This window comes from Puma concolor, chromosome B2 (genome assembly GCF_028749965.1).
Source record: "Puma concolor isolate L17-30 chromosome B2, mPumCon1.1.hap2, whole genome shotgun sequence".
NCBI classification, from domain to species: domain Eukaryota; kingdom Metazoa; phylum Chordata; class Mammalia; order Carnivora; family Felidae; genus Puma; species Puma concolor.
The window spans coordinates 138,166,423-138,288,318 of NC_141671.1; the positions used below are offsets into that span (position 1 = coordinate 138,166,423).

The 121,896-nt window shown below is 44.4% G+C and overlaps 1 protein-coding gene across 3 annotated transcripts; it reads left to right on the forward strand.

Annotated features, from left to right (window-relative positions):
* The first annotated feature begins 15,551 nt into the window (after positions 1-15,551).
* On the forward strand, positions 15,552-119,132 carry AKAP12 (A-kinase anchoring protein 12). 3 transcript variants are annotated; one of them, XM_086708123.1, is made up of 4 exons: positions 15,552-15,879; positions 72,142-72,256; positions 112,423-117,430; positions 118,113-119,132. In XM_086708123.1, the coding sequence occupies exons 1-3, from the start codon at positions 15,718-15,720 to the stop codon at positions 117,420-117,422; spliced, it is 5,277 nt and encodes a 1,758-aa protein (XP_086564249.1). In that variant the 5' UTR covers positions 15,552-15,717; the 3' UTR covers positions 117,423-117,430; positions 118,113-119,132. The 3 variants fall into 3 exon arrangements, with proteins under 3 accessions (XP_086564249.1, XP_086564250.1, XP_086564251.1); XM_086708124.1 differs by lacking the exons at positions 15,552-15,879; positions 72,142-72,256 and adding an exon at positions 92,728-92,955; XM_086708125.1 differs by lacking the exons at positions 15,552-15,879; positions 72,142-72,256 and adding an exon at positions 106,033-106,257.
* Positions 119,133-121,896: the final 2,764 nt, after the last annotated feature.

A 121,896-nucleotide genomic window follows, 5' to 3' on the forward strand; every position in this document is an offset into this window, starting at 1 on the left:
CTCTTTTAAAAAAAAAAAAAAAAAATTTATTTACTGTTGAGAGACAGAGAGAGACAGAGTGAGCGTGAGTAGGGGAGGGGCAGAGAGAGAGGGAGACACAGGATCTGAAGCAGGCCCCAGGCTCTGAGCTGTCAGCACAGAGCCCGACGTGGGGCTCGAACTCACAAACCGCGAGATCATGACCTGAGCCGAAGTCGGATGGTTAACCGACTGAGCGACCCAGGTACCCCATAAGAGACTCTTAAATACAGAGAACAAACTGAGGGTTGCTGGAGGGGTGTTGGGTGGGGGATGGGCTAAATGGGTGATGGGTTTTAAGGAGGACACTTCTTGAGAGGAGCACTGGGTGTTATATGTAAGTGATGAATCACTAAATTCTGCTCCTGAAGTCATCAGTACACTATATGTTACTTAATTCAGATTTAAATTTGAAAAAAAAAAAAAAAAACATAAGAGATCTCCTATTTCATTTTGTTCTGACAATAAAAAGAGAGCGCCACCTTTTATTAAAGTTCATAGTGCCCAAAATGGTCTTATTCTTGAGTCTTCGTTTGGTTAAATTAGAGCTGAAATATGATTGAAATCTCACATTTAAAAGCCAGATACATCGTAAAGCACTTCTTCCAGTGAAAAGATGGGACCCCTGAGGTTCTAAAACTTTGGCTCCTCAAATTATTAGAAGTTTGGAAATTTCCATATGGATATGACAGACCTGCTCATCTCATCTTCAAGCCAACCTATCGTGTCTTTTGCAAATATTGATTTTTGTTACTGCATCTCTCGTGCTGGGCAGTTCCATTTGCACGGAATAGACTTCTGCTGGGGGGCCCCTGGTGACAGCACCCCTTCCACATTTTACTTTCCTTGGTTGCTGTTCCAAATGCCTCAGGCACCTCCGGGGAAACTCCTCCAGATCCTAAGACACTTCCGCATTAAAATTCAGTATTTCAATTTACATATATTTGCATCGCCACTCTTAGGTCTGAAAATAGGTGTTGTTTTAGTTTCGTCTTCTAAGTCTTCTAAATTCCGGAGCCTCTCACACAGCTCCTGAGTGTCAGGAAAAGGCCATTGTACCTACAGCCCCATTTAAGTTGGTTTGAATTGAGCACCTCCTGAGTTTTTATTTGCACGTGGAATTATCACAGTTGATCCCGCCTCTTGCCGTCAGGTCCTCTCTGCAGCCACATTTTTGTTGTGAAACCGCCCTGCTGCTCTGCCTGCCACGCAGTGAGCTCATTTCCTCGTCATACATCTGCCTCTGAGAGCTCCATCCAGATCTTGTCAGAAACAAAACAGTGCAGCAGCCTTGCAGAGCACAGCGGTCACTAAACTGACATGACAAATACCAAGGCCTCGGCTCAGGCCTAAAGACCCCTGGCTGTAAGAATCTACCACCTTCTTTTATAAATACCTGAACATTCTTGGGCTTGCAAATTCCAAGGTAGTTTCTTTGTCCTTGAAACACAAACACGGGGCCTTTTTAAATACCTTAAAACAACAGACATTTATTATTTCACACAATTTCTGAAGATCAGGAATCCGGAAATGGCTCCGCTGAGGGGTTCCGGCTCAGGGTCTCTGGTAAGGTTGCTTTCAAAGCTGTCAGCAGGGTTGGCGTTATCCGTAGACTCATCTGGAGCTCAAGAATCCACTTCTCCGCCTACTCTCATGGTGGGTGGGAGGCTCCAGTTCCTAGCTGGCTCTTGGCAGAAGGCTTCAGTCCCTCAATACACACACCTCTGCACCGGTCGGCTTACAAGATGGCGGCCTGCTTTTCTCCGTGTACATCCAAGATGGAAGCCAAGGTCTTTTATGGCCTAATCTCCAGAGTCTATGAGGTGCCAGAAGAGCAAGGAAGCCCTAGGGGAGTGTCCCCTGCAGAACCTGTCCTCTATGCTGGGATTCCCTGGGCTGGGCATGCAGAAGGCTGGTAATATAAGACAGGGGGAGCCAGAAGTGGGTGGGTGGGGTAGGATGGGAAGGATGGGTGGGGATAAGGGACTTCAAATCGGAGCAGCAGTTTCCACAGCAAATGTTTGAACCAGAGCACTATATATATAAAGAGGCAGTGACAGGAGACAGACTGGAGGTGGGAAGCTTTAGGAAAGAAAAACTCAAACGAAGGCCAAGGCCAACATGTTTTACCGGCTCCAAACACTTTCCTGAATCCCACCTGTGGCTTGGGTGGGAGAGAAGAGATTCCCATTTAATTATCTATGCAGTTTTGAGTTTGGGGATGAAGACGATGCCCTGAAAGGAAGTTGCATTTGCCACTTGTGCTCATAGAAATTGTGTCGGTGAAGAGAAAATTATTCAATAATAAATGCAATCATTCTTCCACTCCATTGCTAGTTTCTTCCCACCAAGCCCATCTCATGGACATGAGAGAAACCCTGGAGCCAGAGACAAACAGTGTATTGGTGCCCTGAGCCATTTCTTTTCAGGAATGGAGAAAGCTCGGTGTCCTTCACAGACGGGCAAAAAATACCTATTTTAAACAGTTCAGATCTCTAAAAAATCTTCTTACCCCTTTTCTCAGCCACCAAAATTAGGCACGCTGTTATTTTGAGGAGAGGCCGAGATGGATTTTTTCCTCTGCATATCTCCGAAGTGTCTAGAAACTGTTTTATCTGAATACAATGAAATGTGGAAAATGAAAAGCTCATCGCATGTGGACATTTTTGAGGTTAAGTCTCGTTCTGCCACCACTGTCTATGTCTTACTCGGCTCAAAAGTCAGCTTCTTAATCCTTTCATTTTTTTAAGTTGTTATTTATTTGAGTAATTTCCACACCCACTGTGGGGCTTGAACTCAGGCCCCTGAGATCAAGACTCGCATGCTCTTCCGACTGAGCCAGCCAGGTGCCCCCTTGAAAGTCAGCTTCTAATACAGGTGGCCAATAGGTGCTAGCTGAGAGGTTTATCATTTTCAAAGCTTTTTAAAAAATATGATTATAAATGATTATCAATTTGTTAATCTTGGAGAATGCCTTGCTACATTGACTTGGGTGTTGCAAATATTTATAGATAAGCAAATATTTGACATTTGTTATTAAAATGGGCCATGGGGCACCTGGGTGGCTTAGCCGGTTAAGGGTCCAACTTCCGCTCAGGTCATGATCTCACAGCCCCACACTAGGCTTCATGCTGACATGAGGAACCTGCTTGGAATGCTCTCTCTCCCTCTCCCTCTCTGCCCCTCCCCCATTGCACTTTCTGTCTCTTAAAATAAATAAACATAAATACATTTTAAAAAGGCCAAAGAGGACATGATTTTTTTTTTTTAGTCCAGAAAATATAAACCATGCTCAATTTTGTTGAAGTTAAATTTACTCTGCGAAATTAACAGTTTTAAAAAAACATTTAATGTTTATTTATGTTTTGAGAGAGAGACAGAGCGTGAGCAGGGGAGGGGCAGAGAGAGAGGGAGACAGAGAATCCAAAGCAGGCTCCAGCTTTGAGCTGTCAGCACAGAACCTGACATGGGGCTCAAACTCATGAACTGCGAGATCAAGACCTGAGCCAAAGTCGGACGCTTAACCGACTAAGCCACCCAGGTGTCCCCACTCTGGGAAATTAACATTTTAAAACACCTTAGTGTCCCCTCCCATTCTTTATCTGATTTCTTTTATCTTTCTTTTCTGGTATCTGACGTGATTTTGCTAGCTTCCAATTTGTGTTTTGCTAAACATTAGTGATGAGGGAAGCAGAAAAGGCAGCGACCTTTGCAGAAACTCTTCTTAAGTGAAAGATGTTCCTCTTAGCTGATTTCACTGTGACTGCTCCTCTTGCTACATTCCTTGTTTGATCTGGTTCCTCTGAGGCCCTTGAAAAGCAGGGGAACTTGGAAATGATGTTGGCCAAGATGATTACAGGTGGATCCACTCCTTCTTTACTGGCAAAATGAAACCAAGGAGTTAAAAGGGTGTATTGACACGAAGGGCAGAGTCAGGAAATCTATTGTGTCCCTATTTCACCAAGTCTGATTGTTTCAGAGTTAAAAAGCTTAGAAGCAAAACAAAATACCAGCCTCTTAACACTGTTGACATCTGATTTGGTTTAGTTTTCATTTTAAAGGTAATTTCAAGCATGCTGGAAAGTTGAGGAGACTGGAAATTGAATAAAAACAGAGATCTAGGATCTTAATTTTTTTTTTTTTAACATTTATTTAATTTTGAGACAGAGAGAGACAGAGCATGAACGGGGGAGGGGCAGAGAGAGAGGGAGACACAGAATCGGAAGCAGGCTCCAGGCTCTGAGCCATCAGCCCAGAGCCCGACGCGGGGCTCGAACTCATGGATCGTGAGATCGTGACCTGAGCTGAAGTCGGACGCTCAACCTACTGAGCCACCCAGGCACCCCTCTAGGATCTTAATTTTAGCCCATCTGAGAATACAGATATATAGATATAGATATAGATATAGATATAGATATAGATATAGATATAGATATAGATATAGATATATAGATATAGATAGATACAGATATTTTTTAATTAAATATATATATATATTTTTTTTAATTAAAACTTCCCCACCCCCACCCCCGCAGTTAAATTCCCATGTAGTTGTAAGAAATAATGCAGAGAGATCCCACATGCCCTTCACCCAGTTTCCCTCATGGTAACATCTTGCAAAACTATGGTACAGATCACAGTCAGGATATTGACATTGATACACTCAAGGTACAGAGCATTCTCATCCAAGGATCTGTCTTGTTGTCTTAGCCTTACACTCTCCCTCCTCCCCAACCCTTCCTTAACCCTTGACTGCCACTAAACTCTCCTCCCTTTCTATAATTTTGTCATTTTAAATATGTTATATAAATGGAATCATACAGTATATAACTTTTGGGGATTGGTGGTTTTCTTTCAGCACTGTTCTCTGGAGATTCATCCAGGTTATTGTATATATCAGTGGTTTCTTTTCATTGTTGAGTCAAATGTGTTCAAATCTTTTGGACATTTTCTAATTGGATTGCTGGGAGGTTTTTTTGTTTGTTTGTTTTTGTTTTTGTTTTTTTACTGCTGAATTTTGAGAATGTCTTATGTACCTAGATACTAGTCTTTATTGGATTTGTGGTTTGCAAATACTTTTCTCCCAGTCTGTAGCTTGTCTTTTCATTCTTATAACTGGGTCTTATGCAGAGCAGAAGTTTTAAATTTTGATGAACTACAATCTATCCATTTTCCTCTTATGCTTTTTGTATCAAGGCTGAGAACTCTTTGCCTAGCTCTGTATCCTAAGATTGTATCTTATTTTTTATGTTTACTTTTATTTTGAGAGAGAGAGAGCACAAGTGGGGTAGAGGGGCAGAGGGAGAGAGAGAATCCCAATTGGACTCCACGCTCAGCACAGAGCCTGATGTAGGGCTCGATCCCACAACCCTGGGATCATGAACTAATTCAAAATAAGAAGTTGGACACTCAACGAACTTAGCTACCCAGGTGCCCCATCTCTTATTTAAAAATACATATATATATTTATTTTTATGTTTTATGTTTAAGCCCATGATCCGTTTTGAGTTAATTTTTTTTTAAGGTGTGAGACTTAGGTTAAGGTTAACTTTTTTGCCTATGGATGTCCAAATGTTCCAGCACCATTTATTGAAAAGGCTCTATTCCCTCCATTGAATTACTCTTTTAAATTGTGAAAAATCAGGTGTGCATATTAGTATGGGTTTATTGAAATTGTTATACAATTATTTTACATTTATTTTAAAAGCATTTAGCAAGTCAACTTACAGGAATGCAAAAGAAATGTTAGATCAACATATCTGCCTTTCTTCAATTTATTCCTAGTTAAGATATTTATCAGTTCACACTCTGATTATTTCCATGACTAAAGAAGGCATGTAGGTTTTGGCTGACCAAATATTTTCTATAGTGATTAAATTCTATACTTTGAAGCAAATATTCAGTATTTCATAACCTAATGGTTTTCTGGCTAGGAATATGATAAGCAGTATATAATTGCATAGAGATATTTTTATATTTATCTGTAACTCTATCCTGGAATAACCATCTTCTTTGGCATGATTTGAAACAGTACAGTCTTACTATAAGGTATTCCCACTATAAGACAAAATTCATTATGCCATGTGGCTCTATGCTGGACCCCTTACAGGTTGATTGATTTCCTTGGAAGGTCCAGATTGAGTACACGTAATTATAATGATTCCAGATCATAGACTTCCCTTCCCCTAATATCATTAAAAAACTGTGCTAAAAGGAAATAGCTTTTCTCCCATATCCTTGCTTAGCTGACTACTAATGCCCATCAGGAAAGGAAGCTAAGCAGCACCAAGAAAGTCAATTCAATCTAAGAGCTAGAGCAGTGGTTCTAGACCTCAGATGCACATTAGCATCACCTAGGGAGCTTTTTACAACACCAATACCCAAGTTGCACCCTAGACCAATTAAATTAGAATCTCTGAGGTTGGGATGCAGGTATCAGTATTTGTTAAAATTCCTGGGTTATTCCAGTATGCAGCTAAGTTTGAGAACTACTATTCAATGCTAAGCTCTCTTCTCTTGTATACTTCTTTTTTGTTGTTTCTAAGTTTATTTATTTTTGAGAGAGCCATGCGAGTGGGGGAGGAGCAGATAGAGGGTGAGAGACAGAGAGAGAGAGGGAATCCCAAGCCAGCTCCACACTGCCAAAGCAGAGCCCTATGCAGGGCTCAAACTCAGAAACCATGAAATCATGACCTGAGCAGAGACCAAGAGTCGGACGCTTAGCTGACGGAGCCACCCAAGCACCTCTCTTGTTTACTTCTTTATGAAACCTATTACTAGTATAATTTATCACTCACTACTGTGAATATAGTATACTGGGTTATCGTTAAAACTGATTTAAAAAATTATTTTTAAAATGAGATACATTTAAACAATATATATATATTCATGTGTATATATATATATATATATATATATATACACAAGTATATATATATGTATATATACTTATATACAAATATAAGTTTTCAGCTTTTGTCCTATCAAAGTTGAGATGACACTATAAATATAATTTTCTAAGTTATTTCAGATATCTGATAAATAAATGCAAAAATTAGTATCAATAACAGAAAGAGTGAAGTCAATATTGTGTACAATTGTCATAATTTTTGCCAAATTTTTCAATGGTCAAAATTGCTAAAAATGTCATAATTTTTACAATTTTACACACCTTGATCTGGGTTATGCATAACAGTAGTTAAGACATACTTTTTTAAAAGTCATTTTACGGGACGCCTGGGTGGCGCAGTTGGTTAAGCGTCCGACTTCAGCCAGGTCACGATCTCGCGGTCTGTGAGTTTGAGCCCCGCGTCAGGCTCTGGGCTGATGGCTCGGAGCCTGGCTGTTTCCGATTCTGTGTCTCCCTCTCTCTCTGCCCCTCCCCCGTTCATGCTCTGTCTCTCTCTGTCCCAAAAATAAATAAAAAAACATTGAAAAAAAAAAAGTCATTTTACATTGCTATAAAACAACATAGAAGGTATGTGACTATACTTTCCAGAATATTTCCCACCTAAATTGACAAATTACTATGGATACCTCTGCTATCATATATAGATTTAGAATTATGGTAAAAAATGCATCATTCCCAACCAAACTAATAACTATTATGTAAAGATAATTGTCTTTTTAAAAAAAATCTTTCCATATTCAGATTAAAATAATGATATGAAGCAGAAAAAGCACATAAAGTGGATACAGACTTATTAAATACAGAATGGAATTGCCTTCAGCTCTGATTCAAACTCAAATTCCAGTTGGCTTATTATTCTCTGGATTTCAATGGGATATGCATGCATATATCATGCACATTTGCGTAAATGTTTTCATTACAGAGAAAAAACTTAATGCATATTCATTATGGAATATTTAGGAAAGCCATATAAGCAAAAAACATTTTTTTAATAAAAATCATCTATAACTATTGTTAAATGCAATATAATTATAGATGCATCTACACAATTATACAATTATAGATGCATCTCAATATAATTATGCTGGGTAAGAAAAACCAGATGAAGAAACGTATATCTATATATAGCTATATAGTAGATGATTCCATTTCTATGAATTTCTATAAAATTCTAGAAAATGCAAACTAATTTATAGTGACAGAAAGCAAATCAGTGACTGCCTGAGAAGGCAGGGTGGGACTACAGGGCTAAAAACAGAAGTTACAAGGGCACGGGGAAAGATTTTTGGGTCAATGATTGTGCCCATTATCTTCACTATGATGATGATTCCAAGGATGTATACATTAATCAAAACTCATCTAATTGTATACTTTATTTTTTTATTTTTTACTTAAAAATTTTTTTTGTAATTTTTATTTATTTTTGAGAGACAGAGTACGAGTGGGAGAGGAGCAGAGAGATAGGCAGACACAGAATCCGAAACTGGCTCTAGGCTCTGAGCCATCGGCACAAAGCCTGACATGGGGCTCGAACCCATGAACAGTGAGATCATGACCTGAGCCGAAGTCAGATGCTTAACTGAGCCACCCAGGCACCCCTAATTGTACACTTTAAATGTGTGCAGTTCTTTCTACACCAATTATACCTCTAAAAAACTGTCCAAAAAAAATTTTTTTTTAATGTTTATTTGTTTTTGAGAGACAGAGAGTTAGCAGGGAAGGGGCAGAGAGAGAAGGAGACAAAGAATACAAAGCAGGCTCCAGGCTGTCGGCACAGAGCCCGACATGAGACTTGAACTCACAAACCATGAGATCATGACCTGAGCCGTAGTTGGACGCCCAACCTATTCAGCCACCCAGGAGCCCCTGTCAAAAAATTTTCTAAGTGACTGTTGGCAACTTTCAATCATGGAATCCGTTCTGTGTAGTTTTGCTTGAAATACGAATTTGCAATCACTCTGGATATTCTTTTCACTAACTCATTGTTTTTACTTAGGAAAACATCCTGTAATTTTGCACTCTGAAACAATCAGTGTTACAAATTCTCTCATAGAAAGTAAAATTCAAATAGTTTACTCATAATTTCTTCCAAAGAATTCTGAAGAGCACAACATTCAAAACAACATATCCAAATGATTATTTCATCTTTCAAAGTTTTCATTGATTTAATAGCATAAGCAGCTGCATATTTTGGAATCTGTTTCATGTAATTAATTATGCTCCCAATGAAGTTGTAATGAAGTAACACGTTGGGGGGGAGGGAAGGAAGGGGAAGTGTATTTAGTTTCATTATTGATTTTCTATCCTTTATTCTGATTTATCACAGCTATCCCTCCTATAGATACCGCATTTATAGGAGTGACAAGAAGTCATTAAAAAAAAGAAAGAAAGAGGAAAGAAAGGAAGGAAGGAAGGAAGGAAGGAAGGAAGGAAGGAAGGAAGGAAGGAAGAAAGAAGGAAGGAAAGAAAGAAAGAAAGAAAGAAAGAAAGAAAGAAAGAAAGAAAGAGAGAAAAAAGCAGCTGACAGAGTTAAGATGAATCCCCAGGAATACAGAATCTTACCAGGACATCAAATGAGATTTAGATGGAAACTCTGTAAGATGGGATAAAATAGTCAACCTCTTCTGTGTACCTGATTTTAATAATTCTTCAGGTCAACCGTTGGTCTTGTCATCGTTAATCACATGCAAATGACAATTGAAGTATTTTTTGATGTCAAAGACAGCAAACATATTGTAGACCTGAGATTAAAAATTCAGGAATTGGGGGGGGGGGGCACGCCTGGATGACTCAGTCAGTTAAGCATCTGATCTCAGCTCAGGTCTTGATCTCAGGATTGCTAATTCAAGACCCACGTTTGAGTTCTGCACTGGGCATGAATTAAAAAAAAAAAATCTATATATATCTATATATCTATATATATATCACAAAGGGGCAGTCACCTGGCTGGCTCTGTTGGTCTTGATCTCAGGTCATAAGTTCAAGCCCCCGGTTGGGTGTAGAGTATACTTAAAAAAAAAATTCACAAAGGGATTCAAGTTAATAGAGGAACATAAAAATCTCTCAGTAATTTACAATGTATATTTCTTATGTCTTTTATCAGTAAGCAATGTTGACTTTTGAAACCCAAGTGTTCAGCTTTGAAAAGTCCCAAGCATTTTGCCTAGTACTTAACTCAATAAAAGTTTGTTGAATTTACTATGTTAAAATATATTTTTAAATATATTGGATACTTACAGGACCTGTATAGACTTTGTGAAGGGATTTGAAGTTATGCGGATTACGGTAACTTGGTCTGCTCTGGGGAGTAGGAACCTTCTGGATACCTTCAGATACCGTCTCCAATGTGTACCCGTGAAATCTTTCTCCATACTGAGCAAACTGTTCGCTATATCATAGTTCCAGTCATGAGTGGGTGGAGAGCAGCCCAACTCTGCAAAATTAGGAGTCAAAGCTATCCTGGCTTATTGGTGACTGCATTCCAATTGCATTCATTTGCTTGTCTGGTTATATTTAGACACATTTTGAACAGAGCATGGCAGCTATATCAAATTAGTTCTCTGTGAATAATTGCCTCTATTATATAAGCTTCCACGGTGGCTGGAAAATATAAATGAAAAAAATATATATATATACATAAAAGAAAGGATTAACTCCTCTCCATCCCACTGCCCTTTTTGTTATTTTGGCATAATCTCAGATTTGGGTCAAGAGCCAATCTCAAATCTTGGTAAATGAAACTGATACACAAAAATCTGTCTTTATAGTTAACCCAAAGCGATAGATTTCTTTAAATTTAGAAGAATAGGGGCACCTGGGTGGCTCAGTCGGTTGAGCATCCGACTTCGGCTCAGGTCATGATCTCGCGGTCCATGGGTTTGAGCTCCATGTCGGGCTCTGTGCTGACAGCTCAGAGCCTGGAGCCTGCTTTGAAGTCTGTATCTCCCTCCCTCTCTGGCTCCCTTGCACTCGCACTCTGTCTTTCTCTGTCTCAAAAAAAAGTAAACACTAAAAATTTTTTAATTTGGAAGAATGGCATTTGCCTGTATGTATAATGTATGTCTACATGTGGTTGGCCTTTGAACATCATCTGTATATTGAACTTTTTCCATAGCTTCTGTATGAATATTGGATTATTTGTCATGAATAAAATGAAATTGTTAATTCTTATAGTTTTCTAGTTTATAATTTGCAAATGCAAGAGAGGAGAGTAGGAGTTGGGTTCTTTGATGATTTAGATACCTTGATGTAAGCAATTAAGTCAGAAAAAAACTAGGCTTCTTATTTAGCGAATACAGTGAAGTGATAAGAGGTAGTTTCAAGAGTGAAGAATTTCCATGTTCTTTTTTTTTTAATTTTTTTTTAAAGTTTATGTATTTATTTTGAGAGAGACAGAGACAGTGTGAGTAGGGGAGGGGCAGAGAGAGAGGGAGAGAGAGCGACAGAGAGAATCCCAAGCAGGCTCCATGGTACCAGCACAGAGCCCAATATGGGGTTTGAACCCACCAACTGTGAGGTCACGACCAGAGCTGAAACCGAGTCAGACGCTTAACCAACTGAGCCACCCAGGTGCCCCAAGAGTTTCTATGTTCTTTTAAAAAAATTTTTTTTTAACGTTTCTTTATTTCTGAGAGACAGAGAGAGACAGAGCATGAGTGGGGGAGAGGCAGAGAGAGAGGGAAACAGAATCCGAAGCAGGCTCCAGACTCTGAGCTGTCAGTACAGAGCCCTGCATGGGGCTCGACCCCATGAACTGTGAGATTATGACCTGAGCCCGGGTTGAACAGTTAACCGACTGAGCCACCCACGTGCCCCAAGAGTTTCCATGTTCTTTTTTTTTTTTTTTTTTTAACGTTTATTTATTTTTGAGACAGAGAGAGACAGAGCATGAACAGGGGAGGGGCAGAGAGAGAGAGGGAGACACAGAATCTGAAACAGGCTCCAGGCTCTGAGCCGTCAGCACCGAGCCCGACGCGGGGCTCGAACTCACGGACCGTGAGATCATGACCTGAGCCGAAGTTGGACGCTTAACCGACCGAGCCACCCAGGCGCCCCAGAGTTCCCATGTTCTAAGCGAAGTTGCCTGAAGGCTTTGTAGCTAGAGAATGAATCTTTGGGGTAGAGTTAAGTGTTGGTTTTATATTGTTATAATATTTGTAATTATTATTGCTTTTCCAAGGAGTTGTATTAACTCAGGTATAAAATGTTTCACGTTTGTGAATTCATTTAAAACATACTTGAAAATGTTTTGGTGTGTGCACCAGACACCCAGCTGTGGCTTTAAATTTTATGGGTAAATCTCGTGTGACCTGTCTTTCTGGAGAAGCGAGCGCGAAGCCTACGAGTTCAGCCTGCTGTACGGGCCACGTCTCTTTGTTTTGGAGAAATCTCGAGCTGTTTTTATGAGAGTATCAACTCTCACAGGGAAACGACTCAACGTCAGCTGCCCCATGGGGGAGGATGTGTGGGACACCTGCGTCCTGCTGTTTGGAGGAGAAACGGGCTGCTGGCGACAAATCGGGGTAACTGACAGCCTTGGCCCAAGAAATGGAAAACTGAGAACAGCGGCCTTCCTCGCTGTCATGGACACTCATCCAAGCAATTCTAAAGGAGTCTCCGAAACCCGAGAAAAGAAAACCTTGGCGACTTGATTTAGAAGCTCCAGTGGAAAGCACAGTAATGGAAGTGCAGTAACTCTGTGCTTGGCACCTACTAGGCACTCGATAAATATGTGTTGAAAAATAAAGGAGTGGTGTACCTGACTGGCTCCGTGGGTAGAGCATGTGGTTCTTGATCTCGGGGTTGTAAGTTCGAGCCCCAGGTTGGGTGTAGAAATTACTTAAAAACATAAAATCTTAAAAAAAAAAAAAAGAAAGAAATGAATGCATCAGCTTCGTAATGTTCTGAATGGCATATCTTCTGTTCTGTTGAATGTTCTTTTATTTTTAATTTTTGAATGTTTATTTTTGAGAGAGACAGAGACAGAGACAGAGTGTGAGCAGGGGAGGGGCGGAGAGCGAGGGACACAGAGTCCAAAGCAGGCTCCAGGCTCTGAGCTGTCAGCACAGAGTCTGAGGTGGGGCTTAAACTCATGAACCAGGAGATCACGACCCGAGCCGAAGTCAGATGCTTAACTGGCTGAGCCACCTAGGTGCCCCTGAATGTTGTTTTTTTGTTGTTGTTTATTTATTTTTGGGAGAGCGCAAGTGGGGCAGGAGTAGAGAGAGGAGGACGGAGGATCTGAAGAGGGTTCTGAGCTGACAGGCTGACATCAGCGAGCCCATGTGGGGCTTGAGCTCACAAACTGTGAGATCATGACCTGAGCTGAAGTTGGATGCTCAACCAACTGAGCCATCCAGGTACCCCTATTCTACTCAACATTCTAAATAACATATTCAGAAAGTTGGGACATGTCATTGCTAGGAATAATAAATAGCATAACTACTCTTCTTAACAAAAATAAGTCCATGGAGAGTAACTCCCCAGTTTACAAGCAGGGATGGAAAAGTTGAGAAACCAAAGGTGCCTGTGTGAATTTACAAAAGAGCCTGTTATTCTTAATACCTCCTTATCAGGGAGCTGTTTCAGGCAGATTAGGGAATACTAGAATGTGCATATTTCTTAAAATAAGATTTTACTTAAAAAAAAAATCAGACTGTGAGCGTGTTCATGGCCTGGAAAATAAACATAAAGCAAGCATTTGCTAAACTAAGCAGACACTGGCCATGTCTTTCTCAGTATGTGGGTTTGTATACTGTTGGCTTGAAATCTTTGGCCTTGCAATCTTTATCTGAAAATTTAAAAGCCAGGAGATGTGAAAAGCTTTGTTAAGAAGTTCCCAAGAACGGATAAGTATAATCTCACAGAATGGGACATTTTGATAGTGTTTGTACTACTTACTGATACATTTTTTTTACGCGCTGACGTTAGTCCTTCTCAGATAGGCTTTAACAGCATTTTTAGCCCTTAACATCTTAGGTGAGGCCTAAATGCCACTTTTCACGAGCAACCCTGAGAGGAGAGAACACTTTCTACAGAAGGAGAGTGAAGTGTGGTACATAGGTTCGGTGTGGGAAGAGGCCTTGCTCTTGTGTCTGCCTGAAATGCCGAGCACCTGATTTAATTTCTCTGGGCCCACTTTTCCCCCACGCCATTGGTAAGATGAGAAAAATAGCACCTACCTCCTAGAGTTGTTGTAAGCATTAAATATGATTAGATATGCAAAGTGCTTTGAATGGTGCCTGGCACATAGTACTGCAGTGTTTTCGAAGTGGTAAACATTTAAGTTGAAATGGTTGAAATGCTTAAAAATTCTGAAAACCCCACCATTTTGCAAATATATTGCTTCTTGTGGGATATATTCCAGAGAAAGTGGCCTTTAGGTACTTCTTCAACTAAAGATGATAAATTGAGAAAAATTTTATGCCGGATAATCGTATGCCATCATACTGCACTCCACAGTTAATCAGGCCCAGAATACTCCACTGCTGAACTAACCGCTTGCACCATTTCTCCACTAACTCGTACAAAATCTGGGTATAGGATATTCATCTGGTATCTCGTGTTGACAACCCGAGTGTCTTCATTCCTCCAACTATTTGTGAAAACTAAGGCACTTAGTTGCCAGGTAAAACTGGCCCCATCACCTTCATGCTTACGTGCCAAATAATCCAGCTAAAGATTCGATTTCGTTCAAATATGGCTTGGCTGCCTGCTACCTTCATATAACAAGCATTAGATCCAAGAGTATGACGGATAAGAATGCAAGCCACTTAGGCTGATCTTATTTAAAGCCTCTACCTATGGAGAGCTACCAACGGCAAAGGAACAGATCTACGTCGTCATGTCTCCGCATGGCGCGAGGGACAAGTGGCCTGTACCTCCAGCATCACGCCCTCAAAGAGAGGACAGGCTCATTTCCCGTCACCGGCTCCCTTTCCCGAATTCCCCAGGGAAGGAGGGCAGCCCGCGTTGCTGATGGCATCGCCTGACATCACTGGTTCCGGATGATAGGCGAGCGTGGGGCCGCCTGGCCCACCTCATCCGTGGCCTGACTGCATTAACCTCTCGGTTCCCAGCTCGGGCCACGTGAGGTGTCCTAATATGGTCAGACTCCGGAGAAGGCGAGGAGCGCTTGCCTTTCTCCTGCTACCGGGGAGGAGGCAGAACTAACGCTGGGAGGATAACGCTGTCTGCAGGAAAGCTACTGGGGACCGGGGTTCGCTTCTGGGCGAATGGAAAGTGGGCTGCAGCAGCAGCAGCAGCAGCAGCAGCTCTGGTTCTCAATCACTTAATAAACCTCAGCAAACCCAATCGCCCCGGGGGGCTTTCTGCCCTCCCCTCCCCTCCCCTCCCCTCCCCTCCTGCAACCGTGGGTCTTCCTCCCGTCCCCACTGAGCAATGGGAAGCGCCCAGGGGTCGGGGTGGGCTGCCCGCCTGGACCTGGGCTCGAGGCTCGGGCTGCGCCTCGGGTCCTACAGCCTGGGGGGAGATGCTGCTGCAAGGCGTGTCTGGGGCTGTGCTCATGTGATGAAGCGAGGGAAAAACAAGGGGGAGGAGGAGGAGGAGGCAAAGAGGTGGCTTTTTTTTTTTTTTTTTTTTTCTTTTAAGGAGTTTGCCGCGAGCGCGTCTCGTTCATTCGCAGTCTGGGCGCGTTCGGAGGAGGACGGCGGGAGAGGAAGGCGTTCTTGGGACCTCGCGGGCTCACGGCTTCTCGCTCTTCGCCGCGTCGCTGCGATCTGGGGAAGGTGTAACCGGGCAGCCAGGCGCGGGAGAACCGCAGGAGAGCCATGGGTGCCGGGAGCTCCACGGAGCAGCGGAGCCCGGAGCAGCCGGAGGCGGGGAGCGCGACGCCGGCCGAGCCCGAGCCCAGCGCCGGCGGCCTTGCGGCGGAGGAGGCTCCCGGCGCGCAGGGGGATCCGGCCATCGCCGCCGCCGACCCCGCCACCAAGGTACGGGCGCGCCGGGCCACCTGCCCGGGGGTGGGGGGTGGGGGGTGGAGGGTGGTCCCTCTGATTTCCGCCTGCGAGAACTTCCCGGCCCGTCCAGCCCATTTGCAAACTCGGGAGCACGCACCCCTCTCTCTAGCTTTCCGGGGTCTCCTGCGCCGGGGGGTGGGGCCAGAGCAGCAGCGAGCGCGACGAGCTTGCATCTTTGTCGTGGGTCCCCGGAGGAGGCGACTGCGCCTTCCGCAGTAATAAAATCCGCCCCCCGCCCCTCGTTAACCGAGCCTTTCTCCGCACTCTTCCGGTGGGAGAGACCCAGCCCGAGACGCACTAGCTGCGTGGGGGAGTCCGGGGGGGAGGGGGAAGTGACCTATCGACCGAGGGTCCTGGGCCCCCCGCCCCTCTTTCTCCCGGATGCGGAAAGTCAACTGTTGTCGGGTCGGGACCCGTGTCGCAGCCGGGCGGAGCAGCCACCCGTGGGTTCCCCGCCGCGTATGGTTCCTTGGCACCAGCTGTGCCTGGAGCGGCCCGGGTTTGGTACCCAGTCTTGCTGCCGCAGCGCTCGCGCAGACACCGCCTTCCTGATGCAGAGAAAGCCTGGGGTGTAGCTCGCTCCGAGCCAAAGAAAACCTGGGTAGACGCTGCACTTCCAAAACGAATGACAGGTTTCGCAGACAAGGCAGCGTCGTCCTTTTCGCCCAGTTCATTGCCCGTGGACTCAATTGGATAAACAAATACTGGGGGAGAAGTGAGAACTTCTCAAAGGATGCGGTCAGAGGCGTAAGCGAGCATTCATTCCTTGCACTCATGTCTGTGAAGGCAGTGCTGAACCTCCTGGAAATTTTGTATTTTATAGCCTTAAGTCACGAAGGCTGAAATATTTACTCTTGGCGGCTACAGCCGCCAGTACGTTGGCTTGTTCGGGTAGTTGTATTTTGTTTTTATTACATAATCTATTTTCCAGCAAATGCGTTCATTAGCAAGGCGGCACCTAACCTGTCCTGTGATATCTTATGGAAAGATGGTGGATAATCGTATTTAATACTAAAAAAAAAAAAAAAAAAAAAGAGGACATACTATGTGTTGTATCTGAGGATATAGGATGTGAGGACCTTTAAGAGTTATCAGGAAGTGTAGATGTTTACGGTGTGAAAAACAACCTCCCGCCCTGAAATCTAGGTAAATTTCTCTCAACTGTGATGTCATCGTTGTGACCTCTTTAGCTGTCCTAGTCTAGTTTGGGCTGAGAGAGTGCTCTTAATTAGATTACCCCTAGCGTTTAACTTGTAACTACTTGTAAAACCCGTGGTCCCTAGAGCTGTAGGTGGTACCAAGTACCAATTGCCTGGAATATCGAATTTTCTAAGAGGTGCCTAAGCTTTAGGCTTGAGTCAGGTACTATCCTATTGAGATCTGAGTCTCATTTTAATACTCACCGTACATCACCTTTTGATGCCGACTACTGCCAAAATGGCCTCATGAGCAGTATTTAGAGTCTCGTAATTGGGGCGCCTGGGTGGCGCAGTCGGTTAAGCGTCCGACTTCAGCCAGGTCACGATCTCGCGGTCTGTGAGTTCGAGCCCTGCGTCAGGCTCTGGCCGGATGGCTCGGAGCCTGGAGCCTGTTTCCGATTCTGTGTCTCCCTCTCTGCCCCTCCCCCGTTCATGCTCTGTCTCTCTCTGTCCCAAAAATAAACGTTCAAAAAAAAAATTAAAAGTTTAGAGTCTCATAATGAAAGTAGTTTTAAGCTGTAATTACTAAAAGCTTGCAATTGGGGACGTTTTTCCCCTCGGTTTTTACTGCTTCAGGTTATCTTAACAGTTCATGCTGAAATAGGATACCTAATCTGTTAAATAAATCTGGTAAACTTGAATTTGTTCATTTAAGAACTATTCCTTTGGCTCTCTTTTTGTCCTTCCGTAATCCTATCCACCCTCTTTCCTAGTCACCACCATCTTGAAGCAGCCAAGCCACCTCCTTTAAAAAAAATTACTTAAATAACATCTAGAATATCATTGAACTCTTTGGCATCCTGCCCAGTTATCAATTTGGAGACAAATCAATACACTTACGTGTCTCCTTGGAAAATGGTGTCGTTTTTCATTTCAGCTAGCAAAAATTTATTACTCAGGTTTTGAAAACCTGTCTTTTCGAAAGGACTCCCTGATTAAGAGTGACTCAGCACGGAGCTCTTGCCTCCCCTCTTTGCCCTGTTAAACCCTAGTTGCTGACCTTCGAGTAAAATCCTATGTGCCATGCCAGGCTCCTGTAGCACCCTTCTTCCAGCAGTTCCCACATTTGTAGGTTTAGTGACTTGACTAAGTGTTCTCCTGGCTGTTGTAAATGCTCCACGGGACAGGGACCGTATGTGTGTTTTTGCTCAAGTGTTCCCCCCACCCCCCCCATGTGTGACATGCTGCCTGGCGTGTAGGATGTACTGGCTCCCTGGTTTTGATTGGATGCTGCTTTTTCTACAGTTTAACCTTGGACCATCTCATTGTCGTGATCTGCCTCTCGTATCAGTGACTAAAACCACAGGTTGTTCATAGACCAAGTGACTGTTTTGGCAAAAACTCTTTGGGGTCTTTGGTTTCTATTTCTCTAGAAATAAAGTGACTTGTTCGCATTGCAATTTCAAATTGTCTTTAATTGCAAATGCACAAAATATTGTGAATGCAAGGGGCTCAAGTGAGACCACTTCCTAGGTTGAATTAGTTATGAATTACATCTTGAGCTTTCTTGATTGCGTGTGTGGACATTTGGGGGTTTAGACTAATACAACCCCCCCCTTCCCTGTTAGGATGCTGATCACAAATTAAAGGCTATTTACAGATTTTTTTTTCCATCTCAGTGATGTTTATATGACATGCATGCTGCCTATTTAGCAGTCCAGTTTACTTTCTCTTTTTTTGTGGTTAATTTTAGTCATCAGCCATTTACTGAGTAAGTACTTCTTAGAAGACATTACACTAATTGAATATCACTCCTATCAGGTCAAATGGAGTGTTAAAACTTGATTACTCAACCCTAACATTTAGGTGCACTGAAGCACAAGTCCTGGGTTTATCTGGTATATTTCAATAAAATGGAATCTTTTCAATCTTTTACAATCTTATATATGTAAATTCTGGGGGGAATTGGCTTGATCAATTATTTATCAGTTTTAATTTTGAGACTTGCCCATTTTGGCCACTGCAGGGGCAGGAATTTCAGACTACCCCAATGCAGTTAGTAAATGAAGCGTCATATTCCTCAATCATCTATTTTTATTTATTTTTTTAAAGATTTTTAATTTTTTTTTTTAACGTTTATTTATTTTTGAGACAGAGAGACAGAGCATGAACAGGGGAGGGGCAGAGAGAGAGGGAGACACAGAATCCCAAGCAGGCTCCAGGCCCTGAGCTGTCAGCACAGAGCCCAACGTGGGACTCGAACCCACGGATTGCAAGATCATGACCTGAGCCGAAGTCAGACGCTTAACCGACTGAGCCACCCAGGCGCCCCTAAAGATTTTTTTAAAAGTTTGTTTATTTTGAGAGACAGAGAGCAAGCAGGGGAGGAGTAGAGAGAGGGAGAGAGAATTCTAAGCGGGCTCCACACTGTCAGTGCAGAGCCTGATGCAGGGCTTGAACTCATGAACTGTGAGATCATGACCTGAGTCGGAGAGATCAAGAGTCGCTTAACCGACGGAGCCACCCAGCAGCCCCAATCATCTGTTTTTATTTTTATTATTTTTTTTAATAGGGGAGGGCTTTAAGTGTAAGGATCTGTTCACAATTTTTTTTTTTTAAGTTTATTTTTGAGAGAGAACGCTTGTGCTTGTGTGTGAATGTGGGAGGGGCAGAGAGAGGGAGAGAGAGAATCCCAGGAGGGCTCTGCACTGTCCATGCAAAGCCCAGGTGGGGTTCGGACTCAAAAAAGGTGAGATCATGACCTATGCTGAAGTCGGGCGCTTAACTGACTGAGCCACCCAGGCGCCCCAATCATCTGCTTTTTAAAAGTTTGTCTTTGAAAGAGTATTTTTTTATTCAGATGTTAATGTAGACATGACATTTACTTAAAGTTTCTGGGAAATCTTGAATTTTTTTTTTTTTTTTTTGAGCAGCAGGCAAAAATTTATTAGAGTATAAGATCAGAAAGGAAAAACAGTAGGAAAGCTCTCTTTGCAGAGAGGGGACGTTCGAAAGTGAATGCCTCCTAATCTTGATTTCTTGAGCCAAGCGAAGTTTGGACAATCATAATTCTCCGAATTATCCTTCAATGACTTCAGAGCTGGAAACGGAGCAGTGGTCAGTTGCAACGGTGAGGCCAGTGTCCCTGGCAGGTGGGGAGATGAGACTCTTCACTCCTTCTGGTTATGGTTCCATTTGGTTACAAGAGCTGTGAATCACCAGAACATAAAGATGTACTCAAGTAGAAGAATCCATTGTCTGATTGGTAGATTTAAGGATGTCTTTGCCCTCCGAGCATGAGAGCACACAATTGAGTTGGCCAGCTGCATTTCTTAATTCTTCCCAGCCTGAGGTAGGATGCTTTCTCCCACTTGCCTTCTGTTTACAAAATGGGAACTGAGGAAGAAAATGACCTTACTGTGATGATGTCACCAGTTTTAAAATAAAAGGGCCAGAATTTAGAATGACTAGGAGAGAATATGTGTTAACAGAGTGGTGGTTTGTGAATACAGGCTACCTGTGTGCCTATGGATTTCTCCCAGATTCCAAGAGGTACTACTTTTGAGTAGAGCACAGGAGATGTGGGTGTGAGGACAATCGCTTAGGATAGGTAGCCTGTGGGGACCGCCATGCCAACCCTTCAATCCCTACTAGCCTTGTAGCCTAGTGGATGTGTGAGATCAGTGGAGATTTCCTCCTGAAATAGTTCCTTCTATGATGAACAGGCCTCAGACAGTGTATGCTTTTGAGTCCACTTTGGGTCAGCTAGCCTCTGCCTCAGATCCCTTTAAAGCGAATAAGGGGGCGCCTGGGTGGCGCAGTCGGTTAAGCGCCTGACTTCAGCCAGGTCACGATCTCGCGGTCCCTGAGTTCGAGCCCCGCGTCGGGCTCTGGGCTGATGGCTCAGAGCCTGGAGCTTGTTTCCGATTCTGTGTCTCCCTCTCTCTCTGCCCCTCCCCCGTTCATGCTCTGTCTCTCTCTGTCCCAAAAATAAATAAATGTTGAAAAAAAAATTTTTTTTAAAGCAAATAAGGATTATTCTCATTTGGTATTTTATAGGATAATTGATAAAACAAAATGTTATGCTTTATTTATTTTTAAAATTTTTTAATGCTTTATTTATTTTTGAGAGAGAGAGTATGAGCTGGGCAGGGGCAGAGAGAGAGGGAGACAGAATCCGAAGCAGGCTCCAGGCTCTGAGCTGTCAGCACAGAGCCCGACATGGGGCTCGAACCTGTGAACCACGAGATCATGCCCTGAGCCGAAGTCGGACACTCCACCAACTGAGCCGCCCAGGCACCCGTAAAATGTTTTGCTTTAAAAAGGTATTATGAAGTGCTCGCTTCGGTAGCACATATACTAAAAAGGTATTATGAAATTGTTTCTTTTTCTCCATCAGCTTTAACTCACTGTTCTAGAATACCACTGAAAGGAAAACCAAGCTCAGTGGTGCACATCCTTGGCCTCTGTGATTCTGTATGTGACAGTCTATTCGGGAAGTAAGAAATTCAGATTTATAGCACTGAGAAAAAATTTATCAGTGCTTTTATCTCATGAAAAAAACAAAGCTAAAATATCCTTGAACCCAACACTTCATTGTCTTACACCTGAAAAAATTATAATTTAGAATGTTTTATTTTAAAATAATAGGAAATATGAAAACTGAGTTTGGAAGGGAGAAGCACTATATATTATAAATGTGCAAGCTTATTTAAGAGAAATCTTAAAAATCTAATATTTATTTGACTTGTCTATTTAGATTTTGGGTTATTTTCTTGCTAATTAGCACTTTTTTAGAGACCCTAAGGGTAGGGTTTTGTATGGTCAGTGTTTTGTTTCCAACTCTAAAAAGGATTAGGGGAAGATGTTAATAATCTATAATAATTTCAATTATCCATACATTCATATTACTTATGAATAATTGAGTTATTTAAAACTGACTGTAATCTGACATTCTTAAATCATAACATCTTCATGAGATCAAAAGTCCTTGTTTAGTCTTATTGAAATGATTTTTATTTACAATCATTGCATAATAGGATTTATGTTTAATTTTTTTAAGATTTTTTTTTAAGTCATGTCTACACCCATCGTGGGGCCCGCACTCACAATCCCGAGATCAAGAGTCCCGCGTTCTCCCTGAGCTATCTGGGAGCCCCTAATGTTTATTTTTCTAAAAATGTTAATGGTTGAGAAGTTGGATTTGTAGAGTTTGGTGAAAAGTAAGTCTCTTGTCACTTCCCAGCCACCAAGCATTCACTGTGGATGGTTTGAAACCAAAGTTGATGGTTTCTTGCATGTTCTTTCAGAAACTTTATGCATGTAGAGTATATAAATAAGAACAGGTCCATTATTTTTTAAATAATCTCTACACAATGTGGGGCTTGAGCGCAAGACCCTGAGATCAAGTCGTCCGTTCTTTTTTTTTAACTTTTTAATGTCTTATTTTTCATTAAAAAATTTTTAGATGTTTATTTTTGAGAGAGACAGTGTGAGCAGGGAGGGGCAGAGAGAGAGGGGGACACAGAATCCAAAGCAGTCTCCAGGCTCTGAGCTGTCAGCACAGAGCCTGACATGGGGCTCGAAATCATGGAGTGAGATCATGACCTGAGCCGAAGTTGGACACTTAACTGACTGAGCCATCCAGGCACCCCTCATGTTTATTTTTGAGAGAGAGAGTCGGAGCACGAGTAAGGGAGGGATGGGGGGGGGTGTGGGGGGGTGGGGCACACAGAATCCGAAGCACGCTCCAGGCTCTGAGCTGTCGGCACAGACCCCGACACAGGGCCTGAACCCACAAACCATGAGATCATGACCTGAACCAAAATCAAGAGTCGGATGCTGAACTCATTGGACTGAGCCACCCAGGTGCCCCTTAACCCCCCACCCCCATTCTTATTTATGGCTACATAAATTTTCCCTTTATGGGTTGAAATGCAGTAAAAGTTTAACCAGTCCCCTGTGTTTACATTGACATTTTCCTAGTCTTTTGCTCTGTTAAATTGACACAGGGAATATCCTAGCTCTGATATCTTTGTATGTGTGCAAATGTGTCTCTAGGATAGATTTCTGGAGGTGGAATTGCTTGCTCAGAGCATTTATATGCATTTAAAATTTAGATAGCCCTTGCTAAATTTACCTTCCAGGGAGACACTCTGTATCCCCACTCTGAAGATCACGAGTTTTTGGATGATTTGCGTCAGTGCAGGGCAGATTTGCTAATATTTGCTACTCTGCACCCAAGTTGGCACTTGAGTTTCCTCGATGTGTTTTTAATTACGTATATCACCCATATGCTTTTCCTCTCCATGCCACCCGATCACGAACCAGACTGGTTTCCAGAACATTAAAGGCTATGGTTTATTTTACTGTTAATTTTTAAAGACTCCCCCACCCCACCTCAAAGTTATTCAAAATAAGGAAAAGCAAGTTTAAGAGTAAAAAGTGGGGCGCCTGGGTGGCTCGGTCAGATGAGCGTCCGACTTCGGCTCAGTTCATGATCTTGCGGTCCGTGAGTTCGAGCCCCGTGTCGGGCTCTGTGCTGACAGCTCAGAGCCTGGAGACTGCTTTGGATTCTGTGTCCCCCTCTCTCTCTGCCCCTCCCCCCTCGAAAAAACGAATAAACGTTAAAAAAAAAAAAAGTAAAAAAGTGGCCGAAGTACTGCTTGTGTTTACTCATTTTTTCCCAAATTCGTAAACAGTCTTTATTTACTTGGACAGTGATCTACTTCTTTAGCAATCATAAAATTTCTCCCCTGGGAACAATCTAAAGTCATCTAGTTGCCAGAAATTTCTTCATACTTGTGATCCATGAAATGTTGGAACCTGGGACTGGGGGGTGGCAGAATTCCACTCCTGGGAAAACAGTAGACTGAAGACCCCCGCCCCGGGTTCTGTTCTCATTCCCATCACAAGCTATAGCCTTCCTCTGTTAACTGGAATAAATGTGATTTCCCAGAAAAAAGATAGGTGCTCAAAGCACAGAAACTACAAGGTCTTTCCCAGACCATGTTAGACCATTTTTCTTAATACACAGATTCATGAGAGTTGAAAGGTTTTTGTCTTCCAGGCAGCTTGTCTGTGATGTTTTTTAAAAAGCAGGGTGGGTGGGGCGCCTGGGTGGCTCAGTCGGTTAAGCGTCCGACTTCAGCTCAGGTCGTGATCTCGAGCCCCGCGTCAGGCTCTGAGCCTGGAGCCTGGTTAATACTCTGTTTCGCTCTCTCTCCTCCCCTCCCCTGCTCATGCTCTGTGTCTCTCTCAAAAATAAATAAACATTAAAAAAAAAAAAATTTTTTTTTTAAAGTAGGTTGGAGTATGGACAGCCTTGTGGTTTCATTCTGCCTAACTTTAATTCTGGTTTTAGTAAATGCCAACTTACTAAATGTCAAAGTGTTTGATTTGTAAATGAAACAAGCTAGAATTTAAGAAGGGGAGGATTATTGCCACTTATTGGCTGATCTTCTGTTTGTTATGTGCAGACATTGTGAACCGGGTTGCACAATTGAGCAACCTGGTTGCTTTCCATCCTAGACACATTGAATCAGAATCCCGGGCAACTGAAAGGTCAGGTAATCAGCACCTTAATGCTCACCAGGTATTCTGATTTGCCTGCTGTGGCTGGCATTGCCTTAAGGAAGGAGGTACAGGCGATAGGGGCCCACAGAGGGCCAGGGAGAAGTGGTCCAGGCCAAGATGACAGCAGAGACTGACCAAGGTTAGAGCCCGTGTGGGTGGGAGGGAGCGTTTCAGATGATGTTGGAAGAGCCGGTATTCCGCCCCTCACATTTTCAGGAGAAAATAAAGGGAAATATTCCTCCTACATAATTCTGTCCTTGATTCTACTGCGTTGAGAAGTGTGCTGCCAGCAGAGGCTTTTCTAAATGTAATGTGCTATGCAGGATAAATACATGTTGAATTCCATGCCATTATCCTTTCTGAGCAAGGAGGAGCCTCTTGTCAATGTTCATTTTCATTTCCATCCGGAGCCTCTTAAACCTCTTCCCTCATTTGTCAATTTTAAAACCTCTGCCGTGCCGGGTAAGTGGGAAGGAGCTGAGGGCTGAGTTTATGGTATTCAGCTGGTGCAGAAATCCTTGAAGAAATCCTAAAACCTAACCAAGTCGTTGATGATCAGAATAGGGTTCTGGCCTTGCTCATCATGTGACTACTCAGTCTTGATTCCATAAACATGTCTTTACTCTCTGTTCTACTTCAGGCACGGTGCCAGGACTGGGGATGGAAAGAAAGAACCCCAAGAGCTCAGGACTAAGAAAGTCACAAGCTTTCCTTTCCACTCCTTGCTAGAAATGAATTGTTTTATGTCTGGAGGGAGAGATCCAAATTTATTTGCCATACTGGTTACCTCTTGTTTCCAGGACTACTGATTAAATAGTCACTTCTGTTTAAAACTCGAGTTTCCCCACATATGCACAAATCTGTTGCTTACTGATTTCTTTTTTCTTAAAAGGAATTTCCTGCTGTGTTTATTCGTATTATAGTAACTTAAAAGCATTAAGGGAGTGGCTAAAAATGTAATCAGTTACAATAGCTAGCCTGTGGTTTACATTTTACATCTCAAGTGTTACCTGTAGAGGCCGCTTGTAGACAACAAACTTAGCAGTGGAAACTTGATCCAGGCACAAGGGCCCACAGGGACCACCAGGCTGAATACAGGCAGGCCCACCAGGCGACCCACCTCAAAATATCCATGGGCTCTAACTGACCAGTGGGACTACTTACAAGCGGGCACAGTTACCAAAAAAGGGAAAATTCCACACATCCCCAAACCTCCTCACCTTCCTCCTTTAAATACAGCCATCCCGGGGCGCCTGGGTGGCGCAGTCGGTTAAGCGTCCGACTTCAGCCAGGTCAAGGTCTCGCGGTCCGTGAGTTCGAGCCCCGCGTCGGGCTCTGGGCTGATGGCTCAGAGCCTGGAGCCTGTTTCCGATTCTGTGTCTCCCTCTCTCTCTGCCCCTCCCCCGTTCATGCTCTGTCTCTCTCTGTCCCAAAAATAAATAAACGTTGAAAAAAAAAAAAATTAAAAAAATAAATAAATAAATACAGCCATCCCCCACTGCCTTGTTGCAGACCATCTCCCCTTTGCTCTCCTGCCCGCCGCTCCCCTGCAGTGTATTTAATAAACTTCCGACTTCGGCTCAGGCCACGATCTCGAGGTCTGTGAGTTCCAGCCCCATGTCAGGCTCTGTGCTGACAGCTCAGAGCCTGGAGCCTGCTTCAGCTTCTGTGTTTCCCTCTCTCTCTGCCCCTCCCCACTCACACTCCCTCTTTCTCACTCTCTCCCAAAAAGAAATAAACATTAAAATTTTTTTTTTTTTTTTTTTTTTTTTTTTAAAACAAACTCCTGTCTCCTTTGTTCTGCCTTGGTGAATCCTTTCACCTTCCCGTGCCACCGGCTTCCACCCATTGGTTGCCCCACATTTGGGGGTCCCCATCGACACACCAGGGACACCACATTACCCTGGTCTGCCATGGCAATGGTGAGTTCATACGTAGGTAAATATAAAAAAGTGGGAAGCAGACGTTACGTTCTAAGCTTAATTTTTCTTGGTGTGTAATAACTTGCATTAAAAATAGTCAAGTGTTGGGGCGCCTGGGTGGCGCAGTCGGTTGAGCGTCCGACTTCAACCAGGTCACGATCTCACGGTCCGTGAGTTCGAGCCCCGCATCGGGCTCTGGGCTGATGGCTCAGAGCCTGGAGCCTGTTTCTGATTCTGTGTCTCCCTCTCTCTCTGCCCCTCCCCCGTTCATGCTCTGTCTCTCTCTGTCCCAAAAATAAATAAACGTTGAAAAAAAAAAAATTAAAAAAAAAAAAATAGTCAAGTGTAGGGGTGCCTTGGTGGCTCAGTCGGTTGAGCGTCCAACTTTGGCTCAGGTCACGATCTCCCAGTCTGTGAGTTTGAGCCCCATGTCAGGCTCTGTGCTGACAGCTTGGAGCCTGGAGCCTGCTTTGGGGTTCTGTGTCTCCCTCTCTGCCCTCCCTCACTTGCACTCTGTCTCTCTTTCACAAAAATAAACATTAAAAAAAGTGGGTGTTCCATAACCACTTAGCAGGTGAAAGGAATTGGTCTAGATGCTTTGAGAAACGGAGAGATGAGAACACTCAGCTTTATCTGAGTACCTCATAGTCTGAGTGAGGGCAGAGGGTCCCTCTAGGAAACACTCCGTGAAAACGGTTCAACTAAATTGGATAGAAAATAGAAGAATTGCCATTACTTGGTACATGTCTTCCCAGTGAGTTGTCCAGATAGCTGCCGTAGGGAGAAAACGTTTTGGAAAGTGTTGCAGGTGCATGAGGCCATGAGTTGGGAGGCCAGAGGGACCAGCAGATAAAGGAGCTGCATGCTTGTAAGGGGCAGATGGAGGGAGCAGGCTGCATAGAGCTTGTAGGGAATGCTGCACAGGCAGCCGAGAGCCAGGGAGGGCCGCTCGTGAAGAACGAACCGAAGATGCAGGTGCCACGTGAATGGGCGGATGGGAGGGTGGGGGGCGGGTGGGGAATGAGGCCAGAAAGGGTGTTGCGGGGAGGTGGTGCCAGATAACATTTGCACGATCTGGTGATGTAGCAGATACTCAGGACCCAGTGGGGATTGGGTGCAGGGCATAGGTTTGCATGCGGGCGGCCCACAGTACCCGAGCGGTCAAAACTTAGCCTGCAGAGTACCTGGGACAGGCAAGCACGTTCCCCTCATGGTGTAGGTTGCAGTTCATTGTCTATCGCTGTAAATGTACCCTGCCAAGCCACGGTTCATGCTGCAGAGAGGATCTTCGGAAGGGAGAACATCACTTGGTAGTAACAACTTGGGGCTTGTGAAAAAGAAGTTTGCAGCAGACTTTATAGGTAATGACAGAGGACTCCCATGAGACCAATACCATTTCTGTAACAGCCATCCCTGTCAGAGCAGAGACCATGGCATTGGGTGCAATCCAGGATCACTGGGTGGTGCAGGTGGGAGGCCTAGGGGAAGGTCAAGTATAAGCAACTTAGGGTCGTGGCTGTGGACAAAGTGGAAACGAGTGAATATTAATAGAAATCTAGGTAGAACAGATGCCAGTGGGTTGAACAGCTATCGGACCTATTGCTGTATACAGCAGGGACTTTTACCCCAGCGCATCGGGTCTGCCTAAAATGAAAGCCTCTGATGGTTGACTCACGTTCCTTCCACTTGTAGGCAAGGAATCTAGGTAACGTGGAATGTTTACCTTTACTTTCAAAGAAGACCCTTCTTTGTGATTTTTTCCGTCTCCACTGCCTGCCCTCTGTTTTGTTCAGGGGATGATTTATGGTTCGCCATTTTTCGTGTCTGAGCACATGATTTTATACTGAATTGAGCCATTACACACTGTGGGCTTGGTCTGCAGCAAGGATCAATTTTCTATCCTCACTCCCTGATATTGACCATTTTAATTTAAAACATGCTTTTTAAAGACATTTTTTAAGACATTGCACCCCTGATAGATTTCCTGACTCCATAAAATATATATTGTTGTGATGCATAAAATAGGATTATTGATGTCTCTAATGGCTTCTGATCTTTTTTTTTTTTACATTTTCAGTGCTGCGTGATAATTTTTCACTAAGTTAGCAAACTGTAGAATGCGTCTTAAGAAACTTTGGTTTGAGGGGTGCCTGGGTGGCTCAGTCAGTTGAGTGTCCGACTTCAGCTCAGATCATGATCTCGCGGTTTGGGAGTTCGCACCCCGTGTCGGGCTCTGTGCTGACATCTCAGCCTGGAGCCTGCTTGGATTCTGTGTCTCCCTCTCTTTCTCTCTCTCTCTCTCTGCCCCTCCCCTGCTTGTGCTCTCTGTCTGTCTCTCAAAAAGAAAGAAAGAGAGAGAAAGAAACAAACTTCGGTTTGAAGTTATCCTTCATTTGGATAACAGTTTTACTCCATACCCATAACAAATTGCAGGCTGTGCAAAGTTCAGCCTTAGATGTGGTCTATCTGCTTTGCATTTAAAGTCGATGTACACTGTAGTACATTGGAGGGCCGGGGTGGAGATAGGCTTGTCTGTCAACTATAGGAAATTGCTAAGAATTAGCCAGGCTCTCTATGATGAATTTTTCTTCATTATTTTAGAAATGACGTGTTTAATATTCAGACATGAGCTTCCCTCTCTGTCTTTCTCTCTCTAGTTCTTATTTGAATTCCAGTTAACAGAGTGTCGTTAGTTTCAGGTGTATAATTCAGTGACTCGGCACTTAGACATGAATTTCGGACTCCTGTAGTGTTCATCTAAATATTTAAAGGGAAATTTTTGTTCTTGAGCTCTGTTTTCCATGAAGAAAGTTAGTGAAAACCAGTAGAAAATGTCACCACTGATGTTTACTAAATCAGTCTTGATTATTACCATCTTTTCTCCAATCCTGACAAAAGTCAGTGTGTAAAATTTAAAGAGAAAGTAGTTGACAGGACTGGGGGCAGATCCCCAGCTGATCTGGTTTTATAGCTGATATTTTTTCTTTGTAAAACTTTCAAGAGTTTAAGTTAACTTTAAATGCAATTCGATGGCAGTTTTAGGTCTCTCAGTTACGATATAGAAAGCTGGTTTGCTTTGATTAAAACGAAGGTCGGTTATTCTTTTCACACTAATTAAAGACATACTAGATCTTTTGAATGCTCAGAAGGTTTTTGTCCTATATGCAGAGTCTGTGGTGACCAAAGAGGACGTACAGTGTTATCTAGAGAGCAAGATTTCAAGTCCCTTTTGGAACTGTGCCTGATAAACAGTCCTCCAGGAGAGGAAGGAATGCAAAGAATGCTTAAGTATTCAGGGAACTAGGTCATGGTTTAAAGTATTACATTTGTCAGAGAAAGTTTCTCAAGCCGTCCCTATGATCCTTGGCTCCTTGCTTCGTCCTTACCCAGTGTGCTTTAGTCTTCCGGCAAATTAAGTGCCTGGATTCACTTCTCAGCCTCTAGGAGGGCTGGTCTAGAAGTAGCAGACCACCTTGCAACACCAAAACAAAGGTAAGGCTCTAGGTTAGTGACTGGGAAGCCATAGATGTGATTAAGTGGGTTTTATTTATTTTTTTCCTTAATTGCATGATCTCAGACTCAAAATTTTTATTTAAAGAGTATGTATGCAAGCGATAATAGGCTATGCATAGGTATATTTACAAAGAAAGGGAAAAGCAGAGAGTTCCTTTTAAGTGAACAGGGGTTGGGGGGGGAGGGTCTTTCTTTGCAGTGGGTGTTAAGCACCTCAGGGGACCAGCCCGGTTTCCTGCAACTACACGTGGCCACAGTGCCCACAGTTTATTGTGGACTTAAGCTCATGGAAACCGTACTGTAGCTGAGTGTTGGACAAGGGGCACGGCCGTGACAGGTCCGGAGGCAAGAGGGAGCACAGACTGAGGTACCAGGAAGGGGGACACAGAGGATGCAATGCATGGAGTGTCCCCACAAAATTCATGTGCGGAAACCAGAACGCTCAGTGTGATGGTATTAAGAGATGGGGCCTTGGGGAGGTGATGGGTCATGAAGGTGAGCCATCGTGGAGCCATCGTGGAGCCATCGTGATCGTGTTAGTTACCTCACAAGAAGAGGCAGGTGGGTGGCTTTCTCGCTCCCTGCCACGTGAGAATAGGATGAGGAGACAGCCCTCTCAGCGGGACCCAGATTGGCCCCCCACCTTCACCTTGGACTCCCTGCCTCCAGGACTGTGTGAAAAATACACATTTGTTGTCTAAGCCCCGGTCGTTTGTCATAGCAGCCCGAGCCAAGATCGAGGAAATAGAATCTATGGTGAATTGTTGAAGAACGGAGACCCTTCAGAGGGGGCAAGAACGTTGAAAAATAGTACAATAATAATAAAAATTGAAAAGTGATGAAATGGGGCCGCCTACTCTTCCTTAACTGCAGGACTTGGCCACATCTTTAGTATGTTGGTAATTATTAGTTACGCCTCTCCAAAAGGGGACACATAGTAGGCCTCTTTATGCAAACGCAGTTGAAAAAAGCTGGGCAAGAGAAGAGAGCGTAGCTGGAAGAGGGGTTGAGGAGAGCCCAGGGAGGCACTTGAGGCCCTGCTGCGGACAACATTGAATTCTGGGTGCGGCGTCTGCATTTATTGTGATGGGTAGTGTGGAGCCAATAATTAGTTGGGATCTACGCCCGCATCTGTTAGCATGTAGACGGGGACCGCAAATTTAACAGTTATTCCTAATCTGAGACTGAGACAATAATTCTAATGTATTAGGGAAATGTGTTCTTTTTTGGTGGGGGGCACAGGAAGGATGGGTTTTCGTTTCATTCATGTAAAAATGATGGTATTTTTTTATATATTTAAAAAAAATTCTTTTTAAACATTTATTTTTGAGACACAGAGCACGAGTGGGGGAGGGGCAGAGAGAGGAGGCGACACAAAATCCGAAAGAGGCTCCAGCGGCTCTGAGCGGTCAGCGCAGAGCCCGAGGCAGGGCTTGGACCCCTCAACCGTGAGATCATGACTTGACCCAAAGGCAGACGCTAACTAACTGACTGAGCCACCCAGATGCCCCCCTGAGCCACCCAGATGCCCCTTATGTATCTGATTTTTAAATGAGCCACATGTAGAGAAATTCCTCCTCTCTGGTTAAACTGGGAAAATAGGGGCTATGTCCCAGCTTTTAAATGTATGTTATTTGGGAAATGCCTCAGATCATCCTGAGATGAAATATTTCATATTTTCCTATCCTTAGTAAGTGATGTCTAGACTTGCTAATGGTGGGGGGGAGGGCCAAGAAAGAAGTAGAAAATTGAGGTAACAGTAAGGATCATTAAAATTTGGGGGGCTGACAAATGTCCATCGACAGATGAATGGATAAACAAGATGTGGTATGTATACATACACACACACACATATATATATATACATACACACATATATATGTATATGTATATACATACATATATGTACATATGTGCATATATATGTACACGTATACATATCTATGTATACGTATATATATGTACGTATATATATATGTATGTATATAGTGGAGTATTACTCGGCAATCAAAAAATGAAATCTTGCCATTTGCAACTACATGGATGGAACTAGAGGGTATTATGCTAAGCGAAATTAGAGAAAGACAAACATCATATGACTTCACTCGTGAGGAATTTGGGAAACAAAACAGATGAACATGAAGGGAAGCAAAAATAATATAAGAACAGGGAGGGGGGCAAAACATAAAAGACCCTTAAATATAGAGAGCAAACAGAGGGTTGCCGGAGGGGTTGTGGGAGGGGGCATGGGCCAAATGGGTAAGGAGCAGTAAGGAATCTACTCCTAAAATCATTGTTGCACTGTATGCTAACTAACTTGGATGTAAATTAAAAAATAAATTTTCAAAAAAATTTTTAAAAATTGGGGCTGAGGACAGTTTGGATGAATTTCATTGTTGAGGTAATCCAGATAATTGCATCAGATTGAGATTATTTTCAGTCTGCAGTGAGTCTAATAATAACTGTTTATAGACTCCATTTCTATGGCACTTAACTGCATGTAGAGCTAAATATCCTAACGCAAGCCACGTTATGCCTTCAAACTTTGCCTGAACCATATTTTCTGGAGCCAAAGACAGTTGGACTAGTGTGAAGTTAAATGCTGTAAATTGTGTTCCTCAAACCCTTTCGAGCTCCTGCAGGGAGTACTGGTTGTTTTGTAGCTGTATGTGAACCTGAACGGAGATCAGGGGAAGGTCAAAATAGAGCCTTTTTGAACGGAATTGCAAATTCTTCTTCTGGCGAATAAGAGTAAAGAGAAATGTCATCTGCTTGTTGCTTTTTATGGTCATGAAGAAGGAAAAATCCTCAAAGTTTATGATTCCTTTACTATGAGCCAATCAACTGGCTTATATGGGCTTCGGATAAAAAGTTGAGAAAGACACTGATTTATTTTTTCTTGAGTCTGATGAAAGCAAATAAAGCAAATAACTGTATTTGGGATTGTAACTGAGCAAAAATTTTAAGATAGCTGCTGCTTTTAAAATCTGAGTCAGGGTGCCTGGGCGGTTCAGTCGGTTGGGCATCAGACTCTTGATGGACTCAGACTCAGTCAGCTCTGATGGATCAGACTCAGGTCGTGATCCCCTGGTTCACGAGTTCGAGCCCTGTGTGGGGCTCTGTGCTGACAGCACGGAGCCTGCTTGGGATTCTCCTGTGCTCCGTGTGTGTCTCTCTCTCTCAGAAATAAACATTAACAAAAATTTGGGGGCGCCTGGGTGGCTCAGTCGCTTAAGCGTCTGACTTCCGGCTTGGGTAGTGATGTTGCGTTTTGTGGGTTTGAGCCTGTGTCAGGCGCCCCCCCCCCCCCACCGCTCCTCCCATTGTCTCTCTTGAACATAAGCATTAAAAAAAAAAAAAAATCAAAAGTCACCATAGGGCTATTCTTGGGAGATTGTTTCAGGCCACAATAAACTGGAGCAGGTCAATCTAGGCATAAGGTACTGATTCTTGCTTCTGAGTAAATATTGGCTATTATTGGGTTTATTTTTTAAATCAGTGTATACAAAATCTATATTAATCGAATATGCCCACTTACTGACCCTTTTCTTGAGTGTAACTTTTTTTTTTTTAATGTTTATTTTTGAGAAACAGAGCTGGATAGGGCATAAGTGAGGGAGGGGCAGAGAGAGAGAGAGGGGGACACAGAATCCGAAGCAGGCTCCAGGCACCGAGCTGTCAGCACAGAGCCCAACGCGGGGTTTGAACCCACGAACTGCGAGATGGTGACCTGAGCTGAGGTCCGGCACTCAACCAGCTGAGCCACCCAGGCGCCCCTCTCTCTCTCTTTCTCTCAAATAAATAAACTTTAAAAAGAAAATGAGCCATCAAAGTGAAAATTGAACTAGGAAGTGGAGCTTTTGTTTCACTAGCACTTGAGTTTAATACTAGGGTCTCCCTGTGGTTGGCTCAGCTCCCAGTTTTGGGGCTGGTGGGTCCAGGACCACTGCAGTGTGAAGGGATCCTGGCTGTGAGGCCAAGAGAACATGTCTTTTCTTCTTCTCTCTTCTCTCTTCTCTCTTCTCTCTTCTCTCTTCTCTCTTCTCCTTCTCCCTTCTCCTCTCCTTCCTCTTCTCCCCCTCTCCCTCCTCTTCCTTCTCCTTCGATGTCTTTTATTAACTGAGGGGATACTAGACAGCTCCTAAGGTACCAAATGCACTATATTTCTAAGTATTTTAGGATACGTTACTATATCTTTAAGGGGCAAATGATTCATCTTCATTAGCCAACCTCTTATCTCCACTGTCCCGACTCTGCCCACTCCATCATGGCCTGGAAGTAGCTGATGCTGGGCTGTACGAGCAATTTGGGTTCGGAGGTAAGTCGCACAGCCTAAATTAGAAGCAATACTACTTAGTTTTCTCTTTAATTTGGCTGTAACTGACAGCCAGGCCCCTGCAATCACCCCCTTTTCCCTTCCTGTTTTGCTCTGCTTGCCTGACATCCCAGTTCCTCATCCTTCCTACTGGGCCCTGATGAATTCCATTCCATTTCAAACACATTTCCTCCCTTAGCACCATCTCCCAGCCGATTTGCCTTCCATGATCAAGGCATGGTCCTTAGGAGATTCTGTCCTGTCCCAGGGTTTTTTTTTTTTTTTTTTTTAATTTTTTTTTCAACATTTATTTATTTTTTGGGACAGAGAGAGACAGAGCATGAACGGGGGAGGGGCAGAGAGAGAGGGAGACACAGAATCGGAAACAGGCTCCAGGCTCTGAGCCATCAGCCCAGAGCCCGACGCGGGGCTCGAACTCACGGACCGCGAGATCGTGACCTGGCTGAAGTCGGACACTTAACCGACTGCGCCACCCAGGCGCCCCCTGTCCCAGGGTTTTAACACTAAATTATGTCCACCAAGTTTCAGTCCCATGTATAGGTCTGTGCATTAGACAAGTTTACCTCAGGGGGAGCCTTCCTTCTGTCCCTTTGGCCCCGCTGTGTTCCCATAAAGGGGAACTCTTGGAGAATGGTATCCCTGTCTTCGTCTTCTCTTCCTGTCATTTATCAACGTCCAGGCCGCCGTGAAGTGTTTGTTGGTTCCAGTTCTGGTCCCTTAGATCTTTTCCTTGTTCCCAAATTTTAAATATTCTATGTCATACATGCAACATTCATCTAAAAACTAGTCTTGCGACTGGAAGCCCCCACTGCCCAGGCCACTGAATGGGTAGGAGCAACACTGAGTGTCCGTAGGCTGCTTTTCCACAAAGGCAAACATGAGGAAATGAGGTTTTGGGAAGTAGTTACTAAAAGGTGGGGGTGGGGGGTGGGGAAACAGTCTTCCTGGTTCTACCCAGTTTTCTATACATATAATTGCTTTATAGATGTAGATGGTTATAAAGTTAGAAGTACCCTGGACCCTGTAACTGGAGAGGCCCTCTGCTTGTAGGTGTATATAGCCCTCCAGACTTTCTTTGCTTCCAGTTACGCACCTATCATTCCCGTATTCTTTATTCCCCAAGTTGCATCTTTTTTTTTTTTTTTTAACATTTATTTATTTTTGAGACAGAGAGAGACACAGCATGAACGGGGGAGGGGCAGAGAGAGAGGGAGACACAGAATCGGAAGCAGGCTCCAGGCTCTGAGCCGTCAGCCCAGAGCCCGACGCGGGGCTCGAACTCGCGGACCGCGAGATCGTGACCTGGCTGAAGTCGGACGCTTAACCGACTGAGCCACCCAGGCGCCCCTCTTTTTTTCTTTTTAATGTTTATTTTTGAGAGACAGAGAAAGAGAGAGAGAGAGAGCACGAATGGGGGAGGGATAGAGAAGGGGACAGAGGATCTGAAGTGAGCTCCACACTAACAGCATCGGGCGTGATGCAGGGCTCAAACTCATAAACCTTGAGATCCTGCTCTGGGTCAAAGTTGGTTGCTCAACTGACTGAACCACCCAGGCGCCCAGAAGCCAATGGTTTATTAAATGTTTTCTTTTGATCTTCTGTACATTTTTTTTTTTCCCCTTTCAATCAAGGTAATCATGAATGTAAACATCGTATGTCTAATTGTAAGTACTTTCCCATTGTGGTGCAGTAGTCACATGGCCTCAGAGAAATGGCGACACGACTGAAGTCCGTTTTCTGCCACCTTGGCCATCATCGATGCAGACTGTGGTATCTTCATCATATTTGTACGGAAACATCATTGCAGTTTGGGCTATGCATGGATTTCGTGATTGGGTCGGCTTTTATATTGGGAATTCTGTTTGAAGCAGAAACCTAGGCAGTTGACTTAAAGGTTCAAACATTTGATTTATTGTTATTTTCCTTTTCAACAAATAATGTCCAGTACGAATTAACTGACGTTTAGAAAGTCTGTGTTTTCCTTCTCCTCCCCACCTCCGAAAAGAAAATCCCTAAAGCCTTTCTAACTTTTCTTGCGAACAGCTAGGCTTAGTATGGGAGGGAATCTTAGTGAAGCCAGCGTGTATCAGGACGATTTCACACGTGAAGACTGCCTCAGCCCCCGACAGCTGGAGAGACATTCCACAGTGCCCACCAAGTCTAAGGTGTTGACAACGTTTCTGGGCATTACTTTCCTTATACTTCAGAGCTCAAGCACATTTTCTTTGCCTGCAAACCAGACCGTTTGCTGCCCGAAGTTCTCTGCCTTTAGATTGATTTCTTGTATGTGTAAAGAGGTGTTGATGTGACCTCCAGAATCCTGTCTTCTTTTAAAGTTCAATGTTCTGTGACTCACATGCTGATGATCCTCTTAGAGTCTGGTAATGTAAAGGCAGAAGTACCACTTGCTGAACTAGAAGCTTTGGGCTTTCTCTAACTCACAACTCAAAGTAAACGGGTCTGGGAGGCCCCCGTTCAAAAACTACTAAATTCCTTCTGTTACTTCTTCAGATATTGTTACACCACAGGCTCTCGTGAGCTGTATCATCCACTGGCCTGGCTTCCGTTACATTTGTGCGCTGTTGGATTCTGAAACCGTCCGTCTCCATCTGGGACACCTCTGTCCTGTTGTCTTTTGTCCCTTCAAGCTGAGCCCACCCACCTCGAATCTATACCTACTGTCCTCTTCCCTGTCGATTGCGTTTTCCAGATTGGGGCAGGTGGAGAGGAGACTTCTGTGAGAAAAGCTAGTGGGATACAGAAGGGATGGAATGAAAAAGGAAAGTAAACAAGAGAACATCCTCTTGGAGGGTAGCCTGACACTCCTAAGTTTGCCACAGTGAAGAAGCCAGGAGCAAGGAGAGGTCCTGAAAGGTGTAAATGAACTACTGACCTGCCTTGAGGACTGGGGGCAAAGCCTTTTAAGTCAAAAATGTTCTATGTTTTGGGTGCAGGAGTGGCTCAGTCGTTTGAGCATCTGACTTCGGCTCAGGTCATGATCTGGAAGTTCATGGGATCAAGCCCTGCAACAGGTTCTGTGCTGACAGCTTGGAGTCTGCTTGGGATTCTCTCTCTCCCTCCCTCTGTCCTTCTGAGGCTTGCTCACTCTCTTTTTCAAAATAAATAAACATTAAAAAAAACTGAACAGTACATACATAGGTATATAAAAGGCAATTCTTTTTCCTTACCCCATCCATCCCCTATCAATCTTTCCTCATCATAAAGAACTGCAGTTAACCGTGATTATAATATTCTTCTTGGCCTAGAATGGATTACTCAGTGGATATGTGAAAAAAAAATTGGTGATCACCAGAAGTCAGGTTGGGTTCACTAAAAATAAACCCAGTAATCAACCCTCTGCTTCTTTTTTTTTCTGTTGTTTTCAGGTTTCTGTACTATAGAGTTTTTGAGATAAGACTGATAGCGTTTCTGGATTCTAGCAGAGATGTGACAAAATTGAATAGTTCAGCAACTCTCCTTAAATGTGGTCAAACGTACGGTTGGATAAACATAGTTGACACATCATCCTAGTAAGCTTCGCCAGCTACAGAACTCCCTCGGCCTGGCCAGAGTTAATGTTTTACCAGCTTGCGTCAGAAGTGAGGGCAGATGTCTCAAATTGGCAAATGACTGAAAAATTAGAAAGTGAGGCTGGATTGTGTCTTTTTTTTTCAAACTTTGGCATGGCGACAGTGTTGGGATAAAGAGGAAGGACTGTGTAGCTCTCCCCGCACCAAAGCAGACGGACGTGAAGCACACAGTACAGGACAGAGAAAGATACTGGGGCTGTGTAAGGACAGGTGGAGAGAAGTGCATCGAGTCGAACGGGAGAAAAACGCCCTGAGATGCACGAGTTCCTGTGCTTTTTGAAAAACCAAATTCTAAAGCAATTGGGCGACGCACTGGACCATGTCGAGTGTTCACACTTTCTTGTGCCAGCACGCCTAATTTTGGAAGGTCAGCAAAAAAGGAATACAAGAGCAGGAAAACTATATGCCATGCGATGATTATTACCACTGTTTATCGCTGCCTTGTTTAAGGTACGGAAAGATCTGCGAAGTGAATTACGTGTGGCGCATAGACTAGATCCTTGTCATTAAAGGGTCGTGAGAGGAATTTGTGGCATCCTGGCCAAATGTGTGGTTTCAGAATGCGGGGGAGTATGCAGAACTGACTTCACAATAGCAATTCTTTCTCTATAGTATATGTACGCGGCTAAGTGTGAAAAGGTGTGCCTGAAAATGAAGCGTTAGAATGACAAGTGTTTTAGATGATTTCTTTAGTATTTTTCTTTTTTTAAGATCGTTGAAAAACCAGATCAGCGTGGGAGGGAATTTCGGATGAAAGAGGATCTAACTTATAAGTGGGAGGGAGGTAAATCACTATTGTTTATTATCTTTATTCTTTTAAGTTTATCTTGAGAGAGAGGACCAGTGGGGAAGGGGCAGAGAGCGGGGAACAGAAGATCCGAAGCGGGCTCTGTGCTGACAGCGGGGCTTGAACCCAGGAACCGTGAGATCATGACCTGAGCCGAGTCACTTAACTGACTGAACCACCCAGAAGCGCCGATAGCTGGGGGTTTTAATTGATTTTACGTTGACAATAGTATAAAATGAGGGAGGGTGGCTAATACACAGCATTTCAAGTATACTCTTAATGCTTTATTAATAAAAATACTGTACTGTGGTTTGCACTGGTCTATATGGAATAGTGTCCTTAGTAATCAGAGCTACATTTTAAAAACTACATTTTTAAAAAAAATTTTGATTTTAAATTTTTAATGTTTATTTTTGAGAGAGAGAGAGCGAGAGAGAGAGCGAGCATGAGTGGGGGAGGGGCAGAGAGAGAGAGGGAGACACAGAATCCGAAGCAGCTCCAGGCTCTAAGCTGTCAGCACAGAGCCTGACATGGGCTCGAACCCACAAACCATGAGATCATGACCTGATCTGAAGTTGGACGCTTAACCAGCTGAGCCACCCAGGCACCCCTCTATGTGTAAGTTTTTGAGTGACTACCAGACTTCTCCAAAGCAGCTGTGCCATTTTACTTTCCCACCAGAAGTGGAAAAGGGTTCCATTTTCTCCACATGCTCCCTGGTACTTGGTTCATCTGCCCTTTTGAATATTATAGTCATCTTAGTGGGTGTGCAGTGCTTGTATCTTACTGTGGTTTTGCTTTGCGTTTCCTTGATGACGTCGATCCAGTTTGTTTTTAGTGAACGAAATTTCCAGTGTCTGTCTTCATCCACGTAAAGCGAAAAATTAAAGACGCCTTCCGGAAGACTGTGCAGCAAGCACCCTGATGCATCCGTGTGAACGTTGTGGGCTGTGCGCCCCTGGTAATTGAAGCAGTGCTCTTCTGGCTTCTGAAAAACCGTTCTTAACAGCCATGACTATTAAGCTCTTATCTGTTAAGATAAATTCTGCTTGTGGATGGGGGAGTTGCTCAAATAATAAAATGTTCTGGGGCGCCTGGGTGACTCTGTCGGTGAAGCGTCGGACTTCGGCTCAGGTCGTGATCTCCCAGCTCATGGGTTTGAGCCCCACGTCGGGCTCTGTGCTGACAGCTCGGAGCCAGGAGCCTGCTTCCGATTCTGTGTCTCCCTCTCTCCCTGCCCCTCCCCTGCTCACACTTTTTCTCTCTCTCTCTGAAAAATAAATAAACATTAAAAAATTAAAAAAAAAGTGTTTTGCAGTAGGAAGGCGTAATGGTGAGAATTTCTGTTGGTTAAACATAATTGTACAGAAGCAGTTCAAGACTGACCGGTCATGAACATTTTGCCAGACTTGTTTTTGGTCTCTTACATGTGTCCTTTTGTTTGAACTCTGAGACATCAGAATACTTAGCAAGAGGTTAGCACTGACTCGTAAGAATAAATTCCTCATTCTTCTTCACCACAGTACCATTATCACACGTGAGAGGCTTAACGTTAATTTTATCATCTAATAATAGAGTCCATATTCAAACTTACCCTATTCCTTAAATGGGTTTCATACCTGCGTTGAAAAAAAAAAAAAAAAAGATCCAGGATCTCCTCAAGGTTCCCAAATTTCATTCAGCTATGTTTCTTTTTAGTCTCTTAAACTAGAATATGTCTCCCATCTTCTTGTTTTTCATGGGATTTATTTTTATGGAGCGCCTGGCCAGTTTCATGCACAGTGGGTTTATCCAGTTTGTTTTTCTATGATTGGGGAACATTCTTAGCCAGCATACACCTCCCTGATATTTAGTGCTTACTGTTACATCACACCAGGAGTCTAGAACATTGGGTGGCCCCACTCTAGGCGATGCTAAGTTTGATGATTTGGTTAAGGGCTCATACCAGATCTCCTCATTAGAGAGATGCTTTTCCTGGGGCTCCTGGGTGGCTCATTCGGGTTGGCGTCCAACTTTCAATTTCAGCTCAGGTCATGATCTCACGGTTCGTGAGTTCAAGCCCTGTGTCAAGCCTGCGGTGCAGAGCCTGCTTGGGATTCTCTCCAGCTCCTTCTCTCTCTCTGGCCCTCCCGTGCTCTTTCTGTCAAAATAAATAAACTTAAAAAAAAAAGAAAAGAAGCTTTTCACTGTGGGGTAACATGGCACGTTGATATAGACCGTACTGTGGCCAAACGACGTCTTAGCATCCGCTGATGATTCTTGCCTGACTCCCGTTGGAGGTTTGCAAAATGGGGACAGTCTTATCCACTATTTTTTCTACATTTCTTCACTTGGCATTCTTCGGTATAAAAGATTCCCCCCCCCCCCCCCCCCGGTCTTTTCTCCCTTTGTTTTCTCCTTTACATTAAAGATAGTTTTCAACAACGTTTCGAGCATGTTTCCAATTTTTATTTCAAACTTGCCTCAAGGAAGGAAATCCCTAGCAGGGCACTTCAAAGACTCCTCTTGGTGGGGACATGTCATAGAACAAGAGAAATGGTGAGATAATTGTTGTTGGATTGGTTAAAAGAATGGGACCAAGGTGGTTATTACCCTTATTAGTTCTTGAGGATCACCTGGCTGGGAGTGGTGATGGTGGAGGGGGGGTAGGGTGGCAGGGAAGGGGGTCACTAGAGTAGCACATCTGACTTTAATTAAAACATGTCAGAAAATTTTGGCAGAAATGCTCATTTTTTTCCTGAAGGAAGTTGTGAATTACCTGATGAGACATAAGGAGTTCTGTATCTGAACAGGTCAGGGTCTTTAAGCATTGTAAATATGGAAACTAGAAATTGTAGGAAGATTAAAAAATAGCAGGAAGAAAAAAGTTCCAACTTAACATAGCCTTTATCTCTTTTGTATGTTCTTAGAGAAAGACTCACAGTTTTAATCATTTTTAACTTCAAAGCATTGAAAAACAGACTCAGGTTCACAGCAACAGTGGTATGAAAATGGAGGTAATAGTTCTTTTTTTCCTTTCAAAAAATTTTAATGTTTATTTTTGAAGGAGAGAGAGACAGAGCATGAGTGGGGGAGAAGCAGAGAGAGAGGGAGACACAGAATCCAAAGCAGGCTCCAGGCTCTGAGCTGTCAGCACAGAGCCCGAAGCGGGGCTCGAACCTGCGAATCGTGAGATCATGACCTGAGCCGAAGTCAGACACTTAACCAACTGAGCCACCCAGGCGCCCCCGTTTTCCTTTTTTAACTGTTTATTTTATTTATTTTGAGAGAGAGAGCGAGGGGAGGGGCAGAGAGAGAGAGAGAAAGAAAATCCCAAGCAGGCTCCATGCTGTCAACAAAGAGCCCCACATGGGGCTCTATCTCAAAAACGGTGAGATCATGACCAGAGCGGAAATCAAGAGTTGGCCCTTTTTTACCGACTGAGCCACCCGTGCCCATGGAGGTCATATTTCTAAGTCAGTTCTCCCAGACCTGTTTGAACCCCATGAAGTCAAGCGATGGTGCTGATTGTGTTACCCTGACTGCCATTTTTGTTGCAACAAGCTGTCCTTTTAATGGCTCTTAACCTGCTGTTTCTGGAAGACATTTGGAAAGCCAGAGGTTTGGCAAATGAGAATCTAGAGCTGGACAGTGTCCCTCATGTTAATTTGAGGTTTCCATTGTTAGTTGCATTCAGGGTGTTGAGCCCTCTGAGCGTCCCTTTAAGAGTGCGCGTCCATTTTACATTGAGAAAAGGGAACAAAACCATTGAATACATTTTTGAAAAATGAACCCACCCTTCCAAGAAAGTGGTGTAAAAAACAGCTTGACTACGATCTTCCCTTAGAAACACTATCGTAGGAGACATCACATTGCTAAAGTTCACATGTTGCTGTACAAGACCTTTGAATGAATCATTAACAGGTTTTTGTGTGTGTGTGTCAGAATACTTTACACATTTTATATTGATTTAGTAATTTGAATGTTTAAAAAAATCTCATACTATCACTGGAAGAAGTAAGGTTTTATAGGATTATTTTCCTGCCATCTGTCTCAACAGGACCACCTACATATCATTTTTTTATCCAACAAGTTGTACATTTATATTTTCCACTATAGTGTGGGATTGCAGAAAGGCTGTTTTTATTATTTCTGTTGAATGACTTTATGCAGATTAAGCCATTAGAATACCTCGCTGACTTGGAAAAATGTTCTAATTATCTAGACATCTAGACTGGTTTTGTTTGATTGGTTAACATTCATCTTTGCAAGAAGAAAATAGCTAGTAAATAATAAAAATTAGATTGAACGTATTTATTAATGGATGACCTCACTAGCCATTTGTCTTGGTCCTACAATTGCTCATTGACACATTGATCAGACTGAAATTTCGTGTACAAACAGAACTCTGGTAGTGTTGAGCCTCCACGGACCGTGAAATACAATTTGCAGAGAGTTAAACAATAAATTTTGTGTTTTTTTTTTCCTTCCGTGTTCCAGGAGACCTTTTAAATCTTGAAACAAATTTACATGTAGCAAAGCTAAAACTGTGCAAGCTAATTTTCCTAGCAAGGTGTTCTGGTGGTTGGAATCTCTGTTGCAAAGGCTCCTTAGGAGAAGCCAGCAAGGGGTTGAAAATGTAGATTTCTACCTGCAAGTGTCTGCTTCCCGTGTTTGAAAATGATGAAGACATTTGTGTAGGTGCTAATGCGCTCCATTGCATGTTTCCGTTTTTGCTTAGGGCTTTAGTGGAACTGAGAGAGAAAGGCTAATGAAACGGAGTTAGCTTTAGCTTTGTCAGCAGTTTCCCCCCCCCCCCCCCCCCACCGCAGTTGTTGAAGGGATAGGATCAGGCTCACGCCCCAGCTCTGCAGTCACTGCAGCTTGTCTCCCTGGGGACAGAGCCTCACACAAAGGCAAGCCAAGCAGGACTGGGAGTGGCTAGAGGAGCACAAGACACCTGGAGATCCAAGATTTGGAGGAACTTATTATTTATTTGCCATTTATTTTACCTGCCCCACCCCCACCCCCAGGAAGTCGTTGATTGTGTTTTATCACAGTCTTGTGCTTTTATGAAAGATTTAGATAGCCCGTTGATTTCCCTGTTCCTTTTTATTGTTGTATCTCTTTAAAAGAAGAATACAAGGGCACCTATCCTTTACAAGACTTATCCTTATGGGATTGATGTGGAAGGATTGACTTCGAGGTGGAGTTCTTTGTGAGCCCGAGCTCAGTTTAAGCGATGTAAGACAAATCTTGCTCACGGTCATTTAGTTATTTAACAAGATAACAAACCTAAAAACAAATACAGCAAGTTATACAATCTTGAAGATTCGGAAGAAAATGAATCCGTCCTTTCCTAGGGGTAATTACTTCTGCAGCTGTTTCAAGGTGGGTTCTGTACTCTGGGGCTCCAGATCTCCATCAGACAGATGGAGATGTTGAGCAAATGTCTGAGCACGGTTATTAATCGATGGGGCTGCAATAAATGTTTGTCAGTTATAAATGTTATGTAGACTGGAATGCTTTACTAAGCTATATATATATATATACACACACATATACATATATACGTATATATATGTGTGTGTATATGTGTGTGTGTGTATACACACACACACACACACACACACACACACACACACACGCTTTTACTTAAAAAAAAGAGAGACCTGGATTTTATCTTTTTTTAGGGGTGGAAAGTGCCTATGATAACCACACCCATACAGATAAGTAACTCATTTTCTGGATCTGCTCCTCTTTAAGAGAGTTTTTAAAATGCAAAATGGATGGAATAAGAAATCCAGGCATATTGTTCCTAAAGGTCTAGACATTTATGAGGGGGAGAGCTTTATAGGACTGAAATAATACAGAACTGTTAAATTCCTTTAACTCAAAATTTGCTGCTTAATAGAATCTCAATAGATATTTATTTTTATTTATTTATTTATTTATTTTTAATTTTTTTTTCAATGTTTATTTATTTATTTGGGACAGAGAGAGACAGAACATGAACGGGGGAGGGGCAGCGAGAGAGGGAGACACAGAATCGGAAACAGGCTCCAGGCTCTGAGCCATCAGCCCAGAGCCTGTCGCGGGGCTCGAACTCACGGACCGCGAGATCGCGACCTGGCTGAAGTCGGACGCTTAACCGACTGCGCCACCCAGGCGCCCCACAATAGATATTTATTGAATGAGTCTCACACTTAGATCTTAAAATGAGAAGGCATAAAACCACAAATAGACTATTGCCTCCTATCTTCCCATTTTCTTTGGTATAGTATATTTTAACAGGGCTATAAATCCTACTTCTTTTTTAGCTTTTCCCTTCTGTTCTTTTTGAACAAATATAAGACATTTTAAATGCTAATAAGTGTATACATAGGAACAGATTTTAGGACTAATGTGTGGATTTTGTAAGAATTTATTCTCCAAGTGTATTGGTTTGCCAGATACTGGTGTATCTTCTAGTAAAAAAAAGCATTCATCACTGAACTATATGAGACATGGTAAGCCTTCCCTTTTCAGACCCTTAGGGAGTAGCTCATCGATGCGTGTGTTTCTTGCACTACTGTGGAAAGAGGAATAGTGGATAGAATGTGTTCATCTTCTCATTTGTATTTTATTTAAAATCTACGATAATGAAAATGTATTGTGTCTGATAACTGAAAATTTCATGAATTAACTGCATATTAATTTCTGTGTGAATGTTGGGGTCTATAATGTATGAATGTGGATAGACTCACAGTGAGGGAGAATTCGTGTGCTGTTTATCGTTATCAAAGATGCACCATAAGTCCGGTTGGATTTTGATTTGGGAAAGGTCCGTTCTTTAAACACAGATATGCTGGAGATCGCTTTCTCTCTGCAGTAGACAGTGGTGCTTCAGTTATGCGAAGAGAAGGCCTCGTTCATGACTGAGCTTCGGACAATGAGTTTAAAAGTGTTCTCCCAGCAAAACCTCCTGCTTATTTTCTAAAATCCTTCAATAAATCTTTAAATTCATACTGTACTCTTTTAGTGGCCTAGAGTGCCCACACCCAGAACCTTATTCCAGAACTCTTGGGAAGACACTTGTTATTCTAGTGTTTTAAAAGATTGTATTGCCGGGGCGCCTGGGTGGCTCAGTCGGTTGAGCGCCCGACTTAGGCTCAGGTCACCATCTCACAGCTTGTGAGTTCACCCCCTGCACCAGGCTCTGTGCTGATAGCTCAGGGCCTGGAGCCTGCTTCAGATTCTGTGTCTCTCTCTCTGTCTCTCTCACTCTGCCCCTCCCCTGCTCACGCGTGGGGTCTCTCTCTCTCTCAAAAATAGACATTAAAAAAAACTTTTAAAAAAAGGTTGTATTGCTTAGTATTATCTTCTTAAATATTATCTTAAAAAAAAAAAGTAAAGATACAGGAGACAGGAACAGTGGCCAGGAAGCTGGGATTTTTGTATGGTGGTTTCTACTCCAAACAAGGTCTGTGACTTTGGGGCAAGTTCTCTCAGAGTTTGGTTCTCAATGGTGTAGTTAGAGGAACTATTCTAAATGATCTTGAAGAGGAATCCTTCAAGCACGACTGTTTCATGATATTGCTGTATGTAGTTTTTATTTATTTATTTTTGAGAGTGGGGAGGGGCAGAGAGAGAGAGAGAGAGAGAGAGAGAGAGGATCCCAAGCAGGCTCCCACACGGTCAACATGGAGCCAGATGTGGGGCTGGAACTCACAAACTGAGACCGGGACCTGAGCCGTCATCAAGTGTTGGACGATTAACTGAGCAACCCAGGCGCCCCTATGTCTCCTTTTTAAAAAATGTGATATTGGGGCGCCTGGGTGGCGCAGTCGGTTAAGCGTCCGACTTCAGCCAGGTCACGATCTCGCGGTCCGTGAGTTCGAGCCCCGCGTCGGGCTCTGGGCTGATGGCTCAGAGCCTGGAGCCTGTTTCCGATTCTGTGTCTCCCTCTCTCTGCCCCTCCCCCATTCATGCTCTGTCTCTCTCTGTCCCAAAAATAAAATAAAAAAAGTTGAAAAAAAAAAAAAATAAAAATAAAAATAAAAAATGTGATATTATTAGATACTTTACAAAATACTCAGAACACTGCCCCGCCCAATTTTGGCATATGAAGACTATCTTTCATTTACAGAATTCCCTATGTTTCCGTGTCACTTAACAGATACATTACAGCTGACTGAACCATTCTTTTTATTTGCCAGTGAACACAATGACAGCTTATTGCCATTCCGCAGGGAGTGACTTTGTTTATGGGCCCTCCCCCTGTTATTTCCGCAAGGTAAGCGTCCAAGGCTTCGTGACAGAGTAGAAAGAACACGCGCTTTGTAGTCAAGACATGTGTTTGAATCCCTGTCTGCCACTTACACAAGATAAGCAGCTTCACGTGAAGTTTTCCTCTACAAATTGGGTAGAAGGCTGCAAAGGGCTTGTGTTTACAAGTTATGCTAATTTCGATGCCACTGGGGACAAGTGAGTGCTCTGACTTTGCTGCCCCATCCCTGATATTGGTAGTTTTCCCTTGACAGGCCAAGGATGGTATCTTTTTTTTTTTTTTTAATTTTTTTTGAACATTTTTTAATTTTATTTTTGAGACAGAGAGAGACAGAGCATGAACGGGGGAGGGGCAGAGAGAGAGGGAGACACAGAGTAGGAAGCAGGCTCCAGGCTCTGAGCCATCAGCCCAGAGCCCGACGCGGGGCTCGAACTCACAGACCTCGAGATCGTGACCTGAGCCGAAGTCCGACACTCAACCGACTGAGCCACCCAGGCGCCCCCTTTTTTTCTTTTTTTTTTTTTAATTTTTTTGGAACATTTTTTAACCAAGGATGGTATCTTAAGTTTGCTTTGGTGTTTCCGTTTCTTTTTTAAGACAAAAATTTTTTAACATTTATTTTTGAGAGACAGAGAGAGACAGAGCAGGATCAAGGGAGGGACAGAGAGAGAGGGAGACACAGAATCCGAAACAGGCTCCAGGCCCTGAGCTGTCAGCACAGAGCCCGGTGCGGGGCTCGAACTTGTGAACCATGAGATCGTGATCTGAGCCAAAGTCGGACGCTCAACTGACTGAACCACCCAGGCGCCCCTGGTGTTTGCATTTCTTTAGTTTATTAGAGCAGATGATACATTTCCATGTGTTGATTCATGGATTTAATTTCATGCTATCAATGGTATTTATTGCCCACTTAACCTATTGGGGTCTTATTATATGCTTCAAAACTCGTGGTTTATAGTTTCACATTTGCAGGCAGTCCGTCAGCTATATAATTTTTCCAAATTTTGAGTGTGTTTGTGTGTGTGTGTGTGTGTGTGTGTATGAGAGAGAGAGAGAGTTGTTTACAGTGTCTTCTTTTGGGTACCAGGCAAAGCTCCCAGTCCTGACTTAACCCATGGTGTCCTGATGATCCCACAGAATTTTCAGTCTTGGGTTTTGGTGTGTAAAGCATTCTACGTGAGGTTGGGACCCAGTTTCTTGGGGCTTCTTTTCTCCACATACGTTTTTGTTTATTTAACAAACACTTAAATAGTGTTGACTCTGTATTAACTTGAGCAATCCTATCGATGTTATGAGTTATTAGCCCCATTTTACAGATTAGAAAACTGAGGCACGCTCTGAGTGGTGAAGTAGCTTGCCTAAGGTAACACAGCACCAGTAAGCAGAGCCTGGGTTGAAATCCTGGAGATCAGGCTCCAGAGATGGCTCTCTTTACCTCTTATTATGCTAATGGAGTTATTCTAATGGAGCATACCAAGTTTTTCCCTTCAGTGCGTGGACCGGTCACATAACTTGGTTTTGGCTCTCACATAAGCTCACCCCTCACATTTGCAGGGCCCAAGGCAAGAATATAAATGAGGATCCACATACCACATGTCGAAATATTTTAAGTCTCTTAATCAAGCTAATAAACTGTTAAATGTTGTATCCTCGTTCCTGACCATTAAACCTTCATAATGACCAAGAAGGCCAAATCTGAGCATCGAATTCTTTTCATTTTTTTGAAAATTTTATTATTATTTTTAATGTTTATTTATTTTTGAGAGAGACAGAGTGCAAGTCGGGTAGGCGCAGAGTGAGAGGGAGACACAGAATCCGAAGCAGCCTCCAGGCTCCAGGCTGTCAGCACAAAGTCTGTCCCATGAGCTGTGAGATCATGACCTGAGCCAAAGTTGGACGCTTAACTGACTGAGCCACCCAGGCTCCCCGCCTTTTTTTTTTTTTTTTTTTTTTTTTCTCTAGTTTATTTATTTACTGAGAGCGGGAGAGAGGGAGAGACAGAGAACGAGTGGGGGAAGGACTGAGAGAGGTGGGGGGACAGGATCCGAAGCGGGCTCAGCGCTGACAGCAGTGAGCCCCAGGCGGGCCTTGGACTCACAAGCCACAAGCTCGTGACCTGAGCCCAAGTCGGACGCTGAACCGACTGAGCCACCCAGGCGCCCCTGCGCTTAGAATTCTTAGACCTTCCATGTCAGAATGTGGGGATGCCGGGAGCAGCAGCATCCAGCCCGCCCTTTTCTCCCTCCTGACTCACCCTACACCTTGAGGGGCCTTCAGCTCACGCATGTGATTGTCTAGCTCATGGTCCGAGCTATGTCCCTACGCCCCAACCTTCACCGTAACAAATGCCCTTTGGCTGGCTTCTCGGCCCTGTGAGCACCATGATCTTGGGTCCCCGGGGCAGGCGGGACATTGATTTCAGGTAGGTTTCTACTCTTGGTGCCTGTAGGGAGGGGAGAGCCAGAGAAGGGCCAGAATGGGAGTCTCTAAAGTGAGGTGCTCTTTGGCCTGAATCTAACAGTGTTATTGCTCATCTGGATGTGCAATATCCAGATTTGAAGCCATTGATTCTCTCCTGATGCCTCTCGTGTGTGGACTTGATCGCATCCTTGCTGTCTCCCTCCACTTCTTGTTATTACTCTTGACGTTCAGGTCAGACAAACGTGAATTATTTACTTAGAGCGTATCGTGTGTAAGGTGCTGCGTGTGTAAGGGAGATGCTGTCCCCACCCTCATGAGTCTCTATCTCAGCTTAGCCCTCGCCAGCTTCCCACAGCACAGCCCGCATTCACGTTGTGTCAAAGTACAGAGGTGATGGGAAGGATATTGATTTCTTCCTGATTGGCCCAAGACGGATCCTTCAGGAAGGAGGGTAGGGGGAGCAGTGGAACGAGGAGGCTGTTCTCCAAGGAGGCTCCGCTTGTGCTGTAGGATGGTGAGGAGTTAGGGTTTAGGAAGCAGGCGAGACTCCCATGGCAGATGCAGAACTAAGGAAATTAACAGGGAGGCCAGCTGTCGGGACCCTGCAGGCAGCAGGAAATCAGACGTGCAGTGTTGATGCCTGAGCTAGGGCAGAAATCAAAAAGTGGATGATGCAGACAGCACTGAAAACTCAAAAAATGATGGGACTTGATGGTGTAATATGATAGGGAAAGGATAGGATAAAACAGGCAGAGAGGTTCAGGGTAGGACCTGAGGTCCCTGCGTGGGGAACGACACTTATTTTGGAACAATGCTGGGAGTGTCTGACCACAGCAAACCCCCTCAGGTGGAAAGTTCCTGTTAAGAATGTAACAGATACCACCTAAGATCTGACTAAGAATAAACAGTAGACCCTAAAACCTGGGACCCACAAGGGACAGTATGGCCACAGAGCACCCCTCCTACATTGGAAACGAGCCAATCAGGAATGGACAACCCAGCACCTAGAGCTATCAAGCCAATGAGGGTTGGACCTGAGGATGAACCAGCGGGATGGGAGGGGGAGGGGACGACCAGAACCTTATGTAAAACAAGGACCCGCCTATAGTCCTCGGGCGTTTACCTTTGAATGTCCCCTCTGTAAACGGAGCTTTCCTACTTTTCTTACTTTCTAATCTTAAACTCTAACAAACTCATGCCTGCCGTTCATCCTGTGTCCACTCTTCATTCTTCGAATCGGAGACACGACGAATCCCTGGTATTGTGGTAAAAAATCTTGCAACGGTATCCGCGTGGGGTTGAACGAGAAGCAGAAAAGCCCAAAACGATCCCCCAAGTGTCTAGGTTCTTCTACCTAAGATGTTATTCCTTTCCTGGAAAGGAGTAGTAGCGGGAAAAGACGGCCGGGGGGTGCCTGAGTGGCCCAGTCAGTTAAGCGGCGGACTTCAGCTCAGGTCATCATCTCTCATGATCTCAGGGTTCATGAGTTCAAGCCTCTCTGCTGTCCGTGCGGAGCCCGCTTCTGATCCTCTGTCCCCGCCTTTCTCTGCCCCTCCCCTGGTCTCTCGCACTCTCTCAAAAATATAAATAAATAAATAAATACATACATACGTACATACATACTTAAATAAATACAAAAAGATGGCCGAACCATTGGGGCCAAATGCTAGGAGAGGGCAACAAAAGCAGGGATTTGTTCTTTGTCATGCTAATAGCCGACATTGATTGCTTACTACCGGTCGGGTGCTTTCTTAAGCACTTACTACCCACAAATTTGTAAATCCTCTTTTCTACCGAGGGCAGAAACAGGTACCTAGAGAATCTGGGAGTCCTTTTTTCAGTGTCAGGTCCTGTTGGTTTCATCTCCAAAACACATTACAGGTTGAGCGTTCCTGTCCCCCAACTCTCCTCTCTGGTTCCAGTTCTGATATAGTTGCGGTCTCCCTGCCTCCATTCTGGGCCTCTTTCATTCTGTTGTCTACTTTGCAGCCAGGTTAATGGTTTGGGTGGTTTTTAGTGTGTTTATGGTCAACTGACATCCCATAAAGCGTGCGTAAGGTGTGTGGCTTTGGTGGATTCTTACAAAATGAACACCTTTGTAAAGAGCTTCTGTGTCAGTTTGTAGAACATTGCCAGCGCCCAGAATCTTCCCTTGTGGCCCCTTGCAGTGCAAATTGTGTCCCCCTTCAAAATTCGTATGTTGAAGCCATAACCCCCAATGAAGCTATTTGAGGATAAGATAAGGAGGTAATCAAGGCCAAATGAGGTCATGGAGTGGGTCCTGATTGAAAGGATTTATGTCCTTAGAAGAAGAGACACCAGAGAGTGTCCCCACTCATTATCTCTGTGTGCCTTTATCTCCTTCCTTTGCCCTGTGAGCGCACAGTGAGAGGGTGGCCATCTACAAGCTCAGAAGCAGGCTCTCGTCAGAAATCAAATTGCCTGGCACCTTGATCTGGGACTTCCCAGTCTCCAGAACTGTGAGAAATAAATTTGTTTAAACCACCCAGTCTGTGGTATTTTCTTATAGCAGCTTAAGCTGACTGATACAGAGGCTTTGGAAAGTGAGCTTAGAAGGTCAGTAAAGAAAACAAAATGCAAGAAGTTATGAGTAGATAGTGGTCTAGGTTGCAGATTCATTCCATGGACTTGTTTTAAGAATAGTGTGAAGGGGCGCCTGGGTGGCTCAGTCGGTTAAGCGGCCGACTTCGGCTCAGGTCATGATCTCACGGTCTGTGAGTTCGAGCCCCTCATCGGGCTCTGTGCGGACAGCTCAGAGCCTGGGGCCTGCTTCAGATTCTGTGTCTCCCTCTCTCTCTGCCCTTCCCGTGTTCATGCTCTGTCTCTCTCTGTCTCAAAAATAAATAAACGTTAAAAAAAAATTAAAAAAAAAAAAGAATAGTGTGAAGAATGTAATATGAGGCAGCAGAGTGGGGAGTGTATTTGGGGTCAAGTAAGACTAATTCCATCATACAAACTTAACTATTAAAGCAGAATGTTTATCCCCTACTCCCCATAGGCAGTGACTGGACAGGTTTATAAGACATTTGCTAATTTATATTTCAGTCTCAAAGCTTTTTCCCCCATCATTATGTGAACGGATAGCAAATAATATTTTTCTGTCTGGGCAGTGATTCACTTTATTGAGTTTGCCATTGAACTATTTTTTCTTTGCCTGGAAGGGGATCATACAAATTAGAGAAAACTGCATTTTTTCAAACTGCAATCTTCAAGGGGGAGTTTATGGAAAGGAGGGAGAGGATGCTTTTTAGCAGAATAAAATGCACATTTGAGAAGAATGATAAAACAAAGTTCTTTTTTTTTTTTTTTTTTGTAGTAACGTCTCCAGTAATCTCTTGTTTAGGAAGAAAAAAAAAAGTTTTTAAAAAATTTTTTAACGTTTATTCATTTTTGAAAGACAGAAAGAGTGTGAGCAGGGGAGGGGCGGAGAGAGAAGGAGCAGAATCCGAAGCAGGCTCCAGGCTCTGAACTGTCAGCACAGAGCGCAGCGTGGGGCTCGAACTCACAAGCTGTGAGACCATGACCTGAGCCGAAGTCTGATGCTTAACCGACGGAACCACCCAGGCGCCCCCATCAGCTGTCTCTATTAGATGCCAGCTGTTTATGAAAGCATTTGTGGACAAGGCAAGCCAGTCTGCTCTGTCTATCCTAAAGTCAGATCATTTTCTGACTGAGATTCCTGAATGTGGTCTGTTGAGAATGGTAGGGCTCAGAGTTCTGAGCTTATATTTTCTAGAACAAAACAAATAAGAACCAGAGCTGCCAGTGTTGACCTGACCAAGATGCCACAGTCGTTGGTCTGGCGGAGCCAGCTGAGGCAGGTGCAAATTCATTCAAGAACCATGAGCACACTGTTGAAACTGACTTTTCAAACAGTAGCTGCTAACGTTAATTACGTGCTGTTGTAAAGTTGGTAGTTACAACTGAGGATTGAAAATTTTAATTCATGTTTTTGTTGGATTTGGGATACATCTGTCTTGTGTCTCATTGTCCCTACCCCGGAATTAAAAACTTCTGGGGGCCCCTGGGTGGCTCAGTCAGTGAAACGTTGGACTCTTGGTTTCCGCTCATGTCATGATCTCGGGGTTCGTGAGTTCGAGCCCTTCGTCAAGCTCTGTGCTGAGAGTGGGGAGTCTGCTTGGGATTCTTTCTTCTTCCCTTTCCCTCTGCCCCTCCCCTGACCGTGCTTGCTTTCTCTCTCTCAAAATAAATAACGAAGTAAAAACTTCTGTATTTGAAGACAGAGTTCCTCCCAAATTAATGCTTCTGTCTCGTAAATCGGGACAAGACTCCTTGAGTATTTATGTGGGGGCCTATTCTCTGTCCCACTGTCATGCTGATAAAGCTAAAAATTAAGGTATTAATACCATTACTAGATGTTCTCTATTAGCTAGCAGCTCTAAAAGCTATTTTGACAGGTATAACTTATGATTTATAAATTAGGTTAATGGACTCCTTTTTTACTGGAAAATGCACTTGTGTGAGATCACTTATATTTAAGTAATAATTAAGTACCAGTGGCAAGTGCAAATGCACATTAAGAGAGTCAAGCTGATATCTTCCACCCTGAATGCTTAGAGATGGTTATGCACATTTACGTTTCACTGTAAATGCACCATGATGCTTAGCCAGACTGAACACTTTTGTGTTTTTTTATGTCCAATACTTTCATTTTATTTTATTTTTAATTATTTATTAAAAGATTTATATCCAAGTTAGCTAACGTATAGTGTAATAATGATTCCAGGAGTAGAATTTAGTGATATTTAGCGATTCGTTACTTACATATAACACCCAGTGCTCATCCCAACAAGTGTCCTCCTTAATGCCCCTTGCCCAATCAACCCATCCCCCCACCCACAACCCCTCCAACAACCCTCATTTAAGAGTCTCTTTTATTTTGCCCCCCTCCCTGTTTTTATATTATTTTTGCTTCCCTTCCCTTATGTCCATCTGTTTTGTATCTTAAATTCCACATAGGAGTGAAGTCACATGATATTTGTCTTTCTCTGACTAATTTCGCTTCATAGTTCCATCCATGCAGTTGCAAATGGCCAGATTTCCTTCTTCTTGATCACCGAGTAATATTCCAGTGTGTGTGTGTGTGTGTGTGTGTGTGTGTGTGTGTGTGTGTGTACCACATCTTTATCCATTCATCAGTCAATGGACATCTGGGCTCTTTCCATACTTTGGCTATTGTCGATAGTGCTACTATAAACATTGGGGTGCCTGTGCCCCTTTGAAATAGCACTTCTAATTAAGGCTTTTTAGAGTGCTTGCTTACACACTAGGTGAATTTTCTGAGCTCTATGTATCAGAAACAGAAGTCTGAGGGAATACATTTGGTAGCAAAGCCAAGCAAACAGACAAAAAAAAAAAAAAAAAAAAGCCCCCAAACAGCTTGTAGTTGATGCAGTTTTTACAAGGCTTTGTCAATGACAAACGTTTTTCACAGTGTCTCCTTTTTAGAAACCCCTTTGGGTGGAGTCAGATCCCGAGAATAAAGTTGGTCTATGTGTGGTGGAACTTATTAAGGAACTTTGTGAAGGGACGCCTGGGTGGTTCAGTCGCTTAAACATCTGACTTGGGCTCAGGTCTTGACCTCACAGCTTGTGAGTTCGAACCCCCTGGCGGGCTCAGTGCTGAGAGCTCAAAGCCTGGAGCCTGCTCTGGATTCTGTGTCTCCCTCTCTCTCTCTCAAAGTATAAGTAAACATTAAAAAATAAAAAAAAAACTTTGAGAATTTTCTCTAAAGTTTATTCAGTCAGAGAGAGAGAGAGAGAGAGAGAGATCATGAGAGTGCGAGCGAGCAGGGGAGGGGCCGAGAGAACTTTCTAAAAACCAGGAAAATAAGAATCCAGAGCTGCCATTTTTTACATCAAGGTGTTGTCGTTCTTAGAATAAGTTTCTTCATGCAGTCCAAACCAGTCTAGATTTATCTAGAGAAAGGAAGCATGATGGCCTTTGAATACAGACACTGTGGGGGGAGGGGCGTCCCAGATGCCACTTCCCTTCTCCAGGGTTTATTACTAGGCTGGTGTCCCGATTACTTGGAACAAAAGCCAAGGGATGCTTAACTTTCTGAGACGTATGTTGTGTAACCTGGGACTGTGATTCTTTATTCTTTGAGTAAGAGGATGACTAGTATGTTTGGGGTTTGTGTCAATTTTGTTTTTATTTTGTTTTGTTTTAATATCCTTTTCCTTGTCCAGAAGGCAGGGCCAGGGAAGAGGCATCTGAGCAATATTGTCTGGAAGCTTACTGTTGACAGAAGAAACGTATTGACCAATATAACTCCGCTCTGTTTTTTTTCCATTTATTATTATTTGTTTTATTTTTTTAATTTGTATTTATTTTTTAACATATATCCAAGTTAGTTAGCATATAGTGCAACAGGGATTTCAGGAATAGATTCCTTAATGCCCCTCTCCCATTTAGCCCATCCCCCCTCGCTCAACCCCTCCAGCAACCCTCTGTTTTTTCTCCATATTTAAGAGTCTCTTATGTTTTTGTCCCCCACCCTGTTTTTATAAAATTTTTTTTTTACATTTATTTATTTTTGAGAGACAGAGCACAAGTGGGGGAGGGGCAGAGCAAGAGGGAGACACAGAATCTGAAACAGGCTCCAGGCTCCGAGCTGTCCGCACAGAGCCCGACGCGGGGCTCGAACTCACAAACCCCGAGATCGTGACCTGAGCCGAAGTGAGACGCTTAACCAACTGAGTCACACAGGCGCCCCCCCCCCCCGCCTTTTTATATTATTTTTGCTTTCCTTTCCTTATTATAACTGTTCTTAGAATAGTCACTATTTCTATATAGAAAAAAAAATATTTTAGTGCCTCTGCATGCTTAGAGGACCTAGTGTTACGGTGTTCCTTCTGTTCCTTCTCAGTGAGTTCAGGTTGCTTGATCAGGGCCATTCGGGCGACAGGACACGGAGGAGGCCAAGGTGCCATCTTGGCTGAGCGCCCCACGACGGTGCTGGGTAAGAGATCCTTCCAGCATGACCCTGCTGCACCAGCTGGACGCCATGATGAGCCGAGTTTCAGGCCGGCCGGCTGGACATGAAGCAAGGCCTGCTGCCATCTCTTTTCTTCCACCCCGGCCCTCCCCTAACCTCACCTCTCCCCTGCCCCCGCTCTTCTCCATCCTGGGGGGTGTGCCTGGTGGAAAACCTCCAGCCAAGCCGACTGATCCCTGGCACGAGGGCCTCCAGCATTTAGTCAGGATGCCTCACTGCCTTTGTATCAATTGCTGTACGAACTCACCTGCATTCTGATTTGTTTTCCTTTTGAGAGCTGTTTCCCCGTTGTGGCAAATGACCCAACCCGGGGTCCCTGTTCACCAGCGGTCAGTCTCCTGTGGTCAGCATCTGCCTCCGGGGACGGCGGCTGCCCGTGCGAACCCCCTGAGGACCTGTAGAAACTCCTCTAACAGCTGGGTACCATTCCCTGGGGTTCTGATTTCATTGGGTCGGGGTGGGGCCACGGCAACTTTGCAAAGCGTTCGTCCCATTTTCTAAGCTCTGGATGAGAAATGTGCTCAGAGGTCTCACGGCTAAAAAGGAGGCCCAGCTGGGATTCCCTCCCCAACTGCCTCACTGGAAAGCACGCCCTTTTGTCTCCCATGCCCTCCTCTGCCACTGGGTCTGCAGAAGCTTTGTAGCATTTTTACCAGTTAAGGGCATGGTCCTGCCATCACCTGCCTTTTATGAATGTGTGGGCCTCGGCAGTCTTTGTTTGACTCCGACCTGACTTAACATAAACACTGGCTGTGCTCTGGCCGCAGGACCGCTCACGTCACTTTTATTTTGGTCTGCAGCAGGCCATCTGAATTCCGGGGAGCACAGAGCTGAGCACACACGTCTGAGAAATCCATGTCAGTTTATCATTTTGATTCTGCTCTTAACCGGCTACAAAACCCTAAATGGATTCTCCAAAATGGCGTCTTCAAGTCCATTATCAGAGCTAAATGTTTAATAACTTTATTGAATAATCCACGCCATGGTGTATAGGAAACTCTCTTTAGTTTTTTGTTTGTTTTGTTATCTTTTTAACATGGAAGGGGGCATTTCTGGAAGTCTGGAGGGCTTAGCATAGCTCTCCCGTCCCCCACTCCTCCTTCCTTGCGGAGTGCCTTTCCTAAAAGCTGCAGACTGGAGAGGTTCTGGCAGTGCCCCTGCGTGGCAGGTTTCAGAAAGAAGCAGATGTGAGGCAGACATTTAATCAGTCGAAAAGCGGTTTAGAATTCAGCCTGGGAGGCTATCGATTCGCTTTTCAGCAAACACAGCACGGCACTCTGGAAAACTCTGTGTTGCTTTTCTCGTCTGTAGCACGTTTTTCTCCGTGACTAGGCTAGAAATATTTGGAGTAGAACATTGTGGAATAGCAGTTGTTGGTTCTTTGCTAAATCACGTTACCTTAGATGGGCCATCTTTACAAGTTAAGTCCGTTCTCCTGAAAACAAGACCAGCAGTCCTGCTTGTTCGTTTCCTTTTTTCACATCACAGGGCCCACAGACTTAGAACTGAAGTAGCAACACAGCGATCAGTACATTCACTCGGTGATCAATAAATTCACTCTCTCTGGATTTTTTTTTTTTTTTAACCAGCAGTTATTTTAAGCAATGTGGTTCAAAGGCAGTACAACCACTAAATATGCATACTGATAATGTATGTTATTTAACTTTGATCTCAATTATCCTCCTGATTAAATACTTTGGTTGGGCAAAGCTTGTAGTAAACTTACGGTCTCATTTCCCCTTACTGTAGTCATCCACATGGTGTAGGACCTGTAAGAGGTGGTAATTTGTGGGCTGCTTAGAACAAGCAATTAAACCAATTCATCAGGATGGGAGAAGAGCTTATAAGACACCCTCTCCAACTTTTCCATTTCTGCCTTTCTTTCTTCGTATATACAGGTGATAGCCCTCTACCACTGGACTCTCGCTCAATCCCAGATGTCTATTTTGGTTTGCATAGTGGAGTTAATTGTGCCAAGTTCGGGCGCTGCACATTTTTCATAACTTACTCCCTCTCTGAAGTTTCTGATGCTCATGGCTTAGGGATACATTTTTGGTTAGAAGAAATAATCCTAGCGCCTAAAGGTTTTTGAACCTTAAAATCTATAAACTTTACTTCAGGTGATGTTGGTTTCCTCCTTTGTCAAAACTGTTTATCTCTCAGGTTAAGAAACTATCTAGCCTTTCTAAGACATACAGTGGATTTTAGAACTTTTTGTATTATTGAATTCCTAAGCAAGGATGTGATTAATGGTATTTTGCTACCTAATGCAGATCCCTTTGAGAGAGTCTTTTTTTTTTTTTTTTTTTAATGTTTATTTTTGAGAGGGGAGGAGCAGAGAGAGAGGAGACACAGAATTTGAAGCAGGCTCCAAGCTCCAAGCTGTCAGTGCAGAGCCCAACGCAGGGCTCGAACCCATGAACTGTGAGATCCTGACCTGAACCAAAGTCAGACGTTTAACTGAGTCACCCAGGCGCCCTTCCCCACCTTTGAGAGGGTCTTAACAAGAGAGTAGCTACTCGAGTATGGTGTGTAAGGATTAGGTGGGAATTGGGCTCCTGATTTCTGCAACTACGTTGAAATTGATGGTACGTGGATCAAAAAGAAAAGGCATTAGAATAGTCAGATGCTTCAGAGCACCAGTCTTTTGCTTTTAAGGTACTCATCTTCACTGTTCTCTTCACATTAATATTTTGCTTAATTTGCATTTGGGATCTGTAGACAACAGTGAAGTCAATATGGCAGGCAGTTGATTTCCTCCGTATATCTTGCAGGTGCAACAACTCCAAGGGGGAAAAATAACCTGTCTTAAACATTCATCATATGTCATAACACTAGCAAATGTGCTTTAAGGATCCGTATCCTGAGATGTACAATTTGACAAGATCTGGAGAGCCTCACCCCACTCTGAGGTCCACACTCAACCAACCAACAGATGTTAGCTGCCTACTAGGGTTTAGACATGGACCTTCAGCATTGCTTAGAAGCTTAAGATGAAAGTCATTAACCTGAAAGTGCGGCTTGTTTCCTGCCCTTCACACAACAAAGTTTTCAACTGTTGGGTTGTTTAGTCTGGTCTGTTCCCCCCAAGTGGACACACCGGTCCCACCACTTTGAATTTCTGTATTAGATGGGTTTTATCAGTGACCCAAAGTTATATAAGTAGGACCGTGTTTCCTGGTTTAGGGAAGTTGGGGGGGGGGACAGTTTAAGCTCCCCCCTTTTCTGATTCAATGAGGCTGAGTAGTGGTTCTTAGCCAGAAGTGTTAGGATCACTACCCAGAGGAGACACGTGTTTGGTAGAGGCCACCAGCAATACCTCCTGTCCTGTGATTCCAGCACACAGAACGATGCTGGGGCTATCAGCGTGCCAGAATCCTTGACCTAGGATTCACATGTTTCTGTGGTTTTACTGAGCATCTCTGTTCTAATTACGACACAGACCTAAATGCTGTGGGAGCTGCCAAGTAAGCCCTTCACGTACTGGAATCCTGGTGGACCATCTTCACACAGAGAATTGCTGTAATTAATTGGTAGGTGGTACTTTTCATTCCCTCATGTCCAGCAGAGATCTTATAAATTCCCTTTGTCTGAAATCAGCACAGTTGATCTCCTACCTCTACCAGATTTAGAGCTCTGTTTTCTTTCACATACTTTCCCAGAGAACCGAAGATCTTTAGTACGTTTTAAAACAACTGTAACTCCTTTTTAAAGGAGGGGAATATCCGACTGAAATGTTGTGTGTTAAAGCATATGGCATTTACTCTGGTGTCTTTACTTAACGCAGGCTGTTAATAATTGCGGTCTACGAGGTGGGCAGGTCATTTTAGAAAACGTTACAGTGGGGTGCCTGGCTGGCTCAGTTGGTAGGGCGAGCGACTCTTGATCTTGGGGTTGTCAGTTCGAGCCCCATGTTGCGTGCAGAGATTACTTAAAAATAAAATCTTAGAAAAACTTGGCAATGATTTCCTCCCTAGTGGTTCAGAATGCACACTACAGAGAGTTTTCCCAAGATCATTTGAGCCCAGCATACTTCTGAGATAATGCCTGGTACAATGGCATTTGATAACGCCTGGTGTACTGAGTATTGATATTTCAAAAGCCTGATCAGTTGGACGGTGTGTTTTCTTTCTGTGAGGCTGGTGGGTAGGGAGCCCCATTGACTCTAGCGGATGGTGCCGACATGCCCACCCCCTTTTCCGGGTACTTCAGATTAACTCAGTCATGTTCAGTGTCACCAACCAGTAAGGAGATACTTTTGTTTGTTGGTTTTGTTTTGCTGAATACAGGAGTGGGAAGAAATAGCGCGGAATTAAAAGCAAGCAGAGGTTTTATTTAGAGATCGGGTGTTTCAGGGCATCTTACAACTTTAAGGTATTAAAAAATGTTTTTTAATGTTTATTTATTTTTGAGAGAGAGAGAGAGAGAGAGAGACAGAGCCCGACGCGGGAGGGGCAGAGAGAGAGAGGGAGACACAGACTCTGAAGCAGCCTCCAGGCTCTGAGCGGTCAGCACAGAGCCTGACGCGGGGCTCGAACTCATGAACCTGAGATCATGACTTGAGCGAAGTCGGTGGCTCACACCTGACTGAGCCTCCCAGGTGCCCCCCAGGGCATTAGTATTTTAAGACGTGGAATTGCCGCCTCACGTACAGCAGGACATTTTTCAGGAGGAAAATCAAGATCAGGCAGAGATCTCCTAAGGTCACTTCTCAGATAAGGACATCTCGTTTTTAGCGGTCACTAGAATCACTCTTGCCCCCGAGTATATACTGTTCTTGATTTCATGTGTTTTCAAGAGCTTTTGGTGCAGCGTTTATACAATACTCTTAAACATTAGAAGCACTTCTTTTCTCTCTTTAAAGGCTTGCTAGTTTAAGGGCCTCCTTTTTTGTTTTTGTTTTTGTTTTTTGTATCGTTTTGTGAATCGCCATGCATCTTTTCTAGATTCATGGAATACAGAATAATACAACAACCCCCCCCCCCCCCCCCCCCCCCGTACCCATCCACCCACCAGCGTCAGCTGTGACCAACATGTTGCCAATCTTAGTTTTGTCAGATTGTGATTTTTACGTTCCATTTGCTTCTCTTAAAACAAATACAAGACCTGGTGTCTGCAGACCTGTCATTATAAACCTAATAGCTGAAGACTTTGTCAGACTTTACAGAATTGAACTTTTTGGGAATCTTAAAAAGAGAAACCTTGTTACCACTCTCGTTCTCGTACGTTTCATTTCTGCAACTCGGAGGTGGAGTGTCCTTGGGGTGGAGACAGCCTCTTAAGGCTAACTTGTTGGGAGCATGACTGTAGGGGAAGGCATAGAGGGAGTCAAGAATTCAGTCCAATTAGCTTTCAAAAACCAGGGCTGTAGCTCGTGAAAATTTTTTATAAACGTGGATTACGGATGGAGTCATCAGTTTCTATATTTAGCTTTCAGCTTATTTCTAGAAATTTAAATTTTTGTTTAAAAGTTTTTTCTAGTTTATTTAAAACTGAACTGTTGGCACAGAGCCCGACGCGGGGCTCGAACTCACGGACCGCGAGATCATGACCTGAGCTGAAGTCGGATGCTTAACCGACTGAGCCACCCAGGCGCCCCGAGGACAATTTCTTAAAAGTTGGCTCTAGCGTGATAGAAAAATACTGGAGTAGGTCACGGGTGGATTTGGGCAAGTGGACTGAGACACAGCGGCTTCCGACAGCTTTTCAATTGAGGAGAGCTTTCCCAAATATGACTTCACTTGAAACTCAAGACGATCTGAAAACCAAGATGGTCTTAGTCCCCATGTATATAATTTGGAGAATGAGCTCAGAGGTCAAGTTCCATAGCTAACAGGAGCCATACTGTGCCGTTTGCTGTTTCCTCCATACTTCCTGTGGTTAAAAAAACAAAACAAAACAAAACAAAAAACAACTCGGGTGTCTCTCCTCTGCTTAGACCTTTGTGTCAATTGCCTTGCCCCTCTCTTCCTACCCAGACCATTAGACAACTAGAAGGCTTACAAGCCTTTATGCTAAATGTTGTGTTGAGTGCAGAGTGTGGACAATCCAGAAAGAACTCTTGAAACTTTCTTTTTTGAAAAAATGTTTTAATGTTTATTCATTTCTGAGAGAGAGAGAGAGAGAGAGAGAGACAGACAGACAGACAGACAGCACAAGGGGTGGGGGTTGGCAGAGATAGAGGGAGACACAGGATTCGAAGCAGTCTCCAGGCTCTGAACTGTTAGCACAGAGCCCGAAGCAGGGATCGAACCCACAGGCCATGAGATGGTGAGATCATGACCTAAGCTGAAGTCCGACGCTTAACTGACTGAGTCACCCGGGTGCCACTTGAAGCATTCATTTTGTAGGGGGGAAGTGGGCCTGGGACAAGTAGTTCCCTTTATTTTATATATATTTTTATTTTATTTTATTTATTTTATTTTTTTTTAATGTTTATTTATTTTTGAGACAGGGAGAGACCGCATGAACGGGGGAGGGTCAGAGAGAGAGAGGGAGACACAGAATCTGAAACAGGCTCCAGGCTCTGAGCTGTCAGCACAGAGCCCGGCGCGGGGCTCGAACTCACGAACCGCGAGATCATGACCTGAGCCGAAGTCGGATGCTTAACCGACTGAGCCACCCAGGTGCCCCTTATATATATTTTTAAGTTAAATTATTTATTTGGAGAGAGAGAGAGGGCACAAGTGGGGGAGGAGCAGAGAGAGGGCAAGAAGAGAGCGCAGAGCCGGATGTGGGGCTCGAACTCATGAACCACGAGATCGTGACCTGAGCCAACATCAAGAGTCGGATGCCTGCCCGACTGAGAGACCCAGGAGCCCCATTAGATCACACTTATGACAGCAAAAGGCATAATAAAAGCAGCTGCAGCTTAGGTTAGTAGCGGACTTATTAAGAACGTGTCGGGGATGCCCCAGATACTCTGTGAGGTAGATAAAAATGAATTCTTATCCCATTTTTACAGAGAAAGGGAGGTAGGAGAGGCTAAAACGTGTGGCCCAAAGCCACAGATCAGACCCCACTCTCCTAGCCACCTCCCATTTGCTGGCCTGGAAGGAACCCCACCACGTTTCAGCCTGAGACAATGAGGGGACAGTTCTAAAATGCCAAAATGAGGTACTTAATCTTGCCCCAGAGAGTACCAGTACCCAGTTCTCCACTCTGCTTCTGAGCCTGCTTCTGAGCCCGCTGTGTTCTCTACACTTGAGGGAATATGGATTAGTTTGCATGACCAAATGCCTGAAATAGGATTTCACTGTTGCATTTCTGTCTTAAAGCAGTTCTGTTTTCTCATGAAATTCATGTGACTGGTAGAAATTAGAATTACAATGCTTCCCTGTAAAGCAAAATTTTCTTAGTGGCCTCTTGCCCATTCTAAAAATAAACAAACCGAGACAGAATATCCAGCAAAGGAAAAGCTCTCCCACCCCCCAGTTGTAAAAATCATCATGTTACTTAGATAAAGAACATAACATAGAAACATAGAACACAGAAACATCAGAACATAGAAAAGTAGAAAAATAGGGGTGCCTGGGTGGCTCAGTTGGTTGAGCGTCCAGCTTCGGCTCAGGTCATCTCACGGCTCGTGGGTTCGAGCCCCGCATCGGGCTCTGTGCTGATGGCTCAGAGCCTGGAGCCTGCTTTGGCTTCTGTGTGTCCCTCTCTCTCTGCCCCTCCCCCACTCAGGCTCTGTCTCTCTGTCTCAAAAATAAATAAATATTTAAAAAAAGAAAAGTAGAAATAGAGGGTATCAAATATTCATGGTTCCTTCCTCAGTGATGTTTTGATATATTGCAGTATGAACGGTATGGTAATGTTGCTGTTTTACAGTATGTTCTTGTATGTATTTGTAATCATTTTATATGTATAACTGTTATGTTTGCTCTTTAAATTGAATATTACAGCATAAAGTACATCCCCATACTATTACATACACTTTGTAGGTAGTATTTTTAATGCCTGCGAGATGCGCTATAACCATGCCCTAAATTTTGGATATTTAGAATTATTTCTTAAGTTAATTTTTGTAATCTTTTGCCTTCTGTCCTCTTAGTGTTTTTTGCAGTGACCTTAACTGTAGGAATTAGATCTATTTAATTTAATTAAGTAAAGTGTCTCCTCTTCTGTGCCTTACTCTGTGGCCTAATGGTTTATATCATGTTTACAGTTGGATTTACATAGCTTTCTACTTAGATTAGTTTGAAATAAAAATGGCTACTTTTTAAAAGAAAAGCAAACCTTTCAAAACCCATAATTCTGTTGGTGTTCTGTAATTGACCTCTAAATTAGAAGGAAACTTTTAGCTTAAACATAACCCAGGCTGGCTGGTATTGTCACGATGACTTTTTTTTTTTTAAATAAATGTTTATTCAGTTTTGAGAGAGAGTGTGTGAGCAGGGAAGGGGCAGAGAGAGAGGGGGGCACAGAAGATCTGAAGCAGGTTCTGCACTGACAGCAAGCCAGCCTGATGCAGGCCTGGAACCCACGAACTGTGAGATCGTGACCTGAGCTGAAGTCGGTCGCTCAGCCAACAGAGCCACCCAGGTGTCCCGACAATGATTTGTATTCTTACAGCCTGTGTCATTTTTGCGAAATGGATTGACTGGGGTTTTTTCCTTCAATCAGAAATTCTGCTCTTAAGAAACTCAGTGCCCAGGCAGAACATGCTCACTCGCGTTAGGCCGTGTGTGCAGCTTAGGTCACCTGGGGTGAGTCCCGGCTTCCCCACACATCTTGGCTCAGCCCCTTGGGTGCAGTACCTCTCCCCTTCTGCTGGCCATAAAGTGGGGGTGATGGTAAGAGTTTCCTTAAGGTGGACGGTTAAATTAGCAAATGTATATAAACGACATTGGTGATATGGGTCCATAATACATGTACTAATATCTCGGGAGCCTCGGGTAGCCTGGTGTAGAGCTGTGATAGTCTTGGCTGTGTCTTCGTCAATATTTTTGGTTAATGGTGTGGCCGAGGAGGTTATTTAAATGGTAATCACATTTGGAGATCATGTGAACAGATGGGTGAAAGGTCCATGGGATCAGTTTGGTCCATTGCTCAGAGGATCTGAAAAGATTTGTGAACCCTGGAAAGCCAGGTTATTAGCATGTGATAGCCTCAGAATCTGGATTTTAAGTTTCAAAGCATTTTCACCTTTGCAATGATAAAGTAAATAAAAAGGAAGCCATGCCTTCATATAATATATATTAGTTATGCCTCAAACAAAGCAAAACAAAACTGTGTCTCTTCCCCAACACCCTTGCAAAGGGCAGAATAACTAAAATTCCAGAGGCAGCATTTGTTAAAGATTTTGTGTAATGTTGTTACAGTTTTTTTTTAATGTTTATACAAACATCCGAGGGAGCCCTCCCATCCCCATCCTTCTCTTTCTCCCTCCCTATAAGTGGGTTATTTTTGTCTTATTTTTTTCTATTAAAAAAAAATTTTTTTTTAAATGTTTATTTGTGTTGGAGAGACAGAGAGAGACAGAGCACGAGCCAGGGAGGGGCAGAGAGAGAGAGGGAGACACAGAATCCGAAGCAGGCTCCAGGCTCTGAGCTGTCAGCACAGAGCCCGACGCGGGGCTCGAACTCACGAACTGTGAGATCATGACCTGAGCGAAGTCGGACGCTTAACTGACTGAGCCACCCAGGCGCCCCTATTTTGTCTTATTTTAAACACATAAAGGAATCAAACATTCTCTATAACTTGCTTTTCTCACTTAAACTGGAGACATCTACCTATGTCGGGGTGTCTAGGTTGACCACGTTCCCTTTGATGCTGTTATGTGGGTTGTGTGTTGTGTGTCATTGTCCCTATACCTGTGTAAGGAGGGAAAGCCATGTCTGCTAGAATAGTGTGGTGGGTGGGTATGCACATTCCAATTGTTTCTGGCTATTTCCAAATGGCTTCCCAAAGACATTGTTTACAGAATGATAGTCTCATCTCTATTTTCTTCTATTTGACAATTTTATTTTTATTTATTTATTTGTTAATTTTTTTTAAACGTTTATTTATTTTTGAGGGAGACACAGAGCATGAGCTGGGGAGGGGCAGAGAGAGAGAGGGAGACACAGAATCCGAAGCAGGCTCCGGGCTCTGAGCTGTCAGCACAGAGCCCGACGCGGGGCTCGAACTCACGAACCGTGAGATCATGACCTGAGCGAAGTCGGACGCTCAACCGACTGAGCCACCCAGGCGCCCCATATTTGACAGTTTTAAAGGTTTCCTTCAAAATGCTCTATATTAGAATGGAGAAAAAGACATTGAAGAGTTTTCCTTACAAGTTTTGTCAGGGATTTAAAATCCCCCCGGATCATCTTTTTTTCCCCCATATCGTTTGTGCGTGTGTGTCCCTGTCATACTGACTCGCTTCTGGTTGCTCCTGCTCACACCCACCTAACATTCCGTTTCTGGGGCTTTGCCAGAATTGCACCGGTTGGAACCTCATTTACTGCAAGCAGGGCAGGACTGTGGGGGTCAGTGTCACCTGTGATGGTCAGCTGATCATCCGATGAGAACATAGACAACGAGGGTCACGTCTGTGGTGAAAGAAGTTGCTTCAGCAGGCTCATCTCCTCTACCCCCAACATCCCGAGAGCTGTCGAGAGCCCATCTGTTTTGTTCATTGTTTAACTCATTCATTAAAGAGCTTAATTCTCCTGGGGCCCCTGGCTGGCTCCATCAGTGGAGTGTGTGATCCTTGACCTCAGGGTTGTGGGTTTGAGCCCCATGTCGGGCGTAGAGACTACTTAAAAATAAAACCTTAAAAAAGAGAGAAAAGAGCTTGAGACTCCCACTGCTTACTCTGCAAAGGGGCTCAGAGCAAGTCGTGGGCAGTCCAGTGGAGGAGGAAGAGGAACGAAGTCTGGTAGTTTCTTTCTGCAGTGTCCCGGCTGCCATTTTGGAGATTCCAAAATCTTCTAGGAACGAGAGGAAAATGCTGCTGGAGGCACTGAGATGTTTTTTAAAGCTTGTTTAGTCGTAATGTGGGAATGCTTCACGGGAATAAACTCTGGCTGACCCACTCAAAGGATATAAGCTTGAAAACATTTAGGGTTTTGATTTGCTCAAAAGAGGCGTTTACACTTTTTGAAGCACAGATCCAGTGGGAATAGAGGTTTTCTGGTGCTCCTTATGTTCAAATGCAGAGAGCATGTCTTTTTTTTTAATTTTTTTTTTTTCCAACGTTTATTTATTTTTGGGACAGAGAGAGACAGAGCATGAACGGGGGAGGGGCAGAGAGAGAGGGAGACACAGAATCGGAAACAGGCTCCAGGCTCTGAGCCATCAGCCCAGAGCCTGACGCGGGGCTCGAACTCCTGGACCGCGAGATCGTGACCTGGCTGAAGTCGGACGCTTAACCGACTGCGCCACCCAGGCGCCCCTGAGAGCATGTCTTTTAAGTCTAGTGTCTATCTCTGTGTTTGTACAAGTGTAGAAGTAAGTACAGAAGGGTTGGAGAAAGCTGAGTGAGGAAGCTTCAGAATGAAAGAAGGGAGTAGAAATTTCCGCTTTTTCTTTTCTGGAAACTTGAGTCCCGACACTGCTTTCCTCCCTGAAGTAGATGACCCGTAACACTACATCCGGCTCCGACATTCACCTCCCGTGTCACTAAGTTGTGCGACTGCCTCCTTCAGTGTAACTGATAAATCAATCCTTGTCTTCTGTGGGCATTTGAATTACAGACAAAAGAGAATGGCTGAGGACAACTCAGATAGGTGCTAATTGACAACGAAATGCATCCACTATGTATGAAATAATCAGGCATAAAACATGTATTCTCCCTTTTTAAAAAAATGCTTATAAATACATATACACATAAGAAAAGACAGAAAGGACTTAAATGTTAAGGAACAGTGGGTTAGGTTTCTTACAATTTGAGGTGACCTTAATTTATTGGTAACTCTCAGAAGCACCTGGAACTTTAACAGTAGTATCAACTGTGTAAATGGTTGGGGTTGGGAAAAAAGGAAAACAAAAACACTATTTTTTTTTTTTTTTTATTTTTTTTAAATTTTTTTTTTTTTAAACGTTTATTTATTTTTTTGGGACAGAGAGAGACAGAGCATGAACGGGGGAGGGGCAGAGAGAGAGGGAGACACAGAATCAGAAACAGGCTCCAGGCTCTGAGCCATCAGCCCAGAGCCCGACGCGGGGCTCGAACTCACGGACCGGGAGATCGTGACCTGGCTGAAGTCGGACGCTCAACCGACTGCGCCACCCAGGCGCCCCAAACACTATTTTTGTCACAGACAAAAGTGAGTTTTTCCTTCTACAAGATTATGTAAACAGCATCTCTAAGCAAAACACAGAATGGTGGAAATATCCGAATATGGCTAGGAATGAAGTCCCATTTTTGTGTGGAGTGTTGGTGTCTCCTGGGCTGTGAATGTTCACTTGGGGGGTATCACCCGTGGGGGTCAAAGCTTGGGTGGCCCACTCGCTTTGAGACTCAAGCTATGCTTGTAACAAAATTGGCTCAAAACTCAGTTTCAATAATATCCCTGTCATATATTGTCTGGTACCAACGTTAATCCATCAAGTGCTTTTTGGAAATAGGGACAGGGTCCTGTGGTCACTGGAAATAACTAATCCATAATCATCACACTTTGGGTATAAGGAGGGCTAGCAAGTGATGTCAGATTTTAAGACTCATCTGATGTTATTTAATGTACTTCATTATATGTATGTAACATTTACGAGGAGAGGAAAGTTTGTGCCTGTGTCCTGTAGATGTTTTGCATTTTAAAACACTCAGGGGGCGCCTGGGTGGCGCAGTCGGTTGAGCATCCGACTTCAGCCAGGTCACGATCTCGCGGTCCGTGAGTTCGAGCCCCGCATCGGGCTCTGGGCTGATGGCTCGGAGCCTGGAGCCTGTTTCCGATTCTGTGTCTCCCTCTCTCTCTGCCCCTCCCCCGTTCATGCTCTGTCTCTCTCTGTCCCAAAAATAAATAAATGTTGAAAAAAAAAAATAAAAAAAATAAAAACACTCAGTTTGGCTCTGGGTAAAGATAGCTTGAGTTTGACAATTCGTAAAGAATTATGAGAACTCTTCCAGGAATTATGGAAATTCTGTAGGATTCTAAACGGTAAAACTTCAAACTGTTGGTTCCTAAACAAGGGGCACAGTTGCCCAACGTTTATTGCATTGAAAAATTGAGGCATTAAAACTGCTTTCTTAGGGTGCCTGGGTGGCTCAGTCCGTTGAGCGGCCGACTCTTGGTTTTGGCTCAGGTCACGCACAGTCTTGTGGTTTCGTGAGCTCAAGCCCTGCCTGGGGCCCTGCGCTGGCAGCACTGAGCCTGCTTGGGATTCTCTCTCTCTATTCCTCTCTCTCTCTCTCTGCCCCTCCCCTACTCATGCTATCTCTGTCTCTCAAAATAAATAAACTTAAGACAACACACTGCTTTCTCATGTTCCCCATTTAGTTTGCACATCATGGTGCATGCACATCAAGCATTTTTTAGATTGAAGATCCACGGGATTTCTGCGGAGCTCGCAATAATATACGTTCCCTGCTTTCCTCCTGCCTCTTCTTCACGTTGCTAATCAAATCTGACTTGGACGTGTTCACATAACCAGTGATATTTAGTCCAAATACTCTTAAACGCTGACCTTTTTGCTAATGGGCATTGTGGAGACCTCCCTCCCCACCCTCACCCCCACTTTTGTCTTTAGGTTTCATTTCAGACTCCTATCTTTCATAGTTGGGTAAGAGAAGACTTTAAGTGGAAATGTAATCTGAGCATTCTCATAAGTAGACTCAGCGTGGGCATTTTGAAGCCGACTCTTCCATCTGTGGAGTAAGTATTAAAGTGCAGTGGTATTATTTCAGGAGGCAGCCCGTGCCGCCGAAGGGCAGCTTTGCTGGGAGCCGGCAACAGCCAGGTGAAATCAATTTAGCTCAGTTCAAGACTTCCCGATTGACATGTCTTGAACCTGCTGTCCCTTCAAGGCTGCTATCAAAGTCAGTGGTTTGGCCAATGTGCTCTGCTAGCCTGTAAGCAGCACGGACTGATGCCAAGGGGAGTGGTGGGCCCGGAGATTTCTTTGGGCTGGGCGGGTCTGGAGACTGCGGAATACTCTTAGTGCCATTTTTTTTTTTTTTTAATTTTTTTCTTAATGTTTTTATTTATTTTTGAGACAGGGTGAGACAGAGCATGAGCAGGGAAGGGGCAGAGAGAGAGGGAGACACAGAATCCGAAGCAGGCTCCAGGCTCCGAGCCATCAGCACAGAGCCCGACGCGGGGCTCGAACTCACGAGCCGTGAGATCATGACCTGAGCTGAAGTTGGACGCTCAACCGACTGAGCCACCCAGGCGCCCCTCTTAGTGCCATTTTATCGTTACGCACCGCAACAGGTCCTTCAGCAACCTGTAGTGCTGTGGAAAAAACCCTGGAAGTTCTTGGTGGGGAGTGCTGGCCTTCGGGCTGTGGTGCTTCCGTCTGAGCTGTGGGATCTGTGGCCTGCCAACCCCCACCCTCTGTGATCCCACTGGGTTCCACTGTTCCCTGCTGTGAAATGGAAATAACAGCACCTGCCTACATTGGTTTTCATATACTGGGAAATGTGTGCGGATTGTAAAACATTGTTGACATCCTGAGGTTCCTAAATGGTTATTGAGCTATTTTTGTAATAGCCTTAACACTTTTTACCTATATTCTCAGGTTTAAAAAAAAAAAATAATAATAATATAGGGGCGCCTGGGTAGCTCAGTCGGTTAAGCATCCGACTTCAGCTCAGGTCCGTGAATTAGAGCCCCGTGTCGGGCTCTGTGCTGACAGCTTGGAGCCTGGAGCCTGCTTCGGATTCTTTGTCTCCCTCTCTCCCTCTCTCTCTGCTCATGCTCTGTTCATGCTCTGTCTGTCTCTGTCTCAGAAATAAATAAACATTAAAACAAAATAACGGTATATCTATATGTCTACTATTTTTGCAACCGAAAACATCATTTGCATAGGGTATTCTCCGGGTTAGAGGACCAATGTCCATTTTAGTAACATTTTAAAGAAAAAACTGACTCGGGAAAGCATGTGTGACGCATCTCTTCTTTGTTCTCTTGTCTCTGAGTACACTGGTCTTCAAACCATGGGGTTCCTAATTTGCCTCCCTTCTCTGCCTCCCCTGCACCTTTCTTTTCTCATACGCCCATCACGTGGGAACTTCAGTCTCCGCTTTATCCGTACTCCCTTTTCTCCCAACACCCCATAGGTTGGGGCTCCTCTGTTTATTGTGACTTGTGTTTCTCCACCATGACAGTTTCCACAGTTGTTTATTTACATGTCTGCCCTCTCGCCTGGGAAGGTCATATTGTCACTTAGGTGTATTCTGGTCAAATGTATAAGCTGCATCTAAACACAAGGAAAAACGTTGCTTTAAAGAAAACAACATTTTTTTCTTGAGGTCTGCTTTTGATGGAGGTTTGTAAGCTCGAGGGGGCTGGGACCACACCTGACTTACTCGTTGTATATTCGATAGGACTGGGCTGTATGTCAGGGATGTGGCATTTAGGTGAGTGAATGGATGAAGGAGTGATGCACACATTTGCCCTGATACAAAGCCGTATCTGCGCCCGGGACCTTTTGTAAGGTAGCGGGATCATGCAGCGTAATAAAAGACTTAAATCTTCATCGTCATTGAAGTTTACGCGGTTTTGCTTTCCGTGTAGCTCCTCCAGAAGAATGGTCAGCTGTCTCCTGCCGATGGCTTAGCTGAGGAAGAAGATTTCAGCCCCCAGGAGGGAGCCCTGAATGGCCAGGAAGAAGAAGTCCCTGTCACAGATGGTAAGCTGCCTCTTCGGGCTCTGGGCAGAAGCAGGGGCTGGAGGGTGGACGACACCTGCAATGAATCCGTGCAAAAGAAGGAAAACAGGCCTGGGAAGAATATGGAACATCCCGCCTGGGGTTGCCTGATTTCGACAACAAAAGCGATCAATTGGCTCCAAAGGGAAATATTTCTCTATACTTAGGTGTAGGAGTGAAGTCACGTTTCATGTTTCTTAGATATTTTTATCTGGAACTTTTTTTTTTTTTTGCCTTCTCTCAACTACTCGTCTGGTGTTCACTGTCATTCCTGTGAATTCTTGTTGGAAACCCCAGAGTTGTGGTTGCTTTAAGAGTCAGTCTCTCTCACTCTGGAGAGTAGCCTCCTCTCGCACAGATTTTTCTAGTTGTGTATGTTTCAGGATGCACGCTTCTCTTTGCCCAGGCTACGATGTGTTGTGTGTTTTCTAGCTCTTGAGACTACCAGGTCCCACGGGGGTGGTTACTAGAAAGCGAATCTTTCACCACATTGTCACCTAGTTCGAGTCAGCCCCCGCGAGGTAGCAAGGACCATGGTTTAGGGTCATTAGGGTCAGAATCAAGTACCTTGACCGAGCACCCTTCTCTGTGGAAGGGCCACAGGTTGAAGAAGAAACTTCCTGTGTCTCCTCCTTCCATTCAATCGTAAACAAAGGGATAATTTCACAACCACTCTAGAAGACATATGAAATGATGATTTGGCATGCAGTGAATTGCGTCTTCTATGCAACATAAATAAGACAAATGTAGGGGAAAGCCCCATGAAAGGAGACTGGCCATGGCCTTGGTTAAATGAGACTCTCCTAACATGTGGAACCTGTTTCTCTTCTTGCTCAATACCCCCATGGAGCTACTTCAAGCAGCGAGCTGCTTTTGAAGTTGGTGGGAATACTGATCTTTATAGAACACCACAGGCACAATATAACGTTAGAAATATATACAGTCTCACAGAAGGGAGGATTTGCATGACCCGGTGTGAAAGTTTCAAATCATCTCTACCAAAATAATTGGAATGGCCCCAACTCAAATTCCAAAGGCCCGGGCTTTGTCCTTCCCATGGCAACTTTTGAATCGAGTCAAGCCACAGCAGGTTGGGAGCCTTCTATGGCCAAGCCAACTGTGCTCGGTGCTTCAGGGAAGATGAACAAACTGAGAAACGACCCACCACTGGTGGCGGGGTTGGGGGGACGACAAGAAGCGGGTCTGTAGAAGGATCAAAGGAAGGTTAAGACAAAGCAGCGTGGTGGTTATCATGTGAGTTTTGCAAGGAGTGAGAGCTGCCCTCCGTTCTGGTGGTGCAATCATTTGAGATCCAAGGGTGGATAAGATCTGGGGACGGAGGCAGGGTAGGGGTTAGGTTTGTTGACAAGGGATGAGAGCCAAAGTGAGTAGAATAATAACAGCCAACACTTCGCAAGCTTTTCCTCTGGGTCCTGGATCTGTGCCTTTTGTGCAGTGTGGTCTTTAACGAGGCGGGTACTATTGTTCTCAAGGTTCAAACCCAGATCAGCAGATTCTCAAGCGTGAACTCTTAACTGCTGTGCCTTCACTGTGCTGAGCACGTCCAAAGCCTTGTCTGTTAGGACAGTGTCTTCTGAGCAAAGAATAGAATGAAAACCCAGCAAGGAAAGTGTACTAGATAACCGGGCTGTGAAAGCACAGTGCACTTGAGGAATATTTAGTAGCAATGTGGGATCACTGAAATACACCACCAAGGGAGAGCCTGGGTCAGGCAGGCTTCCTATCTGACGCTGGCTGATGGATGCGATCAGCAGAAGGCAGAGAAGGATCAAGGACATGCCTTAGCAGAAGATCATTCCATTGTCTCCCTAGGCTGACCTAGGCTTCTGATCATGGCCTTGGGGCTTGAGCAAATATCCAACACCTCCCTGCAAGAAAAGTGGCAATTAATATACCTTGCCCTTCAAAAGGCCTGAAAAGGCCTTGTCACCTACGAAAAGACAGGCAGGGGGCCTAGGGCTGCAAAGGCCACCACCTGAGGCCCTGCTTTTAGGATGAACTGTCATTCATTGACTTACTAGGGTCTCCAAGGGAGCTTGGTACACTGGTTTTTTTTCTTCTCCCTTTTACTTGCCTGGCACTGTAAATACGGACAGTCTTTAGGGCAAATTATTAAAAAAATATTTTTTCATGCTATTCTTTTGGGCAGTGATAGCCTAAGGCTGTATTTTATGGTTATTTCCAGAAAATCTCTTCCCCAGCGATGCTTACAATAATGTAAACAAAGGCATGATTTGGTGCGTAACACTTAATTGTAGGATTTGGGGGACCTGGGTTTCCACTCCTGTCCACAACAGTAAGAATAGATCTGACCCGTCTTGTTTCCTTGGAGAATTGACCAACAGTGTTGGTTCTGCCATAAATGGATCAATTAACGGGAGAAAACTGTGAACAAGGGCCATTCCTGCTAGAAGTTTCTTAATGTTTGTTTATTTTTGAGACAGAGAGACAGAGTGTGAGCGGGGGAGGGACAGAGAGAGACAACAGAATCAGAAGCGGGCTCCAGGCTCTGACCTGTCCGCACAAAGCTCACCGTGGGGCTCGAACTCACAAACTGGGAGATCATGACCTGAGCCGAAGTTCGATGCTTAACAGACTGAGCCACCCAGGTGCCCCCTGCTAGAGGGTTTTTAACTTAAAGTGGCCAAGGGGCATCTGGGTGGTTCAGCCTGTTGGGCATCTGATTTCGGCTTACATCATGATGTCGAGGTTGTGGGTTCGAGCCCCGCATTGGGTTCTGTGCTGACAGCTCAGAGCCTGGAGCCTGCTTTAGATTCTGTGTCTCCCCTCTCTCTCTCTCTGCCCCTTCCCTGCTTGCTCTCTCTCTCTTTCTTTCTCTTTCAGAAATAAACATTTAAAAAAAAAATTAAAGTGGCCGACTATATTTAGACAGAGCCAGAAGTGAAAATATTTTCTGACCTTAACTTGCTTGTTTTCTTGCTAAAACCAGGAATAGTGGGAATTCAGAACCAATCTTCTTCCTAGAATGAAAATGGAATCCTGTTTCCTTGTAAACTTTCCATAAATGACACAAAAAAGGAACTTCTTCCTAAATGCTAACCTGTGCAGCAGGGTTAAATATGTATATAGGTATTTTGTAGAGGACTTGAAGATTATGTAATTTCATGGGCCATCTTTTAGAAAGCAGACAATCAGAGTTGAAAACAAATAATTATTAAAATAAAAAAAAATTCACAACAAAATACTTTAGCCTTGGAGATTTACCCCTTCTGAATTCTTTTTGGGTGGTTTACCATTTATCAAAACTGCTTCTGTAGAACCACAACCTTTTCCCAATTAGAAAATTCTCTTGGGGTGCCTGGGTGGCCCAGTCGGTTAAGCATCTGACTCTTGATTTCGGCTCAGGTCGTGTTCTTGTGGTCATGAGATCGAGCCCTGCGTCAGGCTGTGTGCTGACAGCACAGAGTATGTTTGGGATTCTCTCTTCCTCTCTGTTTGCCCCTCCCTGGTTCACATGCTCTCTCTCTCTCTCTCTCTCTCTCTCTTTCTCTTTCTCTTTCTCTTTCTCGCTCTCTCTCTCAAAATAAACTTAAAAAAAAATTTATCATGCCATGTTATCCCCAGCATTCACAGTGGTTGCACGAGTGCCATTAGTTCTATGGAAAATCTGCTTCTGTTGAAAAGATTTTTAAAGAGCCCTCTCGGGACGCCTGGGTGGCTCAGTTGGTTAAGCGTCCGACTTCGGCTCAGGTCATGATCTCGCGGTCAGTGAGTTCAAGCCTCGCGTCGGGCTCTGGGCTGACAGCTCAGAGCCTGGAACCTGTTTCGGATTCTGTGTCTCCCTCTCTCTGACCCTCTCCCATTCATGCTCTGTCTCTCTCTGTCTCAAAAATAAATAAACGTTAAAAAAAAAAAATTAAAAAAAAATAAAATAAAGAGCCCTCTCTGTCCCAAACTGTCATTTTTTCATAGTCTGTGGCTTATGGATTTTCTGTGAATTAAATGCCTCAGCAAGAATGATTTTTTTAAAAAAAATTTTTTTTTTTCAACGTTTATTTCTTTTTGGGACAGAGAGAGACAGAGCATGAACGGGGGAGGAGCAGAGAGAGAGGGAGACACAGAATCGGAAACAGGCTCCAGGCTCTGAGCCGTCAGCCCAGAGCCCGACGCGGGGCTCGAACTCACGGACCGCGAGATCGTGACCTGGCTGAAGTCGGACGCTCAACCGACTGCGCCACCCAGGCGCCCCAAGAATGATTTTTAAAACATTACAGGGGCGCCTGGGTGGCGCAGTCGGTTGAGCGTCCGACTTCAGCCAGGTCACGATCTCGCGGTCCGTGAGTTCGAGCCCCGCGTCGGGCTCTGGGCTGACGGCTCAGAGCCTGGAGCCTGTTTCCGATTCTGTGTCTCCCTCTCTCTCTGCTCCTCCCCCGTTCATGCTCTGTCTCTCTCTGTCCCAAAAAGAAATAAACGTTGAAAAAAAAAAAAAAATTTAAAACATTACAGATTGGTCCAGGTCCATCCAATTTTAGATTTAAAACTTTTGCAAATTAAAACTTTCCGACTCAAAAAAAAAAAAAAAAAATTGTAGCCTTAGTATCTGTTGCACAGATTATTTTTTTTTTCCAGATGGGAAAATTCAATATTACAAAATCAAAAAACTTAAGACCTTCCTTATTTAGATGATATATTTTTATGAAATAAAGTACCTACTCCACTCATTGCCATGTGCATATTATCGATTGATTGTCTCAGATCTTCATGCATTTGGACTTATCATTTATAAGGCAGTCATTTCTGTTTCCTCTTTGAGATTTGCCTTTCTGCAAAGCAGACACAGCGAACATAAAGCACATGAATGCCATGATTTTTCCGTCTCCACAGGTCACATTTGTTTTTGTGAATAAACAAATCTTTTTTTGCTTTTAAATTTTTGTTCACGTGTGCGTTTATACTGGTCACGTGCCCCGAATGAGGATGTTTACACCAGCGACAATGGAGCGGTAGTCGGGGCTCTGCTCCTGACATTTGCCACTCTGGAGCCAGCAGCATTCCGAGTAGCAGCCAGCTTTGTTAAGCTGATCAGAACGGTAAGGAGGGTCATTGCTGGGATCCAGAGGCAATCCTGGGAAACGCCAAGAAAAATGTAAAAACAGGAAAACCCCAAATGTCACTTAAAACAGAAGTCTTTTAGAGAATGTGTTTCTTACATTCTGCAGGATTCCACTTTGCTACAGCATCTGGATATCGTCTCCCCGATACCGTAACAAAGACGGGGTATCCATCGCTCAAGTTATCTAGAAGCTTAATTTGCAACCTTATGGACAATTTCGTTTTCCTAATGGTGCTTAATGTCACTGTCTTAGCTTTTATTAAGTTTGCTGTTTGAAACCTGCCAGATTCTGGCGTTTAGTACCTAAGATCCTTTCCAAGTCTCTGTTAGAGGATGACCCCCCCCCCCCCCCCCATTCTTAACTGTGAAGAAACAGGATTCCATCATCCCTTTTCTATTTCAATTTATGACATAATTGGTACCTTGTTAGTATTCTCACGAAGTCATGCCTGTTGCCCAAATTACTACCCTCCATTCCTCCTTTATTTTTTCCCACATTGGGTTGTCAACATGTCACGTTGACTATGCCTGTCTCTTGCCTCCACTTCTGCTAAAATACAGGAACCACGGGCAGAGATTTCTTGGGGGGGGGGGGGGAGGTCTAGTCCATATGGTTCAGTGCTGAATCCCCCAAGTCTGAACTGTCTGGGAGCACCTGGGTGGCTCAGATGGTTGAGCATCCGACTTCAGCTCAGGTCATGATCTCACGGTCCCACAGGTCATGATCTCACGGTCCCACATCTGCTGCCAGCCTGTCAGTGCAGAGCCTGCTTCAGATCCTCTGTTCCCCCCCACCGCCCCCCCCCGCCCTTCCCAGCTTGCACTCTTCCAAAAATAAATAAATATTTAAACAGTGTCTGATACATAGTAAGTGCTCAACAAATACTTGAACACATGAAGGCATGTTTAAGTTGACATTAACTAACGAGTTAACATTTACTCATGAGAGAGGAGGATCTATTAGTTTTTCACCTTTGTGCAACTTAATGGATTTACCCCAGACCTCCTTTCCTTTGGTGCATCAGCACTAACAAAGCTGGATCCTTCCCAGCACACCATGCCGTGTTCTTACAGGTGCTTACTCTAGATTATCCAGGGGTTGATCGTGATGAAATGAGGACTCAGGAATGCTATCCCTCGTGAGTGCTCAGTAGACAAAGAGGAGCATCCCTCCCACCCCTGCTTTGGTTCGAATACAGTGTTATTGCCTGACATTTTCTCAAGCTGTATCCTGTTTTGTAATGTTTTGAAAACTAGAGGGAACACTCATAAAATAAGACTTGAACGTCAGCAAGAGAGTACTGTAGTTTGCAGTTTCTGGGAACCGGTTTTTATTCATGTTTTTTACAGGGATGTTTTTAGAGTGCCTCTCTGAAATTATGCCATTGACAGATAACTATTGCTTTCATCTTTAAAGAAACACAGGGTTTTTTTGCTTTATGTTTATTTATTTTGAGAGAGAGAGTGCACACATGCAAGTGTGCACACGTGAGCGAGGGAGGGGAAGAGAGAGGGGGCAAGACAGAGAATCCCAAGCAGTCTCCAGGGTGCTGGCAGAGAGCCCAACGTGGGGCTTGATCTCACAAACCATGAGATCATGACCTGAGCCTAAATCAAGAGTCAGAAGCTTAACTGACTGAGCCTCCAGGCGCCCCAGGGTTTTTTTTTTTTTTTTTCCTAGTAATTAACAGCTAACTAACAGCTAACCCTTATAGGGAAGAATTTCTTCCTGGAACTATATTCAAGTCTGACAGTGCAATGAACCTTTATTATTCCTTCTAACGTGAAAAATGGTGGTCAGGGTATGGAGTATGAGGAAAGGACTAGGAAGGACTTCTGGTCCTTTTTATGCTCGGTTTATTCTAGGCAACAGAAACATGGGGACACTGTTTTAGTCACTGTTTCTTTGTGTGTGTCACCTTGAGTTGAATGTATCCCCTTATCTCACTGATCATCAGTTTTCCTATGTAAAATCAGCATCCTCAGCCAACTCTGAAATTCTAGGACCGAGTAACATCAGAATTAACCAGTAATATAAACACTGAAAACCAAATGATGGGTTAGCCGCTGAAGACACCCAAGTGACCTTGGGCAGGTGGGAATCTACCTGGTAATTCCATTATGCCCTTTTGTGAAAACACTTTCTTTTTCCTCTAATCTTCTTTTAAAATTTTTTATAATGTTTATTTTTGAGAGAGAGAGAGAGTGAGAGAGAGTGGGTGCATGTGTGCGCGTAAGCAGGGGAGGGGCAGAGGGAAAGGGAGACACAGAATCCAAAGCAGGCACCAGGCTCTGAGCTGTCAGCACAGAGCCCAATGCAGGGCTCGAACCCAAGGACCCAGAGCTCATGACCTGAGCTGAAGTCAGGCGCTTAACTGACTCAGCCACCCTGGCGCCCCCTTTTTGTCCAAACTTAAAAGGCATCTTCTAGATTTGGGGCACATGGCTGGGTCAGTCGGTGGAATATATCACTCTTGATCTCGGGGTTTTAGGTTTGAGCCCCACATTGCCTGTAGGGATTACTTAAAAGTAAAAAAAAAAAAAATCTTAAAAAAAAAGTCTACTTCTATATTTGAAATTTTAATTTAATGAACAAGTTCAAGAGGGGAAAATCAAGATGTCTCAACAGATAATCATTTAGGTATAAAACAAAGATACGTAGCTTCACAAATGTGGCCACACGGTGATGTCTTTCCCCCTTATGGAAGATTGAAATTATATAATACGATTGGTTATGTCCCCACTGGGTGACAGTGATAAATTCCATATCTACTTGTCCTGAAGATGGGCATTCAACCTTAAGTTGCAGTAACCTTAAGACTTACATATAAATAGCTGTAGGTTTGAGGCTGGTCGAGTCCACTAAGCAGGGTCAACGTTGTGGTCCACTTGAGGAAACCCATAGGGGAGACGGTCTATAGGCTGGTCTGCGTTAGTTGCCAAGATTCAGATCCTTTCCCTTGGAGGGACTGAAGTGGCCTAAGGTTAATGGTTCTTTAATTGTGACTAAGCCCATTTGGAAATAATACATTATTTTAGCCATTTCATTTATTGAACGACAATCTTTTAGATGCTTTCTCAAAGACTGACTCATTTTTAAAATGGTTCCAATTTAGGGAGGAGCATGGAGGAAGAAGGACTCTTGATTTGGGGGCCGTGAGTTCAAGCTGCATGTTGGATAGAGAGATGATAAATAAACTTCAAAAAACTAAAACAATCCCGTTTTCACCTAACATAGCAACCCCCAGATGGATGGTTCCAGCAATGGTATATTCTCGAGCACAAGGTCCCTATGTTATATAAAGGAGGATGCTTTGGTAACTTCCAGAAGATACAGTCTCTGGGTTTAAATTCTGTCGAGTGAGTCTTATTCCTGAATACCATACTTTGTATGTTTACCAACTGCTTCTGCCCTTGAAGTGTCAGTGTAGTGTGATAGTAACATGTATGCAGTTCTTTTTGGTGAAGAGGAACATATAGGAGGTTTAGTTAATCGAATGAACTGGTTGCTTTCACCTGTCTTAACATGGACACCAGAGTTTAGAGACAGACAAACACAAGGCGGTTATCCTTGTATCAGGCTGTATCAGTTTCCGAGGGCTGTCCCAACAAAATAGATCAGAACAGGTGGCTTAAACAGAAATTTATTTTCTTACAACTCTCGAGGCTGTGAAGTCCCAAGTTCAAGGTGTCAGCAGGTTCAGTTTCCCCGAGGCCTCTCCTTGGCTCTCCTTGTGGCTGTGTTCAGTCTTTCCCCTATGTATGCACAGCCCTGGCTTCTGTGTGTCTCATGCTTTTTATAAGGATGCCGTCAGGTTGGATTTGGCCCATGACAGGGATCTCTCTCTAAATTAATCACCTCCCTAAATACAGGCGCATTCTGCTATGCTGGGGGTTTCAGGCTTTAACTGTGCAGAGGGCACAGTTCAGCCCCGAACACCTGCCTGCATGATCTGCAAAATCTGGTTTAGTGGCCTTAGTGAAAGGGAACTTGGAGGTGGTCTAGACCAGGCTTCTGCCCCCCCATACAGGCGGCTCTTCTGCTTAAACCTGCTCTGCTGTGTTCCCAGGACTGCCTCCTGGAACTACATAGAACGGACTCACCTCCTTTTTCCACATGGTAGCCCTCTAAGTATTTGAAAACATTTATCCTGTCTTTCCTTTAATCTTTTCTTCTCTAGGCAAAACATTTCCAGAGAAAATAAGCTGTCTCACGTTTAAAGAAAAATGCCAGTGCTTATTATGTATTTCGAGTATGCATGTGCTTGATGGAAACTTGCCAGGCACAACTGGGTTTCAATTTAAATATTCCTGCTTTTTGGGGCGCCTGGGTGGCTCAGTCGGTTAAGCGTCCGACTTTGACTCAGGTCACGATCTCGAGGTCCGTGAGTTCGAGCCCCGCGTCGGGCTCTGGGCTGACGGCTCGGAGCCTGGAGCCTGCTTCCGATTCTGTGTCTCCCTCTCTCTCTGCCCCTCCCCCACTCACACTCTGTCTCTCTCTCCTTCAAAAATAAATAAACATTCAAAAATTTAAAAAAATAAACAAAAATAAATATTCCTGCTTTTTAAGAGGAGTTTATTTCTCAGCTTCTTTCTTTCTTTATTTTTTTAATGTTTTTATTTATTTTTGAGACAGAGAGACAGAGCATGAGCAGGGGAGGGGCAGAGAGAGAGGGAGGCACAGAATCCGAAGTAGGCTCCAGGCTCTGGGCCGTCAGCACAGAGCCCGACTCGGGGCTCGAACTCACAGACCGTGAGATCATGACGTGAGCCGAAGTCGGACGCTCCACCGACTGAGCCACCCAGGCGCCCCTCAGCCTCTTGAAAACGTGAGAACTCGGTTTGCTTTATACCAAGTATGATGTACTGAAAGAATTGCTTGGAGTGGAGACAAGTATTGATGGAGAAGCAAATGAAGGAGGCTTCTTACCAAGGATGTTGCTAAACGAACTAAAGCCAAATAGAGGGAAGAAATACTTTGATGCATTTCTAATGTTGGAATAAAGTCACTCTTTGGCATTCACTCATCGTGATCCTAAGCAACACAGCCTTGCATGATTTGATGCAGTAGCTAAAAATGACAGTAAGATGACCTCCACTTAGTTCCAAATCATTGCCTGTCACAAATGAATGAAAGATGCTTTAGTTTGTACATTGGTAGCTTCCTGCAGAGCCACCAGCTAGTGGCCTCACTGTCTAAGCTCAGGGAATGAACTTTTTACAACAGAGAAGCATTTTTCTCATGTGTGTCCAGTGTGGGCCTTAAACATCCACCCAGTCGTGTTAATTTCCATTCATGCACTCGAACATACTAGGATTCTGTCAGTGTTGTCTTGATACGTGTATCACTGTTGGAATCTGCTTTTTAATCCCTCGGATGGCTCATGGTTTCTTAAAGTCTTCTGGAAATCTTGCAACAATGGATCTCCATGTGAATCCATTTATCCAACAAGCTGGGTTCTTAGGAGTTCTTTCAGTCGAGAAACCCCTGCCCTTCGCTTCTGGGAAATTATTTTATCCATTCCTCTCTTTTTCTTTGTTGTCTTTTTGGAATTACTCTTATTCAGATTTTAGACCTTCGATAATGGTCCTAATCAAAACCTTTTTTTCCCATTATTTATCTCTTTGTATTTGGCTCTGTTTTCTGGGAAAATGTCTTAAGACTAGATTTAACTTTGTTATTTTTGTTTTTAATTTCTAAGAACTGATTTTTTTCCTAAACAATTCATTTTTGAAGTATCCTGTTTTTTCTTGGCTGCAATATCTCTCCGAGGATTTCTTTGAAAGTTTATTTCTCTGCATAGCCTCAGTCTCTTCCAAATTGCTTTTTTTTTTTTGGTCTTTTATAATAGGTGTTTTTGTTACGTGTCTGATTCAGGGGCCGTTTTGTCATGTTTAAAAATTGTTTAGGACTTGTGTTACTGGGACAATGTGGCCATCCCCGAAAGGTGATCTGGTTGATCTTAACATCTCTTTTCTTGGGCTGGTCAAATTGCCCCAAGAAGACTTTTGTTTTCTGGAGTGTTCAGTCTCCTCTTTGGAGCCTAGTAGGGGAGAGTCTGGGAGCTGTGTGCATAAACTCCACTTGCTTTTCAGGACAGTGGGCTTTGGTGTGCCTTTGAGCGTCTGTTCCCCCACCTCCCAGACTCAGGTGCACTCCAGTCCCTCTGGGGTAGATAAGTGAAGAGCGTCTGGCTATGCAGAATGTGGGAGGGGAGACCTAGGGTCTTTTTGTTTTAAATAAAAAATGACACACATAACAAAATTTGCCCACCTAACCACTTTTAAGCACCCAGATCGGTGGCATTCAGTACATTCCCGTGTACGGCCATCACCACTGTCCGTCTCCAAAACCATTTTCATCTTGCAAAACTGAACTTCTGTACATTGAAAACAACTTCCCGGGTGCCTGAGTGGCTCAGTCGGTTGATCCACAGACTTCGGCTGAGGTCAGGATCGGGCTCTCAGCACAGAGCCTGCTTTGAATTCTCTGTCTCCCTCACTCTCTGCCCCTCCTACCCTCTCAAAACTAAATAAATGTTAAAAAAAATTTTTTAACCCCCCACAACTTCCTATTTCCCTCGCCCCCTGGCTCCTGAGCCGAAGCCGGACGCTCAACCAACTGAGCCACCCAGGTGCCCCAGTCTGAGGCTTTTAAAGGCGATTTCTATAGCGTAAGTTGAATTACTTTTTCCACTGATAGTTTAGGACACAGGTATATTGAGGGGTCAAACCAGTTACCACGTCAAATTTCTTATGTTTTCTGTCTTTTCCTGACCTTGAAGTTTATGCATTAAATCTTGGTGATCCAGGAGTATGTTTCTTAGAGGGAGTAGAAGTTAAACCTGCTGTCATCCAGAATTTACTCTTTATCTGAGCGGTAAATTTTACATTGACTTAAAAAAAAAAAGCACATGCTTTTAACTATCACACTCTAGATTTGTAAAAAAAAGTCATCTTTGCAACTAAATTGTAATTCATGTGACTACACGATTAAATATATTTCTGCTGCAAATGTCAATTTTTGCTTTGCATTTATTTTTGAAGCCGGTCTAAATATACTAGTAAGTTGACCTTTTAGATGAAAACAAATCATTGAAAGCACTTTTTCATTGTGTATGATTATAATGAAAGTTGGTGGGAAAAGTAATAGATTGAAACGTTAACTCAAATATATTAACAAATTAAGAGATGACGAAAAAGACAGGTGTACCAACTAAATCCATCAATGGGAATTTAATTCCTTGCCACATTGAGGCCACCAGGAACTCGTCTGTAGTCCAACCAAGTTAGATTTATTTAAGTGCTAAACCAAGGGAGGATTCCTGCATGGAAGTCTTTGTAATCGGGAAGTGGAAGGGCCTTGTTATAGGATCTGGGCTAATGCTAGATAATTCTAGGAGAGTGGAGAGGGTCAACTCTAAACTGGACCCTGAAGTAGTGAGGGCAATTCTGTGATTGGGTGTCTTGTAATTTCTGTCCAGAAAGCTAGGAGATTAAAGCAGGATAGGATTGTCATTGGAAAAGTCACAGAAAGAGGGGAACATTCAGTATTTTGTAGTTTCAGAGCTGTGCTGCAGCCACATAGCACTTGAACATTTTGCTAATCCTGTTTGAGTTGTGCTTTGTGAGTGAAATACATACTGGGTTTCAAAGACTTAGTACAAAAAAAAAAAAAAGGAATGTAAACTATCTCATTAGTGATTTTTCATATTGAGTACAGGTTGCCGTAATATTATGTTGATACTAGGTTAACCTCATTTTTTCAGATTCATTTTGATGCGGCTATTAGAAAGTCGGAAGTTGTATATGTTGCTTGCTTGGGGATTCACACCGTGATTCAGGAGGACAGATGCGGAATGCCAGCAGGTTCTTGGGGTGGGGGGGGGTAAATAACCATTATTGTTCCGAGTCTACCTTCAGCTTGTCCCCCTGGCCACCCTGCCCTCCCCCCCCCCCCCCCCCCGATTCCTTTTGGTTAAGACTCCAAGCAAATTAAGATCCTCTCTGGAAAAGCGAGAGGAAAAGGTGCTCAGAATGATTACTTCTAGCACGAGATGATACTTCTCTTATTACCATGCATTTCTGAGAAACTGATGACAAAGTAGCACTCTTGCCTTTCCAGAAATATTTTTCAAAGAATTCTTTAAAATGCGGCTTATCTGTATTAAAGACTATTTCTCAACCTTCTTTTCATTATCACCCCAGAAAGGAATGTTTTTAGATATTTTCCTAGTGCACCCCCTAAAATTTGAATAGCATAGATGAATTGTGTATCGGTTTAGGTTATCTATCTATCTATCTATCTATCTATCTATCTATCTATCTATCTATGCCTCATATACACATAGCCTCCTCCTCATGAACCAGTTTTCTTTCCATTGAAAGCAATATCACCCCTGTTGAGAGATGCATGGTTTACAGTGATAAATATTTTTAAATTTTTTTTTTTTTAACGTTTATTTATTTTTTTTGGGACAGAGAGAGACAGAGCATGAACGGGGGAGGGGCAGAGAGAGAGAGGGAGACACAGAATCAGAAACAGGCTCCAGGCTCTGAGCCATCAGCCCAGAGCCCGACGCGGGGCTCGAACTCACGGACCGCGAGATCGTGACCTGGCTGAAGTCGGACGCTCAACCGACTGCGCCACCCAGGCGCCCCGTACAGTGATAAATATTAATAAATGTTAATAGCTAACATTTTTTCTGCTTCTAAAATATACTCAATAGTGCTGGTGTTAACCTCAGAATAATATTACTTTGGGTGACATATTTATTCCCCCAATCAGTTGAAGCCCAGAGACTTAAATACTTTGCCCCTAGCCATATAGTTAGCAGAAGCAGAACTAGAAGCTAGCTTTTCAGACTCTACTTTTGGGCAATACCAAAGACAGAGATATTCAGGCTTAGGATGAATCGAAGATTTGAACACAAGGCATTCAGGAGATGATTGATTCCTGTTCATGTATCCGACCAGATCTGGTAGTAAGGCACGTTTTTCTTACTTCATAATTTTTAAAAGATCACACTGAAAATTTAATGTGCTTTTAGCTCGCTAATTTATATGTTCCAGTGGTTGGAGAGTTGAAGATCAGGATCATTTGGACCACTGTGCTTTCTTTTATAGAATATCAGAAGTACTCCTAGATTCAAGGTCTGGGAGTGCTGGACCACCCTGTCCAACCCAGAGCCAGGCATCTAATATGCTCGCATTCTGACCATAAAAGCAACAAAGCTGTGGAAGATTTATAAAATGTAGGAAAATACTGAGATAGAGATTGCCCATCATTCCACTGTGGTTGGCTTTTGTTGTTTTTCTTTCTGGGTTTTCTTCCTCAGCCTCAGGTACATATGCATTTTATTTTATCTTATTTCTTCTCTTTCTTTTCTTTTAATTCTTTTTGGTACATATGAATTTTAAAAAGCAAAATTGCGGGGCATCTGGATGGCTCTCTCTGTTAAGCATCTGACTCTCAATTTCTGCTCAGGTCATGATCTCAGGGTCAGGAGATTGAGCCCCAAGTGGGCTTAGGAGTCTCTCTCCCCCTCCCCCTCTGCCTTGCTCCCGCTCACGTATGTGCTCTTTCTCTCAAAAATACATACGTTGGGGCGCCTGGGTGGCTCAGTTGGTTGAGCGTCCGACTTCAGCTCAGGTCACGATCTCGCAGTCCGTGGGTTCGAGCCCCGCGTCGGGCTCTGGGCTGATGGCTCAGAGCCTGGAGCCTGCTTCCATTCTGTGTCTCCCCCTCTCTCTGCCCCTCCCCCGTTCATGCTCTGTCTCTGTCTCAAAAATAAATAAAACGTTAAAAAAAAATTAAAAAAAAACATACGTAATAAAAGCAACATTGAGATTATATTCAATATATAGTTTATACCCTGCTTTTATGCTGAATAAAGGTGTGAACTTATATATTGATGTAGCCATTTTCCTTGTTATCAACTACTTCACATATGTTGTTTTTGCCAAATATTCCACCGAAGGGATGAGATACACCATTTTCCTACTAGTGGGACACATCGGCTCTTTAAATATTGTCCATCCCAAGCAGTAAACATTCTCAAACATAAATCTGTATCTCTCATTTGGTGTCTACAACATTCCCCTTGAGGAACTCTTCAGATTATTTGTTGAGGACTCTGAGTCAGAATAGCCATGTCTATATAAACATGTCCCAATTCAGCTGGACCATAAGATTCAATTAGCTGGTATTTGTGTGGGTATATAGCATGGGGACAGAGCCCAGGAGAACCTACCCATCCTGCATGTGACTTGCTAATGTCATTGAGACAGTGTCTGTGTTCCTCTCTTTCTGCAGTTTTGAGCTCATCCTTAGATCACCTTGAAGCCTTTTAGAGTCACAGTGGTGAACAACGCTCTCTTTGATTTCACCTGCTCTCTTCCAGCCATAGGAAAAAAGAAGCGACTTATGGTTGTCGGTTGATTCTCCTCCAAGTTACGGCCATCTTGGAAAGGCAGTGAAAGGGGGTGGTGGGGAGACCTGGGTTTGGTGTCTATCTCCCCATTTCCCCGCGTTTCATATTTGGGTTTAATACTCAAGCCCTCTTGGAGGCCGTGAAGGAACGTGGTATCGGTGCTTGTTCTGGTGTATGCGCCCCTGTCCCCTCCCTCTCAGGAAGGAGAGGTGTCCTTATGGTGTCCTTCTACAGGCTGTTTGTCTGCTGGGCCTGCCCTCCCTCCCCCACTGCCCCCCAGACCGAGGCAGATTGTACCACCAGCACCACCATGGATTTCAGAACATTTCCATCCTCTCCTAAAGAACCCCCAAACCTGTTAGCAGTCAGTCCCCCTCTCCCCACCCCTCTGGTTCTAGGCACCCATTAGTCCACTTTCTGTCAATTTGCCTATTCTGGATATTTCACATAAATGGAATTAGAGGCACCAGGTTGGCTCAGTCAGTTTTGAGCGTCTGACTCTTGATCTTGCCTCAGGTCGTGATCCCAGGATTGTGGGATCGAGCCCCACGTCCGGCTCTGCACCGAGCACGGAGCCTGCTTGGGATTTTCCCTCTGCCTCTCTCCCCCAGCTTGCATGCAACACCCCCCCCCCCCCAAGTAAAATAAATTAAGTAAATAAAAGTGAATTTATGTCAGTATGTGCTCTTTGGTGACTAGTTTCTTTCACTTAGCAATTTTTTCATTCTTTATCCATGTAATAGCATGTATACTTAAATTCCTTTTTTACTGCTGAATAACATGCTATTGTATGATATACCTAACTTAGTTTTCCATGCATCAGTTGATGGATATTTAGGTTGCTTCTAGTTTGGGCTACTGTGAATAATGCTGTCATCAGTATTCCTGTGCAAGTTTTTGTGTGGATGTAGGTGTTCGTTTCTCTTGGGTATGTATCTAGGAGTAGAGTTGCTGGGTCATAATGGTAAATCTATGTTTAACATTGTGAACAATTGCTAGACTGTTTTCCAAAGCAGCTACACCATTTTACATTTCCGCTAGCAATGTAGGAAGGTTCTGATTTCTCCACTCCTTGTTATTGGCCATCTTTTTGATTCTAGCCCCCCTAGTGGGTGCAAATTGGATCTCATGGTTTTGTTTGGCATTTTCCTAATGGCTGATGATGTTGAGTGTCTTTTCAGGTGCTCACTGTGTATACATTTGTGTATGTACTTTAGAGAAATGTCTACGTAGATCCTTTTGCCCGTTTTTTTTTAATGGGGTTATTTGTTACAAAGCTATTAAGTGGTCATTCAAATTCAAAAGCCCCAGATATGTACTTCTCGTTCTCATTTCAGTTAACATCTCTGTCCCTTCCCTTGCATTGTTCTCGCCATGTACTCTGAACTTGAAGCCGTAAGGAACTCATCATTTACCAACTGTCCTGTCCTTCTTGCCTTTGCTCACGGCACTCCCTCTGCGTGGACGGTCTGCCTTTGTGCCCCCCTGGGAGGACTGGGAGGGCTGACCCCTTCACACATCCTGTGCTGTCAGAGGCTAGCTCGGATAGTTTCTGAAGTGAGCTACATTAGAGTGTGCCCACTTTGGCCTCTGGATGTGTCTGCCACCAGATGACCTCCCCAGGGCCAAGGATAATCTCTAATTGTATCCCTGGGTGCACAGCATAATTAACACAGAGCCAGAATGTGGCAAAGATTTGTTGAACAAACCATGCAGATTTGGGAAAACACCTTTTCTGTCCTCTACCTATTTGTGATATGGTAAGTATCTTCCAGAACATAATTTGTGCTTTGGGTGATGGTCTCTTACCCTATAATTTTGCTTTAATAAAAACAGGGAATGGAAGTGATAACAGAAGAAAAAGTTTGCTGCATTGTATACTGACCCTAGTTCTGATCTTTACTTCTGCTTTCATCCTGATTGATGACTTTTCTTTGTAAATGCAGACACACTGAGGCTTAGCCAGCAGCTGCCACACACGCCCTGTCCTTGGGTTACTCTTAGAGGTGGAGATCAAAGGAGAACTATCTGCTGAGAGTCAACAACTTGCCACCTTTCTTGCTCTGCTCTCTGCCTTGTGGTTTTTTTTAATTATTTTTTAACGTTTATTTATTTTTGAGACAGAGAGAGACAGAGCATGAACGGGGGAGGGGCAGAGAGAGAGGGAGACACAGAATCCGAAGCAGGCTCCAGGCTCTGAGCCATCAGCCCAGAGCCCGATGCGGGGCTTGAACTCACGGACCGCGAGATCGTGACCTGAGTCGAAGTCGGACGCTTACGGACTGAGCCACCCAGGCGCCCCTGCCTTGTGGTTTTAACTACTTCTATAAGAATAGCAGATTAGATGTGTTAGTATCTTTACCAGTGTCTTAAAAGAAAAAGCTTAACAAAATTAAACAGCAGCACATTTATCTTTTTTTTTTTTTAATTTTTATTTATTTTTGAGAGGGGGAAGGGCAGAGCTGGGGGGTGGGTGGTAAACAGAGGATCTGAAGCGGGCTTTGCACTGACAGCAACAAGCCTGATGTGGGGCTTGAACTCATGAACTGTGAGATACTTCTTGAACTGAAGTCGGACACACTCAACGGACTGAGCCCTGCCCCCCCCCCCCCAGTCGCCCCTCCATTTATCTTTGCAAGTGTTGTTTGGGGCCTTAAATTTGTAACTAGTGAAGTTTCCTCCAGTCCAGCTCATGGAGCTTCTGGTGCCGGTCCTTCTGTTAGAAGTTAGACTTCCAGGAAGGAAAGGAGCTGGTAGCACAGTTAAGCAAGGTCAGAATCAACAAGACATACCCATAAGTGGGACATGTGTATTTCAGAGGTGGCAGATGATGGCCATGTGCTGTCCCCAACAGTTAGTGCTGAGTAGTGAGGTATTACTGAGACCAGAGGTCCCCGAGGTAGTTGGGGCTCCTGGGACAGTTGAAGAAGTGGTGTGGGCTCCATGGGGGCGGGAGGGACGGGGGACACACTGTTTGGACTGATACACATGCTTAGGAAGGCTGTAGACCAGTCATTTAATGTAACAGACCACCAGTGCAGCCTCCAGAGTCTCTTTTATCCATGATCTGTTACAGCCAGGACTCCCCAGCGCTGGGGCTGCAGGTGTAGGCGGGGAGAGGGGAGAAATACAGAGCTGCTGTGACCCGACCCCTTAACTGTGCACTACAGAGGGACCGGACCGTTCCACCGGCAGTATTTCACACACACCAGACTCTCAGTATAATTGAAGCTATTTGTGAACCCGAGTTAAGAGTCCTCTAGAGAAGCTGAAAGGTTAGAAAGTGGCTTGCTTTGGGAATCAGATCCCAGCCGTTAGGACAAGGAGCTCATCACTCCCTGTTCCCACGGGCCCTTAACGGCCAGGCTGGGTGTTTGCTGGGATAGAAGAGAGAAGCCCGGTCAGTGGAGAGGCTGAAACTGATTTTGGTTAACAGGGCTTGATTGCTGGGAACGTTGCCGCCTTAACTCTGCTCAGTTTAGGCCTGACCCTGGTGTGTTGCGCCTCCTGGTGGCCAGCAGAAGCAACTAAGTTCCAGCCAGCATCTCTGTGCTCAGCTTTTTCTCGACCCTTCTCCCCCACCCTTCTCTTTACTCTGCCCACTCTGGTCCACCCCAGGCCTCTCTCTGCCCCCCCACCCAGTAATGAACAAGATCTGAGCTTCTCCGTCTGAAGAGAAGAGCAATAGTAAACCGTTCTTATGTTTGCCCAGGGGAAGAGCCTGTGGTAAAGGGGGCCAGGCAGGCAAGGCATGTGGTGATAAATAGTACAAGGGGGAAAAGGAGGCGGCACAGCCAGGGAGCCTACACAGACCTACCCTAACAGAATATTGGCATAGAAAAGAGGGTCAGAATTGTAAGACTTGTTTATCACTTATCTTGTGTTTTTATGTAGAACATTCTAAAGTTTCAGGGGAAAAAAATGTTAAGAATTCAGGGCTGCCTGAAATTTTCAGAATTTTTAATGTAGGTTCTGACCGATTTCCATGCAGCGTTGCTTGTATATTAGAGATACGACAGTGTCTATATTTTGGAAGATGGCATAGTTTGATCTAAAAATTTAGTTAACTTATATCATAAAAATAAAATACAGACCTATTGCTCAAGTATTTGGGCTTTTTAAAAGTTTCCTCGAGGGGCGTGCCTGGGCGGCTCGGTTGAGCGTCCAACTTCAGCTCAGGTCATGATCTCACAGTTGGTGGGTTCAAGTCCCCCGCCCCCACCCCCACCGCGTCAGGCTCTATGCTGTCAGCTCGGAGCCTGGAGCCTGCTTCCGATTCTGTGTCTCCCTCTTTCTCTGCCCCTCCCCTGCTCACACGCTGTCTCTGTCTCTCAAAAGTAAATAAAAATGTTAAAAAAAAAAAAAGTTTCCTCGACCCAGTGTTGGGGACACAGAGTTTGCCTTGTAACCGCCCATCTCAAAGACCAAGAAATGGAACAGCCGAGATCAGTGGCCATCCCCAGATCAGCGCACCTTGTGTGTGTCAAACATGGTGAAAATATGAAATATTCTAGGTGCTAAAAAGCAAACAGTGCTTTGCACCTCATCAGCCTTCACACAAACGAGGATACAGGACGTGCTGTAAAAACTGGCCGTAGAACGTAGTATCTGTGCGGTTATTTGCTTTAAGTAAGGCTAAAAGCTGAGACACAGAAGTCGTAAATCAGCGCCAGGAATGAAGTAACGGCTCTGATAAAATGTTGCTGACTCTGGGTTATGCATCCCAGCAACTTTTAAACCCTCCCCGGGTCGCTTTGCAGAGCCTCGCTGACCATTAACGGAGACCAGCGCGGGGGAGGGCTCCTCGCCTTTAAAATGAAGCACGTGACGCCCGCGCTGTGCCAAGTCCCAGCGCGCGCCGGGGGCGGGGTCCCAACCCCCCCCCGCTGGGTGGGCGGCCGGGGCTGGGGCCTCCTATAATTAGCGGGCGCGATGCATCCTCGGCCCCTTTCTGCCGCAGCTCCGAAGGCACCTTTCGTTGTCCCGGATCCTCTGAGGGTGGCTTGGCGGTTACTCCTTTCTGATCGCAGCGAGGCCGCACGGGGTTGGCAAGACCGCGTGGCGCGTCAGCCCGCCGCCAAAGGCCGGCCAGGACCCGCTGTTGTCACCTGCGGGTGTGCTAGTAACTATGCTGGGCATCATCACCATCACAGGTAAGGCGGGAGCCGGGCCGTTGCGTTCTGCCCCCGTAGCAGGTGGAATACGTGCGCCCTTCGCCTCTCACCTGCGTTTGGGTGGAGAGTTTCGAGGTCCGTGGCTGAACACACCGATGGGAAGGTCGGCAGACGGACACGAATGCCAATCAGAAGAGCATTCGCTCTCTGGCTCAGCAAGAACCCGACACACCCGGCGTTTTCCTTTCGCCTCGGCGGGAGTCTTCCTGTAGGTACTTAGGGGAGATTCTCAGTGTAGTTTTTCAGGGGCGGGAGAACAGCACCAGCTGAAGAGAGAGACGTGGTAGATGGGGGCGCATTGGAAAAATCGGTGTGAAAGCCTAACCTAATCTCTTGTAGCCATAAAAAAGTAAATTCCTGGTCTTGAGATAATCACGCTATTTGGCCTTTTGACCTGATTATTAGAAACTTTCAGTGAAGGTGCACTTGGCGATTGATGGGGTGGGGGCGGGGCTAAGATGTTAGCTGTGGTTTAAATGATGGCTTTAATGAACACATGGTACAAGGTTGATGGGCTAGCAGGTAGCAGCATTTAGGCACTAATAGTAAGAATGTATGGTTTTAAAGCGTCCTTTCTAGAAATCTAGTTGTGAGCATGAATTCTGATATTTAATTCCTACCCCTAGCAAATGAGTTATATATATATATATATATATATATAATATATATAATATATATATATATAACTTCTCAGACTTGGAGAAGGTACTGACAACTTTTCTAAATTGTATTTATTTGATCATTAATCCAATTGTACTGTAGCCTGACTCCTTTGGAACCTGCCTGTTTTCTCCTTCTCTCTCCCTTTACCCCTCATCAGGAAGAAAAAAACTCCCATTTGCTAATTTAGATTTCTAAGATCAGCTCGTTGCTATTTGAGACCACTCACCAAATCTACGCATTTTCTTAAAAGGGCAGTATAGAATTTCTAGACTTTACATTTTTCTCAATATAATTGCTTCTGCAAAGCCTGGTTCTTCTGTGGAATTTTAAATGAATGTGAAAGTGTAGCAAAACTAAAAATAGCTCTCACTTCCTATAGATTAGCTTGTTTACTTGGAGATTTCCTCAGAATTCCTTCCTCAAGTTAATACTGTAAGCCTTTCTACCATTTCTATAGCATGAGGGCTTACGAGATACCTAAGATCTATCATCGAATAGACTATACAAAATAAAATAAATTGAAAACAAAATTTTTAATTTTTTCTAGCTCGTGACTTTACTGTGAATGAAACCTAGAAATCCCAAACCCTGAGAGAGGCTGCCTGGAAGGGTGGTTTGTAGGGTGTCACAGCTGGGGGGTGGGGTCCTGTGATTAGAACTTTCTTTTGGGTGCTCTTTGCGTGTAGCACAATCTTTAGTATATTCCCTATCTGGTTTATCACTTGGCGAGTTTCTTACGGGAAAGGAAGGTGTTTTTCAAAGTAATTAATAGGTAACAAACTTGGGGTACATGTAGGGCTTCTAAAAACTGGTTCAGATAATCCCCATAGATAGACAAATGAACAGAAATAGTTGGAAGCACTATTTTTAAAGGCAGCTTCAAGCAATTGGATTGATGACTTTCTGAGCTTAAATTCTATTATCATGTTGGTATGGAGGATGTGGCAAAATTTCGTGCCAGGAGGTGTACAGAAATTCTTACCTCCAAAAATTGAACAGCGAATAAACATTTTGTGGTGGATGAAGTAGAAATAACAGGGAGTTTGAACTGTCATTTTTTTTTTTTCCTTTAAAAGTTAACCTGATAAGGAAGATTTATAGTGACTAGTCTTCAGTTGGTCAGAATCTTGAAAAGCAACGAAGGCTTTTAAAACTGGCCTTAAGTGTTAATTAAATATCAGATTACTCATCTAAATAATGTGAAAGAGAGTTCTAGTCCTCTGCAGTACTACGTTATGCACGGAGCATTTAAATTTCACAATGAACAGGAAGGGATTGGACTGATAATATTTTTGTGCTTAGGAATGAGTTTCCTTTTCTGGAAGCAGGGAAAAGCTGTCCCTTAAGGGCTGTTACTCTCCCCCACTGCCCATACACAGACGAGTGAGATGAAGGCAGCAGAACTTGAATTGTAAAATGATTGCATATTCACATTACATACTTTGTCTTTCTTGATATCTTACCCTCATCACCACATGAGCAACCCCTCGCTTAAAAACTAGAAAATAGGGGTTGTCTAGCCAGCTCAGTCAGAGGGGCGCTCAACTCTTGATCTCAGGGTTGTGAGTTCGAGCCCCATGTTGTGTGTAGAGATTACTTAAATAATTTTTTTTAACTTAAAAAAAAACTAGCAGGGGCGCCTGGGTGGCTCAGTCGGTTGAGCGTCCGACTTCGGCTCAGGTCATGATCTCACAGTCTGTGGGTTCGAGCCCCGCGTCGGGCTCTGTGCTGACGGCTCAGAGCCTGGAGCCTGTTTCGGATTCTGTGTCTCCCTCTTTCTCTGACCCTCCCCTGTTCATGCTCTCTCTCTGTCTCAAAAATAAATAAACGTTAAAAAAAAAAAAAAAAAAACTAGCAAATATGTGATCAGATACAATGATGTTCTTCTCCCCACCAACCTATTAATGGTAGTGTCTTCTCCCCACCAACCTATTAATGGTATGCCAGGAAAAGAAGCGTTTTTTGAATTTCAAAAGGTACTTGGAAAATATCTTCCCTATTTGTTCTAACTCATGCACATTATTGAGACTAACTGTAGATTATCATGAGGAATTAGGACAGCATTGCTCTTTATCTCTAAAGTAAACTGGGAAAGGAAGAATCCCAACATTCATGCAAGTTCTAGATGATTTAAAATGCCTTTCTCTATGCAAATCATACTACAAGATCACAAGAGAAGCTTCCACGTGGCTGCTTGTGTCTCCCATGGAGGCTTTTTGGTATACACCAGAAGCACCTGCGACTTGCCAACTGCCCGATCTGTGTGGCAGTTATCCTTATGCCCCGCGAGAATCCTGCACAAAGTGGTTGTTTAACCCTCTTTTTAAGATGAAAACTAAGCTTTTCTTGGTGTTCCGTAGCTACGAAAAAGCACAGCTGTAGAGTACCTTGTAAAGAGCCTCTTTCTCACTGTGTAAGGGATGTTAGTACTGGTTCAGTGTTACCCCTGTTTTCACCTGCCCAGATGTATAAGGAACCATTGAACATCACTACTGAGGCCAAGGCCAATGGTGACTCACCTGTATGCCTCCGATACGGGGTTTTGCCTCTCTGAGTTTTAATCTCACTTAAACATCTCCCCTTTGAGGTTTTGTGGTTAATGAGCGTTAGAACAAGGGGAGTGGGTGTGTAGGATATAAGGGAAGGATTTAGAATGTAGAGAATTTCTGGAAAAACTCCAGGACAATGTTGCAGATCGTAGGAGAGAGTTAACCAGATCCAGATGTCAGCAGCCAGCAGGCCCGATGTGCCTGGGGAACAGCGCGCTGGTTCAGTTAATGTTGTAGCTTTTGCAATATTGCACTTTTTCTCTGACCAAAAAATCACAGTAGTTGTGCCATGGAAATTTGAGAGCTACGTTTGGATAAAAGCATTGAAAATTTGCAGTAGGTGAGACTTTTTTTTTCCTTTAAAATTCTAAACTAAAAGGAACAAGTTATACTTTTATGTCTTAATCTCTTAAGTATTTGGAAGAGTGAAAAGAGACTCTGCAGGTTTTGGGTTCTGGAACTGTTGATTGCATATATGGACATTGGAGTGGGGTGTCTGTGAGGAACACAGCATCCACAATAGCACTGTGACTTTTTGGGGATCATGTCCCTTTTGAAACTTGGGAAGTTGGGGGATTGTTACTTTCACAAGGAAAATGTATATTGGCCCATGCACAATATAGATCTCTTGTGACTGATTTCATAAAATTGGGATCGACTAACTGGACATTTATCTGGAGATTAAACATTGTTTAGTAGAAAGTGACACCTAAAAAGCTATAATCATTGTCTACCAAAGTGGGTTTCTATACATGAAATGCTTTCAAGTTTTCCTTCCTTCCTTCCTTCCTTCCTTCCTTCCTTTCTTTCTTTCTTTCTTTCTTTCTTTCTTTCTTTCTTTCTTTCTTTCTTTTCTTTTCTTTTCTTTTCTTTTCTTTTCTTTTCTTTTCTTTTCTTTTCTTTTCTTTCTCTTTCTTTCTCTCTCTCTCTCTCTTTCTTTCTTTTTCTTTCTTTTTCTTTTTCTTTCTTTCTTTTTCTTTTCTTTTTTCTTTTTCTTTCTTTGTTTCTTTTCTTTCTCTCTCTCTTTCTTTCTCTCTTTTCTTTCTCTTTCTTTCTCTCTTTTCTTTCTCTCTCTCTCTCTCTCTTTCTTTCTCTCTCTCTTTCTTTCTTAACTTTTTAAAGTTTATTTTGAGAGAGAGCAAGTGTGAGTGGAGGAGGTTCAGAGAGAGAGAGTGAGGGAGAGAGAGAAGCAGAATCAGCCTCCATGCACTGTCAGTGTGGAGCCTGGTGTGGGGCCTGATCTCACGAACTGCGAGATCATGACCTGAGCGTAAATCCAGAGTCCACCACATAACTGACTGTGCCACCCAGACACCCCCAAGTTTTCTTCCTTGAGACATCATTAAAGATACTTTTCATCTATTCTCAATTTGTTTGACTTCATTAATATTCCCCGGTCCATAGACTTCTTGTTTTTGTTTAACTTTGAGAGGGCTTACTATGACAAAGTTTTACAAAATATTAAGAAATACATAGGAGATTATTATTAAAGCTCTGTTACAAGTTTTCCTATGTTGTAGTAAAGAGAATAATGGCTTATGCTTTTAAAAATGAAACTATAGTTATGGGTGTTCGCTCCAGAAAATAAGTACTACTGGGTGTCACATTTCTTCTCCATTTCACTGTCTGCGCTTGTTAAGGATATCACTTCATTTGTCTTAGAGAAACATAAGACAAACAAGCTTGCCCAAAGTCTCTGCTGGTAGGACAGCTTCCAGAAGCTGTACTGGCAGTTTCTTTTGTGTCCAGCATTGATCTACTGTGTCGGGTCACCTAAGGGTTTTCCTTCTAGGGCATATTCAGAAAATTAAGTGCATGAAAACACCTTGTACATCATTTTTTTTTAAGTTTATTTATTTTGAGAAAGAGGGGAGGGGCAGAGAGAGAGAGAGAGAGAGAGAGAGAATCCCAAGCAGTCTCCACACCATCAGTGCAGAGCCTGACTTGTGTCTCAAACCCATGAAACTGAGTTCGTGACCTGAGCCGAAATCAAGAGTCAGACACTGGGGCGCCTGGGTGGCGCAGTCGGTTAAGCGTCCGACTTCAGCCAGGTCACGATCTCGCGGTCCGGGAGTTCAAGCCCCGCATCAGGCTCTGGGCTGATGGCTCAGAGCCTGGAGCCTGTTTCCGATTCTGTGTCTCCCTCTCTCTCTGCCCCTCCGCCGTTCATGCTCTGTCTCTCTCTGTCCCAGAAATAAATAAACGTTGAAAAAAAAAAATTTTAAAAAGAGTCAGACGCGTGACCACCTGAACCACCCAGGTGCCTGATGTACGTCATATTTATTTTTTAAATTTTTTAGAATTTATTTATTTTGAGAGAGCGAGCACACAGGAGAGAGGCAGAGAGAGAGGGATGGAGAGCGAGAATCCCACGCAGCTTCCACGCTGTCAACACAGAGCCTGGGGCAGGGCTGGATCTCACAAATCGTGAGATCATGATCTGAGCCAAAATTAGTATCAAGAGTCAGACATTTATTTAACTGATTGAGCCACCCAGGCTCCCCCATCATTTTTCAACATCATCTTCTCTGAGGTACCTGGGCTGGCTCTGTCAGAGGATCGTGTAGTCTTGATTCTGTGTTCCTAAGTTCAAGCCCCACGTTGGTTGTAGGGATCACTAAAATAAATTTAAAAAATTTATTTGGGGCGCCTGAGCGGCTCAGTCAGGTGAGTGATCTCACGGCTTGTGAGTTCGAGCCCCGCACCAGGCTCTGTGCTAACAGCTCGGAGCCTGGAGCCTGCTTTGGATTCTGTCTCCCTCCCTCTCTGCCCCTCCTCTGCTCACATTCTGTGCCTCTCCCCTTCAAAAATAAACATTGAAAAAAGTTTTTAAAAGCATCCTTTGCATTTCCAATGTAATGTTTTCAACAGATGCACCCTCTCACACGGGCACATGATTAGGGCCTCCTTCCAGACAAAGGGAATAGAAATGCATGGTTTCTGCGGCAATGTCTGTTTGAGAAACAAGACTTCTGTGACGCTGTTCCCACTGATGGTCGACGTGGGAAAACACGTCAACACAAGCCGTGTACCCGCCAAAGTGGTGTGAAACGTGGTTCTCATGAGTGTGTGGACCATGGCGAGCACTGTAGTCAGTCCTCGTCCTTGTGAGTGGCTGTGGGGTGAGGGGGGAACCCGCCTGTGCCAGCTCTCCCTCCTGGAGGCTTTTCCAGTGGACACATTAACCGGCTTCCTCTCCAAGCCTGTGTGCGGTCTTTGATGCCAGGTAAGAATGCGGGGGGTTCTAGCCCAGTCCCCGCGGCAGTGGATAAGCGAACACGGTGTTTGGGCTTTTTTGGGGCATTTGAGAAACTAGCTGGATTAACAGCAGTGTGTTCAAAGTGGGTAATTTGGGCAGTTCAAAATCCCCCATGAGTGATACGGTACTGACATGTGACATCAGAAAGGCCTACTCTAAAACTGGTTTCTGGGGAAGGACTTTTTTGGGCACCAGGAACGTGTATCCCCCCAATCAGTGATGCTTCGATGAGCGGGGGCTTTTTGATTTTCCTCTTCCTGTCCAATCCGACAAATCTAGAGCAGATGATCCTGTACGGAGCTGATGAGTTGAAAGTTATAGTAGAGGAGGTTTTGAAGTCATTTAAAAGTAAATTTATTAATGAAACGTTTCTGAGTGTCGTTTTGAATGGATTTTACTGTGCCGAGCCTGGGTTCGGCGCACACACTGGCCTGTGTTTCCTAGGTTATTATCCCTGGCCTTCTGTCTCTCACCAGCTGCCTTCACTCCCAGCAGCCAAACCTGCTGGTTTGTGGTCCTCTCCTCCAGGCCAGCAGCCTTGCTCCCCATGCTGTGATCTTTAACTCTTTCAGAACCGGCATGCAGACAGCACCTAAAAATACCTGTGAAAAGGTTTCCGCTAACCCCATGCTAGAACAAGGATGGGAATGAGGATGGTCGTGTCTGGAGAGCTCCCCCTTCAGGCAGCATCTGGGAAACGCGCGGTGATTTCATTTTACTGCGTACAGCCTGGCTGGGAAAGCAGGGGAAGGAGTTCAACACAGAAAGGCTGTGGCCGCGTTAGACTTGCCCTTGGTCCAAAATGGGGTAAAGGATCTGGATCCTCACATGGTGCAAATAAAGAAAAGGAGAGGGAGGGAACCAACCCAAGGTGTTTGTGCCCCGTTTTCCCCCTCGGTATCTGTGATGGGAGTCAAAGAGGTAATGTAGGTATAACATGGCATTCAACTATACAGAATTTGAAAAGGCACCTAAGCCTTATGTATGGTAGATTTTTGAATCTTCTGGTCTAGGAAATTTGCAAGGTTTCCAGTTTGGGAGAGCCGAAAGCTGTTCAATACTGCCCTCTTCTGTTCAAACCTGGTCAGGGGTTTGGACAGTGATTTATACAGGTGAATATTTGATGCAGAGTGTGGTGGTGAAAAATTGGGACCGACGAATTGTCTAACAATAGGGGGAGGCAAAAAGAAATTATGCAGCCATTATATCATAGTTTCGAAGACTATTAAATAACTTACCCAGAAAAAGCTATCACAGTTACTTAATAGTGATCATCTCTGGACATTGTCTTTATGAAGGTCATTTTCCAATTTTTCAAATTTCAAAATCTCCTGCAATTTATAGATCATTTTTGGAATTGGTAAAAAAAAAAAAAAAAGATTATGCTTAAGTAGTTCTGTTTGACGACAATGAGGGAAAAAACCCATTAGAATTTTTGCTTTATTGTTTTATAGATAGCTGGCTGATACTTCCTCCTAAGAAACCTTAGCAGGAAGTACTAAAGGTGACCTATGTTTCAGGTGAGGACATTCAGAACAAAACTTCAGGAAATTTGCCCAAGGGCCCAGTACTAGATGTGGTGCACCTGATATTTAAACACAGTCTGTCTCCAGAACTTCTGTTCTTTTATCTTCCCCTCTCCCTGAATTGTGTCTCTTTTTGGGGGTTTGGGAGAGAGTAGTTTTCCTATTAATAATCTCCTTGATTCTTTTATAACTGTAAATTTTGTACCTTTTAGTCACCTTTTTCTATTTAGCCCATCCTTGAGTGATTTTTTTTTTTGAACAATGACTTCAAACTTAACAGAAAGTTGCAAAAATAAAAAAACAAGTACAGGAAACACCTAATTACCCTTAATCTAGATTCATATATTGTTAGCATTTTACCTCATTTGCCTCTTTATTTAGTTTTTTGTTCTCTGTGTTAAGAAAACCCAAAAACCAGCATGCAAGTTCCTGTTATGTCTTACATAGGCAGGAGATGAAAAATTTTCTGAGCCTCTTGCAGATAAGTTATAGTCATCATTTCCTCTTAAATACTTATGTTATTTCCTAAGGTTAGAGATATTTCCTTTTTTTAAAAAATATTCTTTACATTTATTTATTTATTTTTGAGAGACAGAGAGAGACAGAGCATAAGCACGGGATGGGCAGAGAGAGAGGGAGACACAGAATCTGAAGCAGGCTCCAGGCTTTGAGCCGTGAGTACAGAGCCTGACGCGGGGCTCGAACTCACGAACCGCGAGATCATGACCTGCACTGAAGTTGGACGCTCAACCGACTGAGCCACCCAGGGGCCCTGAGATACTCCCTTTTATATCCAGAGAATGGTTATTAGTATCATATATTTACATTATTACAGTAGTATATAAAGTACCATACTTATTCAAATTCTGCCAGCTAATTTAACAGTGTCCTTTTTAGCGTTTCTCACCTTGCGTTGTAAGATCATCTTTGGTCTTACGCATCATATTCTTTAGCTTCTTTTTTTTCAACGTTTTTTTTTTTTTTTTTTTTTTATTTTTGGGACAGAGACAGAGCATGAACGGGGGAGGGGCAGAGAGAGAGGGAGACACAGAATCGGAAACAGGCTCCAGGCTCTGAGCCATCAGCCCAGAGCCCGACACGGGGCTCGAACTCACGGACCGCGAGATCGTGACCTGGCCGAAGTCGGACGTCCAACCGACTGCGCCACCCAGGCGCCCCTCTTTAGCTTCTTTTAATCTGGAACATTTCTACAGCTTTTCTCCTTTAAGACGTTGACGTGTTTGAATGTATAGCTCTCCTCTCCCCACTTCCACCACCCTCCTTAGCATGTTTTTTTCCTCCTATTTTACCTGTAGGTTACTTATTTATTTTTAATTTTTTAAAGCTTATTTATTTGAGAGAGAGGGAGCTAGCAGGGGGCGGATAGAGAATCCCAAGCAGACTCCACGCTGTCAGCACAGAGCCCGATGTGAGGCTCGAACCCACGAACGGTAAGATCGTGACCTGAGTGGAAACCAAGAGTTGGACACTCAACCGACTGAGCCACCCAGGCGCCCCTCTGTATTTATTTTGAAAGAGAGAGAGAGGGAGAGCGTGTACCCGTGAGAGTGGGGGAGGAGCAGAGAGGGAGAGAATCCCAAACCAGCTCCACACTGTTGGTGCAAAGCCGGATGCAGGGCTCGAACTCAGGAACCATGAGATCATGACCTGAGCTGAAATCAGGGGAGTCCGATGCTTAACTAAGTCACCTAGGTGTCCCGGTTAACGTTAAGTTCTTGCCCAATTTCTCCACTGTATAGGGCTTCCCCACCCTTTTAATTATTAAACATGTAAATATCCCGCATACTCTGACACCCATTGATTCTTGCCTTATCCAGTTTTTATCATAATGGTTGCAAAATAAGGGTCAAGTGATCTTTAGAATCACTATCCATGAGTGGGTGGGTAGGATATATGTGTTTTTTTTTTAATTTTAATTTTTAATTTTTTGTGCAATAATGATTTCAGTGGTAGAATCCAGTGATTCATCACATGCATGTAACACACAGTGCTCATCCCAACAAGTGTCCCCCTTAATGCTTCTTGACCAGTCCATCCGCTGACCCAAAACCCCTCCAGCAACCCTCAGTTTGTTCTCTGTATTTATGAGTCTCTTATGGTTTGTCCCCCTCTCTATTTTTGCTCCCCTTCCCTTACGTTCATCTGTTTTATATCTTAAATTCCAAATACGAGTGAAGTCATAGGGTATTTGTCTTTCTCTGACTTCTTTCACTTAGCATCCTACCCTCTAGTTCCATCCACGTAGTTGCAAATGGCAAGATTTCATTCTCTTTGATTGCTGAGTAATGTTCCATTGTACATATATATCGCATCTTCTGTATCCATTCATCAGTTGATGGACATTTGGGCTCTTTCCATACTTTGGCTATTGTCGATAGCACTGCTGTTTGTTTCTTTTTTAAATTTTTTTATTTTTTAAAAATGTTTATTTTTGAGAGAGTGACAGAGTGTGAGTGGGGGAGGAGCAGAGAGAGAGGGAGACACAGACTCTGAAGCAGGTTCCAGGCTCTGAGCTGTCAGCACAGAGCCCGACATGGGGCTCAAACTCACAAGCCATGAGATCATGACCTGAGTCCAAGTCGGACGCTTAACCGACTGAGCCACTCAAGCGCCCCTCATTCTTTTTTTTTTTTTTTAATTTTTTTTTCAACGTTTTTATTTATTTTTGGGACAGAGAGAGACAGAGCATGAACGGGGGAGGGGCAGAGAGAGAGGGAGACACAGAATCAGAAACAGGCTCCAGGCTCCGAGCCATCAGCCCAGAGCCTGACGCGGGGCTCGAACTCACAGACCGCGAGATCGTGACCTGGCTGAAGTCGGACGCTTAACCGACTGCGCCACCCAGGCGCCCCCTCATTCTTTTTTTTAATAGCATGACTATAACCATGAAAAACTGCTTTTTACACTGCAATAGATAGAATTTAAATTGCTGTCTTCATCAGACATAATAGCAGTTTTCCCATCCAAGTGTGGGAGTTGAGATGTCTAAATACTTTTTCTTGTCGTAAGTTACATTGACAAATTATAAAATCTTACCATGATTTATGGAAAGTAAGAATTTTAGCACTTTGAAAGTGTATGAAATTAATTTTTCCTTTAAAAAGACAAACTTTTTTTTGTTCCTTTTTAAAAAAAATTTTTTTTAATGTTTATTTATTTTTGAGACAGAGAGAGAGACAGAGTATGAATGGGGGAGGGTCAGAGAGAGGAAGACAGAATCTGAAACAGGCTCCAGGCTCCGAGCTGTCAGCACAGAGCCTGACGCGGGGCTCGAACTCACAGACCACGAGATCATGACCTGAGCCGAAGTCGAACATTTAACCGACTGAGCCACCCAGGCGCTCCTTGTTCCTTTTTAATGCATTGACTCTCTAAGTGTTTCTCTCCAGCCTTTGGTCCCCCAGAGATGCCACACCCCCATTATATGACACTGGCCAAGTCCTATGACCATTAAAAAAAAAATAGACTGTGTTTTTTTAGAGCAGTTTTAGGTTCATAGCAAAAACGAGTAGAAGGTAGAGAGTTCCTATATGCTCCCTGCCCCCCTCACATGTGCTATCAAATCCCTCTTCCACTAACAAATCCCGCACCAGAGTGGTACATTTGTTACAGTTGATGAAACTACATTGACATGTCATTATCTCCCAAAGTCTCTAGTTTATATTAGGGCTCACTCTGGGGTTTTGAACAGATGATGTGATAATCCTATGTATCCACCCGTATTGCCTCATGGTATATGGTTGACCCGTGAACAACATGGGGGTTAGGGCTCCCCAGTTGAAAACCCATATACAAGTTTTCACTCCCCCTCAAAACCAAACTACTATTAGCCTGCTGTTCACTGGAAGTGTTACTGATAATGTAAACAGTTGATTAACATATATTTTGCATGTTATGTGTATGATATACTCTATTCTTGTAATACAGTAAGCTAGAAAAAGAAAATGCTATTAAGAAAATCATAAGCAAGGACGGTGCCTGGGTGACTCTTGATTTCGGCTCAGGTCATGATCTCGGTTTGTGGGTTCCAGCCCTGCCTCGGGCTCTGCGCTGACAGCATGGAGCCTGCTTGAGATTCTTTCTCTCCCTCTCTCTGTGCCCCTCCCCCCCATCAAAAATAAACATGTTTTAAAAAAAAAGAACGATAAGAGAGAATACATTTGCAGTATTGTGCTGTACGTATTGAAAAAAATCCACATATAAGTGGAACTGTACGATTCAAACCATGTTGTCGAGGGATGGCTCATTTCGCCTTTCCCAGAATGTCATATGGTTGGAATCATACAATACATACCCTTTAAAGATTGGCTTCTTTCATTCAGTGATACACATTTAAGGTTCCTCCGTATTTTTCCATGGCTCTGCTGGCTCATTTCTTTTTAGCACTGAATAATATTACATTGTCTGGATGCACCATAGTTTATTCATCCATTCACATAATGAACATCTTGGTTGCTTCCAAGTGTATGCAATTACGAATAAAGCTATTAACATAACTATAAACATCCATATGCAGGTTTTTGTGTGGACGTGTTTTCAGCTCATTTGGGTGAAGTACCAGGGGGCACGGGACATGGTAAGAATATGTGCAGTTTTGCGGGAAACTGCCAAACTGCCCTCCAAAGTGTTTGTACCATTTTGCATTTCCCACGTGACCATTTTTGAAGCCCATTTACTCCCCAGTTGGAGGGACAAGGTGAACTCTCCCTTCAAACCCTAAGCCTTTGTGACTCTAAATGAGAGCTTTGCGATGGGAACCTGCGTGACGTCCCCGGTTCTTGTTCTAATACTCAAAGACATTGAAAGTTTTTGAAACCGAACAAACTCATGCACAAGATCCCGCTATCCCTCGAGCCATCGCCCTGTATTGCGATTTTGGAGGCCACCTGCCTTCTGGCCCACATAAGGAGGCGGGTCAGGGATCCAGCAGTATTTAGGTTTAGCGGTTTGGCAGTCATTTAGCCACGAGAGTTTTGGTACTCGAATGTGCGTGAGTTTGAAGAGATCACATCGAGGTGAAGCACAGGGCCCCCAGGGACCCTTCTTTGAAGGCGCGTGAAACCAAAGCCCTCGGCCACTGGGCCACAAGGAGACTGTGCCCTCTGTGACGCACGCGGTGGCCCCCAGGGGGCGCCCTCGGCATCGGCACCGGTGTCCGTCCCGCGATGGGGCAGCTGGGGGAAGAAGCCTGGGCCTTCTCGGGCCCTGTGGCGCCGCCCCTGCCGGAGGGTGCACACGATGCCCTGGTGGAGTAACCTTTGCTGTGAGTAGCGCGCCCCCTGGTGGCTGTCGGCCCGGGGACGCGGCGGGTGGGTCGGCTTTGAGAGCCACCCGCTGGACCTTTCGTGAGTGCCGGCCACCCCTCGGCGTGGGGGCTTCCAGCCTGCCTCCTTTCCCTTGCTCTGACAAAGCCCTCGGCATGGAGGCCCGCGGGGAGGTGTTGGGAAGGGACCCGGCGGCCCCGGTACAGCCGACGCCCCAGGGTTCGGATGACCCAGCGGCCCGGCTCGAATACGAAGCCCGCCCTGCCGCTCCTGGGTCGTGTCGCGTTTGCTGCGGGCCGGAGCGGCGGTGGAGCATGTGCCCAAAGCCTGTGCTCCCAGAGCAGTGACCCCACCCGGACCCAGGCACGCACGCCGCTTCCTGCCAGGAAAGGACACAGCCCGAGGACTCAGGCGTGAGAGGGGCGTCGGGCTTGGCCCGAGGTGGTGGCCGGCCGGGGTGACCCGGGAAGGTCTTTGCACAGGAGGATAAAGAGAACATGATACAGGTCTCAAAAAATCACTAGCATTTACCAACGGCCAGAAACAGCTTGGAGGAGAGCGAATGGGGGATGTGGCACAGGACAGACGGGCCTTGCTTGTTTGGCCGCACCGTGGGGAATGTGTAGCCGACTGCGTAACAGGAAAGGAGGCTGAAAGATGGAATCCAGGTTCCAGTGCGTTTCCCAGCCATCGCCCGTGGTTTGGGGCAGAACAGGCACCTGTAACGTGGAAGGTGTGGTCGGAGCTGGCTTTTTTGTTGGTCGTGGTGGTGGCTGCAACTAATTGACCCTTGGTTGCCAGGCTGGGTGGCATAGAAGATTGTGTCGGAAGTCCTGCAGCCATTAGGGGTAGGTTGCAGCGTCACTTTGTGATCAAAGAGGTATTTTAGGAAGCAGAGCCTCCCTGGAAGGTCTGTCCCGGTTCGGGAGGGCGCGGAAGGGAAGTAGAAGCTGGAATGAGGGCTGAGTTCTGCTGTGTGGCTCTTAACCCAGAGCACAAAGGCCCCTCCTGGGCCAGCAGTGGCCCAGTCTGGAAGGCTGTTGTGACAGCATTAGCTCCTGGGATTCCTTAGGTCAAAAGACACGGCAGACCAGTTAGGATTTAAACATCTCTTGTGATCCTTAAAAAAATGTGTTCAGCCCGTCTATCACTCTGTCTAAAGAGAACAACTCCGTATTGCCAGGCTGCGCCGGGACGGTCAATGGCTGTTTTGTTCTGCCGGTTGACAGCTGTTAATCTTTGTCTCTCTGGCTTTGACCGTACACATTCCAGTCATCCCAGAATGTAAGAAAAAGTGTTTCAAATCGAAACAGATTTGGGAGCATGGAGGGGAATCAGGGAGGAAGATGGTAGGTACACCACCTGTGTTAGCAACACCGCATTAGCAACACGTCTCCGCGTTTTCTAATAAATTTTGGAAAGGTTGGGTGGAGTGTTCTTTTTCTCTCCTGCGTTGCGGGCAGGAAACTTTTAATGTGTATTCGTGGACATTATTAGTAAAATTGTACGAGAACAGACTTTATTGTTGGGGTTTAACTTTTTTTCTCTAGCGTATTTTCAGCGGTAGTAGACACCTTTTTTTTTTTTTTTTTTTAAAGGTCACATCTCTTGTGTGGCGTTAAAAAGGTGTGTGGAAGGTTTTTCTTGTGTGTGTCCTTGCATCATTGGGGAAATTTGTAGAAAGCGGTTCGCGTCATGGAAGTGGACTTAATTCAAAGAAACCTTTAACCTTTACCGCAAGCAGGTTTATAATGGGAACACGTGGAAATTCACAGCATTTTTGTATTTGAAAAGATTATATACGTGGTGCCAAAAAATAATGGGAAGAGCATTCCTGGAGGACTTCTGGAGGAGGTCTGTCTCCGGACTCGAAAGAAGTGTCCGGGGATACTCTAGGAAGTCCAATGACATACATCTAGACAGTCTCAATTTTTCTTTCTGTTGGATGTTTGCCACAGTGTGGGTGCTGATTATTTCTTTATTCTTTATAAAGCTTCAAGTTGCTCAGAAACGTGTATTTCGTAGTGATTTTTTTTTTTTTAAAGGGAAATCAGGAAGTGTACTTCAGATGAAAATAATGAGACCCTTGGCTTTCTTCAGACCTCCTTCTCTGTCTAAAATATTAAGTTCTCTGTTGTTTTTTTTTGAATTTGTTATTTATTTAATGCTACCTCAGACGCTGATGTCAGGTAGAATCAATGCGAATTGGCTTTTTCTTACAGAAAAAAGGTAGAGGCGACGATGTCACGGTCAAAGGCCCTGTCCACACGGTGCCATGTGCTTAGTATGAGAATGCTTCCTTAGTTTCTCTTCCTTATGGTCTGCAGAATAAAATAAAACCCACCCAGTACTGCGATGGAGACTTGTAGACACAGATTGTAATAGTTCACATCAAGGACAAAACTATTCTCGTGGGAAAGAAAGATCCTATAAGCTGGGTGAAGTTACGGATTTGGGGAAGCATGTTGTTTTTGTCTTTCCAAATATATCTGTATCTCACATATTTATGGATATGTTCTATGTGTTGGTATGCATACTGTTTATAATTACTGAGCTTCATCTTCTGCTGTGGGCATTAAGTGTATTATTACAATTAAGACCTTTTCTGTGTTCACTTTGACTTTTTTGTTAGAGAAAGCAGTACATATTCTAGAGGGAAATTGATACAAGCAAAACTAAAATATATCACATTTCCATCCCCCAGAGATCATATGTGAGTTAGGTGTGTATGTGTGGGGGGGTGGGGGTTAAATGTGATCATATTGTATATACTATGTGGTAACCTTCAACTCTTTCGTTTTGGTGAAAATCCCATCTCCTCTAATCCCAAATCATACTCACATTTTCCCAAGAAAAGCCAAAATGTCCTTTTGTTAGTTTGCCCTAACTAATATCCAATCTAGGACCATGCCCAGCCTGACTTACTGTTATGCTTTTTTTAAATTTACTAATTTAGGGGCGCCTGGGTGGCGCAGTCGGTTAAGCGTCCGACTTCAGCCAGGTCACGATCTCGCGGTCCGTGAGTTTGAGCCCCGCGTCAGGCTCTGGGCTGATGGCTCGGAGCCTGGAGCCTGTTTCCGATTCTGTGTCTCCCTCTCTCTCTGCCCCTCCCCTGTTCATGCTCTGTCTCTCTCTGTCCCAAAAATAAATAAAAAACGTTGAAAAAAAAAAATTAAAAAAAAAAATTTACTAATTTAGCTCAGTACCCCTCCCTTTTATTAACATCACACTGACTTGTTTTTTAAACATGAGTTTCTAAATTTAAAAACTGTGGACAAATACACACACCCATATACGCTTGACCTAATCTACCAGTTACTGATATTTTAGCACATTCTCTCCCCTGCCCCCCACCCCAGCCCTCAGTGTCTCTCCTTAAACTGTTTGAAAGTTACTTGTGGACAGTCTACGTGCGTTTTTGTTTCATTTTTGTCCCTTGTGACATTGATGTATCAGACCAAGCTAGTTGTCTTCTAGAATATCCTTCATTGGGGCGCCTGGGTGGCTCAGTTGGTTAAGCGTCCGACTTCGGCTCAGGTCACGATCTCGCGGTATGTGAGTTCGAGCCCCGCGTCGGGCTCTGTGCTGACTGCTCAGAGCCTGGAGCCTGTTTCAGATTCTGTGCCTCCCTCTCTCTCTGACCCTCCCCCGTTCATGCTCTATCTCTCTCTGTCTCAAAAATAAATAAACGTTAAAAAAAAAAATTAAAAAAAAAAAACTTTAAAGAATATCCTTCATTGATTTATCTGATTGTTGCCTTACAGATTCCATTAAACATTTTTAGTAGGAATACTGTAGGTGATTTATTGGCCTTCTCAGTGCCTCACATCAGAAAGCATGCTGACAGTTTTGTTCTGTTATCAGGGATGTTAAGTTTAAGGCAGTACCTGCCAGATCTCTCCACTGTAAAGGAAGTTTTTCCCTTTTGATCTGTGTGTTAATACTCTTAACCTGTAGGTTTCCTGACAGCCTTTCGCCCAAAGGTTTCTAGCATTTCTGGATCTTTGAATGAGTTATTACAAAGGTATGGGTAAAGAGCGGTTTCCTTCATCTAATGACAAACAGCCAACCAGGCTTTTCCAGATAAAATAACCATTTCAGCTATAGTGAATCTGACAGTTTCCTTGCTTTGTGTTCTTTTCTATGAAAACTTTTCCCCTGCCCCTGTCTTTTTGTTTGTTTCTTTTGGAATGGCCGATTTTCATGGTGATATGACAAGCTCCAAATTTAAATTTTTTTTTCTTTTTTTTCAACGTTTTTATTTATTTTTGGGACAGAGAGAGACAGAGCATGAACGGGGGAGGGGCAGAGAGAGAGGGAGACACAGAATCGGAAACAGGCTCCAGGCTCCGAGCCATCAGCCCAGAGCCTGACGCGGGGCTCGAACTCACGGACCGCGAGATCGTGACCTGGCTGAAGTCGGACGCTTAACCGACTGCGCCACCCAGGCGCCCCGACAAGCTCCAAATTTATCAGTCACACCCACCTTCAAAAGAGGAAAATTTCCCGTAACCACACTTGCCATATGAAACAGGGCTGCATTTTACTTTCTATTTCACATAACGAGAAATGATTTTTACTTTTCTAAGCAACTGGAAACGTCCAGTGCAACTGGCCCTACAGGTGAACCGAACTACAATATGGCTTTCTTCTCCCCAAATAACTACAAAAGAAAATCCACTTATGTGTATCGTATTTGATGAATGACATAAGTCCATCTTTAAATACCATCGTTCCACATCTTGAAGGCTGAACAGCTGTTTGTCCTGGTCTAGGAAGAGCCTATGTAACTGGCTATAAAAGAAACATCTTTGTTAACTCTTGTCCTTAATACATAATATGTGAATCCCGATGCAGTAGAATTTTGAATTCTAAAGAGAATGACTATAGATCAAAGTGGAAGGTAATCTAGATTTATTGATTGGTCTTTCTCATAAGGAAATACTGCCTGTTCCCTAGTTACTTTTTTAGTATCACTCTTGATTCGTGGACTCTTGTTTTGTGACCCATCATTGTCATTGTTGTTTGCCATGCTTCAGCTTTTGGATGCCAGCTTTTTAAAAAAAAATTTTTTTTTGAGTAAAGTTGATACACAATGTTACATTAGTTTCAAGTGTAGACATAACGATTCTACACGCTTCTGGGTGGTGCTACGGAGCACCTCCTTTCCGTTCCTCACTTTGCCTGACCCGGCCTGGAATTTCCCTGTGGAGCCCTGCTCCGTTTTTTGGGACTTGTTACAGAGACCAGCTAGTTATTCACATAGAATGTCCCTCCTTAGATTTGTCTGGATTCTTACTTTTTGTTATTCTTTAGCTTATTTCTCCTAAACGGGGTGGATTCTAGATCATGGGCGTGATGATTGATTCTGTTTTGCATTGCAACAGAGCCTATGCCATCTGCCTGACCCACTCTTAGTGATGCTGCAGCTACTTCTACTTACTATGCTGGTACTTGAATGTGTTCACTTTTCCTTCATGGGGACCAGAAGGAGCAGAGTAGTATCTTTAAACCTGAATTCTTTTTTTTTTTTCCAACGTTTATTTATTTTTTTTGGGACAGAGAGAGACAGAGCATGAACGGGGGAGGGGCAGAGAGAGAGGGAGACACAGAATCGGAAACAGGCTCCAGGCTCTGAGCCATCAGCCCAGAGCCTGATGCGGGGCTCGAACTCACGGACCGCGAGATTGTGACCTGGCTGAAGTCGGACGCTTAACCGACTGCGCCACCCAGGCGCCCCTTTTTAATTTTTTTTAACGTCTATTTTTTATTGAGAGACAGCATGAGCACGGGAGGGGCCGAGAGAAGGGGAGACACAGCATCTGAAGCAGGCTCCGGGCTCTAAGCTGTCAGCGCAGAGCCTGATGCGGGGCTCGAACCCATGAACTGTGAGACCATGACGTGAGCGGAAGTCGGACGCTTCACCAACTGAGCCACCCAGGCGCCCCTCTTTAAACCTGAATTCTTAAAGGTCCTTTGAAAGAAGTAGCGTTTGCCTAATGTACTGAGATTTGCAAATACTGATAAGACTTTAGCTCTGTCCTGGAATTGCCTGACATTAAAGAACGTATAAATGGGTTATGTTTTTTAAAATATGTAGGGTTTTGTTGAACTGTAATAATTTTCTCCCTTCTCCCCCACTGCTCTCCTTTTTCTGTTAATAGTTGGACAGAGAGAGTCGGAAGATGTGAGCGAAAGAGACTCAGATAAAGAGATGGCTGCTGGTTCAGCGGTTGTGGGCGACATCACAAAGGATGGGCAGGAGGAAGTGCCTGAAATAATCGAACAGATTCCTTCTTCAGAAAGCAATTTGGAAGAGCTAATACAACCTACTGAGTCCCAGTCTAACGATGTTGGATTTAAGAAGGTGTTTAAGTTTGTCGGCTTTAAGTTCACTGTAAAAAAGGATAAGACCGAGAAGGCTGACACGGTCCAACTGCTCACTGTCAAAAAAGACGAAGGTGAAGGAGGAGGGGCCCCGGACGGGGCTGGCGACCACCAGGAGCCCAGCCAGGAGACCGGGGAAGCAACAGCCAAAGAAAGTGAGCTAAAACAATCCACAGAGAAACCCGAAGAAGCCCTCAAACACGAGCAGAGCACCACGGAAATTTCGCTTCAAGCTGAGTCTGGCCAAGCAGCAGAGGAAGGCAGAGATGGAGAAGAAAAGCAAAAGGAGCCCACCAAGTCTCTAGACTCCCCGACGAGTCCCCTGGCCAGCGAGACAGCGTCACCCTTCAAAAAATTCTTCACTCAAGGTTGGGCCGGCTGGAGAAAAAAGACCAGTTTCAGGAAGCCTAAGGAGGATGAGCTGGAAGCTTCAGAGAAGAAAAAGGACCAAGAGCCAGAAAAAGGAGACACACAAGAACAGGAAGAGACCTCTGAGAAAGCGGCTCCTCCTGAACAGCCACAGCCACAGGAGGCCACCGAGAGCGCCGGCGAGGCCCGACTGTCGGCGGAATATGAAAAAGTGGAGCTGCCCTCCGACGACCAAGGGCAGGAGGCTCCTGAAGAGAAACCCGCCCCTCTAGCGACGGAAATATTCGACGACAAGGTGGAGATCGTCGCAGAAGTCCACGTCGTCAGCACAGCAGAGAAGAAAACCGAGGAGCAGGAAGCCGAGGCGGAGGAAGCGGAAGCCGCGGAGCCCCCGCCACCTGAAACAGCTGTGGAAACCCCGGCTGAACTTGAGAAAGCCAGGCCCGCGGCGGAGCCGGCGAAGGCCACGGAAGCGTGCGCCCCCGGCGGTGACCACAGCCGCCCCGCCGACCTGAGCCCCGAGGAGAAAGCGCCCGCCGCCCACCCCGAGGGCCTCGCGAGCGAGGCGGATGTGCTGTCCTCGCAGGAGAGAACGAGGGCGCAGGGAAGCCCTTTAAAGAAACTCTTCACCAGCACCGGCTTGAAAAAGCTTTCCGGGAAGAAGCAGAAAGGGAAGCGAGGGGGAGGAGACGAGGAGGCCGGGGAGCATCAAGCCGCAGCGGAGTCTCCGGACAGTACCGACGAACAGAAGGGCGAGAGCTCCGCTTCGTCGCCCGAGGAACCGGAGGAGATCACGTGTCTGGAGAGAGGCATCGCGGACGCACAGCAAGAGGGGGACGCCGAGGAAGGCGCTGTTTCGGACGGGGAGAAGAAGCGAGAAGGGGTCACTCCCTGGGCGTCTTTCAAAAAGATGGTGACGCCCAAGAAGCGTGTCCGAAGGCTTTCGGAGAGTGATAAGGAGGACGAATTGGAGAAAGTAAAGAGTGCCACCCTGTCTTCCACGGAGAGCGCAGCCTCCGAGACGCAAGAGGAAGCAAAAGGCAACGGAGAGGAGCAAAAGCCAGAAGAACCAAAGCGCAGGGTGGATACTTCAGTCTCCTGGGAAGCTTTAATTTGTGTGGGATCGTCCAAGAAAAGGGCAAGGAAAGCATCATCTTCTGACGACGAAGCGGCACCAAAACCAGCGGGAGGAGAGGGCCAGAAGCCAGAAGATGCAGGAAAAGACAAAGAAACGGGACCAGATGCTGCCCTCGCTAGTTCCCAGGAACATGATCAAGGGCCAGGAAGCTCCTCACCCGAGCAAGCTGGGAGCCCCACTGAGGGGGAGGGAGTTTCCACCTGGGAGTCATTTAAAAGATTAGTTACTCCAAGGAAAAAATCCAAGTCAAAACTGGAAGAGAAGAGCGAAGACTCCGTAACTGGGCCTGGCTTAGAACATTCAGTTTCAGATGTCGAACCCGGGAAAGAAGAGTCTTGGGTTTCAATTAAGAAATTTATTCCCGGGCGGAGGAAGAAAAGGTCAGATGGGAAACCGGATCAAGCCACCGTTGAAGACACGGGGCCAACAGAGGTCAACGAAGATGATTCTGATGTCCCAGCTGTGGTACCTCTGTCCGAGTACGATGCAGTAGAAAGGGAGAAAACCGAAGCACAGCAAGCCCAGAAGGGCGAGGAGAAGCCTGAGCAAAAGGTAGCTGTTTCTGTGTCAGAGGAGCTCGGTACGACTCTGGTTCATGCTGTGGCTGTGACTGTTGTTGACGGGGCAAGGGCTCTTAGCAGTGTTGAAGAAAGGTCACCCTCTTGGATATCTGCCTCAGTGACAGAACCTCTTGAACAAACAGAAGAGGAAGCCAGACCCCTAACTGAGGAGGCATTTGAAGGGGAAGTCCTTGCAGAGGAAACCCCCGTTGTTGCCAAAACTCTGCCAGAGGGTCAAGACGCCATTGACAACACAGTCGTCAGCGAGGTGGAGTTGACTTCTGAAGCTGTGACAGCTGCAGAAACTACAGAGGCATTTTGTGCCGAAGAAGCAGCAGAAGCATCTGGTGCTGAAGAGACCACCGACATGGTCTCAGCTGTTTCTCAGTTAACTGACTCTCCAGTCACCACAGAGGAAGCGACGCCAGTTCAGGAGGTGGAAGGCGGTGTGCCAGACATAGAAGACCAAGAGAGGCGAACTCAAGAGGTCCTGCAGGCAGTCGCAGAAAAAGTTAGGGAGGAATCACAGTTGCCCGACACCAGAGGGCCAGAAGACACGATGCAGACAGTGCAGGAAGTAGGGGCCGAAATTCCAGAGAAGGTAGACGCGGAAGAGGGTTCTCAAGAGCCGGATCTGAAGAAAGAGACGGACATAGTGACGGAAGTACACGTAGAAGAAACTGAGACTGAGACCTTGACACAGGAGGAGGTGGTTGTACAGGCCACCCCCGAAAGCTTGGAACAAGTTCCTCAAGTCGCAGACAGCGTAGAACCTAGTGAGCTTAGAACCACTTGTCCAGCTGAAACCTTGGTTGGGGTAAAATCAGAATTTATTCTAGAACAGGCTGTTGCTCCCGATTCAGCTGAAACCCTTACCGACAGCGAGACCAACGGAAGCACCCCAGTAGCAGATGTTGAGGCTCTAAATGTAACACAGCAAGAGAAGATGACAGACATCCACGAAGATCCTGAGGTCGCCTCTGGGGTACAGTCACAGATCACAGAAGCAGAGGCCGTTCCTGCACCAGAACAGATGCCTCCAGCACCTTCTAGTCTTCAATCCCAGGAAGAAGATACAGGACATTCAAAAATGGAAGAGGTCCGGGAACATACAGATGAAGAGGTATCAGTGGAAACTGTGCCCATTCTTTCAAAGACTGAAGTGACGGAAGAGGACGGCCAGTCTACTGACCGGGAAGCGAAAGACACACCGCTTGTTGAAGGCCCTGAGGTGTCTGCAGACACTGAAACAACAGTCGGTGAGAAAGAGACCATGGAGGTTGCCCTTGAAGATGAAGTCACCGAAGAACCTGAATTTCAGAAGAATGAGGATACTGAACTCCAGAGCCACACGCCATCTCCTCCAACCCAAGTGGAGGAAGAGCTGGTAGTTGAAGTAGAAAGGGAGAAAACGGAAGCAAAGCCAACCCCAGCGAGTGAAGAGGAACTTGAGCAAAAACCGGCCGTGACCGTATCTGAAGAGCTTAGTAAGCAGCTGGTGCAGACGATTAGTGTGGCCGTCCTCGACGGGGAAAAGGAGGTGACCAGTTTGGAAGAAAGTTCTCCTGGGCTGGCTCAGGAGGACGCGGTATACACAGAAACTCCAGCTCAAAGCTCTGAGCCGTCATTACCTCTAACGGCTGCAGCAGTGGAGGAGAAGGTCTTGGGAGAAACCGTCAAGATTTTAGAAACACCTGAAACCCTGGAATCTGCAGATGCACATTTAATACCAGAAGAAAAATCCTCTGCAAAAGATGAGGACTTCACTGCTCAGCCAGGGGAAGACGAGGTGCCCGCAGGGACGGAGTCTCGGCCGGAATCCGTACCGGAGGCCGTATCGGCCACGCCTGAGGGAGGCATCAGTGCTGACCTGGAGGCAGACAAAACCACACCGCAGAAACGGGCCTCAGATGAAGAGGACGAGCTGGCTGGTTGCCAGGAAGCCCAAGTAAGGGAAACTAGCAAGGAAGATTTAAAGGCTGAAAACGAGATTTTGAAACTTGAGACTGAGAGCAGTAAACTTGTACAAAATGTGATCCAGACCGTTGTTGACCGGTTAGTAAGTACTGAAGAAACAGCCGCTGATTTGCAGACACAGGCTCAACCTATACAAGCTGACACCCAGGAAGCTAGACCGCAAATGGAGGAGAAAGAAAGGGAACTTCAGGCCTCTGCACAGGATGAAACACACACCGTTGCAGCCGAAGAAGAATCCACGCTAACCACCGTGGAACAAACCCACTCTGACGTTTCCAAAGCTGTGAGCGAAGCTTCCGAAGGGATTCCAGCCGCGGAGGTAGAAGGTTCCGGTGTAACCGACCAGCAGCTCGAAGAGGCAGTTCTCCCATCGGAGGAAAAGAAAGAAACAACTGGAACAAAGTCTATTCCAGAAGATGGCGATCGCGCCGAGTTAGGCGAAAGGATAGAGAAGTCACTGTCTGAATCCCAGGAAGATGAAAAGGATGATGCCGTTGATGACCCTGAGAGCCACCACTCAGCCCTGGAAGATTCTGAGGCCTCAGGAGGCTTAACCAAAGAGTCCCTGGACACAGATGGACCAGCGCTGAAAGAGGAGGAAGGTGGCCAGGAAGTAGAATTTCAGGAAGGAAAAGCCCACGGTGAGTCAGAAGAAGAGATTGAAACCCAGACACCGGGAGAGACGCAGAAACAAGAGGAAGAACCAGCAAAATCAGAACCCACAGGATCCTAAAACATCACGTAAGCGAGCTTCCTTTCCTTCCAAAACACTTTTTCCTCTTTCATGCCACTTGATGGCAAATCTATAAAGGAAGCAGGAGTTTAAATAATAACGACTTTATGCAGAACCTTCAGTTGGGGAAAAAGCAGTCAAGTAGATCAGGAGACCTAGCTTCCCTTCTTTTTCCCCCTCACTGACAACCCGTTCAGTCTTACTGGTGTCATGAAAACAGTGACTTCGTTTTACCCCCATGTGACTGCTTTCCGAGAAAATAAACGGGGCACGTGTGCGCGCACAAGTGTGCGTTTGCGTGTTTGGCTCAAAGGCATAAGAAATACGTTGCGCTCACAGCACCATACTTACCAGTTCATTGAATTTTTCCTCAAAACTAGAAGCCCAAAGTAAGTTTTCATCCTACAGCTTGAAATTGTAGTTTGTAGCTCTCTGGAAAAAAAACAAAACATTTTTGGCCACCGGTAGTAGTAGCCAAGCATTTAAAAAATCCCCAGTGCGTGTGAGGCGCCTGAATGCTGGAGCCACAGCCGCCAGTTTTTGGTGACCCAGCCCGACCTGCCGTGGGCCCCCAACCCACTCGCTTTCTCAGGGGCTGGACTCCGGCGAGTTGGGGCTTCCACGGCTCGGGAAATGAACGGGGGAGGAGGGGAGACTTGACTCACTTTTGATTCTTCCTTCCTCCCACAGTTCTGCCCCGTGTGTTTGCAACACCAGAATGTGAAGACAGGCAGTAGGAGGAGATGAACGCTGCTGACAAAGACTCACGACCAGTATTTCAGACTCCGAACCGAAGAACAGGCCCATCGACTGACCTCCTCTCTGGAGCACCCTGACAACCCTGAGGCAGCAATCAGGGGCTACAGCCATTTACCGTGTCCTCTGCAGGGCCACCCCTCTTCCCCGCCGCCGATACCATGTAATGTTTCTGATTTAAGGTCCCAAATTCTCCACTCGGAACTGGAGTTGGCCGCACCTAGTTCTGCTTCTCAAACTGGAGTATCATTCCCTGTGTATTTATATGTATGTTTTAAGTAACCCTCCTGTATCTATTGTAAATTTTTTCCTTAACGATTAAGGAAATGTACAATACGGTGCATTCCTTTTGTATCACGCAGAATGTGGAAGCTCTAAGCCTCAGCTGTAACCTGTGACAACAGCTTCCTTAGAAACAACATTCCTGATCAGAAGCTACGGTTTGTACTTCAAAACCCACTGAGGGTCGGGTCCGTGTTTCAGGCCGCTCTGAAATCGCTCACTTTCCTGTTCTGCACAGTGTGCTAAAAATAAAAAGCTTTTTGGGGGGGGAAACACAGAAGGTTCCATTGTTACTGTGAAATTTTTCTTTCTAGCCCAGTGGGGGTTGGAAGGGAGTTTTTTTCAGTAGCGGGTTAACTTTAAGCCTTTTCTCTGAATTGTTGTGGCCGTTTGGACAGATGAGTGCGCTTGAATCCCGAGGCAAAGTAGTGAAATGTTTTTCATCTTATCAAAAAGTAATCGACTATTTTAAGTTTTCTATTCTACTCTTATACGCTGGACCACATGCACACACAGCATGAAGTAAGGTTCTTTACAGATGGTATTTTGCTAGGTACTGGATTGTGTCTGTGCCATATCTGTGCCCACTCTTTTAAGGACAACGTTGCATTAAGTTCCTTTGGATAAACTGTGATTTGACAACTGATTTAAATAAAATATTTGCTTCACTTAGATTTGCTGGTTTTATTAGCTACCAGGGAGCCTGGGGCATGTTTGCGGAGTTCTAAAAGCAGATGAGGTAGAAGTTTCCAGTGTGGTTACTACGTCATCCTGGTTTGTCACATTATACTGGTTTGAGGTAACGTCCAGAGGAACTCATAGCAGAGAGGCATCTGCTAAAACATACCGGGAGTTTCTTCCGACGGACAGCATTGATCCAATGCTACCATCTGGTGGTGTCTTCCTGAAAAGGTCAATTTTCTGTTGCTATTTTTGGTTTTAAACAACGAGAAATGTCTAGAAAGAAACTTCTCTTTTAAGGTTTTTTACAATGTTTATATTTCGGAGACCGAGCGCAAGGAGGGGAGGGGCAGAGAGAGACAGAGACAGAATCTGAAGCGGGTTCCAGAGCCCGATGTGGGGCTCAAGCCCATGAGCGTGAGATCATGACCTGGGCCGAAGTGGGATGCCTGACTGACTGAGCCACCCAGGTGCTCCTAGAGAGAAATTTTAACAAGTCTTCATAGTAAAAATGCCTCGCCCAACAGGTGATAGTGGACTTTTTTTAATGTCAGTGATTTAGGATTCGTGCTAATACGTAAGGGACTGTCAGACAATTACTACACCACAGTCACCCGTGTCCCGTAAAGTCCCACTTTTTCACGTGTGGAACTGGCCTGGCATACATGCTTCTTAAATTTCACTCAAACCCAGAACCTGCGTTTGCAAACTTAAATCGTGACTGCCAGTTAATGATTTTAAAGCATTCTAGACATTCTAGAGAGACCCCTTTTAGCAGAAGGAAAATAGGCTGTTAAAATGAGAAAGTAGGGGCGCCCTGGGTGGCGCAGTCGGTTAAGCATCCGACTTCAGCCAGGTCACGATCTCGCGGTCCGTGAGTTCGAGCCCCGCGTCGGGCTCTGGGCTGATGGCTCGGAGCCTGGAGCCTGTTTCCGATTCTGTGTCTCCCTCTCTCTCTGCCCCTCGCCCGTTCATGCTCTGTCTCTCTCTGTCCCAGAAATAAATAAACGTTGAAAAAAAATTAAAAAAAAAAATAAAAAAAAATGAAAAAGTAGTTGATCTTAATCAACGAACCTGATTCCCCCCCCCCCCAAAAAAGCCATATTAGACGTTGATAACATGATATGGCATTCTGATAACAATGTATGGTGTTGTAGTTGGGAAATGTTTCATGTCCTTTTAGGAGTTATTCTCACATACAATAGTCAACCTTGCTTAATTATTAAACTTTAAAATGCCCAAATTAAAAAAAAAAAAAAAACAAACAATCCTCTGATCTAAGTATCTTTTGCTGACTCGAGACTTAAAAAATCCAAGTGCTGCTGTCAATGTTTGAAGGTCAACCAAGAGGTACCGGAGATGAGAGCGCTTGGTAAATGGCTCCTGATAGGTCCAAACATGAGCTTCCTCTCTGTGGCATGCGGTGGTTTTTTGCTGCTTTGAACAGATAAAAGATTCCTGTAGTAAAGTCGTAAACAATTTTTTTTGGGGGGGGGGGTGCTGTAAACCCCACCCTGGCACTCCGTTCTGTGTTTGCTGTTCTCTGACCGCCTGTGGCCAAGTCCCTCTGGTCGCGGCAAGTGGTTTTCCAGTAACAGCTTCACCAGCGCTTTTCATACTATCTGGATGCGCCCCGGATCCCTTCTGTGCGAGCCCTAGGCCCATGTCTGTCAACCAACACTGTGTTAGTAACCAGAGGGATGCTGTTAGCAGCACGAAATACAACTCTGTATGATAATTCTAGAACTGCTGTTACTCTGTGAAGTACACGATAACCAAATGTAAACTGTGTGCCTATATTTCGCTACTTTGGGCATCACTATGGAGCCATGTACAATAGGAAGCAACGCAAGACTTGTAAACTCTCACCACTGGATACTGAGGAATATAAAATGCTCCCCCCGCCCCCCCCCCCCCCAGGTTATTTTGCTAATGGTACACACGAGTTGCCTCTCGCTGTTCACACAGACTTTGTTCCAATATGTTCCTTTGGCCGTTTGGGGCTGCAAATAGTCAAGGGCTGGAGAGTTTAGCTTTCAGTGTAAGCTTCAAGCATAGCAGTTTCCTTTTAACCTGAGACAATATTTGCTTCCTAGTTCTGTTCAGAGGCAAGTTTTCATGGATCGAAATAAAATGCAACCTAATTAAATGCCATGGATTTTCTTTCTGTAATTTCACCTGAATTCAGGTTTGATTGCTTTTATCTACTGTTGTGATATTCATCACACGTTTCTTTTAATTACTTACCCATCTTTTACAACATTTTCCACAGAGTCTCATGGGAGTTTGGGACGTATCTGGGGCATGTGTCCATGCATGAAAAACTAACAGTGATTCTTAACCTTTTGGGGTCAAAGACCCCTTTAATTAGAATCTCATTAAGCCTCTGGCTTAAACTCTCCGCCCCCCCCCCCCCCAATACAGTTTTTGGATAGTCCCACAGACCTCCTTTGAAATCTTGGCCAGAAACTAGAACCAGAGTTAGAAACCCCTTATCCAACGCTACAAGAAAGGAAATGGACACAAACTAAGGAATCCCAGGTGGTAAAGAGGGTGGAAGCTGAATGCACAGTGTCCTGTAACTTCGTCGACATGACTGTGCATTTCTAATGTGGTTCTGGAAATGGATCTGTTAGACATCCTGGCACAATTCTCGTGTGAATGCAGGTTTCTCTGCCCCACCAATTCCTTCCCATCTCCTGCCTGGGTTGCTGGGAGTGATCTGGGTCCTAATTTTACATATGAGAAAGCTGAG

Coding starts and splice junctions, on each gene's coding strand:
- AKAP12 (XM_086708123.1), top strand. CDS start 15,718: ATGGGTGCCGGGAGCTCCACGGAGCAGCGGAGCCCGGAGCAGCCGGAG. Junction 15,880..72,141: donor CCGCCGACCCCGCCACCAAG/GTACGGGCGCGC, acceptor CTTTCCGTGTAG/CTCCTCCAGAAGAATGGTCA. Junction 72,257..112,422: donor AGAAGTCCCTGTCACAGATG/GTAAGCTGCCTC, acceptor TTCTGTTAATAG/TTGGACAGAGAGAGTCGGAA.